Source organism: Sturnus vulgaris, chromosome 6 (genome assembly GCF_052056855.1).
Source record: "Sturnus vulgaris isolate bStuVul1 chromosome 6, bStuVul1.hap1, whole genome shotgun sequence".
In the NCBI taxonomy this organism is placed as follows: domain Eukaryota; kingdom Metazoa; phylum Chordata; class Aves; order Passeriformes; family Sturnidae; genus Sturnus; species Sturnus vulgaris.
The window spans coordinates 13650008-13763070 of record NC_142248.1 but is presented as its reverse complement, the minus strand read 5'-3'; the positions used below and the strand labels follow the sequence as shown (position 1 = coordinate 13763070).

Sequence of the window (113063 nt, the reverse complement as noted above, 5' to 3'; positions counted from 1 at the left end):
GGGGAGGACAGGACAGGCCCCGCCCCCGCGCCGCCATTGGCCGTCGCCGCCGCCCGTCAGCACCGCCCTCACCTGATTGAGGGCCCGCGCCCCCTTGGCCACGCCCCCTCCCCGCCCTGCCCCCGGCCCCGGAGTCGCGCACTCACCGGTGTGCCCCCGATTGGCCCCCGCCTGATCAGCTCTCGCTGCCCATTGGGCCGCGCGCTCCGAGCTCCGCCTTCCCCGCCGCTTCTCATTGGCTGGAAAAAGGGGCACGACACGGGCCAAGGGCGGGGTGGGGCGGCCCGAGGCGGCCCGAGGGCGGAGCGAGCGGCGCCACCCGGTGGCGGGCGGAGGCGGCGCACACCTGGGCCGGCCCCGCCGCCCCCGAGCTCGGTGCCAGTGCCGGTGCCGGTGCCAGTGCCGGTGCCAGTGCCAGTGCCAGAGCCAGTGTCCCCCGCCACCGCCCCTGGACCCGGAGCACGGGCTTGGGCCGGACACTGGGCAAAGGCTCTGTTCTCTGTTAGCCCATGGTCTTCCATGACCGGTCCGAGCTTTAAGCACGGGTGTTAGATGGTTTCTGCACGAGGTTTTCGTGGGTGTATCCCTGCTGAATGCCTTTGTTAAAAATTAACAGAATTTACTTCTCTCTCTTGCAATCAGCATGTAGGTGCTCGGTCCTGAAAATCCAAATTCCTTCTCCCTGCTACCAGGGTTTTCACAGCTTGTGGAGACACCGAATCGTATATTTCACTCCGCTCTTCTGTTATTGTTGTTGTTGTTGTAAATCCTCATTTGAATTTCAGTGGTAAAACTGGAAATGAAAATTCTCTGTTCATGCTTCAGCCCAAGTACCCTGACCACACCTGATGTCTTCCCACTCTCACAGAAAATGTAGGGCCTAGTTATTCTTTAGTGTTTAGTAAATAAAATTACGCAGTCTTCTCTGCAAGACGGATTTTTAAAAAATTCTCCATCCCCTAGTGAGGCCTTTGGTTTGTTTTATGTACAAAGTAACTGCTAGTGATTCTTTAATTTTGTGCATTGGGGTTTTGTCTATTAATCTATCCTTGCATTAGCATTATGCTGTAGCACCTCTGTAGGGAGCACCAGGGTTTAGGCTTTTAATAGAATAATGAAGATCTTAAGCATAACATGCTCTGAGTTCATTCAAAATCTTCAACATTTTTTGTAAAGTATTTCAATTTACTTGAATTTGCTCTGGGAATACACCTCCAGTCAACTGAACCTTAGTAACAAGTATTGCAGAGAACCCTATTTTGGGAACTACAATTATTCAATTTTCTCTCTTTTTTCCCCAAACTTCAGAGCCTTTATTTCTCACAGAAACCAAACAAACATGGTCTAGAAAGAGCTGGTATATTAGTATCCTTATTTTACAAAGAGAGAGCAAAACATGTCTAGTTGAGGTCAGAACTAACATTTCACTTTGAAGCATGATTTGAAGCAAGATTTAGGCATGCTCCAGTACAAGTTTTTAATTGAACTTGTCTAAGAACTGAGCTTTAGGTTTTCTCCTCTCTCTCCATTGCCACTTGTCAGCGAGGGCAGAACTGAGGATGCATCCTCTCCACTGTTCCTTTGTTACTTAAGGGTGTGTTTTCACAATTAGTGTAAGCTTATCCAATACTATTCTGTTTATGAAAAGGACTTTCCTGCCCCTTGTCGCATGCTTGACCTGCTTTCCTGATTGCAACAGTAGTGACAGTGTGGCTGTGGAGTCATTTCAGCTCATTTATCTAGCTGAAAGCTAAGCCTCTGTGTAAAAGCAGCTAGTTTTCAATCAGCTTTTTAGGTTGATCTGACTTGCATTAGGACTGTACACACAGATGCTAAAGCCAGCACAAGAAAGCAGGACAGGTGAAAGGGACAGCCTCCTGCTTTTTCAGCAACATCCCATCTTTAGATTACCTTGTCTTGATGAAGACAAGGGGTATCAAATAGCTGTATTCGTGCTTTTTGGAATTCAAATAATAGATGACTGAGATGGAATGTGAAGGACTGCTGTTAATGTTCCTAGTTAAAGTAACTGCATTGCATGCAATGATTTTCTGTCTAATTTTATGTATAAAAAAATTATTTCTTCAATTCTCACAGTGAGAAATTATTATGCTTTACATGAATATGGTGCTTTAAATATTGTAATATAAAAAAATGTGAGTGAGACATAAGAAAATAGAGGCCTCCTGTCTTTCAGCTGTTTGCCACTTATTTTGATCACTGCTATAGAGCACTGATAGGTTTAAAGTAGAGAGTTATATTACTGATGGTGAAAACTATGATAGGAAAAAAATTGCTACTGTAGAGGCTCAGGTTGCCTGCTGTAGTGGCCTGCCAAGACAGAATTCTGCCATCTTGTGGAATGCCTTGATATCATTGTGGAATGTCTTGATGCCAAAGTACATAGCCTTTTTTTTTTTTTTTTTTTTCGCCTGTTTGGTTTTTATCCTTTTTTTTTTATTTCCCGTGATTATATGTTTGTTTCTACAGAACTGGTGTGACTGGCTCAGGAAGCCACTTATCCCTGAAGCTGGGAGAGTGTCCAGGGAAATACTCTGAAGAGCCATCATAGGATTTTCCCACTCATAGACTTCTCTTGGCATCTTTTACCAGCCATGTCAGAGACTGGTTTCTGAATGAAAAGATCTGATCAGATTGGGTAGGCTGTTCTTAGCATCAAGGTAAATAGAACTGTCAGCAAATGATAAATTCATATTCCAGTAACTGGCAAATGGTAGATGAAAAGAACATTAAAGGCTGTCTGCATGCAGTCTTTGAAAGATGACATTTTAGCATTGGCAAGATACAGAAATATTTTTGAAATGGTTCACACCTTCCTGATGAACATATAGCCCAAATGCTACACTGAAAGTTTTTTCTTATGCACTTTCTAGTAAGACTTTATCTGTTCCCATTATTATTCAGCAGGTCTGAATAATGGCAATTAGATTCTAGATATAACAGATCCAGTTCTTTAAGTCTATATTTGAATACACACTCTGTACTTCTTAAAGTTTGGACATGGATTTTGTTATACTGTGTTTCAAAAGAAGGGTCTAACCTGCAAAATGCAGATGATACTCTGAATTTAGTTCAAACTTTCTTCAAACTGAGAACTTTGAACCAAAGCTTTTAATTCAGGCTCTAATTTAATTTAATTTTTGCATCTACATTTTAAAAGTATCAATAAATTATTAGAGGGTAAACAAAAAGGCCAGTCTATTCCCAGTCTTGGTTTTAAGAAGCAATGGAAAGTATTCTGCCTATTCAGTATCATTATTAATGCAAATTTAGGATTATGATCTCAGCTTTTGTCCTAGAGGCTTGTGCAGACTACTATTGGATTTAGCAGTTCTATAACTTACCAAAACTTGGCAGTCCATGGTTATAAATCTACACTGGATATCAAAATGTTGGCAGTCTAGGCTCCTAGTATTTATGTTCTGAAAGGGAAAATCCAGAATGGTATTAAAAAACAAAAGGAAGAGGAATGTCCAGAAAAAAAGGAAATACTGCAGGCACAGTCCAACTACACAGCAGTACCAGAAAGAGACTGTAATTCCACCTATAGCTACAATGACAGCACATCTCTACCAGAACAGTAAGAAAGTATAAAAGATTAAGGAGATGCCCCTTGGCACATCCTATTGCAGCTCACTCCTTTTACATCCCATGGTAATTTATACTGCATATTAAATTAACCCAGCACTCTCATTTGGCTTTTACACATTTCAGAGGATATTCCACAGATCTGTTCCATGCCTGTACCCCCAGATACAGCCATATATACCACCCTGGAGATGAATCTCACACTAGTAACCAGATTTGTTTGATCAATTGCTGATAATTTCTACTCAATGTAAGTTTTACTGACAAATGGATTCTTCTATCATTAAAAATTGCCTCTCTACATGACTGTAAAGCTGGACTGGGGTTTTTTTCCCCACTTTATGACTGTACTCCTTTGCCAACATCACTTTAGTGTAGGTTTGTTCTTGATGAGGAGGAGTGGGATAAGCCACTGGCAACAGAAGCTTTATGAACTGTGCTGTGCTAGCTAGGAGGCAGGCTGCAAATCTGGGTCTTTAGCATCTGAGTCAGTAAAAAGAGAGCTCTACTCTGCTTCATAAAATATATATGCTAATCTCCCAGATGGCTATATGTTCTTTCTCCATAAAACAGATGACCTGGAAAAATAAAAAGACTAAAAACACTGCAGAGTGGGACTTCTGGGCCAAAATCTGGAAGCTTGCAGTAGATTTTACAGACAGACTCGGATTTTAAATTTAGTTTGGATCTAGCTTCGTAACAAAATATAGCAAAGGCTATTATTACAGGTCACAGCATAATTTCACATGCAACATGAATCATTCATGCATCTGCATCCCTCTAAGAAAAATATAACAAAGGAACACTTTCAAGTGAGATTTCTGTCAGCACTTAAAGATATATACCTAACAGAAATAATGGTTAACTTTGGCTTAGTAATAGATTAACATTTGCACGCTGTGCATAACCTCAATGCAAGCCACACGTACAACTCTTGTTTGATTAGTCATAGGTTGAGTTGCTGCTCCTGTAAGGGAAGATCAGAACCATGCTGCAACATGGCAACATTTGTGCCACAGTTTCGCAAATGTGTGGAGCAAATATTTAACTTATTTGCAGAACTGTGATTAGCGCCATGCAAATGTTCTCACCAGAGTTCAGCAAAGACGCTCCAGAAAACTTTTCAGGTTTCTGGAATCTTTATAGGTGCTGATAGCCTTGATCTTTGTTGTCATGTTTCATGTGAAAAATAAAGCAGCAGCAGAGTACCCTGCAGTGTCATGGCCAGTGTATGGTGCAGAACTCACTCAGAGCACTCTGTACTGCCTCCAGCACCTCGTCTCCCATTCAAGGCCTTCTGCCCATGGAACAACCAAGTCTCCCTTGATTGTAAGGGCAAATGAGATTTTGTTTGGAAATAACGAAACGGAGAAGGAAAACGAGGTATTTTGTTTAGATTTTAAGTTTGTCAAACAAAGCCTGTGGGGCAGTTTTCAGATCACCAAAGCCACCCTTGAATAGCTTCCCAAAGACAACACAAAAAATGAAGAATCCTGCATCTGAGCTCAAACCATACAGATGCAAACTTCATTTCTAAACATACAGAGACACAACATCCAGTAGATAACAGCATTCATATGCAAATCATAGTCTCATACCCAAGTCATCAGTCTGCCAAATCTGTCATTAAAAGTTATGGACATAGAATAGATAACCTTTTCATTTGGAGTAGCATAATCCTTTTGTCAATTGAGGCTGACGTCTTTTTCCCCCTATTTTGTATTTACTGTGCTAACTTACTATTCAGAATAATAAACCTCAGTCTAAAATAAGACCAACTAGGTCAGTGCAGTAGTAATTATCATAGAATTAGATAATGGCTTGGGTAGGAAGAGACTTTAAAGGTCATCTGGTTCCAACCCCCCTGCTTTGTTCCAACCCCCTGTCTCCTGTCCCAAGGGTAGGGACATCTTTCACTAGACCAGATGATGCTGGGCCCCATCCAACTCGGCACTGAACACTGCCAGGAATGGGGCAGCCACAGCTTCCCTGAGCAACCTGTTTCAATATCTTACCACCGTCATCTTCATAGTGAATTCCTACTAAAGAATTTCTTTCAAATATCTAATCTAGACATGCCTTTTGTCAGTTTAAAGCCATTACCCTCTGTCCTATCACTACTTATTCTTGTCAATTGACCCTCTGTAGCCCTTCTGGTGCCCTCTTTATATACTAGAAGGCTGCAATAAAGTCCAACCCCCAGCCTTCTTTTCTTTTTCAGTCTTCATTGTAATTGTTTTTTTGACACATTGTCTTGAGATAACAGACGACGTTTACCTGTTGTTTCCTTTTATTTACAATCCCAGTTTAAATCCTTAGCATAATTAGTTAGAGGAGTCTCTTTTAAAAAACGGATGACTACTGGAAAAAATTCTGTCTTGATTTCCCCTTACAGTCTCTACTCTATGCCTGGTGACTAAGCTCAGATATGATACTGTATACATTCTATATTTCATAGACAACTAGAAGGAGATTTCCTCATACTAACATGAAAATAGACCTGTCTGTTTTGATCTTTTTGTTAAGTGTGGGCAGAGAGACACATCATGCTTTTATTGTGATGCTATCTCTCAGTACTGGGAGCGCCAGATCCACAGACAGCCAGAGACACGCATTGAGCAGGGATTTCATGTTACAGCATGGAAGCCGTGTCAAGAACTCTGCCTTTACGATGCAGAATTCATTTGTGTCATCTCTTTACATTATTTTCTTTCTCACATTTGTGGTGTTAATCAGTGGTCTTGGTCCTGCACACCATCAAGGCACTGTACAGTTTACTGTACAGCTGAAGCTTTTGTAGGACAAGGGAAATGTGATTCATGGCGTGAGTCTAGACAGTTCAGTCCCAGACTACAGCCTGGTCAGTGTCATTGAGTCTAATTGGTACCCGAGCAGTTTTCAAAAGATAATATTTAACGTAACTAACTTACGAAGGATACACGCCTTCTTCTTTCTCGTGGTGTCGTGTTTCCCCTTCAAATTACGCTGCTAAAAGAGCCGCTAAGAACGAGATTGGTTAGTGCATGAATGACAGAATTTCTGCACGTATTTTTGCTTGACCATAACTCCTCCTGTTAAACTGCTGGTAGGACCTAAAATTTTTCCCGGTGCGGTGGCGGGGAAGCCCCTGGAGCCCTGCGGGGGGCGCCGGGAGCCCGCGGTCCCCGCAGCGTCTCCGGCCGCTCCGCGCTTAGAAACGCGGGGATTCTCGCCCGGGCTATTTTTGGCCCTCTTGGAGCCTTGCGCTGTTTCCTCAGGGCTCCGAGCTCATTGTTTTTGGTTCACTTAGATGAACCAATTGTAGTCTGCATAGGAGGTATTTGTTTTCCAGTTCCTCAAACCATTATTACCTTTTTCCTGTTCCTCTTGAGAAAATGGACTTTTGACACCCTGCCAGGTTGCATTACTGAATTCCCTCGCCTTTTTCAGGATGAAATCATGATAAAGGCAGGCGCTTTTACCGAAAGGAAAAAAAAAAATCACAGAAAAAAAATGTGGAAGAAAACCTTACTGTGGGAAAAAAGCAAGTTGCGTAATAGTGAAGAAATGAGGTAGTGTGAGTCATCCCGCTCATGAGCACTTCATCTGGTGCAGTTAGCACCATCCAGGAGGGAATTTGCCAGGCCCTGCTTACATTCCACAGCCAGTAAGCCTAGCCAGAGGTATAGAACTGAAAATAGAAGCGTATCAAGTAATCCTCTAGTATATGTGAGAAACCATATCACAGTTGTCTTCAGTAGGAGCATCAACTCTCCTTCCCTTCATTTTGTTATGAATAACACCACCAGCCTTATCTAGGTCCACAAGGTACTCTGGAAGACTTAGGTCCACAAACTCCCCTGAACACCCATTTTGTCCTTGGAAGACCCCTTTTTATGGTCCATGCTTCATATTACTCTTAACGTACGTTTCTCCACCTTCACCCTCAAAACAAGGTCTTTTATGCTCAAAAGCTGGGACTGATTTTAGTTCTTTCCTGTTCTGCAGTTTACCCCTTTTAACCTTCTGAGGATCTTAGGGCTGCCATTACAAATTCTAAGGGTGATGTAGGAGTGAGAGGAAAGAAAGAAACAGATGCATTTTGGATGTAATCTTGCTTCTTTTTCTTAAAAATTCTGCAGGAGGTAAGGCAGGTTGACTTTCACTTGAGCTTTGAATAGTCTTTATTCAATTTTAACTCTACATGCACATCTAGGACTTCTGTCTCTTTCCTCATCTCTGCTACTGATGGATTCAGAAAATGTAAAAGGTGTTCAGGTTTGTACACTCAAAGACTGAGCAACTCTCAGCTCACTCCCATCCATTATATCGTATAGAGAGTGTTAGAAAGAAAGATGAGTCACAAACAGAATGGCCATTTCCATCTCATTGGTGGGGAAAAGATGATGTGTTACTATAAAGGACAAGATTTCAGTAATGAAATCTCTCCTTTTCCTGAAGACTACACAAGGCCACACATGCAGGCTGTGCAGCCACTTCCCACTGAATTTCCTTGAAGGTCACTCTAACTAATTGAACTTGATGGATTTTTCTGGAGTCATCAGTCCCCCTTCTTCTAAACATTTCTAGCCTGGAGCTGATATTCATCCATCACTCAGTTCTTCATAATTTCTCTGTTGTATTTATGAGCTAATCTGACAATTTAAGCACTTGTCTCAAAGTTTGTGATAAGATGAGGTACACAGAACCAGGAGATGAAATTAGCTAGTGAGAATAGCATCTGACAGAAGCTCCTACCAGGCCTGCCAGTCACACAGAAGTCTTTTTGAGAAAGTATGTGTTGTTTAGATCAGTTCTAAGAAGTAAGGCAGAAGGGAGGCCAATGAAAAGCTGGATAATTATAAGCTCTGAACTGTTTACTTGTAAGATTCAGATCCTAGACATTTTCTGCATTAAAAGAAAAGCAGAGATATGCACAGTTTTCCTGATGTCAGTAGAAGTAACAGTTGTGTATAAAGATGCTTTTCAATCTAGAGCTTTCAAAATTACACCTGAAGCTTTGACTTTAAAAAATTCTAAAATGTTTTGTTTGTTTTCCATCATATGTCATTTAAAGATTTACAAGAAAGCATTTAGCTGCATTGCTACAAGCTGTGAAAAAATTCAAAATGCAGTCCGAGAGTCAAATTACTTTAGCTACTTGTACTTAAATCTGTTGTTACCACAGTTAAACTGTTTTTCCTAGGATTTACGTTACAATAGTGAATTAAATCTTGGGAACACTTGTTCTACTGCAAAATATCTCTTAGTAGTTAAAATATTTTTTGCAACAAAACTTCCTCTTTTCAAGTCAGAGCACATGCTGAAACAATGGCAAAAACATAAATTACTCCAAAACTAATTTTAACTGCTGTAAATTTTGTAACAGGATCCCTAATTTCTATAACGTTTACAACACTGTACATAACAGCTATAGGTATATGGCTCACAGATTTCTGACACAACCTTCACTGGCATTTCTGGGTTTTGTAAGCAGTACAAAACAGAGTATAAGTCTCTCCAAAATGGTTGCTTACTCCACCCTTCCTTTGTTTCAAAGTGGTTTCTGATTTTTTTGCCTTTAGGGTTATTTTTAATGTTAGATCATTTCCATTGTTTATCTCCAGAAAAGTGTTTCCAGACCGTTTTTGCAGTCACCACTGTTCTGGAAAGGCCTATGAAAAACTGAAGGTTATATGTCTCCCTGTAAAATGTGGTCAGAAATATACAACTATCATCAGCATCCTACACCTACAACTAATTCCTTTGCTTTCTAATAGTTTTCTCTCTGATAATTTTTCATTGCTTAATCCATCAAACATTTCCCAAAGGATTGAATATATTTTTCCATGCTGCAGACCAATAAAGAATGCACTAAGACTAGTGTTATTAATATGGACAGTGTTCTGGAGTGAAGAACACAGCAGCTGCACAAGGCACCCATGCAAGCGGTGTTGGGAAATAGAGGCACCTCTGGATTCATCCACCTGCAATTCTCTGACCTGTGAACTTCACCACTTCTGTGCTGGTCATTATCTGCTCCTGATATGAGCTAGGGAACACTCTCTTGGAATTAATATGTATAGGGCAAAGAATAGCTTTAGTTTCGTCCCACTGCCTTGTCTCTGAACCAAGAAAAATCTCACTTGTCTACCCGGACTCTTCAGAAGCTGTGACAGTTTCTGCAGATGTTATGTTCGTGGAAAACCTAACTCTGTTTAATGGATTGAGACTTGGGAGATCTACATGCTGGATTTGCCAATGATTTACATCATGACCTAGAGCAGATCACTCTATTTGTAACATCTGTACAAAGCAATTAAGGATACCTTCTTTGCAGGTTGCTTACATCCATATTAAAAAAATATATCCAACATACATCAGTATCAGCCACTAAACAGATAACTTCGAGTTGCAAAGAGTTAATTTATTTCTAAGTCCACTTCGCTTGGCTGCACATAGTTCTCTAATCAATCTGGTGCTATCATGACACTGCTCATGATGAGTATCATCAGGCTTTACTTGTGTGGCAAAAATTACGATGTCAGACCTCATGGACACAAGGATAAATATAAAAAGTGAAACCCAGCCTGATGTGAGAAGAGGCTGAAGACTATCAGGTCATGCAGCTGGAAGAAGATTTGCATGAAAAATCATGCTGTCTCAGAACCTGTGGTGTATCTACACACGTGCATGAACACACGGGTCCCTATATACACACACGTGTGCTCTTTGTTCACAGGGATTGCCTTACTGGGTTACAGCAGAGAGCTGGCTGAAGGCAGAGACTGCTAGGAGAGACAAGTCAGAACGTGTGCAGGTCTTTCTCTATAGTTACATGTTTCTTTTTCACTAAGAGCTCCCTCCCACAGCAGTTTAACATGAAAGGCTATTTTTGAAGGTAGGCCAAAACCAGCTGCCTATTGAATGGCTGTAAGAAATCTATTCAGCCAGCACAAGAAGGAGAAAACCTTTATTGCTGCTGCATATTGATGAATACTTGTGCCATCTCCAGCTGGCTGCCAAAGACCCTTTCTTTGGAGGCCGTATGTCTTCTCTAAGAAAGCTCTCATCACACCTCCTTCAGGCTTCCATCATTCTGCTGTACTTAGGCTTGATTTCATTTAGCTCATGAAGCAATGCAACTGTAGGATGATGGCTTTCTTCAGCTTGTGCTTAGAGAAAACATGACCTAGGGAAGAAGAAACAATTGTCTAGGACAGCAAATGTTACTCACTGGGTAGCTCATATGGGTTTTCTTTCTAAATAGCTCTTTAAAGGGTTGCTGCAACACAAATTATTTTAGATCTGCCATAAAGTGGCAGTGTTTCAGGGCACCCCCCCCCCCGCCCCCCCAGTTAATAATTTTCACATTCTGAAATCTGTCAACCATACCTCCAGGCACTGCCAATTCAAAAAGCAAATACAAAAAAGAGTATTCACAACACCTCAGGGCATGATTTCATCTGTTCTTCAACACTAAGCAGGTCTGACCTGGGAGACCTCCAGAGAACAGAAAGAAGAATACATGAATGGGCAGATCTTGTGAGGCAGCTGAGATTTCTTGCCAATATAAATCATGCAACATCTCTGGGAATTTAAACCTTGGTTGTTTAAAAAATGGCACTGCTTCTTCTGCGACTGACCTATATTGGCACTGAAGCACTGTATGACTAGAGATGCTACCTTCCAAAAGGGATTTAAAACTGAGATTCTGCAGTTCTTTTCTCGATTTCAGGTTGTTAACTATGGCCACATTCCATCTCAAGGCAATGAATTACATACTGTTTCCAATAGTCTTGAATGTCAAAATTATTCTTCACACCTCCTACTAAAGCACACAGTCACTGCCATGTTCCACTTCAGACAAGGCTGTATTCAGTGAGGAGTCTTACATACACAGTTAGCAAAGGAGTTGAAATCAGACAGAAATATGAAGTTACTTTTCTAATTATTCAGAATGAACTTAAAATCTAGGAAAGTTCTAGGGAAACTTCTAAGACTTGCAGGACCTCTCAACTAATTTTCCCAAGCAAATCCTTGTAAAAAATACAATTGCATAAAATTGTGACTTATATTCACTTCAACACTCTCACCTTGCAGTGCCACTAGTTATTCCACAGATTTCCACAGTTCCCTGTGTCTTAACACTATTGTCCAAACTCTGCCCACATTTCCTCCTCAGAGTTCCTAATTTTTACCTTTGAAATAGATATGCATTTAATATATGCTGTAATTCTGCCTCTGGTAATGTACTTTAAACCAGAACCGTTTCCTAGGCAGGGACTGAGCAATTCAAAAGGCTGAAACTTTTTTGGAAAATGGCTAAGAAGAGCCATAAGAGAGAGGAAATCCTTCAAAATTGAGAAGATTCTCTTGGGGACTCATTATCATACTATGGGAGCTTTGTGCTTCAGACAGAGTTTAACCACAAACAAAGATCTTAAATTGCAATTTATCCCAGTGACATCACAAGTCATTGTTTGGTAGAAATATCTTACAGAGAGGCACCACTGTGCTGTACTTTAAAGAATGTGGTATAAATGCTGCTAAAATACTGTCAGCTGAGTGTTTGGATATTCTAATTTTAGTCTTGTTTATTATGTTTCATCTCCATGGCATTTTTAGGCAATTCATGCACCAGCAATGCAAGCAAATTCCTCTTTTTCAGAGAGGCCTCACGGTCACTGGGACATTGATGATGCTTCTCATTGTGATTTCTGTATGGACACATTCACATAACTTTAATGTGCTTTAACGTGAAAGTGCATGATGCCCTTACAGTTTTCTTGTAAGAAGCACTGATAGAGCTATTTTTAGGAGGAAAATCCATGTAAAACTCCACTCTTTCTGCAGCAATGGGACTATTAAGCCATTCTGATTGAATTTTCAACCATGCTGAAGCAGCTGCAAGAAGTTAGGATAGGGAGACTGTGGCCTATATAGCTGTTAAAAGTGTAGAGTGGAAAGATGCATAAATACAAATTCTAACATGAAATAAAAGGAATGGAATTGAAGACACTATTGTTTGAATGGCAACTTACAGAAAGCTGCTATCAACAAGTTGGTAAGAATTTGTTTTTATTAGCTATCACGAGGCTTCTTTGTCTGTGTGGATCTATTTTAAACAGCATTCCCCTTTCAGCACTCCCTGATTAAAAGAAACTTATGTAAGTGCTCTTATTCGGAAAGTTTCTTGCTTTGCTCTTTGTATTTTGTCTTGAGAAAACCACAGGGCTCAGACAGTGTACGAATAGAGCTTGCATACTCAAAAGATGCAGTAGGCAGCTGAGATAAACTGCAAGGGCAGGATTAGTGGGATTGTGGACTCCACAGTTCAGCTGTTTGCAGATGAGTAATTAGCATCCTCCACCCAGTGAATTATCTCCTCCTCAGTAGCACTGTGAGGTAATATGAAGAGCTTTATTAGTCACAGTCATAGCTGAATTTTTTTTTAAAAGCCCAAACCAAACCTAAACCTTTTTTACCCTTTTTTTCTATTGTGAGGGTAAGAACAATGTTCTCCTACGCTGAGAGGGAATAATTTGGCCTTTCCTACAAGGTGATGGGAAGGGTGTAACCTGAAAGCACAGGGTGGATCTTGGAATGTGATTGGTGGTGTGGCTCTCTGCAATTAAGGTGGGTGGAGAGTAGCCTCCTATATAGCTGGGGCTGCAGTATGTGATGTCAGTGCTGACCCTGCCAGCACAGCGTGGAGAGGATGTGTCCTGCTATGGCACCTTCCTGTTAGTAAATCCCTTTCTGGTCTGTGCTAAACCTCTAAAGAATAGGCATATTTTTTGTGTTGTTTCTAAAGGCTGTATTCTAGCTGGGAGTCAGGGTAATATACAGGGCTAGATTTTGTGAAGTAATTTCACAGCAATCCCTTAATGTGCAAGGCTGAATCTGGTGTGACTTCTAGAAATGAAGTGGGGTCTGTGAGAGAATCTTCTTCTTGCTTAGAAGTTTGTTTAAAACCTGTGTAAATAGCAGATAGGCTATTGTCAGCTGCTGAAGTCATGCCAACATGTTAAGTAGAGTCCTGTAGTTGCTAAAAACCATTTTGCTGTAATTAAAAGTTAACCTAGAACAACTTCCTGACAGACTTTATAAGAAAATTAACTATCTTGCAGTGAAACTAGGCTAGCAAATATTATTGTAGAATGACCTTCTGTTTTCTCTCACACTTGGAAATAAGTTTGCTTCTTAATTCTCACATAAGATGCAAGAATAAAACACGTCATTGATCTTTAAGACAATGTTTCAAATTGAGATAAAACAATATCTAACTTGGTTACAATTATAGAGAATGGTAGGGAAAAAAGTTAAGACATAAAATTGCACAGAGGTTTAATTCCTTGGTAGCAAGTATACATTTTACTACTGTTTCTTCAGAAAAGCAAAAAGTAGGTACACTTTTCTCCTAAGCTGATCAATTATATTCAAAATTGACTTTTGTCTTTTTGTTGTGTGAGGGGTTTTTTTGTTGGCTTTTTTTTTTTTTTTGAGATGAAGTTGTTGCTTTGGATGCTGTATGCAATTCACATAGAGTATAGTGGTGCAGTAGTCTGTGTCAGCAGGATGCAAAAATGGGGGTTGAAATGTTGTTACCTAACTACAGGTCCCAAGTCAAGGGATCTTGACATATATACAAGTTGGTACTGAGTCACCAATATCTAGTTTGTCTGTCTTCATCTGACAATAAATACTTTATCCAGCAAGAGAGAAGTGCTAGCCTTCATATCTGTAAAGTAAATAAATCAGTGCTTTTCTTGTTTTCTGCTGACTCTTTTATTAGCTGCTCACAGTTTGGTATCACACAGTGATGATTTACTGAAACAAAAATTTCCAAGTCATAAGCTCTTTTTCTGCACATAATAAGTTTTGTCAATTTTAGGGAAAATATTCTTTTTAATTTTCTGTTTCATGTCTTGTCCTACTTAGGAATTATGTTCTCATGAAGCTTAGTAATTCTCTTGATAATTAATTTAAAAATTATAATTTTGGGTATCCTGTGAAAGATGTCTGGAGGGAAAGTGTAGAACCTCATTTCCCCGAATGAAATGAGAGACTAATATACTTCTAATGGTGCAAAGCATGCTGCAATATTATTCTTAGAAAGAGCAACGTGTTGAAGCACTTTTGTGACAAGTTTCAGTCTTTTATTACTGTTTTGATTAACTTCCCCTTCTTGCAATAGCACACATTGGTTGGTCTCCAATCACTTGATTTAATTCCCACTCTCTTAAATATTTTATCCAATAAATTGTTATGCTCAGTCTTTTTCTAGAGCAAACTATTTTTCCTGTACCCATCCCGAAGAAAACCTGTAAGGCTAAAATACAGTGCAGATGTACTCGTTATTCCTTGGCATGCACAGATTGAATCTACTGCTGTTACTTTCTATCTAGGTGTCCATTCTTTGTTTCCCCATGAAAGCTAATAATTTCTTTTTTCTTGCTTTGTTAATGATGCCTACAACTGGACTTGTTATCAATTTTACCTTTGGACATGGATGGATTAAAAAATATTATTTTCCCCTCTTGAGTCCTAATGTTTTCAGTCTGTCTGTATTTAAATAGCTAAACAATAACATTTTAGTTGTCCTCTCAAGCATATGATAACCTCATTTTTATTTTACTGGATGCAACTAGATCCTCCTATGATGACATGCAGTTGAACAGGGCTATCTATGTGGAACTAGGTTATTCTGTTTTGGACCAGGGTTGAGTCTGTAATTTTACTTGTATTTGATGTAAACATATATATATATATATTATGCTTTGTTTCCTCTGCTTATTTTTTGCTTTTAATTTCCACACCCCTGCCCCCCCCATGCAGTACCCCCCAAGCCTTTATAACATCATGGCTGGCCCAATGGTCCAACAGCTTCTAGGCGTGGGGCTGAGGAAAGAGCTAGAATCTCTCACAGCATTCAGCCTCTTACACAGAGGCACTGTGTAATATGAATTATTACTAGGATGCTGAGGCTAATCTGTCCAGATTTAATCAAAGGCTTCTAAACAGGAGCATAAATGTTTCTAAAGCATTTACTGTAGCCTTCAGACATGTAATTAATGAATGTTATCCCTATTGCCTCCCTTTGTGAAGGTGAACAGCTTTTATGTAACATTGATACAACAGCTGCAGAAAGAACTAACGTTTCATAATCCTGCTCATCACAGCATCAAAGTACATGTATGGATAACACAATCTAACAAGTTCATATTTTAACATCTGTATTTATAATTTTAGCTTTTAGTGTTTTTTTGTCAAATATTGCAGTTGAAACAGTTGTTTTTTTTTTCTGAGCATACCATAACTGGTGAGGCTTGTCATGCTTGGTTTTAATGCAGAAGGATAAAGGGAATTCCCCCTTCTCATCCATGATAATCCTCTGTAGTTTTTCACTGTTGGTTTCCCTTCCCCCATCTTTATTTCCTTTAATATCTCAATCCTGTTTGGCAGAGTGAAAAAATGCTCTTTTGTAAAATACTGCTCCCAGTTTTGTGTTTGAAAATGCACTATCCAAAAAAGGTTTATTTTTTCATACTGGGGAGAAAGCTAGCTGTTGAGGTTTTGTGTCCATCCCTTCTCCCTAGTTTCTCACTGGGGAAACAAAAAATAGATGAAATACATTTGCTTTGAGTCAGTAACTTCTGTCTTCTGGTTTTCCAAGAATAACCAAATGCTGCCATTGGCTCACTAACTGTCAGGGAGACAGCGGAGACTGAGGAATTAATGCAGCCTCTTGAAAATACCAGCCTAAATGCATGCTCATCATGAGTCATGGCTGAGTGCTTGGGTTGTTTCATTCCTGCAGTTTTTCTGCAGTGGAGGCCCCGAGTCACAGAATGGGTCAGGTTGGAAGGGACCCCCACATTAGATCATCTGGTCCAACCTCCCTGCTCAATCAGGGACCTCCTAGAGCACATAGCATAGGATTGCTTCCAGACATATCTTGAATATTGCCTGTCAGAGAGACTCTGCAACCTCCCTGGACAATGTGTTCCAGTGTGTTGTGACCTGCACAGTAAAGTTCTTCCTCATGTTCCACTGGAACTTCCTGTGCATTTCTGCCCCTTGCCTCTTGTCCTATTGCTTGGCTCCTTTCTCTGACACTCTCCCTTCAGGTACTTGTGGACAACGATGAAGTCCCCTCTCAGTCATCTCTTCTCAAGGCTGAACAGGTCCAGTTTCCTCAGCCTTTCTTTGAGAGGTGCTCCAGTGCATCTGTACCAATGCCTGCAGTATTTAGGCTGAGGTTGGGTATCAGGAAGAATTTCTTCACGAAAAGGTCGATTAGACGTTGGAATGGGGCGCCGAGGGCGGTGGTGGAATCACCCTGCCTGGAGGCCTTCAAGGAAAGACTGGATATGATAGTGCCATGGTGTGGTTGATACGGTGGAGTCACAGCTTGGACTCGTGATCTCAGAGTGCTTTCTAACCTAATTGATTTTGTAATTCTCTGACTTGAAAACCCCCGTTCCGAGGGTCGCGTCTCTCTGTCCCACAGCACGCTCAGAAGGCGGGAGCCCCGCGGGCCGCTGGGGGGCGGGACCTACGCTGGGGCCGACCCGGGCCGCCAGGGGGCGCTGCGGGGGGCAGGCGGGGGCGGGGCTGCGGGCAGGCCGCGCGCAGGCGCAGCGCTGCCCCCCCGGCGGCGGCGGCGCGCGTCCCCTGCCGCAAGGGCCGCCGGTCCGTCGGCGGCGCGGGGGCGGGCGGGCGGCCCGGGCCCGGACATAAGATGGCGGCGGCGTTGCTGGGGCGGCGGCGGCGGCGGTTGCGGCTGTCGCGGAGCACGGGCGGTGCGCGGCTCTGCCCGGGCTCGCAGGGCGGATAGAGCGGGGCCGGCGCGGCGGAGCGGGGCCGCCATGGGCTCCCAGGTGCTGCAGATCCTGCGCCAGGGCGTGTGGGCGGCGCTGAGCGGCGGCTGGTACCAGGACCCGCACCAGGGCGCGGGGGTCAACGCGCTGCACCTCTACCTGTGGCTCTTCCTGCTCGGCTTCCCCTTCACCCTGTACATGGTGAGCGCGCAGCCGGGCTGTGCCGTGGGTCGGCCGGGCCTTGCGGGGCCCGGAGTGGGGGGGGGGGGAGGGCCGGGAGGGGCCGCCGCGCGTGCGCCCCCTGCCCGCGGCGCGGCCCCGGGAGCGGCCCCGGGCCCCTGCGGCCGCGCCCCCCTCCGCCGGGAGCGGGCCCGGACCCCGCCATCGGGGCTGCGGTGTTCCGGGGGCACCGACCCCTTACTGGGAATCGGTGGGTGGGCGCTGTCGGGGCGCGGCGGGGCTATAGGCGCTGGCACTTTGCCTTCGTTTTTCTGTTTACTTTCCTTCAAAATTGGAAATACCTCTGGCGGCTTCCGCTGCTGATCTCCTGGTAGGTGGTTAAAAAGCAGTTTCTACAGGAACTGTCAGATTTAGCCAGTGTTTCTGACTTTTGAGTCTGGTGGAGGGATGTGGTTCCATAACCTAGGAGTTTTATTTGGATGTAGCGTGGTGTGCTGGCTGGCAGTGTATCAGGATTGTGTGTTATTGAAGAGAAGTTAGTCTGGCTTTTTTATTTGTGTCCTGATTTCAGTGTACTTGGTTTGTGAGAATTCCTGTCCTATATATCTTTGTAACTGGTACTTCAATCAAAGCTGTTAAAATACTAACCTTTAAACCTAGAAACTTTCTTGACATTTGGACTTGGGAACGCATAGAGAGGTATGATCGGTTACAAGAAAAGGGGGCGGTTTCCTGTTGACCAGTAGTTTTCTTCCCTGTGTTTAACTTAGGAAATGCTAATAGTTTACTTTGGGTTTTTCAGAAGAAAAGTGTGATCATAATGGTGTGTTTTGACCGGTTTTGTGCATGAGGTAGAACATAATTTGCAAGATTGCCAGATGCTGTGACAACCTAAAGTAGAAGCTGCTTTGTGAAAATTTAGTTAGTGAATGAAATGTTGGAGATAAAATCACATGCAAAGTCAGGCATTTGCTTTGTTTAAAAGCAATTTGTAGTTGCAGTGTGAGACACTTCATGCTAAGGAATAGCTAATGTGGAAAAGGAGGTTACAACTCTATGGTTTTTAATTCATATCACCGTGTCTTGAAAAAGGCAGCTCTAAGGCTTTTTGTTTGAAAACTTCTGGGCTGCTGGCAGGGCAACTAAAGGCTGAGACAAATTGCTTTTAAAACTGAAGTTACATGAGAACAGCTAGATAGAACTTCTAACGAAGCAGATACTTTGTATGAGAACTACGAATCTGTATCTATTGAAAATTCTGCTGAATATGGGAAGAGGAGACGCCTTTTAGTTTCAAATATAGCTTGGTAATTTTTTTTAAATAAAAGTACTGCTTTTCTGTTTTGACAGAATAGTCTATTTAATTAGTACTGCCTTGCTGAGAAAGCTGACCCCACCTGTAAGATCAGCTATATCCTGCATGCACGGGAGACCTTTGAAAGGGGATGATCTATATTGCACATAGGTCTTTTGCCAAATGGTAAATCTGGGCCAGCGTTTGAGTCTCCTGCTGCCCTTAAAGCAGTAGGTAAGCTTCAGTTACTCATACAATGGGGTAAACTTCAGTGTTGCTTAAACACGTTTTCCTGTGTAAAGGGAAAAGACAGTAGCAAGCTGCTTTGGGTTTTGTTGAGGTCAGAGAAATTCTCTTGCTTCATAGCTCTGGACTAGCTAAAGATGCAACAAGTGCCAACTTCCCTGAGAATAAGTAGGGAGATTAGTCACAAGTTAAAGAAGATTGAATCATATTTGGCTGTTTTCCCTCTTTCCACCCTCTACAGTTTAAGTGTTGTCTAGACATAAACTAAACAGGCAGAACTGTGTTGGTCATCGTAGCTCTTCAGCATCTCTTAAGCTCTTTTTCAGAATTAAAAGCAAGAAGTGTTGCATTGCTGTAGGACGTACATAAATAAGCAGAACTTGCTTAAAAACTCTTAGGTAATTGTAATCGGAATTCTGAGCATGGCTCACTGGTGTGTAGGAGGGAGTTTCTAAGCTAGCTTCAAGTGACTTGTTGCTGGCAGACAACCCTGTGTGTTTAAAAAATCAAGGTATATAGAAAGACTTAGACTGCTAACAGGCTTTATATTACTTATAAAGCTTCCCCATATAAAGAATTACAAGCTCATATCATTGCTTTTACGCATTGGATCAGCAATAATTGTAGTTATTTCTAAGTTGATTTGTAGCAACAAAGACAAAAGTATCCCCTAAGAACTTTGCTTGTAGCTGGCTCTCAAGGCTGAATGTGTTTAATGGTAGGCTAATTACTTTTGCCCCCCAAATATTATTTAACCTCCAACAGGAATAGAACACACTAGGATATGGGAATTCAGGTGCACTTACTGCTTTAAGACTTGGTTTACTGCACCCAACATTGCTACGCTTTTTTTCTGTGCATTTGTTTTGTTGATCTGATATTTTCAGAATGGAATCTGGCAATGGTTGTGGTGAGCAAGTAATGCCATAAATCTGTGTGTTCCTTTGTATGTGAATGCCCATGTTGTTAAGGTTGATGGATTTAATGTGTGGTACAAACCTACTGAAAAGATTAGCATTAGAATTCGATAACCAACCTTTCTTCCTTGGTACCTCATCTGCCTTCTGAGCTTAAGCACATGCAAGTGAGTGTTGTACCCTGTGTGAAGATGACAAATGTATACCTAAATGTACCTATTTTGCCAATCTGGATCCTTTTTCTTGTGTATTTATACACTTAAAATGCAGTTGTTGGAAGTGTGGCAAAAATAAACATGTGGATAATTAAGGAACTGGGGTCTAGAGTAAGATATGCCTGCTTTAGGGAAGCTGCTTGAATCTGTGTTCTTGGATTTGTGGCTTGGCAGTACACTTAAATTCTGCTTTCTAGACTAGTTAAGTCTATCCTGTTTGCATATATTTATCCAGTAGCAGACTCAACTCTGCTTGTTGATGTGCCTTTCTGTTGTGAGAGCTGATCCCTGCTTTTCCTCTAATGCAAAATTGAAACCGGGAGAAGAAAATGTGCTTTGTATATGGGGAAGCTGTCCAATCACTTTGTAAAATCTAGTGGTAGAGTTGAAAAAAAATACCCTGAATGCAGAGGCCAACGTTATGCATCAGTGTTGCGGGGGGGAGGGGAAGGAGGAGGCTGCCAAAGCACTTCCCCTAGTCGGAATGCTGTTTCAGCCCCACCACGTGCGCATGAGGGGGTGAAGTCTTGGCTCTGGCACTTGTGGAATTTTGCCAGTGACTGAAGAGGAGCCAAGACTGTACCTTGCTTGGGGTGATGGGCTCATATGTACCTACAGAACTTGTCTGTCAAAGTCGAGCTCGTTTAGACAACAGTTTACTTAATTTCCTGACTTGTGTACATAGTTATAGAAGTAGGTCATGTAAGTGTAGCTTCACGTGGAAGTTTTTTCCACTGAAGTTTCTGAAATATGTCCTGTTTCTTAAACTAAGATTTTAAATAATTGAAATTCAATCTGTGATAGCAATCCCTGGTATGCCATGTTGTTCTAAGACATTTGTAGTTTCTTGGCTACTCAAGTTTCGGTTGTATGCTTTGAGGTTTCGGTGAAAAACTAGATAACTTGTAACTGAACTTTCTTCCAGATAATGACAGTTCTTAAGGGCTCTGATAGTTTTGGTCTTACAGATGTCTGTTTCCTGATCTTTCCTCTTTTCCAGTAAAACTTTCTGTAAAATACTGGGTTCAAAATACTTGTAGTTTTAAGTCTTTTTACAAGATGACTTGCTTCTTGGTGTTTAATGTTTGATAACACCTTTATGTAGAGATTTGCAGTCTGGTTTGATTTTGAAAACTTAAAGGTTAGCTGTTGAAAACGCTCACAGCAGTGCATTTATTTTTTGAAAATAATCTTGAATTTTCATTACATCTGTGGGGCCTAGCTAAAGCTAGGTAATTAGGTAATCAGATTAGGTAGGATCCATATAGTGTTAGTTTCTTCATATGGATGTTGTACAGCCTGTGATCCATGAAGTTTCCTGTGGTTCCTGTTACATACGTGCTGGAAACATTCATTCGAGATAGAGTAACCTTCTGTAGTTACAATGGAAGTATTTTAATGTTGTAACTAATGGTGGGAGCTTTCTTTTCTATTTTGACCATCGGAATCTAGGAGTGCTTGTACCTTTTTCTACCTGCTCTTTCAGAAAAAGTGTGTTGTGATACAAGTGAGCTAATTTGACAGCCAAGAGGTTTCAGAAGAGATAGTCCTCCATAACTATGCATTCCTGTATTTTACCTTTGTCCATATGTATATCTTGCATTTGATAAGTTGACTTGAAATGTTTAAAGTCAAGTTACTTTGACTTGAAAGATTTAAAATCAAGTTACTTTGGAAAGTAACTTGTGGGAAAGATGGTAGAAAAATCAGTGTCCTTCCCTCTGCCCCCCATATTTGAGAGTAGTACTTAGCTTCCATTTAAGACTCAGGGAGATAATTTTGGGTAGGAGTTTTTCTAATAGTTGGGTTTTTCAGTCATTAGATAACTAAAGTTTTCAACAGAACGTAATTAAAAGCACACAGTTTTTACATGGTTGTTTGTAGCTTTTTATATTGTACAAGAGCTATGATGACTGCTGTGGAGTACGTTTTCTTTTGGTGCTAATGCAAGTGCCAGAAATGTGCACTAAAAAGGGATGCTCTCTGAAATGCTGTTGCAGCCCACTGGTGTCTACTAACAAGCTCTAACTTGCGTTTTAGTGTGCTGGGATCAATTGAAATGCTTTAGTATATGAACTTATTTTGATATTATTAAAATGCGATCTAGTGGGAAATTTGTATGACTTAAATTTGTATTCCAGTCTTGAAGGTGGTGAGATGCTGGTGAGAAACATGTCCCTCCTCAAATGTGGTAGAATGCTGAGCATGGTTGGAAATGGTAATCTCACTTTAGCTTGCTTTGTTTTGTGGGGAGAAGACCCCAAATTTATGTTGAGTGCTTCTAAGTTTGGCTAAGAAAAACAGATGTTGCAAGTGGTTTAGCTTAGGCTGCAGTAAGTTTCCTCTTGAAGCTGTACTGCAGACAAATTGCTGGTACCATGCGTGGCAGTGCTGCACCACAGCATGATGCTTGATGTCAAGTGTGTTCATATGGCAGACTAAGCTGGCTAAAATGCCTTCTATTCCCAGAATATATGCCCTAGTCAGAGATGAGCAGCTACTACAAATATGAAGAAGGAAAGGTAGTTAGTTAGCTTTTTTTTGTTGTTCTTCTGCAGTCCTCTGAAAACAGGATGTGAGGAAAAGGTTTGAATTCCTTGTTAGGTTTGCTGCAAGTTGCATGAGGTGTTTTGCCTTTTTTTCTCATGCTTGTTCTTAAAGCTTTCATTTGAAAAACCAGATGTGTAAATTTTGCAAGATAAACTGGATATACTGTGACCTCACTGCTGACAGTAGATGGGAGAAATTGATGAGCTCTCTAGACAGAAAAGTTTGGGCATGTCTTTTATGGAGTAACTCTAGCTTTTTTTAATCTAGCATTAATCTGACTTTTCTGGTAATGGCTTCTGAACACGTGGTAGTATAAAGGAGAGGAAAGTTGAAGCCATGTATGATGGGGTAGCAGACTGCCTAGCAGGTACAGGAAGCTCATGTGTTTCTCCAAAGTTAACAGGCTAGCCCTTGCCTGCAGGGAACTGACTGAAGGTTTTGGAAGTAGAAGTACCTCATTTCCTGAGAAAACCATTCTGGCATGGCTTCAGGGGTTTTAGGGATGCTATATCATTGTGGATCCTGTTTGCTTATTGATGCTGGTTTTAAGTAGCTTGGTTTCCTCTTTCTCCTCCTTAGCTGGTGCTTGGTGAATGAATCTCTGTTCATCATTATGTTGTCCAACTCAGCATGCAAAATGAAACCAAGTAAACTTCAGCTTAGTTTGCCTGGCCTACTTGAAATGTTATATTCAGGGATGACTTAACTTGTTTTGGAGGAAAAGGTAGGTGTTGATGATGGTTGTCAGACTTGACTTGCTGTGGAGGAAAACCTTGCTGGTTACAAAGAGTCATCATGGTGATCAAAGTTCTAGGGACATCTTGAAGAGTCAGAAAGGGAAAATGAATAGAGAAAAAGAAAAGGAGGCCTCTAGTCAGCAAGTATGACCAGGTTGAGTCCTTTAAAATTGTTTAGCTGACTACTGTGGTTAGGTTATGCTACTTTAAATCCTTCTAAGATTCAGGGGTATAATTTTAGGTAGGAAATTGTTACATTGCTTGATGTTTCTCTATGTTGTCAGCCAATCAATTTTAAATTACTCGAAATGTTTCCATGCACTGGATAGAGAGACATTACTGCCTTCTACTCTGATCATTGTTTTGACTCTGCAAGATGTTCTGAGACTCTATCACTGATGATTCTTCTTTTCCCATGGTCTCTGTAGGGAGGTATGAAAATAAGCTGGAATTGTCCCTCAGCCATGAGGTTTAAGAAGACAGTTCATTTGCTCTACTCATTTACTCCATTAATGTTCAAGCTGGATATCAGATGTTTAATTCTGATTGTCATATGTCTGTGTGAATTTTTATATTTTGGAAGTATAGCTCAAACTACACCATGAGCAGGGTAAGGTATAGTGATACAGTGAAATAATTCAGAACCTAAACTTTCATTTCTTTTGTAAAGGAAATTGTCTATTTTTGGATGAATAGTGAGACTTAATATCTCATTTAATTACTGCCTATGGAAATGGCAAAATTTAAAAACACAAATAAAGCATGTTTTAGCTGGATGAAAGCATTGAAGTAAAATCTGTTTAACCAGTACTTCGAACACTTCTAAATAGTTCTCAGGCTGGACTTTATCAATACCTATTGCTGAAGTGATTGATCTGTAAAAGCCTTATTTACCTCTGCAAGACTTTGATGGCAACTCTTAACGTTGAATGGAATTTCAAATGTTGAGTTCAGGACTGAGGGGTTTTTTTTATGTGGCTTCCAGCCACCTTTCATACAGATGAAATATTTTCATCAGAACATGTGTTGGCTGCCTTTCCATGGGCATACAGTGGTCTAGCACAAATCTTTGCTGCCTATGGTCTTGCAGGTTGTGTTCTGCTGTACAGTGTGTGAGTCACACATGTAAGCAACCTCTTAATGTATGCAAGTAGGAAAGAGTTTTGCTTTTGTGACTGATCAGTGTCTTGTCATGTGGCAGTAGCTGTTGGAAGCTGACAAGCGAAGTCAAAACACCAGTGTTTGGTATCTAATCAGGTTTTCTCCCATCCGGCCATGCTGTCAAACTTGCATCAAGTTTTTCTGAAATGGACTTGGTGCTGTGTATACTAGCCCTGAAATAAGATCTCAGCCCATGCTTGGTTGCTTTTTCATGTGCTTCAAGTCTTCCCATCTTTTTTTACTCATAACTGTTAATGAAAAATACTAGGTGTTATGCATACTTACTCTAAGTTTCCTAGTCTAGGTCTTGCATTCCAAAAGCATGGAAGAAGAGAATGAGAGTTGAACTTGGTTCTCAAGCTTCAGTCAAACAAGTTTATTTAGCACAATGCTATGGTGATTTAGTATCTTTGGTAATCCAACTGTTTCTTTTTTTCTGTGTTGCTTAACGTTTTTCACACAAAGACTGGCTGTAGGTGGTGTAACTTTCATTTTTTCTCCATGAAACAAACTGTTAAAATCTAGATAGTCTTCTTAGGGATATTCAACCTTGTGTTCATTAACTTTTTCTTAATCTTTTTTTGAAAGGCTCTTCCTTCTTCCATGATGATAGTAGCTGTCTACTGCCCAGTGATAGCAGCTCTCTTTATCGTTTTGAAGATGGTGAATTACCGTTTGCACAGGGCACTGGATGAGGGAGAAATTGTGGAGAGGAATGCCAGTGAGCATATGGACAGAGGTGCAAAAACAGAACAAAGCAATGTTTCAGCCAAGAGGAAAGACAGCAATGGGCCCAGGTAAGTTATCTGCTGATGTTTGCATACTGCTTCAAGTGACTAACAGTCCTGTCTTCATCAGCTGTATAACTGGAATGATGATTGAGATTAAACACCAAGGAATATAGATACAGACCTCTGTAGTTCTGAAAGACAGTTTTAAGTCTGGTCTTGAAAAGCAGACTTATTTATATATTAGGTTTGAAATGATGGATTCACAATAATTTCCTAATTCCTCCCCCGAAGGAGTTCAAGAACAATATTGAACATGCTGGAAACAATAGCATGGAAAATGTGAGCCGATTAGGTCACTAAATACTTAATGAACATAATTAGTACAAGTAATCTTATTTCAGTAGTAGATGTAGTATTAAAAATCTAGCTGTCAGAGACCACATACTACATGCTAATTCTTTTATCACCAGGAGATGTGTCGGACTGGGTTTCAATTTTAATGTTGTGAAAACAGGAGTCAGATACAATGCTTGACTCCAGTCATAGTCTTTTTAAGCAGAATGCTGTCTTGTCAATTTGGAAATTCTGAAATTGCTCTGCTTAGTAATGAAGATAATGATTCTGAAGTACTGTCAATAGGAGGTGATTCCTTTCCAGAGATCTCCTTTGTAGCCTGCATTAAAAAAAAAAAATTCGCCAGAGGTTTTCCTCCTGACCAGACTGTTTGGAGAAAGATGTGCAAAAGATGACTCATCAGCAAGGCCAGCTTAACCAGTTTGATGAGACTGTGGATGTGTTACGAGCTCTAGTATCAAAGCCTCTGCCTGCCTTAGATAATTGAGGCCATCTTAAAAGTTAAACTGTATGAAATAAATCAACCTTGAATTGTTAGCTTTTAGAGATAACCTTTCTCTTGTCTCTGAGTTTCCGGTACTAGTAGCCATGAGTAATTTTCAAAGTGAGGTGATTTGTATGCTGTCCTGACTCTTAAATGACTGTGTGTCTTACTAAGGAAATGTAGTTGAAAGAAGTCTCTTGAGTCTGTTTATTGTGATGCTTTTTAAAAAAGGAAGTGTTAAACTGCTGCTCTTTAAAATGCTAAGCCTAGAAGTAAAAGGACTTTCCTGTGTATATATGGAGTAGCTTCTCATGGTCCTAGGTTCTTGTGTGTCTTCTCTCAGCTCAGGTATTGTTGGCAAAACCGATGTCTTAGGTTCCTCTAAAGCTGATATACCGTAACTTCTTGTATCAATGTTTTATAAACCTGACCCTTTTTCCATGATGTGTTTGGCAACTGAAGCTGCTGATTTTAATTGTGACTTTGTTTAGATCACCCTATACCTTACTAAAACTGTACTGGGGTATTTTGGCAGACTGCTTCCCTAATTGTATCTTAATGCTTACTCTGCTTAATAAAATTCATGGAAGTAAACTAGTGGTCTGTTCTTTCTCACACAACCTTGGTAATGCATGTTTTAGGTGTGACCTTTAGGCGTTTTGTCTGAGTGGTTTTTGGTGGGGTTTTTCTTTTTGTTTGATGTTTTTGCCCTGTAGCTTTTGCTTCCAAAATAGGGGCACAAAGTTGGTAAGGGAATTTCAACTAGTGTTGTGAATTACTTGTGGATGTTTCAGTTCTGTTTTGTCTAGGGAGCAGTTGACATGGCACAAGATACTACATTATAAGCATTGTGAGCTCAGAAGTAGAGGTTAGTCTGATGCTGTGTGTCCTGCTTGCCAACTAAAGTTTCATTAACTTTTATATGATCCTTGTTCCCACTTTCAGGTCTCTTAACTAGAACTGGGAACAAGGTCAATGCAGAAATTACGGAGTTACTTTTTGGTAAGTGGGATGTACAGTATATACTAATCTTTGCCTGGAAGCTTACAAGAACTCTGGGGTAGCATCCAAACCAGTAGATGGGATGTAGAATGAGTGTTTAATATCGAGCTGTAACTTTCTTAGTGGCTTAAATTGGAACACTAATAACAACTCAGACGTGTCTGGGAAGAGAATGTGTGTGTGTAGAGTTTTCTGATTTTTAAACTCTGCTTCCCTAATACAAGGTGGATCTAGGAGAGATCTGAGTAGAGTTACTATCTTAAATATTTGCAGAATCAGAGCATTAGTTTTGATAGCTTAGGCTACAGCATGTGGTACTGAATAAATACTCATATAGATGCAAAGCCAGCCTAGAGTTTTTACCCTGCCATATATACACTCATGGAGACCACTTCAGATAGAAATCTTAGTATATTTGCAGGACTAAGCAATGGTTGTGTTCAGGATTCTGTTTAGCTTCTAAGAGTTGCTGTTCTTTCTTTCCGAAGATGTTTATCCTCAAAATGGTGCTTTCAGGTATCTGACACATTATGTGCTGTCATTTGTAGGCTTGCTCGAACTGCTCGTTTATCTTCAGTTAACCTTGGTTTGTGGATGGGAGTTTCTTTCCATGAAACTTTGGCATGTTTAAGCAAAGAACAACTTGTCATTCCTTTAGAAATGCCGTGTTTATTTTTTTCTCTCCTCTTTCTAAAGCTGAAATTCTCTAGTTAATGTTTTTGAAAGGAAGTCTTAATTTACAGAAAGTAATATGAGTTGCTGTTTTCGTGCTTCAGGTGTTAGTATGGTAATTTTTATGTGAGGTTTCATGAAAGCAAGTAGAAGGGATATAGGCTCCTGGTCTTGTAGAACTATTGAAGAAGCAGTGCAAGCATGATCTTTGTTGGGTGTTGGTGGACCCACATAAATAATTTAAAATGCTTAAGTCAGTCCTTCTTTCGGATATGTCAATATGGCTATTTGTCAGTGGCTGTTATGGTTCAAAGTATCATAAAGTGTTCATCTGGTGACACTGATGTCCCTGATCTCCATCAGCATGGAGGAACTGTAATAGCAATGCTACATAAATTTCACGTGAACTTTTACCAAGTAAAGCTAGTAGCTGGTTAAAATTTAGAAAAGGTGATCTCTAAAACTGCTGCCTTGCCTTTGCTATTTATTCTCCTTGCAGTTTTCTGTGGCTGGCAGACCTGTTCTTGAGTTTGGAGTTAGTTTTTATTTTTGATTATCATTAGTGACTTAAGCTTGGAAGAAAATTTCTCTTAATACTTGAATAAATACTTATTGTGATCTAGCATTTGCAGTACATTTTGAGAGCAGTCTCCTGACTAGTTATCCTACTCTTTTACTGAACATTAAAGAACAGATTATGATTTTCGAAGGAAAGTAATAAAACTCTTCTTCTGTGTTGTCCAGAAATCAAAATAACTTATTCCAGGTGACCTCTAGAAGTTCTGGTCTGAATTTTGATTTTTGTAATCGTCAGCCTAAGTCAGATTTTCAACTTGAATTCATGAAGACTTATGGGCTCCTCATGCTTTTGTTTAGTCTCTGACATGCTGATGAGATATTCCTGCCGATGGTAATTTTAGTTCAGAGTTAATTGGAAATAGTAGTTTTAATTTGCTTTATGTCATCTTTGAGTGCCTCTTTCGTAGCAATCTCCATTGCTGGATATAATTTTTTCAGTCCTCTTGATTTGTATAGTAACTTCATTGCAGTTATTTTGTTTGCAAACTGAAAAGTGTAATGCTTTAAGGAATGAAGACAGCAAACTGTAAGAAAGAGATTGTAGAATTTCATATCAGGAAGGCCTGGCCACAGCACTAGCATCAAGTAGCTCATAAAGAACTCTGGATGTTGCTAAAGTCCAGGTACTTAGGCATACAGTGGTCAGTCCTAGAAATCTGTATTTCCTGCTTCTTCCTGCAGACTTTATTTGTTGATGTTTGTTGCTAGCTTTGGTTCATCTGTAAGTTTGTGTGTGCAATCACAATATAGAAGCTGTGAGCAGAGTGGCAGTGATGGATTTTGTTGTTGCTTATGCTGATACCTGATGGTTAAGTTTTAGACAAAATTGCCAACTTCTTTGGCTAATTACCTGGTTCTATGCATGAAAGCTCATTTGCAATGACATATTTTTCTACTTCATAGGATGTACTTTAATCACATGCGGTATTTCTCAATGAATTATTCAAACAGGAAAGGAATTCCGTCTTTTTGTAAAAGGCATTCTTTGTTATATCTTCAGTTGTCATTATAATGTATGCTTAACTTAAACATTGTGAGAATTTTTCAGTTTAGTCTTGAAATTCTTGTTATGTTCTTCTGTATTCTTAAAATGCTTGCAGAATGAATACTTTGGCTGAATCTGGTGCTGTATCTTCTAAAATTAATTTTCCTTACCTGCCTTAGTGTAATTGATAATAGTAGGTCAGAGAGGGCTCTGTAAACAGCCGTCTCCAATAGTATGCCTGTCTAATGGCTGGGCTGTAACAAAACGGTGGCTTCTCACTTCTTTTTTTAATTCGCTGGACTTGGACCATAGTTGTTCTGCTAACCAATGGCTGGTTATCTTTTAAGTTAACTTATTTTTACTGAAGGAATATATTGCTAACTTCAGACTGTCTTTTTGTTGGTCACTTCTGATGTAGGAAGAGTCATGTGCTTCTTATATTATGTCAAGTGATTTCTGAGGTTGTACCTTTGCACCTTTCCAAGATGACAACAGCTTGACATGCCATGCTGCAGGATGAATCATGTGTCAGGTCTTTAGTGTACAGACAGTTTGTTTACAGTAGCCTTGATTGATGTCCATATATTTCAAAAGTTATTAGAATCATAGAATATGCTGAGACGGAAGAGACCCATCAGGATCATTGATTCCAGTTTCTGGCCCTGCTGCAGGCCACCCTATTAAGTGTTGTTTGTATTGTGTAACTTCCCTATAAGACTAGTTGTCTGTTAAATAAGCCCTGCAGTGCTTCTGTCCATTTCTGACTCCTTCTTCAGAAGGCCTTAGTCTTTAGTGTATTTGGTCCGGCTGGACGAGTGCTGTGCATGTAAACTTTGCTCAGCGAAACACTGGAATTTGATCGTTGGGAAGCTGGTGTTTGTATATGGGAAGAAGTGGAGAGGATCAGTGTCAAATTACTCTGCAGTCTCTTCTGGATCAAGGTGCTTGAAGAGAACGATAATGGGATAGGAAAATGAGTGCCTCAACTGCTTCCTCTTTGTAGTTAACAATCAGTGCTAGGTTGGTTACTTGTGTTCTAGTCCTCAACTTACTTCAGACCCTTTTGTCCTAAAGTGCAAATCCAACTTGCTTTTGTTTCATAAAATATTTGCTTTTGACGTGCTGAATCCTGTTCAATTACGATTTGTGTTGCTCTAGGAAATGCTTTCAGACCAATAGCTATTAAATCTGAAAAGGTGAAATCACTAGGATGCAGTGATATATATATGTTGTACCTCCAAAATACTTCTTGGTAGGGACTGTAAAGTATCTGAAGGGAAGTTTATTTTTGAGTAGAAAGATGTGGTTTGCATCCCTGGGAGAGATACCATGGCCATGTATGTCTCTGCCTGTTCAAAAGCTTTCACGTGTGGCTTTCTTCATTAGCCATCCTTGCTTTTGCTCCCAGATTGAGTCTAAGGAAAAGACCAGGAGTCCTTTGTGTGCTCCGAGTTCTATGTAGTATACTTTTCTGTTGGTCAGTTTCTGGCTGTTACGGTTGAACAGCTGATCCAGAAGTTACATGTGTGCACATATAGACAGGGAGAATGTAATATGTCAGCATTCTGGAATGCCTTCCAGCTCCTGAGTCTTCACAGTTGGTGCTGGCGGGCGATAGTGGACTTGTGGCAGCAGTTCCTATGGCAGTGCACAGAGTGCTCTGGCTCAGACTGAGCTTTCTGTGTCAAACAGCCGGTGTTCATCCAACATATTGGGATATATTTGAGCCCCTGATTTTTGAGAAGGGAAAATTTGTTTTGGATATGCACTCAACATAGACAAACTTTTGTTTAACTGGTGGGATAATATGTGGTTTGTTTTTTTTTTTTTTAATATTTCTCTCAGTGACCCTGGTGGAGGGATTGAGATGTCAGAGTTCATACGAGAAGCAACTCCCCCTGTTGGCTGTAGTTCACGCAATTCTTATGCTGGGATAGATCCAAACAACCAGGTAAGAATTAAAGCTATTGCAGTTGTTGCTTTAGTATTGCTGGCTTTGCAGTCTGTAAATAACGTCTTATTATTTTATAGATTTTTTTTGATAATTTGTATTAGATTAAACAATTTTCCTTTCTGTATGTAATTCCTTTATTAGGAAGGCATTGCATTGTCCCAGCAGCATAGCTCTTATCCCATCTCATACTTAAATTAGAAATGGCTGGATTTTGAAAGGGAACCTACTGTCCCATCAGAAAGTACTCCCTTTTGCTCAGTTAGCTTTCTTCTGATTTAAGAAATCAAAATGGCTCAGAGTATGGTGAGCTGAGTACTAAGAACCCACAGTGGTGGGATTCCCATGTTCTTTGGCTATCTGTGAGCCATTAGATAGCTCAAGCTGTATTTTCAACTTTGTCTTCCTCCTTTATTTTTGTTTGTTCTGCCATTTAAAGCTTAATTGGTAAATTTAAATGTGGTATTTGAGGAGACTTCTGTTAAGTTGTCTTAGAATGTGTCCACTGCTGATTATCTCTTGCAATTGTAAATGGCTTTCTTCACGTTGTTATTCCTCATAGTTCAGATATTGTGGTCAAAACTTAATTTACTAAAGTATAAAGGAAGATAAACTGCTAGAAATGGGAAGACTAAAACTCTGCAAAATCTTCACTTTCTTGCTTCTTCATCAGGGCTGAGAAGAAAGCAATAAATAGGGATTCCTGCCAGATGGAAATGCTGAAGAAGATGACTTTATTATATTTTAATGGAACTTCGTTATGCTCTAGTTGCCTTGAATTTCACTGGGGAAGTTGCTCTGTTTCCGTATTATGTCTACTAGGTTTATGTGTTCAAATTCCCTAGCGTTGGATGTGCTGTTCCTTCTGGTCAGATTGTGACATTTAGCTAGTTGTGGCTAGTTTTTATCAATCCTTCATGAGGACAAGTAGAGGAACTGGCCAGGCTGTACAGTTATGTTGGTAATGAGCAATGCAGCATCAAGGTAAAGGCACAGAACCTGTCTTCAAATGGCATGGAAGTCCTTGGCACGGTATTACAATATCATATTATTCTAATTAGCTGCCTGAGCAAGCAGTAGATAATGAAGTGCAGTGGTATGCTAATGTTGGTGTTTTATCTGAATCATTCTCAGTTATGCAGCATAGATATTCTTAAGAGATTTTTCCTCCTTTAAGAGAGAAGGCATTTGCTGGTATTCAAAGGAATAGGAAGCAATGGTATATATGGGAAGATAAACATGATGCTCAGATTAGTTCTTTGACTGGTCTTTGGAAAAAATATGTTCCAAACGTAACAATTTAAATATTAAAGCATGTGAAGAGGTTCATGCTACTATGCAAGAAAGTGTAGGGTTTAGAATGTATTTGTCCTAATAAAATTAGTGTTCTCTGGTCCCCTGTGATTGAATGTGCAGCATCAAAGGGGAACATGAACAGTAAGCATTTGAGTTCTGCTTAGTTTTTGTGAGATGGCCTTCTTGTAAGGATGCATTTGTATTCAGGGACGGCATTCAGCAAAGCATATTATTGAATAGAAAAATGTTGAAACATGACAAAATGAATAACTAGATGTGTGTGACAATGTTTGAAGAAAATGTATCAAACAAGCTTAGCTTTTTTTCACTTTGCACATGAAACCATTGTTCTTCTGTGCTATGGCTGAATAGATCTGCACGCTTCTTAAGGTTACCTGGAATTGCTGTGCTTACAGAAAAGAATTAGTAGAATTATCCTCTTTTCCCCAGAGTAATTTTAACTAGGAATTTTCAGAAAACAGCCTCCCAGTAAGTATGTATCTATCAGTCAAATGGCCATCATTTTTATGTATTATAGGTTCAGATTTTGCCTTTGAGTGCTCTTCCTCTTATTTCTGAGTGAGTTAATTATCTGACACATGCATTGTTGTATGCTAATTATAGTTGAGAGGCTGTATTGAAAATGTTATTGAAGGAAAGACCAAATTCTCTTTAGCATCTCTGCAAAGTAGTCTCCAATGGATTATGGGATATCTTCAGATAGGTAGATTGCAAACCTAAACGGTGAAATTTTTTGTGTAAGCAGGTACCATGCCTGCTGGTTTGCCATTGAATGTGAAAACAACTGGCAAAATAAGTATCTTTTCACATGGGAGCAGTTTTTGGATTTAGCTTGGTGTTTACTGTGTTGAACAGATTAGTTTTATACTAAGATTGTGTTTTCTTTAAGCATCTTAGACAACAGGATCGGTGCATTTAATGTTCAGTTTTATAACAGCAGTTATTAATGTAGCACTACACTTGTACTCTGTTGCCACATTAAGTAAGGAGAATTCCTAAATTAAAAACTTTCTGAAATCAGCATTAGTAAAGTCTCCGTGAATACTGGCTTTTGAATGGAGTAGTGCTGTGATGTAGTTGTATGCTTAATTGCATGACTTTTCATCTCTTTGCAGTGGAAACATAGTCAGAATTTTAGAGCACTGTGCTGCTGGATGCTTTTGTGCCTTTAAAAACCTCTCCTAGGTGTATAGGCAAATGTTGCAGTAATAGGAAATAACAGTTGTTTATTTCCTGAAAGTGTACAGCTTTTTACATAACTCCCTGTTTCTAGGTTGGATCTGGGTTATCTCGTCTGGGAACAGCAGCAACTATCAAAGGTGAGATTTTTAGCTACTTGAACTACCGTACAGAAGCACTTCACATTGCTATTGTTTACTGTGTTGTTTCCAAGTACTGTCTACCTTAGTAATCTTAATGGTTTTTTTCTTTTTTAAGTCAAATACAGCATTTACTAGTTGGGAGGAGTCTTCTTTGTGCATGCAAATTATCTGACCAAAACATGAGGAGAGAATATTCCAGGGCTGGTGTTCTACTTCCCATGTAATGACAGGTTTTCCCTTGGCCTATAGAATGCAGAGGCAAAGGGTTGGTAAGGGTAGACTTTACTATTTTGAGTTCAGTGCAACCAATTACCCTTCTGGTACTGTATATCAGTGATTTGGTTACGTCTCATTGCTTGACATCCAACTAAAGTATTTTCCAGCCCTTGTGAACACCTCTAAGATGAAAAGATAACAATTTTGCATGTTATAAGTATTTTCTTGTAAATTTATCCAGCCAATAATAAGGCAAAAAAAAAGTGATTTTTTTTGGTCACCTTGATTTTTTTTTTTTTTTTTCTCCTTGCTTTTCTGACCTTTACAAGTATTTTCTTAGTCTACCACTCTTTTTTTTTATAAGTGGACAACTGTGTAAAAAGAAATATTCCAATAGATACACCTTTAAGAGAAAAAAAAAATCTTTATTTCCATTGAGTTCTGTGGAAGATAAAAGAAGTAGACAATACTTGTATCTAAAATTAATATTGTGTTATTGTAATTGTGTGATTATTGTTACTTACCTATAAATGAAGAAATACAAGCAGCAGAATTTCATGACAATTGAGAATGTAGATGCATATGTTAATACTATGAGCACTAGTACTCTTATTTCTTAAAATTTTCAGGTGATACTGACACTGCCAAGACCTCTGATGATATCAGTTTGAGTCTTGGCCAGAGTTCTAGCCTATGTAAAGAAGGGAGTGAAGAACAAGGTAAAATTTCTTCTTCTCCATATTTAAACACCGTATTTTGTTACCAAAGACCCTTTGCTTAATATGCTAAATAAACTCTTGCAGTTTGTAGATAGACTCTAAGAAAGGTTATCTTGAAGTTCCCTGTTTCCTTTCCTAATTACTCAATCTTCTGAGAAGTGTAATTTGAATGGTTATAACTTTATTCTGACTTTGTGTTCCTTGTTCGGACATCTTCCAGCAGGTAATAAATATTTACTGTCACCTTACTGCTGCAGGACAGCTAAGTTACATTTCTTTGGACAGTATCTCTTAGACTGCAGGTGGCCTGGGGTTAATGGACTTCATTGTAGACTAATTTGCTTTCCTTACAAGTACAGACAAATGTAAATGTGGTGGGCTTTTCTATAAAGTAAATAACCCCATACAGAGCTCTGTTCCCAGATGCAAGTTATTAGAGCTTGGTGAATTTTTTAAAATTTTTTTTTTCTAATATGCAAGGAAACTGTTATCTTGTGTTCTGAAACAAAACAGGACAATTTTTTATTTAGCTTCATTGCCAGGAAAAGACCTGCTCAGACTAAAACAGAGCATAAAACCAAAGAAATGTTTGTTTGCTGATTTTCAAGTACATGAGTGAGTAGGAGGAAGTTAACTCTGAGAATACCACCTCTCATTTTTGCCAGTCCAATCATTAATGTGTGATTAGAACCATTGGATGGATGATTCAATCATTACTGTGTAATTCAATGCAGAAAGTGTTTGAAATGAAGCATCACAGGTGGCCATGCTGTTGTAATAGGCAGCAGGGTTCTGCTACTTTCAGCTGAGTAACGTAACTGTGAAGTCTCCTGAGATGCATGTGTTCAAATATACTCTACAGAAATTTAGCAACCTTAGAAACTTAACTTGGCCTCCAGATTTATTTTTAGTGACAGTAGCAAAAGGGAAAGTAGCCTGACTTTTAGTACTGCCTGCAGATGGGCACTTTTATGGGATACTGCTTGTAGTGGGTAACAGGAATGATTGTTTTAACTAAGAGCTAGCAGTAAATCCTCATGATTTGTTTTAACAGCAAAAACCACCTCTTTTTTTTTTTTTTTTTTTTTTTTTTTTTTAGAGGTAGTAAAACTCAGTGACTTCATAGGGAGTTTCATTATAGTACAAAAAGACTTGTGACAATGACTGCATCCTTGCTGTGACCTTACTTGGTATCTGGTAGGAAAGATGATTTTTGTTGGGTTTTTTAACTTCAGAGTTAATGGGGTTTACTGTGTTTTCATTAGTAACTTTGAAGTGTGTTTACTGCATGTAGGAACCAAAACAAAAGGCAGGGTACTCTTTATAATTAAGAAGCTTAGAGATATGTAAATTATTAAGTCTGAGACACGTAAGCAATAGAGGAGGTTGAGGACTTGTCAGAATTTCCTTGTCTTATTAGTTGCTAGGGATAAGCTGATTCTTAAATTAAAAATAAAGCCTGTCAGGTTTGCCCAGATGTTATAAAATATTTTTAAATTGTAATGTGATGAATTCATACTTGCAGTTGTATTTTTCAGTTCATTTCCTTTGTGTGATATAAACAAACAGTTTTAAAGCAATTTGTATAACTTACATGAACATTCTACATGAATATTTTTACATCTGTACTTAAACAGATTTGACAGCTGATCGGAAGCTTTTTCGTCTGGTCTCCAACGACTCGTTTGTCTCCATCCAACCTTCATTGTCTTCTGGACACGATTTGCCAAGGGACAGCGGTGACAAAGTGTGCCTCTCGAACAACCAGCTTGTGGACCAGTCTAAAAACAGTACATGTGACACAGAAGTAGCTTCGCTGGTAACTCTGCATTCTCACTCCTATAGGAAGGATCATAGACCACGAGGTGTACCAAGGACTTCTAGCTCTGCTGTTGCTTTTCCAGATGCTTCACTAAATGACTTCCCCCTCTATCAGCAAAAACGAGGACTAGATCCTGTCAGTGAGTTAGAAGCTTCCAAGCCCCCTTCTGGATCCCGAGAGTCTTTGGGTGAGAACTCTTGCATTTCAGGAGTTTTTCAATTAGATGACATTCTGAAAAGTAGCAGCCCTCAACCATTGACTAAGAGTGGGAAGTGCAAGTCCTTGAAAGCAGACAAAAGTATGGACAGTCTGAGAAGCCTGAGTACTAGGAGCAGTGGTTCAACAGAAAGCTACTGCAGCGGGACTGATCGTGACACCAACAGTACCATCAGTAGCTACAAAAGTGAACATACTAGCTCAACACATATAGAAAGTGTATTGTCAGAGCACGAGGAGGAGTCTCCTAGAGAAGAAAAAAAGGATGGTAAGAAAAAAGACTGTGGTGTCGACTCAGAGGATGACAGTAGTTCTACTACTGACAAAAGGACTAGTAGTGAAAGGACTGCTGTGGAAGTGAGTCCTCTGGCTGGTGTTCAAGAGGGAAAGGGTTCTAATGCATCCGATGAGATGCACAGCCAGAAAGGTCTGGGTGCCTCTGCTTCAGAAGAGGCCAATAAGAACCCACATGCCAATGAATTGACTACACAAGCTGACAGGCCGCATGGGAAGGCTGCTGAACAAAGAGATGAGCAGAGTGAGAAACTAGCTGTGTTAGTAGATTCAAGAGCTTCTAAAGAAACTAGTGGAAAACAAAAGGAAGGAGATGTTCGACCAAAATCTTCTAGTTTAATCCATCGAACAGCCTCTACCCACAAGTCGAGCCGGAGAAGGACAGGAAAAAAGCGGGCTAGTAGTTTTGATTCAAGTCGGCACAGGGAATATGTTTCTTTCCGAGGTGTATCTGGTACTAAACCTCACAGTGCTGTGTTTTGTCACGATGAGGACTCCAGTGATCAAAGTGACTTGAGCAGGACATCAAGCATGCAGTCAGCTCACCAATTCAGCAGTGATAGCTCTTCCAGCACCACCTCCCATTCATGCCAGTCTCCTGAGGGAAAATACAGTGCTTTAAAGACCAAATACGTTTCTAAAGACCGTGGGGGCACAGACTCAGAAAATGCTCACAAAACCCACGTAAGCTCTGAAGGAATTAGCAAAAAAAGATCTACACGACGGACTTCTAGCACAAACAGTGCCAAGAATCGTGCCAGAGTGTTAAGCCTGGACAGTGGTACTGTAGCTTGTTTAAATGACCCAAATAGTTTAATGGCACCAGGTAACATAAAACAGTTAACCACTTCAAAATCTGATTTGGAAGCCAAAGAAGGAGAGGTGCTAGATGAGCTATCTCTGTTGGGAAGGGCTTCACACTTAGAGTCAGTCACTCGTTCTAGGAATAGCTTACCAAGCCAGGCTACCTTTCCTGAAGGGGAAGAGCAAGAATCAGCAAGTGGAGGTAAGTAAATGAACTACCAAAAGGACCTTGTTGTATTTTGTTCATGAGTCCGGTATCTATGACTTAAATTAAAATTGTACTTAAGCATCCTCCCTGTTTCTTCACTCTTGCCCAGTAAAACTGAACAAGTATTTTCTTCATAATCTCTTGGAAGATCTACAGAAATGGGTTTTGAATCCAAACAGCTTTTACAAAACCTTTAAGTAGAGGTGTTAGGGGTTTATTACCATCAGTCTTCGTTAAATAGAACTCTCTCTTAAAACTACTATTTGTGATCAAATTAAACATGCCCTATTGTACTGAGTAATCAAACTACTGCAGCCTTTCTGGCGTGGCTTGAGGTGGTATCAAGAAATAAAACCAATCCCAAACTTTTACCATGCTGCTTTTAATTGTGGATTTTTACAATGGTTTAGTTACTAAGCTGAATTCTCCTAGGGATTTGATTTTTGCTTGTCCTTGTCATTGCTGACTAGACAGTCTTGTTTATTTTGGGTTTTTGGTTTGGTTTTTTTTTTTGTCTTCATTATGTGAACACAATGACCTTCCAGTGCTGGAGAGGAATGTAGTTTCCTCTTATTTTCCCTCACTATTGTTTTGCTTGGTGCAATGTGAACAATAAGCTGCCTGGAGTAGCTGTTATTAATACAGATGAGTAGTGGCATTTAAAACAAAATTTGGAGCATTTAAAATTTCTCTTGTTTGCATGTCATAATGTTTGTTTCTTTTTTTCTTGGTTAACTATATTGACTGCCTTAACTGGAAGGCTTTTTGCATCAAGGTAGATAAGTGTCTTTAAAATGCATTTTCAGAACAGTATGAGATTGCTAATTAACTCAGTCTGACTTCTGGAATATTCAGAGGCCAATATCTACCAGATAATCTGGATCTTTAAATCTAGGTGGACAAACCCTTCATAAAATTGTATTTTAGATCAAGACAGGTATTATTAACAAACTATAACAAATTTGGCTGTTCCTATTATATAGACTGCCTAAACAAAATACAGTGATTAATCTTAAAAAGAGGTTTCCAGCCCACAGTGAGATAAGATGTATGACTAATAGTGGGGGTTTCTTTTGGTTTTGTTTGGGGTTTTTTGTGGAGGTTTTTTATGTGTGGTTTTTTTGTTAATATTGTGTCCCTCAATATTAGTAAAAGAACTATAAAAATCAGTACAATTAATTTCTGAGGAGGAAAAGTGTGCCACACTGAAGTTTTGCTGTGTTTTAATTATTGATCAAATTTGACTGGTTTACAATTAGTTCATACCTGTTTATATGCCCTCACTTTACCAATGTAGGCAGATGTGTGTTCTGCTTTTTTTTTTTAACTTTCTCTGTCACTCCTAGTAACAGATTTTTGTGGTAGCTTTAATAAAAGAGTCAAGGTCACTCTTGTAGAACTAACTCTACAAGCTAAACAGTTAACACACATTGTTCATAAGGCCTTGTTAAAGTGACAGCTCTTCATGTCTACTAAGAGTAATTTGACTAATAAAGGGTCTCCTTTAGTATTTACCATTTTGACTTTATGCTTTCCTTTGCACAAAATTTGATTTAATTTTGTTTTGTGTTATTACTGCTTAAAGCTGTTAAGATTCTCCCTTTATATGCAAAGAAGGATTAACATACCTTTCAGAGCATGTCAGACTTTATATGTACTTACCACTTGACAGTAGTCTGAAAGAACTGATGGAAGACAGATGCTGAATATTGTGAAATATTTAGATTGCTCTTTTGAAAAGGTTTGTCTTCCCCACCATTTCGCTCAACACATTTCAAAGCAAAGGTACAAATCTGTAGCAGCTAAAATAGGAAAGGCTTGCTGGCCTGAGCCATTTCCAGTTTAAAATTTTACACAGTGGTCACTTTAAAGTTGAAAGTATTTTTAATAAGTGGCAGGTACCCAAGCAGTACTTCTCTATGGGTTGCAGGCTGTCTTTAAGAAGCAATCTGGAATCGAATTCTCTAGATCTGGTGCCATGATATGGTTAATAATACTAGCTGTATATTGTTTCTTCCTACCAAGGAAAATGGAAGTATTTCCTTTATGATTGTAAGAAATTAATGTCATTCTGCCTTTTTTTTTTTTTTTTGAAAGGAGAACAAAATTATGACTTGCTTTTCTTTAGTACTAATTAAATATTTATTTATTCTTGTCTATTTATTTAGTCTTGTCTGCCACCAAGGCAGTAATTACATTGCATTAATCTGTTCATGATCAGTCTGACTAGTTCTTTCATAGAGTCCTTCTTTACTGATTTTTCTCTTGTGTGGGTTTGTTGGGTTTTTTCCCCCAAATTTATAGCTTATATTACAAGTTTTGTAACATCTCTATCTTTAATTGTGGCTTTCTTCTTTAGGCTTATCCATGACTAATAGTAATGAGAGAAAATGTTTTAACTCTTGAGGATCTAAGTGCCTTATAGCCAGTATTTCTTACTACTGAAATGTCTTCACCTCTTGGGAGGTTTTTTAAGGACATACATGTGTAAGATAAGTACATGTTATGTGTATATATGTATAGCATTTTTTTGGAGGAAATTAAGAAATTATTTACTTACTGCAGGTGAATTACAGAATAAACATGGTTTGGATTTTCATAAGATCAGGAGATATTGGTTGGATGTGATTTTTAGAGTAGTTTGGTCCAACCTCCTGCTGAAAGAATTATTTTATAATTTTATAAATGTGATCATTTAAAAATGTGTTTACTTATGATAACTTTCTGAAACAAATAATTAACAGATGCACACAGGATAACTAAAAGACTGATATTATACCACCTCCTCTTTTCCAGTCAGCAACTTTCAGTTCCTGTTTTTCAAATATGACTTAAATCAGTAATTATAACTTTCATTTTATCCTTCAGTCTTTAGAGACTACAAGTACATTCTTGTTTGTGTAACTGCTAAAATGTTTTGTAATGGATATGGCCTTTACTAATCATCCACTAAGCAGGATGTTGTACAAACTTGTATATATTTCACTTCTGCAGATACAACTTAGTAGTTTCATTTCTATGTTATTATGCCAGGAAGTGGTGAATGACTCACTTGCTGTGAGATAGTATGTGCATTTGAATATAAATTGTAATTTGTTAAAATGCAGAGAAACAGCATCTGAAAATTTTGAAATTAAGTGTATGTGGTGGATGTATAACAAAAACTAGAAGAATGTCTTACAGTACTTATTATCCTTTTCAACCATTCTGACTCCAGAAGTAGCTAGTGAATTGGTGAGTCATGGGTTAGTTGAAGTTGCTCCACAGTCTAGTGCTACTCTGGAAACACACCCTTTGCACTGTCCTGTGCCTGGTTTCTGTCAGATGTGTGCTGTTTCTGGATTGCTGTTTGTAACAATTGAAAGAACCACCATAATGCTGTATATAACACAGTGATGTTTTGTAAAACTTGAGCTGGCCTGAAAAGTCAAGTGTTCTCTCCAGTTTTATATTAACTGTAAAAGATGTGCTCTTTAAGTTGCTGCTCTGTTTCACAGCTTGCTGCAGTTTAAGGTTTATTTACTTTAAGTTCTTGAAGTACATAGCCTTTTGTAAATAAAACTGCATGTAGCGTGATGCATTTTTCCTTCTGTACATTGCATAGCAATATTGAAGTAACAGCTCATACTGTTTTCCGTGTTTTGAGGTGTGCATTACATCTCTACAGATGGTCAAAATAGGCCTTTGTGAGATTGGATTAGTCTTGTGTTTCATATGACACATGGAAACCTGCTCACCTCTTCAGTCTGTGTGTATTTATACATACATGCTTAGCTTGTCTGTCTGCAATTATTACAGTTCAGTTCTCTGTTACTCAGCCAATGCTCACGGCAGCTGCTGGCAATATATTACTTTTTTCCTACTATGCTGGTGTTGCACATGGTCTATGTCATGACTCGATTTGCCTGTTTTGCAGAGCTATTCCATGCTTCTGATGGCTTTAGTTTTTGCTACATTTTCCTGCAGATAGAATGGATATAATTACAGAAGATGCAGCTTTTGATCTTGTTTTCTGTGCGTCTGCCAGTTCATGCTCAAACTACTAAACCAAACAGTTTTGCATGAGAAGTTGGAGTTTAGAAATGGTAGAAACTGAAAAATGTGTGGAGTTGCTGTGACCAGGTTGTGTGTATGTTGGCCGTCTCTATTTGTGTATTCAGCAGAACCCTGCAGTAACTGGATCCAGGTAAGCAGACCAGCAGTAGGAAGGGCTGTCTTCTATAAGCATTTTACTGGACTGTCACGGCTTTTGTGTGTGAAGGTCGAGTTCTACAGAATTCCCTCTCATGTTGGATATCTTGTCATCTCAGCAGAGGCCTGATTGCTACCTTTAAACACTTAAAGATGTAGACAATGTTAGGAATGATACATGAGGCTGATGTGGAGTTTCTGCAGTTTTGGAACTTACCAATGAAATAGCACTTGGAATGAGTCTTGCATCTATTAATTGTTAACCACTTCCTAGTAAAGCGAAGTTTTAGAACTTTTTGTGGGGACTCAATCCTGTGTTTTGTCTTCTTTCTGGTATTTATGGATAATACAGAGGCTTTCATTAGATGACTTTTGCTTGATTTAGGAAGAGTGGTTCCATTTTGTTGACATGTGTTGTTCATGTATTAGCTAAGTATTCATCTCAAACAGGAGCTGAATAGGAATTTTTGGTATTAGATAAAAATGAAGCTGCATCTTTGTGCTGGGTTCTAGAGGTACCTGGGTTTATTGGTATGCATATAAGCAAGAAAGTTCTAAAAGCTCTATCAGCTGTGATGGAGTTGCTCACATTGCTGCAAAATGTAGCTGTGAGATAAAACTCATTCATGTATTGAAGTTGGCCACTAATGAACGTTTGGTGTTTTAGTTAAGGCTGTGTAATACAAACATGACTTCCTGTATATGATAGACTAACATAGTATGCCACATATTCTGGAAAGGCTGTGTTCTGAAAATTTACAGCATCTTTTCCTTCAAGTGAATAAATCTAAACACAAAGTCAGAACTGACTTTATTCAAAACTAATGTCTATTATGTACATTTGTCTGCTACTTGAACGTAATACTAGGTATTGATACCTGAACCCTGGGTTATAGGGTGTGTATTGGGCAGGGGATCAGATGGGGTTTAGCTTTAGTTCTTTGACTTGAAGTACAGCAGCATTATATTCTACAGATCTATGTGAGTAACTTAATGTTTTTAAAAGTGGAATAATTCAAGTAGGAAGTACAATGAAGTAGAATAACTAGGAGTCCTAGTTTTATCTTTGGCCTTAGTATAAAAATTTTACTGTCAAGCTGGTCTGTAAAAATGTTTGGTTCAGAATCCAGACCAGATGGTTTTCTTGTCCTGCTTTATTCCCTCCTCGATAGTGTTTTGCTTTTCAGGTTGTTGTCGTGACTGTTTTGACATAACTGTAAATACTTCTTCAGGCTAGTTTTAGGCTTACTTTTTTTCCCTTTTTATAAATGCAACCACAACATTAAAGTCTTGGGCTTTAATTTTTTCTGAATTGTGTGCTGTTTTCTTCTGCACTATTTTCTAGCAAAAGTTGGTAACTTGGAGATATCACGCTGTTCTTCATTGTTTCTCCTTTGCTGCCCACATCTCTGTTTTTTAGAAATAATCACTAGTGATATTTTTCATTAAATATTCACAGTAACTTATACTCTGAGCCAGTATTTTGATTTTTTTATCAGAGAAGTATAAGTAATCCCTGGAACTGTAGGTTTTATTAAGATGAATAATGATATGGTGATTAGCAACTGCATACTGAAGATATGGACTGAACAGACTGCTTCTCTCTGCTTGGGTGTCTTTCAAGTGTAATTTTTAATATAGTGTTAGGGCATGTGAAAATAAACTGTAAATGCCTCAACCATAAAGAGAACAGTAGTGCTAACCCATAAATGCATGTGAAATACATTTCTCAGGTTTTGAACACAAATGAGATATAGATGCTCAGTACAGAAGAACAACATTTCAGCTGTTTGGCAGGGCAAAGTACATTTGGTCTTCCAGAAATTTCATTGCTAATTTGCATTTGCAAATTTCGTTGCTTATGTGAGTGCATGAACCATAAAGTATTCATTCCAGCTCTTGCTGAGAATGTGTAGGCTTAGTAATTAGTGATTGAAAATAGAAGAGTTTGCCATTTGACTGGGTGGGAAGGGCCATGCCCAAGCATTGCTCAGGTTCAGTGCGTACCTTTAGCCACGTTTAACTTGACTCATGTTCAAAACCACCTAGGTTTCAAGTGATTATTTTAAGTGATGGGGGTAGGGGTGTTGGGTTTTTTGGCTTTTTTTTTTCCTTTTTTTCCTGAGAAGAGTGAGGGACACTTTCTGCTGTGGTAGGTTTTTCTCTTGCTTGCTTTCTAGTTAAATGATTGCAGTTTTTATCCTAAGAACTTGATGATTTTCCACATGGATACTTCACCGTTGTATTAGTTTTATACCACATCTCTCCAGGAATCTTCTTATGAAGAATTTTTCTGTATTTCAAAATTTATTTAAGGCACTGGGTTTAGCATTTGTTTGTAGCAAAATGAAATTGTCTTATTGATACAATAAAATTTTGGCAGTTCTAATTTTTCATGTTGTTCTTAAGCTTCCAAGTTTTGGTAAAAAGCAGCGTTGAATAGGTGCAGGGAGATGTTGCAAATGTTCTGGCTTGTTTTTATATAAATGTTCCTGTTTCTTAAAGCTAGGTGTCTTACATAACAATTGTGTAGTTGTAGTGTAAAACTGAGTCTTCAGTTCTCCTTAAAATTTAGTAAAACTACAGAGGTGAGTGTAAAAAGGTTCATTGTAAAGTATCATTCCAAGTGTCTGATGACAAAATTATATCCTCATGATGTTTTCAGTGTGTAACTGCTAATTTGTCTCTTTTCCAATCAGAAGTATTAAAACAAGATAATTTTAATGCAACTGTGCATGCAAACATGTTCATTAACTGCTACAAGTGTCATTTCTTCTTTGCAAATAGTTGTATTATATTTGGGAATAGGTGTGTGAGGGGTTAAATTTGCTTCAAGGTTGTCATTAGGTCTTCACTTCTTATTTCATTGATCTCTGGGATGTAGGTTTGTATTTGTAATTTGTGCACCTTGAACTTCAAACTTGATTTTTGAGTTCTTGAGAATCGATAATCCTGGGGATTTGCATTCATATGACAACGTGCAGAGGAAATGCTTCAATTTCTTGATATCAGGTCTAGTGATTCAGCATAGAAGTGTAGAATAAAAAAAACCATAGAGCACCTTTTAACAAATATTTTGTAAGCTGAAAAGCTTGCCTCTACTAATTAAGCTGAAGTAGGCAGGAACTTTAGAAGTATTAGCTGTGTTATCTTTTCCTCTTACATCTGGATTTTGTACATGACTGGGTGCTGGATCTTACATTTCTGGAGACTAGGATAGGTTGTTGAAAGTAGCAGTATCGGAGAAGTGTATGTGACATCATAAATGTTAAAGTAGGCTTATTTATATTGAAACATGATGAAACTGCTCTTGGATCGTGGTAGAAGCTAAGTTAGGAACTTTGTCTTACTTCCTACTGGTGAACTCACAAACACTTGCACTGTTCCTTCTCATTAAAGGCAAGTAGAAACACAAATAATAAAAATTAATATAAAGCGCTTTCCATACTGGTATGTGTATATTTTATATTTTATGTATTCTGTGAAATGATATTAAAACCAAAAGCTCGCCAAAAAGTCCTCCCAAGAATGAACAAACCCAAGGGGCCAATACAGTAAACAAAACAAAACCACAACCCCTCTGTTTTCCTTTACGACCAAAAGGAAATTTTGCTCAGTTTGGATTTCCACACTTTATGCTAATCCTCTCTGCTCAGCTAGCTTTTTTTTTCTTTTTTTCTTCTTTAGTCCTGTTTTCTACATGTAGCTTCTCGAAATGTTGTGTAATGTTATAATGTTAGCAGACTTGGAGCTTGTTGGTCTGAAAAGCCCTGCAGTCTTTTGAAAAGAATTTGGTAGTCTTGTGTAGTGACCCTGAATGTCACCATCTGCATTCAGGAAGAATATGTATAAAATATGTGCACGAAAGTTTCGAGATGATAAATCAAGAATCTTGTGGTAAAACAGGTAGAAAGCTACACCCAAATCTACTTTGACTTCTAAAAGTTAAAAGTAATGATAAAAGACTAGAAAATGCCGAAGTTGTGTGCCTGTACAGCTTTGAATTTAATCCCCAAGTACATATTAGGTTTTTTATTTTCTTTTTTTCTTATCTTCAAGCATGTTTGTATATCTAGCTTCCTCACAGGACACTGCCTCTGTTAGTTATTGAGGCTTGCTTTAGTGATAAATTGGAGCTATATAGGGAGGACTATTGTGTTTTCATAGTCTCTGCTTCAGTTATTGCAGAAGATGCTACCTAAGTATGCTCCCTTTAAGAATTGCACTTGAATGCTGCTCAAGTTTACCATCTTAATGGAAATTCAGATATTTACATTTCAGTTAAGACTAGTCACTGTTCCTTATTTTGTGGTGCTTAACTGTGGTCTGATTACCAGAATTGATTTTGCATCTGAACTCAGTGGAAGCTGTGTTGTAAATGTGAATTTTTATATGCTGATGTGTATCTTAGAAAAAAATGAGATTTAGAAATTGTCATCCGAAATCAATGGGTTGTTTTGACCTCAGGATTCAGTCTGTCTTGTTTATTGTGGTTTACTTGTTTTGTACTTCAAATATGAGAGCTGCAAAGAAATGCTTAAAGAAATTAGGCAGTGTATTAAAATAAAGCTGTGTATTAAACCACAGGAGAAATGTAGTGAATTCTTGCTGAAATACCCTGAAAAGGTCGTATAATCTTTTGATGCTTAAAACTGTGGAAACACTTGTGTAAGAATGAGGACAGAATGTGCAAACCCCTGGTTTTCCTGAAAGTCCAGGAAAGGACTGAATTAGGGTTACCCTTAACTTCTGTAGTTTTGGTAATGAAATGCTTGTATCTTCAATGTTGGTGTTAATCTCTTTATGTAGCTTCTTTTGTTTCAAAGCAAGCTGTAAGTTGAAGCCTCAGATAGAGAATTCGTTTAGTAACTTGTGGTTCATGGGTTAAACTCTTTAAAGTTAAAACTCTTGTTTCAGCCTTGATTTCTTGGGCTGCAGCAGTGGGTTGCTGTTCACTTTAGACCAGCATTAGAATCTTTGCTAGTGAGTGTTGAAAGGTTCATGGCAGCAGTGTTGTAACCTGAAGTGTGCTGAAGTGCATATGGGCTGCTCTGCCTGTAGGATTCCTGCCATTGCTCTCTGTGGGCTTTTTGTGGGGGCGGGAGAGAGGGTGTTTGTTTTTTGTTTGTTTGATACAATTTTTGGTTTTCTCACTCTAGTAATAGGCTTCTTGGCCCCCAGGTTGTGACTTTCTGGTCAAGATTGGGATACTCCTCTTGCACTGACTTTATGTTAATTTTTTTTTCTCCTCTGCTTGCCTGCCAAATCCTATTTTTTCTGTGGCTCATTCATTTGAGCTCTTTAGTGCTCTGCATTCAAATTGGCTAGGAGCTTCCTTGGCTCAAGAGGAAGACTTCTCACATTGTAGACACACCATGAAGCAGTCCAAACCTGAAACTGTTCAGACTGTAGAGCTTAAGGAGCACAGGTGGATTTTGGAGGATAATGCGTGGATAAATATTTTAATCCCTTAAGTACATACAAACTGTTTTTTATGATGTTGCTTTATAAGTTTGAACCAAACTTTTTGTTTGTGAAGTTGAAATAACAAAACCAAGAGTCCTTATAAAGAGGTTATTCTCTGTTATTCTCAACCTCCTACCTCAGTAAATTATATTGTAACTGGTCTAGAAGGAGCAGTGTGCATCCCTTGATGCTTATGAGAAAAAAAAGCTGCTTTTGATTTGTCTCCTGAAAGAGTTGTGATGAGGTTAACCTCAACCCTACCTATTTGACAGAAGTTATAAAATTGAGAAGATTATGGTGAGAAGTGGTAGACAACTTTGCTAGGTTGTCCTTCAGGCTTCTTAATTATCTGTTCAACGAGATAAAGGGTGAGATCAGGTGTCTCTTCCTGCCATGTGTAAACAGAAGAGATCTGGGATGTCCAAGTTCTTTTGCAAGCTGGCTGTTTGGATTTGGGGTAAAAAAAAGTAAGATGTGTATTCAAGAACACTTCCCCAACCACCGAGATTTTTGCCAATAACTGTGTTGTGATCCTGTCTGGAGGCAGCTTGTTTGAACAGTTAGGGCATAAGCTATTTTTGTTGTTGCGAGTCAAGTTCATGAACTTGGGGAGGGTCAGAGGGAAGAAAGGAGTCTTAAGTTACTGTGTACATAACTAGGATGGGTTCTTATTTGACCTAAAGTCTGTCTTGATGCAGCAGCACAAGCCAGCGAGGAGACTGTCACATTTCGCCGTGAACGCAGCACATTTAGGCGTCAGGCAGTACGACGCCGGCACAATGCAGGGAGTAACCCTACCCCTCCTACATTGCTCATCGGATCACCCCTCAGGTAGGGTATCTAAATGTTCCACCATATTTAGCATGCATGCAGCAGACCACTTCCCCACACCCACCAGTGTTGCCAGAAAAGCACTTTTTACTTCCTTCCCCACCATAACCTCCTTGAGCTGTCACTGCATGTCACTGTGGGCTTGTTGAATTGTGCATGTATATGTGGCACTATTTAAAAAAATGGTCAGGATAGTCAGTCTCTAACATGTTATAGCTGTTTTCAGATTGATATAAAAATTAACTAATGCTAACAAACTTAGCTTCAGTGGTTTTTAGAAAAAATTTTTGGAACTTTCAGTCAACAAGAGAAACCCAAGAGAATAGTATCAGCACTCAACATTTTGTTTTTTTTCCTCAAAGAATGTAAGCATTAGGGACTAGTACTGTGATCACTTTCACATTTGTAGATTGTGAGAGATAAGCAAAATGACAGAATATTGCAAAGAGCTAAATACATACAGAGACTCCAAATTTAAAATAAAAGGTAAAAGGTAAAGCGTTATGAAGATCTTGCAACTTTTTACAGCAAAAGAGAAATAATGACGTGAATAGAGTGCCCAGTATTGCTTAGTATTAAATCCAGTTGTGTGGCACTTTACGTGCCTTGGCAGTGTTTAAAATGTAGCGTGTACATTTATCTCAGGGGTCCCCCAACCTTTACTGGCCCCTTTGTTTACAATGCTGAGCCTCGTGATTTTTTACATACAGCAACTCTGTTTGATCAGTCAGCCTGAACAGTAGAAACTGCAGCCACCATAAGTTTTTCAACTTGTGTTTTAAGTCTTTCAATTTCTTGGTTGCTTATGGTATTGGAGAATCTGGTGAGGAGGCCTGTAGAAGAAGGAACAGTCCCTTATAAGTATTGAAGTAATTCTTCCTTCAGTTACACGATAAATATGTAGGAATAATTGCATTTGTTATATATTCTTAATGATCTTCCTTTGTATGCTGAACTCTTTTTGTGTTTTGGGAATATTTATGTAGTTTTTTGAACTAGGAAGAGCTGTAGAAACTGAACAAATAAAAAGAAAATACCTTAGAATAGAGGATGGCACAGGAAGTGTGCCATCTTTGTCACACCACTAAAATATTTGAGGACTATGTTTGCAAATTTTCCTCAGGTGGGGGAGTGCAAGAATGGTACCCAGAAATGTAACAGATGGATTGACTTCTGTCATATCAAGCACTGAAACTAGTTAAGTGTGGTTTTAGTGGCTAGTACAGTATGAAGTAGTAATCATTTAATTTCAGATTTTTCTTTAAGCTTTTGCTCTTGCTGAATGTAGGGTGTTCAACTTCAAGCTGGTGATTTTCTTCATAGTGAAGGACGATGGAATTTTGTATTCTTTCAGATCACTTTTGCTTTACCTGTTTGCCGTTGCTTGCCTTTGAGCTTTTGTTCTCCTTTTTTTTCTTAAAGGAGAGTAGTGCAGCTTTTTGTATTGCAGCATAAGAGGCTGTGCAGACTAAAGAAAGCACCTTAACTGTGTATTAGTTAGAAAACAGTGTTTTCTTTCTTGTAGGTATAAAGTAAGGAAAATAAAGGACTGTTTTAAACAGTGGTTGACAGCTACCTCATTTCCACATGCTACTGCAGTCATTAAGGTTCCCATGGCTTAAGCTTGACTGTGAGAGACTATGAAGTAACTTTGTGAACTTTATGAATCATGAATTTCACTTTGTGAAGTGGGAGTAACTCTTTAATCAGACAAGACATTCAAAGATAAAAAAGGAGATTAAATATTCTAGCCTTGTATTACCTCTAAGCATCTTTATCTAAATTTGTTCTATTCTAAATTAAAAAAAACAAAAAACCCAAAATCGCTCACTGAACATTCTCTAACATCATGACATACATTGTCAAAAATACTTTATAATATAAACACATTTAGAATTGAATACTTAGTGAGGTTAATTTACTCTAATTACTTTTTGTGGTGCTAAATGACTGTCCCTTGCAGTAGAATTAAATTGCCATAGTCCAACTAAATACCCAAGTGCTTTCATATTTGTTTGACACACATTCAATTTGAGCTATCAACTGTGGAATGTATCTGAAAAAAACGTGTTTCAGTGTTCCAATTTCTGGGTGAACAGTCTATAAAACCCCCTTTCCTTTACATGACTAGCTTAATTTTAGTGTAAATTCTGTGTTACTTGGAGTAGGAAACCCTTAAGAAAGATTTAAAAGAAATCATGCTTAAGGAGCAAATGTGAAGTAACATAGAGACATTTTTAGCCAGTTACCACTAAGGAGTTATCAAAACTTCGCTGCAGTTGTACTGACATCACTCCTGTATGCTGTTGGTGAGCTGCCCCCATCTAATTTGTGATATTGCTAATCCATGACTTCAGATATTCAACTTCTAAGAGTATTAGCTTTACTAATCATTAGTTGCCCCGATGTTTTGTGTTTCTTATTCTTGCCAGCCAAACTTTAATCTCTAAACTTCTAACTCTGTCATAAAATTGGATGTTGGGGGGAATATTCCCGAGGACCTGTTGAGTTAAACCTGATTTCTTTTTAAAATTTCCTATCCCATGACTGCAATTACTTTTCACTTCCTCTGTGAAATATTTAGTAAAACAGACAATGGTGTTGTATACGTGTGTCTTTGGCAATGGTAGACAGGTCAAACCTGGTCTAGTAAATTCTGCTGGTTTGACACTAAATTAGGCACAAGATTACTGTGTAATAATACAATGGCCTGGTTATGTAAAAAAACAAACCCCAAATGCATCGTAAAACACCATCCACCCCTGCTTTTGTCCTGTCTAAATGTCAGTAATGTTTTGGGCAGTTTAAAAATAAGTCTTCATTGGCATCCCATGCAGTCAATGGTGTATGCATGTGTGTAAGTGACTGTATGAAGCAGAATTTTATTCTTATAATACTCAGACAGAGAATAAACATGAGTTTTGCATATCTGTGCAATTGGTTAACATGGATATTTTGGTGGGATTTTTTTAGTTGTGACAGATGTGGATAACTATTCAAAGGGCAGCTGTGTATATACCTCTTGAGGATGTACCTGCTATTGATGGGAAAGCAGTGTTGTTTAGCATTGGTTTGGTGTTGCTTAGGTAAGGCAGTGAAGGTTGGCACATCTGTGAACTTCCCTAGGGCTTCCTAGGGTTGCTGCATAGCTCACAGAAAGCCTTGTGTACTACAGCTAAACATTGAGTTTAAATTTCAGATTAAAATGTTAGAACATGGTAAATAATGAGTTGCAGTTCTTTTCTTCTGAGCTGTGTGCATGTCTGCATTATTTTGCATGAGCTTTTCTTAACACCTGTTCTTATATCCATATTTTGTTTTCCAGTGATGCTCTAACAAAAGAACTGAAAAGTAGATGGTGTAGAAAATACTGTTAAAAGCAAGTACATCAGATATAACCCTTCAGCTCTTAGTAAGATCTTGTTTTTTTAGTTGCTTCATTTGCCAACTCTAGCATCATGCTATAAACAGTGAAGTGTTAAAAGCAACACGTGATACATATTGTTTTTCAAAAGAGAGTGTTCAAGCTATTTTCCAGTCTTTAAAATACAAAATTTTTTATCAAAGATAATGCCTCAGATAATGACAGTAAAATGTGACTTCTTTAAATTCATAAAATGAAGGATAATACCATCTTTGCAAGAGCAGTGGTTTTATGATACCAACTGTAAACATCATGTGCTCTGACACTTTGTCATACCTAATATTAAACAAGCTATTTTAAAAAATCAATCTTTGGTAAATAGTCTTATAAAGTAATTTTGCAATGGAAGTCTGTGAAGAGGAGAATTAACATTTTCAAACGTTGTCTACTCATGGCTACAAATGTCTCTGAAAGCCAGATTGACTTTTAAAACCTATGTTTTGGTGAGTAATAAAGCTTTTGCTATAACTTTAAAATACCTTCAGAAACAACTTAACTTTTGCCAATTAATAACTTTTTATGGAGAGTCTTAATAAGTTCAAAATAATTCTGAATCCAAACATAGGACTTAAGTTATCTACAAGGTCTGTGATATCATATGTCTATTAACAAAGCTTAAAGATGTTTTCTAGTTAATGTGGATTAATGATAAGAAAGGTGATGTCCCTGTGACTAACAAAAAAGCCCTAAACAGCTGATCAGGTCATAGTTGAATAAGTAAAAAGGACCCCAACTACTGTGAGAAGGCTGGAATAGTCAGTAGTAAATATAAATACCTCAGGTTAGTCTGTAGTTAAACTAACCGGCAGTAATTTGCTTTTGCACTCACAAATTAAGAATCGGAAGAATATACCTGTTGGGTGACTTGGGGAGATCTTAGAAAGCAATAGTACTTCTAAGAAGTTGATGGGAACAGTATCTCTAGATTCCTGATGTAACTAGGGCCTAAATACTCTGTTACACAGAACTTAGGGGTTACTTTAACCCTGTTGGCTGCTTAATGATACTATACTCGTTTTTTAAAAAAAAAAGTTTTTCTCTTTAAACTGAAAAATCTTGTTTTGCTTCACTTCTGGCTCTTTTTCACTTCTCCCTGGTAATGTGTCCCCAATGCGTGTTTTCTCGTAGCCTTCAAGATGGTCAGCAAGGCCAGCAGTGCTCCTCCCAGGTCAGAGTGCAGTCCCGCCCCCCTTCCCAGGCAGCTGTGCCCGGCGCTAGCGCCTCCTTGCTGGTGAGAAATGGGAGTGTCCACTTAGAAGCATCACATGCCACTGCATCTGCTGTAGGCGGTAGCAGTTTGCACGATGAACTTGGTATGCAGGCCTTATGTAACCTTGGTGACATGGAAGTTTTAATACGGCAGATTTATTGGTAATAATGCAGTGAAAATCACCTAACCTGAGCTTTGTTTCTCAATCTTGTAGGTGTGTTTCTAGGAAGGCCATATTGCTCATCAGTTCATTGCCTTTGTCAATCACCTTTGCAGGCGCTTTCTCTAACAAATGCATGATGGGAAATAAGGAGGCATAGATTATGAGTAGTGCTGGTGTGAGAGCTTTCTTGATTTGAACGATGTAACACAAGTAAAAAATCTTTCCTGTGGTCTTGCAGGCCGTTGAGCAGAGATGGAGACTTTGGGGATCTTCTGGTTACTGAAAAAACCAACTTGTTATGGCTCCTAGGAATTCTTCTTCTTACTTTTTTTAGATGAGTTGTTTAGCTGCTGTTCAAGAAAGAAATACTTATGTAAATTAATGCTTTGCTTTTAATGTACACCTTAATTTAGGAGCTTGATATTGGAAGTAAATCTGGACTCTCTGGTATATCAAATGTCATCATTTTATGGTGCTTTATAGTGCCCTCTTAGTTCTTCATGGTCCATTTTATGTGGTATTTTTGATTATTAACTTCTTAATTAACTTCTATGCAACTAATAAAGTTGCCAGGAAGAAGTTAATAAGGTCTTAATAAATGACTGATCTGCCGCATAGTACAGGGGCAGGTTTGGAAAAATTCCTGGCAGGGATCTTTGCAGCTATCTATACATGGCCTGAATTACTTATGACTTCATCATTAATATGTAACTCTTCCTTGAATTATTAAAATGGGCGTCTTGAGCACTGACAATTATTAGTGATGGAATTTTGAGCAGCTGTCAGCTGTAATAACCTAAAAGTACAGGTTTGATCAGAACACTGACAAAACATTTGTTTCAGACTTTTCTGTAGTCCAGTATTAGAGGATTAGTGAGTTGTCATCTTACCTCACTAGAGGGGAAGACTCCATGAGTTGCTAGTCTGTGGTAACCCTTTAAATGTGAGTTTGACTGAGTCTTCATTCTTCTGCATCATCTAGCTGCAGTATAAGGAAAAATGGAATATAAACAAAACTGAAAACCACTTTGACCTACTCTGAGATGTTTTATAAAACTTAGCTACAGATGTAATAAATACACATGATCTAGTTATCTAAAAACTTTTGTTGTAGATTCTGTTGTAGATTCTGCTTTACTGTTTTCTAGATTGAAACAATAACACTTCTATCTCAGTGCTTGTATGTGTCTCTTGACCATGAAAACTTGTCACACGAAACCCATTTTCTGTATTTAATTTGGACTCTTATTTCTTATTTGGAAAAAAAATTTGAAATATAACTCTGAAATTGTTATACTGGTTATATCTGTCCAAGTTTAATGTTGAAATATATTCTTGAGGCCGTCATTATTTATTTGAAGGATTTGATTCATCTTACCCAAAATAATGCAGTAGAGTTCTGTAGAATTTTTCATTTAGTGTGCAGTCTAGATCTGTGTTATTTAAGAGCTTATATTATTTGCTCTAGCAGAAATCAAAGTAGATCATATATAAAATTCAACATGGCATTCAGGCTCTCTAAAAAGGCATGTTCATTGTATTTTTTTGTGCATTGGAGTCTTCAGAAATTCTTTTGACTTAATTCTTCTGAAACTTTACCCATACTGTGCTTACAATTATATGGGACATCCCGTTGTCTTTGGGAGGATCTGCTAGATAGGAATCTGATGTGTAATAGAGATTTATTTCCTATTTTGAGACTGAGCATCTAGTTTAGAATCCTTTGAGAAAAAGGAGCTATTATAGGCTGGAATTTTCTTGTGTTATTTTAGGAAAATAAAATTTTCCAGTTTGTTTAGCAGGTTTTGTGAAATAAGTGCTATCTTTTGTTAAGAGTAAAATAGTTGGGAAAATGGTGCAAGGTTTCATGTGTGTGATTCCTTTATCAGGCTTGACAAGAAAATATCTTTCCTTATAAGTGGTACATGGTTAGTTTGTTTGAAGGTTTTTTTTGTTGGGTTTTTTTAAAAACCCTCAGTCAGGGATAAAGTAACACTATTTTTCTTTTTCCATTGCGTCTAACCTCTTGATTTTGCTATATTATCCCAGGATATCTTAGACTGAAGGATGACCCTGTTACTTTAGATTGTCTGTGCTTTGGGTTGGGAGAAAGTTGTAGTTTGTTTTTTTTCCTTGATCAGCATCAGAATAAAAATTAAAGCAATGAAGCAGATATGACCAGTTCTTTGTCACTGTGGAAATCATTGCAACTGCCCAGGGCAAAAAAAACATCCTGAAAATAGTGGGAAATATATGGAAACAAAACCTGGTTTACACCAATTGGAAATATCAGTGACAAGCATAGATGGGGTTATATATCTTTTATGTACAGTGCACATGAGAGTTTCTTTTCTTAATTCAAATTCTCTTGGAAAGGCAAACAGGGCATGTATTCATTTACTTTAAAAGCCCTCACATATAGGACTCATGTTTTCCTTTACTAGTGCCCTATCTGCTTCTACATTTCTTCTATTTGTGTTGATGTCAATCTGCAGCACTTAACAGGGCGTACAATTTTGGTTTTGTTTGCTTTAAAGTTTCTTGTCTGTTAATTTGATTCCAGTGGCTTATTTTACCTAGGATGAGCCTCACTGTATTACACCTGTCCCACACCTGCTCTGGTGATGATACAGTTTTCTTTAACTGGGGTTTGAGGCATTGGACCTGAAAGACTGAAGATAAAGGAGGAAGATTTTTATAAGTTATACTGTTGGAAGGTTGAGGGGGGAGGAACTTAAGCAGTAAATATGAAGGAAATCATAGAAGGAATGTAGAATGGAAATGAAAGATGGCAAAGTAAACACCATGATTATAGGCAGGATTTGTACAATACAAATCTCAAAAGCAGCAAAACATGTGCCGTGACTTAAGTGAATGACAGTTTTCAGAGCAGTGTGGCAGTACTGATGCTTTTTGTTCTCACTAATATCTGATTCTTTAGACAGGTAGGTGGGATTTTTCAGCCCCTGCAGTGAAGATTGGTTAAATTCAAATTAGAATTTGTCAAGTAGTTAGGAATCCAAGTACTGAGTTAGTAGAACAGATGCCCAGTGTCTGAAGCTGGGGTGAAATAACAGACTCTTTTCCTTAGCTAGATCTTTTTTTTTAATTGCTTTTGTGCTTAAAGAGAACTGCTCATGTATAGCTTTACATGAAAATTATGGTGCTGTGTTGGACTTCTGGTTGTATTGTTTATATAACAAGCAACAATCTTTCAGATTTAAGTAACTTATGAAGGCAGTTGAATGGTTTTGAATATCAAAACTTATACAAAGATAGAGGTATACACTGGTTACTTATTTGATTGAAACCAGTTTAGAAGCAGTTACTCAGTACCGTTTGATAATTAAATAGTTGTAATTCATTTCAACTGGATGTCTGAGCATGTTCAAAAGTCCATTTGTAGAAAACAAATACTCACTTCTCATTATTCCTATGGAAAATATCCATGTTGTAATCTGAAATTTGTTATAATAGGCAAGTTACTTTTTTGACAAACTTCATATAGGAACAAAAAATGAACCACTTTGAAGTGTTCTAACTGCAAACATATGCGTCTTCATAGCATAGCTAATGGTAAAATTTTGATCTTTGGAAATAGAGCTCCTAGCATCTACCAAGTAGGCAAATTCTGATGACTGTGGTTTTGCTAACTAGGATTTAAAAAATACTGACTGAAGCAATAGACAAATATGTCTTGATCTAATGATGATGTAATTTTAACATGTCAGTAAACCTTTGCATGTGAACTAGTCTGAGAGGTTTGAAAAAAAAGTGGTATTTATTAGGTGTAAAACTGGGAAGCAAATGGAAGATAACTTAGCTGAGGAAACCATCAGAGCACCATTTTAGTTAGATCCTGAGCCACTTAAGTCTTCTGGGTTTTGTTTGTGTAAGCTCATCAGCTTATTGCTGTTGCCTGTTGATGCTCTTAACTGTGGGAATATGTGTTTGTACTGTGAACTGTTACATGCTTGTCTCTGGATGTGGTGATGAGATATTTTGGTCTTTTGGAGCAAGGAAGCTGGCTTCAAAGAACACACGGTTGTCTTCTCTCTGTGTCAGAATGAATGTGTATTTTGGATTTGTGTGCTTGAGTATTACAGTGTCTTGGTTTGTTATTGTAACCTAGTCCAAATAGAATATTTTTTGGGTGACTTTAATTTGCTAAGGACTTAGAGGTCTCCTTTTTTTGTGTGTGTGTCTGTATGCAAAGAAGTTGCAGACATTTCTGTTGAGTGGGCAAACGTGCCATTGATCATATTTCTTGATTTGCAACATAATCCTCGGAGTCTCCCATTTGTTCACAACTCGATAAAACTACAGGTTTTAGAGAGAGAAAATACATTGTTAAATTTATTCAATTTGATGCTGTTCCAGGTATCCCACAGAGAATGCTGTGGGAGACAGGAATGGGAGAGAGTCACTATAGGAGATAAAATGCTAGGTATATCCATATATATTGACTCTTTGAGTATTGAAATTCTTTGTTAGAATTTGTGTACTGTGAGGAAGCTGTTCCTGTCTCACAGTTTTAAAATTATTAAGGATTTTGGAGCTCAGTCATATTATTTCCACTCACACTTCGGAGTTTGTGTCACCAACAGCAATGAACAGTCCTGTCAAGTTTTCTACTAAGATAAGTTGAAGGTTTTTTTGAAAAATCTTTTTATTTAAGCCAACCAACCAAAAAACCCCAACAGAACAACAACAACAAAACCAAACCAAATCAGAAACAGCAAAAGAAAAACAAAACAAGGGGGCAGAATTGTTTTAATGAGAAGCTGTGCTTTGCTTGCCAGGGAACTAAGTTTCAATAGGAAGCCTATTTACATAGGTGGGTGAATTGCAAGCATGACATATCCTGAGTCCGTTTTGTAGTTTGTGTATAAACAATGGGAATTAAGTGTTCTGTTTGTTTGCTTCCTCTATTAATCAGGTTTGTTATATCCCACTGCAGCAGTGTAGTACTTACAGCAGCAATATAAATGCAGTAAATTTTGATAGATTCAAAGATAAGTTGAGTGACAGGGAGCTGTAGATATGAGACAGTGTAATAGTTCAGTAAACTTCTGAAATAAATACCTGATGTACCTGATGTGTTTTCTCAGCCCAAGGGAAGGGCAAGTTATATGTCCAAGTAGTATACTCTAACTTCTGTGACTAGAATTTAATGAAATTAAAAATTTAAAAGTTTAATTTCCAGGATCTCTATTCAGTAATGCAAAGCCATAAAGAATTTTAAAGAATTTAACCCAAACTTTGTTGGTTTTTGTTTTTGTTTTTTTTTGGTTGCCCAAGAGTTTTTTCCATAATAATTTAAGGACATTTTTGTCCTAAATAGAACCTGAAGTGTATTTATATTCTCCACGTTTGCTCTTGAAACTTTTTTATTGATTCACTTAAGAAATAAACCTTTGCAACCAAAGGTTTTTATTAGTTGTGGGAAGATTGCCCATGTTATCTAGTAGTTTAAATTTTAAGCTTCAGTATCAAGTGTGTACTACACACTGCATTGAAAAAACAAAAGATAATCCATGAAAGCACTTCATTAAAATCTTACCCATTGAGGAAAAAGCCCTGACAAGTGAGCTTTGTTCTTAGGCCTGTGGCAGATGTAATTGAATATCGAGAGGGATCTGCTGCATTTCCGAGCTCTGGCGAGCGCTGTTTGTGCCTCCTGAGCTATGTAGGGGACTGTCTTGTCACCATGGTGGCTCTGAGCACAGCTGTGATATTGGCCTGGTTTGCCTGAAGTGCTCCCTCTGAGGGTAGAAAGCTTTATGAAGATATTTTCAATATGCCGGTATTTTTTTCTTCAATTAAGCATCTAGTTTGAGGGATTTAACCTAAGATTGAAATGCTTCTGAATCAAACTTAGTTGTCTGAGTCTGAAGAGAAGCTGGAGAAGGATTATATTGTGTTAAAAGAAATACTCAAAATTCATGGCATTAGAAGCAGGTTATTCTCACAAGAATGGAAAAGATTGGAAGCTCTGATCTTGTTAAATATTTCTGTGGGGACTGCTTGTTATCTTCTATCAGCAGAAGGAAAAGCTGCAACACGTGCAGGAGAGATGTATACAGTTTTTCTTCTTATGCTCTAAAGCGGGATTTTTTTTCCTTTTTATATAAGCTGATCTTGGAATATTGCATGTTTTGCATAATGACTTAAGGGTTTTAAGCTAGAAGAGATGGAAAAGTTGGCAGATCAGTTCAAAATCAGGTTCCCTACATTCAGAGCTGAAATATATTGAACCAATATACTGAATATCTTGGACTTCAGGGAAAATTACAATGCTTATCTTTCTGATCAGGCCAATATTGGGAGAAGGGTACTGTGAAAACATATTTGAGTAAGGTAATTTATCATTTAAGTTATAATCGTGGTATACTTTTTTTAAGTTATCTATTTTGGAAGTAAGTCCAAATGGTTTATGGAAGAAGTTAGTTTGCAGTCCTGCATTCTTACACTGAAGCATTTGTTTTCAGCTTGTAAAATAAATCTCTGCCTCACATTCCTTTTTTGAGTTTCCTGAGTTAACTTATGAAGCACCTCTGACCACTTCCTTCAGTTTTTGTGTTTCTTTTCAAATAGACATGGGCTTCTCAAAAGAGTTTTATTCAGGATACTTGGGTTATCTTTTTTGTAGCTAAATGTTCTTAAATGCTGATAGTGAATGATTGACTAATGGTTCTGTTGTGGGTGGGCAAGAACTGAAGAAGCTGGTCACTGCTAATTTTTCATGTGGTTATTCTCTAAGGGGAAAAACCAGGTGTACATTGTCCTTCTGTTGTGTTAATGGTGGTATCTTGTAAATACAAACCCTTTAATTCATTACTGCAGTTACAGTATATATGTTACACAAAATGGTACAAAAGACAACTATGTAGCTAATGTCAGCACTGGTGACATATTCATGTGTAATCACATTTTCTGTTTTGACACTGATGTAAATTCAGATGTCTGAATTGATCTCTGTAGTAAGTTAATGAATAGAAGCTGCTGCCAGTGGGATGAAACATGAGGAAATTTTGACCTGCTTTTGACCTTTTCTTTAATAGGTAAGTTCAGTTCTACGCTCTACGAGACAGGGGGCTGCGACATGTCACTTGTGAACTTTGAGCCAGCTGCAAGAAGAGCATCCAACATCTGGTGTGTGTGAAGGCCAGTCAAGAGTGATGGTTCTTGTCTTACTGCAACCCAATATTTTATTTTAATTTTAAAAGGTTATTTAGTATGGACTATGAAAAGAATCAATACAATATATTAACCATATACTTTTGTGACTGTGTGGGTTACACCTGGGGGAGGCAGAGTGTGACCTAAGTGATTTTTTTACTAAAAGATGACATTAATTTAAATATTATCTCAGAAAATGAAGACTATTATTAGCTTAAGCAATACACTTCCAAACTGAGAACTTGACAAATACATTTTTTGTTGGCTTATATAAGGTCTTTGTTAAGGAATTGGACCAATTTTTGAGAAAGTAGGTGGCTGTTGACCATAAATGGCTATTGAACTTTCAGTTGTGAAGCCACTGTAAACTGATAAATTTATTCTCAAGTTCATAGATGGCATCAAAGAGTATATGGAAGTGTTAATATGCCTGAGATTAAAATTTGACTTGCAGCTGAAATAGCCAGCTACATACTGGACAGTTCATCTGCTGTTGGAAAGATGCCCTTTCTTTCACTGAAGGGATAGGAGGCAGAAGAAGGAAAAGCAGCCCAAAACCTCCTGTGGCTTCCCACCTGGCCCCAATCTACTTCACTGTAGAATTGCTCTGAAGCTATTGTGCTATGCTCAATGCTGTAATTCTACCACATGTAGGTGGAATAGCTCTTGGAATTATGGAGTAATGAATATAAAACATCCCATCTTCAGATCTTTCTTGTGAGAGTATGCAAGTGCCTTTTGTAGAATTGAACTTTGACAGAAAGTTCTGCATTCCTTCCACAAAGCTGCCAATCCCTGCCTCTACTGCTTGCATGTTCCAGATGCAATGGCTTTGCTGATGGCTGCTGTTATGAAGTTGTATGTGCTAATGGAAGGAGCAAACTGGCCACTTCAGATAATCAGATCTCGGCTGTAGAGAATACTTGAGTTTCAGTGAAGTAAAATTGATAACAAAGAATGTTTTTATCTTAAGGCAAGGAACTGAAGGAAAGTTGCATAAATTTGATACAAGTCTTACAACCATGTGATTTACATGGAAAACAAACATCCAAAAGCTATCCAAAATTGGGGGAAAAAAAGCAATGGTTGGATATGGACTCTCATACAGTAAGAGAAATTTCTCTTCATCTCTAATGAATGGAAATTGCAAAGTAATCTTGCTCTTCTTACCAGAGGTTTAACTTGATTTAAAGTTAAGTTTTTTGAAATCAGTTTAAGTAGCTCACCTTACTTATACTGAGTATATACTATTTTTGGCAGGTTTGGGATCTTGATAAATGCAGTATAGAATTAAGAGGAACTGCATGTGGGCACCTAATGGCTTGTGCACTTCTTTAGAGATGTGATTTATGTTTGCAAATCAGTAGCGAACAGCTTATAAAATATTTTCGTTTTTTTTTCAAGTGGAATAATGACTGTCATTGTAGGTCTTTTTAGACAATTGAGGGACTGGGTGTTGAGAAACTGTGTTATTAAGGGTAAGATTAAAGCATCTCCTGGCATACTATAGCTGTGGAATGTACCGTAATACAGGAGACTAAATGGCTGCTTGCATTTATAATAAGTGAATGAAGGAAAAATTTAAAGATATTTAGATAAAATTCACAAGGTATCAAAATTAATTTGGGACACGTGAAAATTAGAGTGATCTGTTGAAATAAAATGTAGTTTATAATCTGAAGTATTTTCCCTGTTCTTATAGTGACACGGACTCTCATGTATCGAGTTCTACCTCAGTTCGCTTTTATCCACATGATCTAGTAAGTTTTTCTTACTTATTCTTAAAGCATGCAAAGAATCAGAAGACTATCTCACTTTATAGCACTGATTAATCATTCTGTGTGGTAGTTCTCTGTTCTTATGAAAGAATTTTGTCTGGATGAATGAAGAGAGTATTTAGTATGGTAGTGTCTTCATATATACATACAAATTAATCTTTTTGCATAACACCTTAAAACTTAGTTGGTTTCCTCTGATCTAAAACTTAGTGACTTAAAAACACTCATAGAAATTGGATGTTCTAAGATACCTTGTAAAAGTTTCCAGAGAAAATGTGTACAATTGGGACAGTTTTCCTTCTGTGCATTATTGAGGTTAGCAGGCAGCAGAAAGATGAAATCCTGTGTTCTGACCAAAAGAAACTTCACTTGAGTAATTTCCCTGAAAGGAATTTAGAAATCTGTCATTGGAGTCTGCTGTACAAAATTTAAATTTACATGGAAGGAGTGACTAGGAAAACAAGGCACTGTTTTATACTGCAAGTAGCTTCATAGTTGCTTAGTTTTATGATCTCAAAGCTTTTGTATTATTGTCAAGTTCAGACATACCTGTACTCTTAATTCTGAAGTTATATATAATGTTAGGAAAACAGTGCAAATGGTCAAGATTCTTAGGCTGGCAAACCAAAGAAAAGTATGTTGAAGTACCTGATGACCTAATCAAGAGGGAAAATGAAATGTAGCTTTAGGATTTGGCAGAGGAGCAAGAGACATCCATTTGCCTCACCATGCTTTTTGACCATGCCTGATGAAGAATGTGCTTTTTAAATTTAGTGTCTGCTAGAGGAATTTGCTTTGCTTTCCACAGTCCCCTTTGAACATAGAGCCTTTATAAAAGAGGCTGCATCACCTCCTCTCTGCTTTTGGTTTGCCATTGTAGTCCTGTTGGAGGGAATGATTCTGTTTTAAGGCAAATTTGTGACTGTAAAAGCTCAGCCCACGTGCCTAAATGGAAGTTTGCACTGAAATTTATTGTTAGTGCTGATATGCTGATTCTACCTTTTAAGAAACTAGGATTTTTTAAAACTGTCAAAAAAGGACCTGTTTTCTGACACAGTTTACCTTAAATAGCATGGTTTTTGTTTTTGAAATGCTTTTAGAAATGGAGTATTCCTGCTTTTTTTATAAGTATTTTTCTAGGAAGGCAAAGCTGGCTAAGCCAAGTTAAGTACACTGATGATTTAAGAATGATGAAAAAAATTTTATAAATCAAGAAATGGAATGTTAAACTTAGATGATTGTAGGAAAAAAGCCCCCCAAACACTAAACCTCTAGTTTTGACGCTTGAGTGGCATGAGTATTGAAACTTTGACTCTTTGCCTTACACATTTGTGAAGCTTTTTCATTAAGGGACATTTTAACAATTATATTGCCTAAGAATAAAGGGCAGTTCATCAAGATGCTTCTTGGCCTGTTGATGAAATTTAGAAGCTGGATTAGATGATACATATGTACTATAGTATCTTATTAACATCGAGTACTCTTCTTAAGTATCTTTCATGGTTGTTAGTATTACTGTGATTTTCATGAGAACTCTAAACAAACTATAAAATAAGTAATAGTTGTAAATAGTATTTGACTGTTTAGGGCAGAGCTTTTTCTTTGGTTCCTTTCTGAGTGTATTTTGGATTCAGTGGGTTTGCGTTTGACCGCTGGTGTATTACTCTGTTGCTTTGTCATGCAAAAAGACCTATTCAGCATGGGTTTGCATGCAGATTAGCTGACTATAAGAAATGTGTCATAATTTATTTAAATTAATAATTGGATTATTCTTGTAGTGTATATTGTCCCTGTATCAGTTTACATGTCTTCAAATTTGAAGTTTTCAGAGTAAATGGGATAATGTGCTTGGAAGACATATTCATTTGAAATAAGGCATATGCTGCAATGCCACAGAGTTGTGTTGTGTGCAGACTGTTATTGCTGCTAGTCCTATTCATGTGCCATGATAAGGACAGGAAAAGTAAGTAAAGCCTGTGACAGTGCTTAGCATGTAATTCCACAGAAGTGAAACTAAAGAGTTCCAGTGATATTCTTCGAAGCAATTTTCAGTATAATACAGCGATTCGATATAAATGAGCTTTTGTTAATACTAACTTTCTTTTAGCTTTCTCTTCCTCAGATCAGGTTGAACAGGCTGCTAACAATGGATACAGATCTGCTGGAGCAGCAAGATATTGACCTGAGCCCTGACCTTCAGGACCACATGCAACCTCAAGAGGAAGCAGCTCAAAAAGTCAAGCAGTACTATCGCTTTTGGATCCTACCTAAACTTTGGATTAGCATCAATTTTGATAGATTAACTCTTCTGGCTTTATTTGATAGGTGAGATCCTTTTGTGTTAACAGACCTCAGAAACAAAATGACAACAGTTATTAAACTGTAATATAGATAAAATTATCCTGAGAGCATTGTACTTATTTACCTATTTGCTCTGAAAAATGAAAGAATAATACTGAATGTAGTTTTTCTGAAATAGTGGAGGCTACTCTCCTTTTTTCTCTAGCAATCAAATAAAGAAAAAGGAAACCAACCCTTAATTTGCCTGAGTGGGGACAGTAACATATTTGAATGATTAAATAGAAGGATTTGTTGCCAATCTTTAAAGCTAGAGTGTAGCCTTCTCCAAAATTCATTGAAAGGGTCTACAACCTGGCATGTACCTCGTGTTTTGGTAAATAGAGAGAACTTGCCTGCTGTTTCAAAGCATGTTTTCGAAGATGTGTTTAATACTGTGACTTCTCGTCCCTGCTACATTTACCTAGAGGAAGAAAATTAAGGTGATCCTCGAGTTACCAGCTTTTGGAATATGTAAAGTATTTATATTTTGGTAATGAACCTCCACGAGATAAACAAGATAGTAGTGATTCTGTCCAGGGAGGAATACTCATAATTCTTTTCTGAAGCACTGACAATATCATAGGGAATTATCTGTATTCCACTTGGCATATCTTACTTAAGCTAGAGTATTTTTAGTTTCTTCATTAGAAAATCATGAATGAGAGATTATATACACAGGTAAGTTACCATGTATGTGTTTTTAATAGGTTTACAATCGTCATGGATGGACTTTGAATATAGATTTGTTACAGACTGTGCTTCTGGTGGAATATTTGAATTATTTCTAAAATTATCTGCTGAAGTTTTCTTCTACTGTTTAAAGTAAAATTCTATAAGATACTAACTGCTTTCAGCTGTCATTGAAATCCTGATAACTCCTAGCTTTGCTAAAGGACAGTGTGTTAATAGACTGTGGAAGTCCAAGTCTATTCTTAACTGCTTTGCTACCAGTAGCATAACCCTTGTTAATTTTTGACCCTAACTGTTCTTTTGCAGTTTTTTCTTGACATAGTTAACTTTAAATTCCCTTTTTTTCCTTTTATTCTCTCCTTTTAAAACAGGAATCGTGAGATCCTTGAGAACGTATTAGCTGTCATCCTAGCTATTCTAGTTGCATTTCTGGGCTCTGTACTTCTCATAGAGGGCTTTTTCAAGGATATTTGGGTCTTCCAGTTCTGCCTGGTAATAGCCAGTTGCCAGTACTCACTGTTGAAGGTATTTTAATTTCTCTTTACTTTCTACAAACAGTGGATATAAATCCACTTGGGTGTTGCAGGGTAGTTGGAGCTTTAAGGAAAAATGTGCATGCTTATCACTTACAAAGGAATAAGTAAACTTGGCCTCATGGAAAGTTTGCTAGATGGCAATGCAAGGTCATTTCTCTAGAATGGTTTTGCATATGCTTGTTAAACAATCTTTTATTTACTGTTCTAATGCATTTTTTCTTTTCATAAAGAGGAGCACATTCTTTTATGAGGCAATTATATCTGAACATATTTTTAATCGGATAATTAATTTTTGTTAGACTGTTAATGATTTAATGTAATCTAAGAATGGGGGATTATTTTTTATGGTTTGGCTATTAGGATGGAAGTTAAAGTTCCAAATGCTGTCAAAAAACAGTAGAAGTCCTGAAAATAAGGGGGTTGGGGATTTTTTAGAATTTTGATTATAGACATACTCTAAAAATAGATTTCATGGTTTATTACATTGTGCTATTTAAAGGCTATAATGTGGCTTGACAACTGTTACTTTGATTGTAGGTATTGTTAAAGAAACTTCAACTAAGAAGGTTTGTGTAGGGAGATGAACACACTTAGCTGTAGGTTCAATAACTTTCCTCTTTTTATTTTGGTTTCAGAGCGTTCAGCCAGATTCTTCTTCCCCTCGACATGTAAGTCATGGGCATGTGCCACTGTACTAACCCTGCAGATTCAGAACTCACACAGAGAATTGGTCTTTTTAGTTTGAGTTTTCTGGTATTTCTCTTATGTTCCTTCTTATAAGGCATAAAGGGCTTATAATTGTTTTAGTGTGTCAGAAGGGAACTGATACTGTTTTTCCCCACTGTACTTTTTGTGTTTAGCAAATCTTATCCTCCTGTTCTGAGCCTAGCTTTTGCTAGGGAGCCATGTCATGATAAGCTTTTTGATGAATCTTTATTATTCTAGCATTTATACTGGGAATTATTCTTCATGTTGTAATTTGCTCTGCTGGTATGAACTGACACAGCTTTGATGTTCTGTTTCAGTGTTGTAGATTATTCAGTTGTCCTAGTATGCACACTGCTTTATTTTTTCACTCTAAAAAGCTGAGTTTGCAGTGTTCTAGTGAGCATTAATGTTTGAGCATGGAAATGTTCATGTTCTAGTATGTTTATGTTCTGTTGTGCATCTACTAGATTGCCAAGACGAAATATTACTTTTATGTCCTAGATAAGATATATGAAAGCATTATTGCTCTGTAGCAAGTCATTAATTTTGTGTAAGAAGCTGTGATTTGATAAACACAGAGATTCTGTTGCCCCATCCAGCAGAAGCAGTATCTGAGCTTTAATCTCTTTTTCCTTAAAATTGGTTTATTCTCAGTTGCTTACAAAGCCTAGTCAGAACTTCCCTAGCATTTAGTATTGCAAGCAACATAGCATAAAATATAGCTGAGACCAAGGGTATATTTAGCTTAGTCTAACTTAATCTAACTATTGTGTCTTTCTAATATCAAAGCCACAAAAAGCACAGGCTGGTATCACTGCAAGACAATGCAATTCAGGATTTTATGAAGAAAACTTTAGGATATGATGAGGTGACAGTGTATTGGTTGATGTCCAGTGATCAGTTTTGGTTCTGAAGCTATCTGTAGGAGAAGAGTAAAAGTTACTTTTTTCATTAATAATGAGCAATGGTGTTTTTGTGGTTTCTTTTTAAACAGGGTCACAATCGTATCATAGCCTATAGTAGGCCTGTATATTTCTGTTTGTGTTGTGGTCTGATTTGGCTGTTGGATTATGGCAGCAGACACATATCTACAACAAGATTCAGGTTGTATGGAATGGCTTTCACCAACCCATTGCTGCTGCTGTCAGCCAGGGACTTAGTTATAGGTGAGTGGCTTTTTCATGGATTTCAATTGTTTGCTTTACAACAGTAGAACTTTATGGGAGCATTTTCCCCTTCTATAGCTGTGCTGTAACAAATGGCAGAGGTGCCCTCTACTAAAACTTTTTGTTATCCAGGATCTTAGCCCTTACCCTTGAACTTTGTTATTTAACTTGGACCTGCATACGCTACCCTTTGCTTGGACCTAGCTGCTCATAGTTAAAAAACATTTTCATTTGGACCCTTTCACACTCTCTGGAGAGGCTTGTAGCAAATGAGTAGGAGTTCTGTTAAGTCAGGTTATTTGAATTTAGCAATTTGGCAGAACAGTACAGACACAATTTTAAGAAACATTATACACAGGTTAAATCTTATTTAATGTGCCTCTTCTCAGAACAGGCCTATCAGCAATACCAAAAGTACAATTTTTCAGCTATACTTCCATTTTGAGGTAGTCCCATTGTTTTCTGAGCAGCACAGTGCATTCAGAATACTGATGACATTTAATTCCATTACCCCCCTAAACCTAATGGGAAAAACAAACAACCTAAACCCCCAAAACAACAATCCTTTGCCCTGTTATGCAAATAATAACAGCCCTGTAAACAGAGCCCATCGAAAGGAGAGAGAGGCATAAACATTTGAAGAACATCTTATCATGGGAACTTTGTGCATTGCTTTAATGGACCAAGTTATTTGGGTGATCTTCTGTGGATCATTGCTTTGGGTGGGGTAAGAAAATCTGTAATAATTCATGTAAACTGAATGCAGTTGCTCTTCAGTTGTGTTAAAATACCTGTGTGTGAAAAGCTACAGCAGTTAAATGTTATGTCTGTGTGCCCCCAGACCATTTTCTGTCCAAGAAAAATGAAAGCTTGGGTTCTTAAAATTCAGTGGGGGTTTGTAAAAATTTTAATTGATTAAGAATTACTGACTCGAGCATTTGGGTATTAGTTCTTATTACTTGATTTTAGGAACATCCTGTATTTTATGCCTCATACTGCTTCCCCCTTCAACTTTCTGCCAGTAATTCTATATTTAAATTTAAATGCCCAGAGGGAAAATGTCTAAGCTGCATATTTATGAACAGAAATTGTCCAGACATTTTCAAAGGTGCTTTTTGAACCAATCCTTTGGTTCTCTTCATGTACTGGCATACTTGATTCTGTATCAATAATAAAGAAGATAGAAGATACTTTTGACTCATTCACAATACGAAACTGGTTTAATTTCTCTTGATATTGCTCTGTCAGTTTTGGGAGTATTTTCTTCCCTTTTCTACCATTGCCATAATGTATACCCATATCCTCATAAGATAATACATAAATGTACATATAGGTGGTGTGTCCTCCCGTGAAGTGAGCTACTTTTTTAGAAGTACTGAAGAGTGAGTCTTTAGTGGTGGCATTTTCACCAGGCCATGTCCATCTTGGGATTAGCTTTTAAAACTACTTAGTTCAAGAGTTCTAAGTGGGTTTTGATCCTTATGTTTTACTGTTTTTCTAGGGTATCTTGCAGCAGCATATGTAGTTTATATTTCTTAGCAGTCCTTCCAATAAAAAAATCAGATGACCAGAACTGCTTACTCTACTTAAAAAAAACCTAGAACACCCCCCCCCCCCAACAATAAAAAGCCCAAAGCAAAACCCCAAAAACCAAAATGATAAAATGCCAAACAAGACCCCAAAAAATGTCCCACCGACCTGCACTGTACATCCCACCCCCTCCGTGGTAGCCTTGCCCTTGGAGCAACTCTTCTGTTGCTGAAGCACAGTTTCAAAAAGCTTTGTGTGTACTGCAGAGCAGGCTGGCTGCTAACAAATGTATTTTGTTAGGTAAAAATCTCAGCTGCCTTTTTTCCTGTTCCCAGGCAAAGCTATGGGAAGAGCACAGGTGCAGGGCCAGGCAGACTTTGTGTTTGGATAATGTAAATATTGTCTCCTTGCTAACACACAAGTGAGGACTAATAGAAATGCTTTATTTTGTGTACCACCTATTGCACTTGATCATTTGCTCTGAATCTACTCCACATTTATAGTAATTATTTTATCTTGTCACCATTAGGAAACAATGATGTTACAGACTGTAAAAGCATCATGAATATTGGCTTTTTGCTGGACTACTCTTCAAAAAAAATTGTGTATTCCCAGATCTAGTAATAGTGTAGTATTCCCAGTGTAGTAATTTTGTTTTCACTGGGCCCAAGATAATTTCACTTACAGACTTCTGGGAAACAACTTTTTAACCTGTCAGTGACAGAACACCGTATTTGCCTTCTATGTTGGCTTCCTTGAGTAATGATTTGAAATAGAGATTTGACTTAAGAATTTTGAAGAAGTGTTTTCTTTAGGTATTGAAGAGCTGGTCTGTAGTCCTGTATTTCCCAATTAGTGTCAGTAAAAAATACAGAATTCAATGTTTTTCCCAGGCTTGCAACCTGTATGTTTTTAAATTATATTGTTGTTTAACATTAATATGGAATAGAGAAAAAAAATCAGATTCTCATTATCTGTCTCACTGTAGATATTTCTAATGTGATGTCCTTCAGTGTCCAACCATTCTGTGCATATAAAATTAGAAAATTAAATTTGGCACTTGTGGTGCTTTATAAGATATTTTAAAGTCTGTTTCTTCTTTTGGTCACTGAAGCTACAAGTGAATAAGATGATAGAAAATCCTCCCTAAAGTTCCAGAGTTTGTCTGCTAGGGTAACTTTTTTAATTTGGTCTTTCTATCCTTCAGAACTCAGAATGTATAATATGCTGTTGCATGTGAATTAGATCTGAACTACTGTATCTGAACTTGCATAGATTATTTTTTCTTCATCTGTTATTCTATAAGATGGAAAGCAGGTTATATGTACAGATTGAGACATACCCTTTTCTATGTTGAAGTTAGGTGGCATTCATTTATCTTTGCATTCTGAAATCCTGTAATTTTCAGGTGTTTTCATGATTCATACAGTTGTTTATTCTTGTTAAAAAAAAAACAAACATCCAAACAGAAAACCCGGTCACTTAAGATTAGAATTTTCAGAAGTGGTGTGGGAAAAGGAGTGAAATTATCAGATGTTGCTAGTAGAAAACCTGGAGGTGGAGTGCCTGGCCTCCCTTAGGTCAGTGTGGCTGGTGTTAGGTTGCTCCTGGAACTCCAGACAGGCACTTAGGCTGGGATAAGCCTCACTTCTAATGAGTGAAAACTTACAAGTCTAATCTGTAAACACTCCTGGTGGCTGATCTTTGCTAAATAAAAATGGAAAGCCTGAATTGGCCTGTGTCCATGTCTACAGCAATTAAAAGGAAAGTACTATTGATTTGTATGACCTCTGTATTCAGTCAGTTCCCAGTCATTGAAGCAGAACTTCACATAATGTGTATTTTCCTTAGAAATTTATAATAGAAATACTTCAGAAATGTTGAGTTAAAATGGGGTATATGATACCCTAGAACTTAAACTGAAAAATACTTTACCATGCTGTGTTTTTCATATTCACCACTTTTTCAACTCTCTTTTTTCTGTAGTGTTTACACTATGTTTCCCTATAGTATTCTTCATTGGTCTCCTGCCTCAGGTGAATACATTTGTGATGTATCTCTGTGAACAGCTGGACATTCATGTCTTTGGTGGCAATGGTAAGTGCTGTGTTTTTTGTCACTGGCAAAAGTAGGAGATGTGGAGCAGCTAAGATCAGTATATCAGTATGCTAGTTTAAAAATTTAGTGGTTACACTTTTTTTATTACTATCCTCTAAATATAGAATACTTAATTTCTTAAAAAGCCTAAAAGTTTTTGATTAATTATTGAGAAATAGAATTACTGTCCTAGTACTGTCGCGTTCTTCCTTAACTGGTTTCTATTGTAGTTAACTATTCCCATGGTAAAGCTGTTCAAAAACTAAGGAAATTTAAAAAGCCACATAAGATGCTCTTGATAAAAATCACTTGTAGGGGAAAATACGAGTAGCTGCTCTGGTTTGAATTGCCTTTTTTTCCCATCAGAGGAAACTAGGGGGCTGATACCTTAAACAAACTGAAGTATTTTGTATTCTAACTTAAGAAGATAACAATGTTTTTTTTTCTTTTCATTTCTATGTTATTCAGCTACCACAAGCCTGCTTGCAGCACTTTACAGTTTTATCTGTAGTATTGTGGCAGTAGCATTGTTGTATGGACTGTGCTATGGTGCCCTGAAGGTGAGAAAAATTTTATGCACAGTAAACATTAGTGTTTTAGGGTTTGTTCTCTGCTTCCTTCTGTATTAAGTAACTAAACTATGCAACTACTGAATTAGAAATACTAATTTGATTTACTAGGGTTCCATACTTGTTCACCTGTTATATCAAGAGAGGAGATGCAATGCAGGAACAAAGCAGATACTTTGCTTTTAAAAGGTGTGTGATTTGTTCCTGCTCTAACAGGCTCTTTTTTTTTGGTTGAAAACACATGACATTTACCATCAGTTCCATTCTACATCACTTCTTGAAAATATCATGCAAGTGACCTGTTTTTAGCAGAGTCTGCATGTTCTTGTATATTTACCTCTCAAAATGGCTCATGTAAGTATTTTTTTCACGTGCTGCAAAAATGAAATAGTATTTTCTAATTAATATTTACTTGAGAAGAAATCTACAAATAGTTTTTCTTGTCAAAGTGAAGATGTGGGCCTATCTGAAGGGGAGAATTAGAGAGATAGCTGGCAAAGGGACACACACACCCTCCCCACACTCTGTTTTCCTTGCTTGAAATGTTGTTTGAAAACAACAGTGAAAACAGCAACAGTGATGCTGGTTCTGTTTATTCATTTCAGATGTGTGTCAATAATCAGACATGCACAGTTTACAATGAATTGTAGCATGTGTGGGTCCAACTCAGAGCTGACTGGCTTTTCCATATTATTGCAGAGAGCAGGAAGTTCCTAGGGGAGTTACTCTCATGGTGCTGTCACCTGCAGGCCATCATTAGCTTTCTGTGAATTTGTACACTTGTCTCATTAGCCTTTTGTAAACACATCCATTTAAGAGACAAACAAGCCTTAGCAAAGAATAACTGTTTCATCTTTGCAGATCCAGTACAGATTTGGAAAAAACTAATAAAGCCACTGTTTAATCTCCATTCAGCACATTAGAAAAAGTAAATCTTGAGTCAAAATACATGTAACATTCAAAATTAAGAAGTGACTAAATACAGCTTGTAAGAGCCTGTGGTCTCAAGGAATGCAGAAACTGCTTCAAAAACCTTATGACAAATAATGACTGTTTAATAATTGATATAGGTGAGGGATGTACACTGTTAGAGTTTCTGATGTATAGTTAGACATAGGTAAAGATGGAACAATGTTTTTGTACAAAAAGCCCTGGCTTATGTTTGTGGAATTGTAGTTAATTTCTCCCTTCTCTGTGATATACATAGTTCTTGTATGTCAGGTAAGTGGTATGTACTTTTTCTCCTTTTGTTAACATTTCCTTTCTGTCTCCAGGATTCCTGGGATGGGCAGCATATTCCAGTTCTCTTCTCCATATTTTGTGGTTTGTTAGTGGCAATATCGTATCATCTCAGCAGACAAAGCAGTGACCCTTCTGTACTTTTGTAAGTGACTCAGTTTGTATCTCTTCCCCAATGAAGAAGCAAGTTGCAAGGAAAAACTAGAAATAATGTTACTACCTATTACTGTTTGAACTTGTACTCACCAGCATTAATCAAAAATAGTATATTTTTAGTTCAATAGTTAGATGCAAAATGTGAGAATTTCTAGTTCCTTCTCTAATAATGACCTTTTTTGAGGCTTCTGGTACATCACTTACATGCCAAAATCTGATTTAACTGCCTGCTGATGTTCTCCAGAATGTCAGTCAGGTGCCATCTTTCTGTTGGTGGGTTTGTTGGGAATAACATGTACCCTTTCTGGGTTTAAAGAGGTGCTCAAGGCACTGGTTTAAGCTCAAGTTCACAGGGGGACTTCTTGAACACTTCCAGTTCATTTGTTGATGTATTATTGTATTGAATGTGTGCTCCAAGCACTTCAACTAATTATACTAAATTACAAGGATCTGTTTTAGTGATGAGTATTCCCATCTAGCATGGGGAAACAGGTATTCATGTTATTCTAAGTTGGAGTAGAGATTTAATGCTGAAGGTGTTTGATTCAGTTAATAATGATACATGTACAACAAAGTAGTTCCAGTAGAAGAAACTCCTCCCTTGGAACAGCTAATAAAAGCTCAGCCACAAACCTAGGTTAGACAGAGCTTGAACTTGGATTTTAATGTAGCCATTAAAATGGATTTTCATGTTGGATGAAATTGATAAATAGTGGCCTGGGGTAGATAGTGAAGGACCTCCTCTGTGAACAACAGAATTAATGATTGATTAGTGTTTACACCAGAGGAAATTTCTTATCTTTGGGTTGACCACTAAACCTTTTCCAATTACTCTTAGTTCAGTTGATAAGAGGCCCTTTTCCCTAGATGTTTGTTCTTTTGTTCTATCCAAAAACTAAAGCCTGGATGTTCATATTTGACCTGCAATTTCACCTGTTTAGCCAGACGTGACATAGTTAAGCATTGTAATACATAGCAGTATGTAATTTCCTTTGAAGATCTAGGGCTTGTTCTGTAGTGATTTTCCTGTCCAGAAAATGAAATATTTCTGCACTATGTAGGGTGTTGTAAGAAAAATCACACTGAGAGGTTGCAAGACAACTGCTTATGGCTAGTAACATTGCACAAGGGCTTGTAAAAGCTTAAGTGTAAGGTTTTGGAGTTTCAGTATCAGCAATGCCTGCTAAGAATTTAGGAGTTTAGTCACTGTGGCTAATTTATTAATTAATCAGGCTAGAATAGGTTTCTTTCATTGTTGCTGTTGAATTAAACCAAAGAATCTATGGTTTTTTAAATGGCATTGACAAATAGACCACTTCTAAATTTTGCACATTTCTGTTATTTCTGAGTTCAAGTTTTGTTTCATGATTGCTAAATTTAGCTTAAAATTCAGTTTTTAATTACTCCTGTGTTGCTACTAGAGAAACTGCAGTTGGAACATCTGTCTGCTGCTCTTTAATAGTTGCTGTTCTGTACATCAGATAACCGATTCTTTTGTAAAATTGGCATCTTTGTAAATTTGCTCAGCAATGTGAAAGCACTGATAGGCCAAAACTAATTTTTTGTGATCAATATGAAATAGAACTTCTGACTTTGTTATTATAAAACTACATAGAACAATACATGCTTTTCAGTGGGATTTTTTTTCTTGCTTTTAAGCTCGTTAGTGCAATCAAAATTTTTTCCTAATTCTGAAGACAAAAACCCTGAGGATCCTCTGTCTGAAGTAAAAGATCCTTTACCTGAGAAGCTTAGAAATTCTGTGGTAAGTAGGCTTTTTAATTATTACATTTTTTTAAAATTCCTCTTAAACCAACACAAAGCAAATGATTATATAGCATCCATCTGGATCTTGCTTAGCTCACACTTGTCACTTAGCATGGTTGTAATTAGAATGGATATCACAGCATTTCCTTTCAGTCTGCAGCTGAATTCATGCTATGCCTAGGAGTATAATGCTGATATTGCAACTATAAGTTAGTTAAAAGCAGAGAGAGTTGGAATTCCCTCGTGTGAATTCAGTGAAGGATCACTGAGGATCTTCTTTTAGCTCATGGATTATAATAGATGATGCTTGCTTTTGTGCAGAAGTTAGTGGGAAAGAGTTAATGGTGGCAAAACCATATTAACTCAGTAATTGTAGTAAATTTTGAGGAAGACCTTTGTGCTTGCTTTTCCAGAAGTGGAAAATAAAAATGCTGGGTTTTGGGGCTTTCTGTGGTTTGTGTGGGTGGTCTAATTTATTTTGTTGTTCGCTTTCTTTGGAAGCAGATGTAACCTGTTCCATTTACTTAAGGACTACTTTGAATTTTTAGTACAAATGCACTCTAAATATTTATGGAAGTAGTAATATTTAAACATTATTCTTTTTCACACAATGTAGCAATAAGTAAGAGACTTACAAAGTGTAGTACCTTTAACTTATACAAAGGAAGGTTGAATATTCATTTAGCTTTGTGTAGGGCTCAGCTGTAGGCTGAACTGTATAGCTGGATTTTTCATAATACAGCAGTTACAAGCGTGGTGAGGTGCAGTGTGTGGAAACTGCAAATAAATATTTAGAGCTGAGAAACTGCAATTCTTTTAACATTTAGCAGGAGGGAGTGACCATAGGAGCTGCAAGTTCCTCTTTAGCTCTCAAACTGTGGTGTTAGGCTCCAAGGGGGCAGAGGAGCTGAGGATTTTGATAGTCTTTCTTACAGTGGTTTTTAAAATCAGGACTAATTTTTTTAATCAGCTGATTTTAAAAAAAGTAAGTTATAGCCCAAGAAGTTAAGGCTTTGCAGCTCTAATTGCTGTGTGTAATTATTTGGCCAGTATTGGAGAAGATAATCTTTTAATGATTTTGTGGGCTGTAAATATTGATGCTGTTTTTACAGAGTGGGAACAAGTCTAGCCTTGTGACTTCGAGTTGCAGTGGCCCTAAGTTCGCATTGCCCCCTTGTGGCTGAGTCTGGCATTACTAGTTTTGGGGGGATTGTCCCTTATCAACGGCTTTTTTCATTTTTTAGGAGCAATGGAAAATTCAGACTCGTTCCTCGGGGTCTTTCCAATGCCATCCTTTACCCTTCTGCAAAGAAGGCAGAAAAGGGTTAAAGAGTATGGTTGTTTCGCCTGGTTGGTAGCTCTGCCTAGGCAGTGCTCTTCCAGGGCTCTTAATTGCCTTGTAGTTTCAATAGTTCTTAGATCATCAAGGGGAAATGTCATTGTCCCTTCCAGTGCTTTCAGCAGTGTTTTAAGGGGATCCTTACACCACCTCACAGTCCAGGATTAGAGAATATATTTGGTGTATTGATTTGTTGTGCCCCACTGTAAATATGCATCTTTCACTAAGTTGAACTGATACTCTTAGCTGTAAGATTTGTCTTGTGACTTTTCTAATAACTTCAGTGGAAGTAGTTACCACTGGCATAATTAAATTTTTTTTTAATCCATTTCAGTGTTACTGCATTTGTGTATTCAGGAGATATTGAAAGGTTGGACTCTGTCTTGGGGATGTTTTCCAACTTTAATGATTCTAAGAGGTCAACCAATGCTGGTATTTTCTAAAATTATTTTATTTTGACTCTGCAGAGTGAACGATTGCAGTCTGACCTGATTGTGTGTATAGTCATTGGTGTCCTCTATTTTGCAATTCATGTCAGTACAGTATTTACAGTTTTACAGGTAAGATGTTACTTCATGTCTTCAGTTTGCCTTCTGTATGCATGTACTCTGGTGTGATATAAAGTGTATTCTGGTAGCTCACTGAGTCTTCTGGCTAATTTTAGATGGTCTTTGAACGTATAGCATGACAAGTACATGACCAAAGGTCTTCACTTTTATGTGCTCAAAAGATCATTTTCCCTAGCTCTTTCTTAGTTTCTTCTTATGTTCTAGACTTTTATTTTAGCTTCTGACACAAAACAGCTTCTTTTGAGTCATCTATCTCAAATAGTGTCAGGATTATTTTAAAATAAGGAAAAATGAAACTTTAAAAAACGTTTAAAATGTGCAGTGCTTCAAGTTTGAGGGGCTGGACCTTGACTCAGCAGTTCCATGCTGGCATGGCTCTTTGTAGACCATAGTATAGGGCAGTACCTCTATACTGCAATGTATGGGACAATACCCCTATCGTACACTGGAATGATTATTTACAGGACTTCCAAGATCATTTGAGTTTCAAGTTTTTGACTTGTCAGTCTAGCTAGTGTTACTGCTTTGGATACTTCTCGTGTCTCTGTGTGACTCTTGATGATAATGGCATGGGACTAGATCCTGTGCTTGAATTTAAGTAAAGCATTTCCCTCAAGAGCTGCGGTTACTGAGTTCTTATTTTGGTATTCCTGCTATTAAACCATTGATTAGCTTATGAAGAGCCTTATGAAAGGCAAATGAAAGTTTCTGGCATGTATTTTAGAAGAATTTTACCTTCCTGCTGCTGCCTAAAGTTAAAGCAAGAAACTAATTAAAAAAGCATATGTTTAGGTAATTTCATGTCTTCATGTGAAGTGCATTACTTAAGCAGGTGTACTTGTGTTTTCTGAGGAAAATATCCCTTCTATTATTGTATCCCTGAATTTCAGCACTCCACCTGAATTTTGCTTTCCCCCACATTTGAGAGACTTGGCTGTGTGCTCTTTACTAGTTGTATATTTCAAAAGGTTTGGCTTCACAGAATTCACAAAGAGCTTATGACGAGATAATGCAATCCCAGTTATGCAATTATCTAGACTTATGTAGAAATTCGGCGAAAATTTTAATCTGTAGAAAGCATTATTGTGAAATCCAACCATCATCCCACGTTAATTTTGCAGTAGTTTCTGACTTCTGTGGAAGGGATTGGTCCTGTGGGAGATATCTTACCTTCTCAAGTGAATGAGAAATTAATGATTTGTTTTTTGCTTATGCTTATACCTCCTTTTATCTAGCAGATGGAAATGTAAATTGGATTCAGCCTTTAGAGAATAATACCTTTATAAAATGAAATGCATATGGGTCAGAAGCACTGGACTGTGAGAGAAGACTGTACTATTTTTACTTGAAAGTACATTTCAAGTTAGTGAAAATTTGTTAGATATGAAGGAGTTTTTTTCTCACAGAGTTTCTTGTTTTAGCTTAAAATTGGTAGTAAGTTTCTCATGAAGAAATACATTAGTATTGCAGGAGCACTTTCTCGTATGGTGGAAAATACACCAGCAAACGAATATTTTATTTTGTTTTTAAAATACAAATCTTAATTTCTTCAATTCTTCTTTTTAGCCTATTTTAAGTTATGTTCTCTATGCATTGGTGGGTACGGTAGGCTTTGTGACCCATTATGTTCTGCCTCAACTCCGAAAGCAGCTTCCTTGGCACTGCTTTTCTCACCCACTGCTGAAAACCAAGGAATACCATCAGTTTGAAGTCCGGAGTAAGTACTGTTTGTAACACTTCCTTCAACTTGCTGTAGGTGCTGACCAGCTTGTGCTACCTGTTGAGATACTTAATCTCTTTACTATTCTCATCGCTGGAGAATTTAATTATATCTGGTCTATAAATGTATGAGTTTCTCAGTTCCTCATGCTTTGATTCCATGACATTTTATGTATCTCTTAACTGATGATGGTAATACAAGTGTTAACATTATTTCAGAGCAGTTCCATTAAAACAGTCTTCAAAATCTTAAGTGGCAAAGTTTGTGCTTATGATTACCTCAAAAATTTTTCAGAGAGATAGAGTGTGTTTCACTAGCTATTTCCTCAACATAGCAAGTTTGCAGATGTTTTAGAGGATTAGGTCTTGTGAATGCTGGTGGAGACTTCATCCTGGTACTGATCTGGTTTTTAGTAGTATTGTTGACATGTTGAACAACAGAAAATAGTGCAAGTGGTCAACTGATGGATGAAGACACCAAGGGACCAGTCTTACAATTTGATCTGCATAGATATGTGCTTGCAGCTTGTGCTAAAGCCTATGTTTCCATGGAATCTTTCCCCAGAGATGCAGAAAAGAGGAAGTTATACTGCTGATCAGTTTTCCAGAATGGATAAGTGTAGTAATAGACTGTGGGGACTTCACTGTTGGAATGTTTTTATTTTTAACAGCCGACTTAAGAAATTCCTGTCTAAACTGCCTTGGAAAGAACTGAAGCTATTTTGGTTTTTCTTTTCAAATACTTGTCAAAACAAGAAAGTGTTGTGCTGCTTTCAGGAGCAGAGAATTATCAGAACTGATTCTCAAACTTTCTACCTTTGTAGCAGCCATTCAGTGTGGGCTTTTCAGTAATGCCTAACTTGTGGGATTTTTTTTCCCAAGTGATTGCATGTAAGATGGATAAATATGAATAGCCTTTGTAGTATGATGTCACTTTATCTGGAAGAAATGAAAAGTTCAACTGTATGCCTTAACTCTTTAATCTCTAAAACTAGAGAAGCTACAGTTGGTGCCCTTTGTGTATGCATCAATGTTTACCATAACTTTTGAAATTGAATCTTCTAGCCTATATTGTAGAAAAAACTTTTCAATCTTAATTTGCAATAATTTCAAACATACCTTACAATTTCTGTAGACGTTTAAAAGAAGTCACTGAAGTGTCAGACATTTGTGTTGGCAGGTAGCATAGGCTCTTCTGTATTGCAGAGTTGTAAACCAGGAGTCCTTCAGATTGAATAGGGTTGAAAAACATCCGTTTGCATAAGATAAAATGCATCATTTCAAACAGCTTCATCAATAGCAATGTTGAAATTATTGAAGAGGTGGAATCCAGTTTTTCCTTCTGCCTACATAAGCAAGTAGCTTGCAAACTGTTCTGTTGCTGTGTGAACAGTGCAAAAACTCTACTGGGGCTACTGACAGGAGCTTCTCTCTGTTTTGGTTAAATAAAACTACAAAAGTTCATTGTGAGAAAATGGTTAATCCAAGTTAATTGGATGAAGAACCTTTAGTTTGTAACCAGAGATTTTTGATTTGACAATACCGTCTGATTTCTGGTTTTTAATATATCTTGACAGATGCTGCACATGTCATGTGGTTTGAGAAACTTCACATTTGGCTCCTTTTTGTAGAGAAGAATGTTATCTATCCACTGATAGTCCTCAATGAGCTCAGTAGCAGCGCTAAGAATATTGCTAGTCCAAAGAAACTGGATACTGAGTAAGTATAAAAGGCAATTAAGTAATCTTGAGTATGTCTGCTGTGGTGGAAAATGAAGTAGTGACTTTTAGCATCAATGGGAAGACAGGACACGTTAATGGTATTGTATTAAGAGTAAGGCAAGGAATAAATAAAGCTTTTCTTTATTTGAAAGCCTGTATAAAGCTGACTTAAACTGGTAGGAGTATTATTACACTGTTAAACTAGATACTCTGGCAAAGATAAAGCATTCAACTCCTAGCATGTACTGTGATGATGGCATGTTGCAGAATTACCTAGTAGCGTGATAAGTTTGCTTGTTGACCTTCAGAGTCTATAATATCATTATCCAGATGGCAAGTTGAAGATGGTGTTGATATGTTCTGGTATTTTACTAGGTGTGAATTTCAGACTTGTTCCCTGAGTTGGTGTGCCAGCGTGCTGCCCCTCTGTAGCTTTCTTCTCTCATCAAGGAATTCCCCAGGCTTCCTAGCCCCTAAGTATAATCCATATCCAGATGGAATTGCACACTGCTTCTTAAATTGAGATTTAATTATAATGCCTTGAGCAGTGTATCTAACTGTCTCAGCCAATGATAGCTCAGTAATAGGCCCTGCATTTTTTGCCTCCAAGAAACAGTAACCAGTGTCTTCTTTTGATTAGAAGTTCTATTAATTTAGAACAAAAGAATATAAATATTGAAATGAAACGCAAAATATTTTGGAAGGCAAGTTGTTAGATTAATGTTGTGGGGTGGTGTGTGGCTTTTTTGGCTTTCTTAATTTTAATCTCTGCATCTAATAAGTTCTTGCTTTGGCTTCATTATCACAGTCACTATGAGACCTTTGGGAGGAATATTGCCATTATGTTACTTTAACTTTTTTTAATAACCCTTTGATATGTCAGTTGCTATGTCTGAAAAAAATGCAGTTCCCTCAATGGAAATTAGAGCAGTACAGTCATGCAGGAAATAATCCAGTGTTCATTAACGTCCTCTTGATGATTAATCTAGCGTTTTTGCATTATAGTATTCATAACCTAAATTAAAGACCAGGTTTCTCTTCAGACTACAAGCTTATTTAATCTCCTATTTTTAAAAAATTTCTCTAGTGGCACACTTAGAAACAATGCTAATTCTTGAACATTGAGTGGCTTGAGAGTACTGATGAAAATACTTAGATAGTAACCTTTTTTAAAAAAAACTGAATTTGTCTTTAAAAAAAACCCAATAAATCATCAACACCACTCCCTGAAATTCCAAAAACAAACACAAATCAAAGTTTGAAGAGATTGATATTGCATGACAACACAATTTAAGTGGTCTTTAAACCCCTTTCAGATAACAGATAATAATTGTTCTGTGTGACTTCCTTACACAGGTTGGGTGCTTTAATGATCACAATAGCTGGCTTGAAGTTACTGCGTTCATCATTCAGTAGCCCAACGTGCCAGTATGTCACTGTTATTTTCACAGTGCTCTTCTTTACTTTTGATTACAAAAGTTTTACTGAGACCATGCTGCTAGATCTCTTCTTCATGTCCATACTCTTCAGCAAGGTAACTTTTAACTCCGTTTTTAGGTGTTTCAGTTGATCCAAAGGGGAAGAGAGGATAGTCCTATCTGATAGGCAGTCTTGTAGATTCTCAGTCTTTTGTACTGTAATAGATATGCTGTAAAGTAACTAAGACTTCTCCTTCCCAAAGCATTTATGTTGGCTTGAGAAACCATATGTAACTTTCTAAACATCTCCTGAGTTTGTACATAGAGCCATGAAGTGCATCTTATGTTACTTGCTTTTATAATTACATCCTTTTTTTAAGTTTTAACACTTGTGGTAGATCAGTAAGAACTCTAGGATGACCAGTAACTTCCTCAGGTTGCAAAAATGTTGATTGTTAGGGAAAATACTGAATTGTTTTTCTCTCTTTTTTTTTTCCCCTGTAGCTTTGGGAACTCTTTTATAAATTGAGATTTGTATATACCTACATTGCTCCCTGGCAGATCACATGGGGGTCTGCCTTCCATGCTTTTGCCCAGCCCTTTGCTGTGCCACGTATCCTTTGAAAATGCCAACTTCCTTCTGAAGTCATGTATTTATAACTTCTGAGTACTGCATTATAATGGATTCTGTGTTATGGGGTAAAACTGCTGAAAGAACAGGTTTGTCTAGTGAGTATTTACAAAGAAGCTGTGCACACTTTCTGCCTTGTGACAGTGCTATGTGTTATATGGTAACAGTAGGAATGGAATCCTGACATAAAGGAAACATGGACCAGAAGTGATTCTGAAAATCATGCAGCTTTTTTTTGGTCATTTCCTTTTACAGGAGCCCCTAATTATGGTTTTAGTCCTTGAATTTTGCATTTTAAACCTCTGTAGGCTGGTTTGAATGGAGTGTTGAGCTAATATTTTCAACAGTTTTTGGGAATGACTGTTATGTCTAGTGCCGGATTTCCATCTATTTCTGTTTGTAAAAAAAAAAATAATCCCTTTATTACTGGAAATACTACAAACATCTTTGCTGCATAGAAATTCATAGAGATCTTGTTTTGCTCTTTGTTGATGTTGCTGTCTGTATTGAACACTATCACAGAAGCTAAAAAAAAAAAAAAAGTAGTTGTTGCTTTGCTTTCCTTAACTCTCTTATCCTGCAGATTCTGCCATGTTGTTTGTCCAAGCAGCTGTGTCAGCTTTCTTCTCTACTCCACTGAATCCTTTTCTGGGAAGTGCAATATTCATCACTTCATATGCCAGGCCTGTCAAGTTCTGGGAAAGAGACTACAAGTAGGTGAAATAATAAAGCTTTTAAAAAATTGGGTTTTAGATATGTCTGAAGTGTTGGTTTGGGTTTTTTTTGTTTGTTTTAATTTGTGAATTTCTGCTATTTTTTCCCTCTGAAAACTGAAAGTTTTCACTGAACTTGTTTCTGAAATACAGTAGCAGCTGTTTTTTACACTAGGGTCATTTGCTTCAGCTGCTTAAGTAATTTCTACTTAGAGGTATACCATCCTGATGGTTTTAAACATGGAATTTATGGTAGTGTGAAGTGTATTTTTAATCAAAAAGTAAGTTTATGTATAAAAAGGTTTTGGGGAACAGTTCATAGGTCTAATTTACCTGCATTCATTATTGTTTTGCTCACAACAAAACTTGCTAACCTTAACACAAAAATCTTTCCAAGTAAGTGGTTTTTTTGTTCGAGGTGGGATCAGTAGTAATGGAATCTTCAGGTCAGATTATGTTTCTTTTTGGTTTATTTTTCTTAAGCTCCCTATTGCTGATAGTGTATCAGACCAATAAAATACTGTATAAACAGTGTATGGCAAGTAAGTTGAATGGATATTTCTGGTATTTCTTATTTCCCTTCTAATATTAGAACAGTTTAAATGCAGTGTTCCAAATCTTAGATTAAAGTGTTATGGTTGTAATTTCAGAGAATGAAAGAACTGTCTAAAAATTAATCTTTCACTAAAGTCTAATGAAATGTCAGCTGTGCTAATTTAATTAGTCCTAATTTTTTCTCACATCTAAACCTTCATGATACCTAAGAAAATATATGCACTTTAGGTAAAAGTGCAAGATTATTCTATGGCTATTTACTGTGGACAAACCTTATTAGGTGTTATAATGCTATCATGCACAAAAAGTACTTCTACAAATGAGAAGAGTGGCAAATATGCATCTAAAATTATTTTAAAATAATTTTTTGCAACTATTTTACTGGGAATATTTAACATGATATTAGTAGTTTCTTTCCTTAGACATTCTTACAGTTATATATTTTGTATTAAGTATGCTTTATTTTATTATTTTCAGCACAAAACGTGTGGATCATTCAAATACTAGACTGGCTTCGCAGCTAGATCGGAATCCAGGTAACTCTCCTAGCTGGATTTTGGTAGTTGGTTTAGAGTTTTTTGAGAAGTTGGTTTTGGTTTTTTTTGAGGGGTTGGGTCATTTAGGAAGTGAGTTGGTGTTTAAGGGTTTTTTTTTTGTTTTGTTTTGTTTTTTGAGGGGGTGAGTTTTCTTTTGTATTCAAATATAAATGGCTTTTACTGGATTTTTATAAAATTATCATTTTGCCCTCTGATCTTGTCCAGCCATGCCCAACATCTGCCACTCTGTCTACTGTTAGTTTCTCTTCCATCATCTCTCTTGCTTTATTCTTTAGGCTCTCCCATAAGTTTTTTGATTTTACTCTTAGGTTTGTGTTCCTGCTTTACCTTTTTATTTATAATTATAGTAGGCATTAAACTGTTTTGCTTTTTATTCTTGATTAATTTAACAAGTGCCAAGTATTATTTGAGGGTGTCTCCATGTCCTCCTAATGAGACTAGTACGATAGACATCACTGAGATGTGTCTGTGCTCATTTGGTTTTGCACTTTATTATCTATAATAGGTTGGGAGGTGCATGAGTGGAACTGAAGGAATAATTTAGAAAATGGAGGAGTGACTAAGAAAAAATTTGATTCAAAAGACAAATGTCAGTTGGCATTCATTTGGGGTAATTGTCCCATAAAAAAGGGGACGTAGTGGCTAGAGTATGAAACAGCATTATGGTTAAGAAAAAGATAGGATTCAATGTGAAGTAATAATTGGCATTCAGGCTTGATCTTCTTCTGCAGTTTCAGATAACCTAAATCCAATCTTCCTGCAGGTTCAGATGATAACAACCTGAATTCTATCTTCTATGAGCATTTAACTCGTTCCCTTCAGCACAGTTTATGTGGAGACTTGTTGTTGGGTCGCTGGGGAAACTACAGTACTGGGGACTGCTTCATCCTAGCCTCTGACTACCTCAATGCACTAGTACACCTTATAGAGATAGGAAATGGCTTGGTCACCTTCCAGCTGAGGGGGCTTGAATTCAGAGGTGAGTGTCTTAGATGTCCTTAGCTGTCTGAACTAAAAAGCAGGCTTCTGCTTTGGAAACTTTAAGTTATTTTCGGTTCTATCTTGTTAATAAATTGTGTTGAAAATGGGCTGCAGGGCCTCTTGATGCTCCTGTCACTTGATGCTAAGTCCCTCTTTCCATTTGAGTGCAGTATGGCTACTTGTTAGTGCAGCCTAACTAAAATGGGATCTTAGAGTGGTAAATTAAGCTATATGCTTTGTGTTTGTTGGTGGATAGTTCACTTAATGTTAAAATAATTTAATTGGAAATAGGTTGAATTTTAAAGTCTTCTAAACACAAGTTCACATTAAAGCAATCATATAAAGCATTCAATTCTTTCTTCTTTCCTTGATTTTCTCCTAAGGAACTTACTGTCAGCAACGAGAAGTAGAGGCCATCACTGAAGGTGTAGAGGAAGATGAAGGTTTTTGTTGCTGTGAACCAGGCCACCTTCCTCACATGCTTTCCTTTAATGCTGCCTTTGGGCAGCGTTGGCTGGCTTGGGAAGTGCTTGTAACAAAGTATGTTCTGGAGGGTTACAGCATCACTGATAACAGTGCAGCTTCCATGCTTCAAGTCTTTGATCTCCGGAAAATTCTCACCACTTACTACGTGAAGGTGTGGAGGGGCTCAGTGCAGCCTGTGGGGGGAGGTGGCTGGGCTGCCCCTGGGAACTGCTCCATGTTTGAACTCCTAATGTCTGTCACACGAAGCTCATACAGGGTGAGGGGATAATGACAGGACAGATGCATGAACACCTTCTGCAAAGGAGGACAGTTTGTTGTGCTGACTGTGGCTCAGTTCTCTGGTGCATGAGCAGGACAATGACCCTGTACTCCAGATCAGAGAGAGGACAGCTTCTAGCTGAAATTGGAATAGAAACATTAATACTGTTACCAAGTACTGTAGTTCTGTTCTGTTCTGTTGTAAATGAAAGTTGATTAGTCTGTTTCTTTAGAGAATTCCAAGCTGCTTTGGTCTTCATAAGCTGTCCAAACACATCTTTAGTTCCCAAAAAACAAACAAGCCCTCTTCTCCAGTTTTAAGACAACTGTAGGCCTCAGATCGTTTCAGATCATCAGTGTACTAATTGAGATCTTCCATAAGCTACTCTGTTTCTGAGAGCTGAAAATTTTCAGGTTAAAATATTTCCAAGATACTTATTTGCACATGCATACAAGTTGTGTTCCCTAGCATAGGGGTCTTAAACTGTTTTGTGTTTTAGCTTTCTTAAATTAAGAATTCTTTAGAAATTTGGTATCTAAGCCTCCATGTTAACTAAATAAATTTTTCTATGTATTTGTTTTCTGCAAAAATTACAGTGAGGATCCTATTCCATCCTTTTTTCCCTTTCCTTATTTCTTCAGTGTAGGCTTCAGAAATCCTGACAGCCTTTGAAAAATACACCACCTGTATTGTGTTTTCTGTGCAAATTTGTTGTACCTGTCAGTAATATAAATGCTGCTGTGTATCAGTTTTGTTAATTTTCACAAAAATAATGTAAATAAGTTGAAACAATTGAGATTGCTCACTGGGTTTTTAAAATTACAATATTGACTCATATTTTTAACTGCTGTTGTTTCAGGGAATCATCTATTATGTCACAACATCCCCCAAGCTGGAGGAGTGGTTAGCTAACGAGACAATGCAGGAAGGGCTGCGGCTGTGCACAGACCGCAATTATGTGGATGTAGACCCAACATTTAACCCCAATATCGATGAGGATTATGACCATCGTCTGGCAGGCATCTCCCGAGAGAGCTTCTGTATGATATATTTGAACTGGATAGAATATTGCTGCTCTCGAAGAGAAAAGGTAAGTATGTGGGGAAAGCCATTTAGTATTGTAGGATGGTGTCACTTTTTTCCTGTTGGTTTGACTTACAGATGGGTTTAATGCTGATTTTTAAAATAAGTATGTATAATCCAAGTGTTTTGATTGAAATAGTTTTGATCTTCCAGTTTTGACATGTGAATTTAATAGATTCTGTAAATAGTGTATGGTTTAACCAGTTCACTAATGAATTTTATTTGCCAGCTCAAATCAACCAGTTGAATCTTAGACATTCATCTACATGCAAAAGAGTATGTCTGCAGAATTTATGTTTCAAACTTAGATATCAGAGTTCACAAATCAATCCTAATTTAAACAAAAAAAGACCAAAATAAAAGTCCCTAAAACCCAAGACACCTGTTTCCAGCTTACTAGACTCACTTCTTCTTTCTCACTGATCACATTATACTATTCCTTTGGTCCACTGGAATTGTTGGCTTGTGAAAACAATCATACTACGTTCAACCTTTTCTTCTTTCCACAATCCTTTTAAATAGGAGTGTTAGTATGTTTGTAGAGGAATGCCTTGACTTTTTACTGTTTACGGTAAATAACGGTGTCAAATTAGTGTTGCCTTTGAGAATAAGCAGAAATTGATTGAGATGAAAGGGACAGGAGTATAACTGGAATTTACATATTTAATGAGGGATCCAAGACTTAAGGGTTCAGTTTTGCTTTGGAGGTAAAAGTTGAAGCCTGTTTTAACAGGGGTAAGACTTAGTGTCCTGTGGTCAAAGGACAAGCAACAGCTAAAGAAAATTATTTCCCTCCAGAAAATGAATATGAAATATTTTGTATATGTATTGAAAAATCAGATTTAATCACTTAATTGAATGATGCCATTTGCTAGGACATTATATGCCCTGGCTATACTACTGGCTTTGAACTGAGGGCAAGTCTCCCCTAACTGTCCCCTTGACTAAAGCTGCAGTTCAGGGAAGTTGGTAATGAACCTAATGAAGGTAAATCAGGCTTAAATACTCCTAACAAGTGATAATCCATGCATCTGTTTCACTTGCAATTTATCTTATTTCAAATAATAATATAGGTGTATTTACCTTTACAAGTATTCTTAGGTACTTAGAAAACTCTTGCTCAGACTTTGAATCGGAATTGTTTTTCTAAGAGTGACTGCTGTGGTAGTTACATACACACACTTGAGAATTGCCATGTTTGGGTCTTTTTACTCCTTCTGGCAGAATCTTCTTTTTTCACTGGCCATTTCATTATTCCATTCACCTAACTTACTTTTTTTTTTTTTTTGTTATTGCAAGCCACTGGACTCAAGTAAAGACTCACCCCTAGTGACACTGTGTTATGGACTGTGTGTTCTGGGGCGGAGAGCATTGGGAACAGCTTCACATCATATGTCTAGGTAATAAAATGCTGTTGCTGTAAGTTTCCTATGCTCAAAATCCCTAAGTTCTTAGACTACTGGGTTTTAGATGAGTATCTTTTCATAGAAGAAATAGATAATTAATGTCATCTTTCCTTAAACTGGGCAGAACTTGCAGCTGAGCATATATTTTATTGAACTAATTCAAGATGGGAGTTTTGGTATGGGTAAGGACTGGTTATAACCAATTTAGAACTTGATTGAGTTCTAAAAGTAAGCTCCATTTCCTGTACCAACTAGATGTCCTATATGGAAATGAGGGGAAAAAGAAAAAAGTTTGTTAAAATGAAAAACTGATATGTCTTGGTGCATGTTACATGAGACCATTGTGGTAAGTTGCACTGTTTAGCTGGCTCTGAGGCAAGCAGTTGTTTTGTACAAATCTTCAGCTCAATTCTGTTGTCATGTGGCAACTTTCTTGCAGATTGACAGCCTCAATTTTAGAAAGCAAATGTAAAATACAGCCATAAGGATCAGTAAATCACGATGTGATGGCTTAAAAAGCAGCATAATTGGATGGGGAAGCTATTGGTCAGCTGGATGCTGACTGTAAAATCTGTTCTACTTAAATTTCAGGGCAACTGTAGATTAATTCTTCTAAGTACCAGCCAATTGCCTGTTGAAGGTTATGTATATATGGAGTTGCAAGATTCATCAGAGCATACTTGATTTTTTTCACTCTTAAGTTAGCTTAGTAATTGAAAACAATGCCTTTTAAGCATGAAAATTTGACAAGATATTTATTTTTCTAAAGCATGGGCAACTGAAGTTGCATACCCTCTTTAACTGCTCTTTGTTACATGGCCTGAAAAGTTTTGCCTTTAAAAATCTTTAGAATTAGATCAGGCCCTCTTAATGATATTTGTTTACTTTAGTCCCTGTAAATAGTCTGTTGCATGTATAGCTTGTTCATTACCTGTTCAGTGCAGGTAGACATCTGATGTACCAAATTTTTTTCCACCACTCGTCTTTTCCCTGTCTTATCCTGTAGCTTACCTTGGTAGAGAAGAATTGTGTGCCTTTCTGTGCAGCTCACTAGTTTCTTTTCAATGATGATCACTGTGGGAATGTTTGTACTTCTGTTAATATTTGGGTTGTTTTCCTTTCTTCCCCCCTCAACAGTAACCTGGAATCTTTCTTGTATGGCCTGCATGCCCTGTTTAAGGGTGATTTCCGTATATCTTCAATTAGAGATGAATGGATCTTTGCTGACATGGAATTACTGAGGAAAGTAGTGGTTCCTGGAATACGGATGTCACTGAAGCTACATCAAGTGAGAGATTACACAAAAAGATGTGTCCAGTTTTTGATTTCTGTGCATTTGTTCTTTTAAAAATTAGTGGGTGGGAGAAAGGAAAAAGGATCAGAATAAAAGGACTGTGATAGAAATTGATAACTGAAAACGAGGGAGTATCATGTCTTGTCCTTTGATTTATTACAGCTTTTGTGGAAGGTGATACAGAGGAAAAGGGAATGCTGTTTATCCTCAAAGCTTGAAAATTACATTAACTGTAGATCAGAGAACATGTCAAGCCCTGTTTCATACCATTCTAGAGATTTCCCTTATGAACAGCTTCTCTGATATTTTTCTTCACTCTTCCCTCCCTACACATATGTAATTGGTTTAAAGGCTGTGCATTCAAAGCTTCATAGTCCTCTCCTCCAGTGGGAGTTGTCTTTCTTGTTCTTTTTGCTTTGAAGTGTTGTAATCACAGGTTTCAGGTGAGAAGGAGAAGGTTGCTCTTCCATAAGCTGAAATTAATTTGTCTTTGTAGTGAAGTGCATGTGAAGATGAACAATCTCAAATTCTGTCCAGTGCATGTATTAACTCAGCAAATACAATAGAATCTACTTAATGATAAGCACTCTGTAAGGAGGGGGAAGTGTTGGTACTCAGGAAGAATAGATTGCTTGAAAATCATAATAAGTAAAAAAATCTCAGTTGCAGTTTAAAAATTTTTATTAAAGTTTTTTATGCCGTCATTGCAGTCTTGCGTCCCCCAAAACTAGCAGTGATTGAATTAATTCATTCATGCAACACAAACCCTGAATTTAGGAGAATGTGTCTTAGGAGTACATATAGCAAAGTAGAATAATTACCAAATCATTGTTGAAACCAGCAGAAGTACCACTTCAACTTCAGAGGATTACTGTGCAGAATGGGTTTGATTGAAGTCAGAGAATGACAAGTAAGAAAAAACAGGTCACACTAACAATAAAAAATAAAAGTTCTGAACATTATTATGTTAATCTATGAAAGATTGATTTATTTATGTATTATTTTATTGCAGTGCATTAACATACCCAAACTTCAGTCAGTGTGGAAATGTAGCTATTAACCACAATCCTTTCTTTCACCAGAAAGTAATGTTACCCAATACTGAATTGAATTGGCAGGTTTTGCTTTTATTTGACTGGCAGTAATGTAAGTTGTCTTGATGGTACCTGATGCTAAAAAAGTTTGTCATCAAGTATTAATGTGAACTTTTTATTAGTAAATATTGTTTTCCTCCTTACTGCTATTTTCATATAGTACAGTCTCAGTGAATAATCACTGCTTTATTTAAGTGTGTTTTACAGTTGGAGGCTTATGAATAAGAAGAGAAGCTAAAACTAAAAAGCTTCTGCCAACAGTATAAATAGATGTAAACCTAGTGTAAAATTCACCTAGAAATTTGCTTGAATGAGTGATAGGCAGGTCCTTCCAATCATTTTGGTTTTAAGTTGAAAAAGAAGCAAACAGAATCAATCTGTTGTAAAAGAAATAATCTTTAACAGTGTTCTAAAGTATGTATATGATACTTGTGATGGCTAACTTTGTGTAATGCACTGATCATTTCCAAAGTTTGAGATGTGAAATGTCCTATTTTTATATGTAGTTACATCTGATATGTTAATCATACCTTATTGAACATGTATTATTGCAAACAGGATCACTTCACTTCTCCAGATGAATATGATGATCCTTCTGTCCTTTATGAAGCTATAACAACTCATGAAGAAAATCTAGTTATAGCACACGAGGGGGATCCTGCTTGGCGGAGTGCAGTTCTTTCCAATTCTCCGTCCCTCCTTGCCCTGCGTCACGTGATGGACGATGGCACCAATGAATATAAAATCATTATGCTCAATAAGCGCTATCTCAGCTTCAGGGTCATTAAGGTAAGCTTTATGTACGTTTTATAGTGTGACAGCAAGTTGGTGTGTGTTTTAATAACTACATCAAACTGCTGCCTCAACTGCAATCTTTACTCATTTGTTATTAATAGGGCTGATTCTTCTCATACAGTGCAGAAAATCAGTTCCTTCTCACTTAAAATGTTATTTCTCGTCCCATTCTTATATTTGTTTATCGTCACTGTTGCAGCCTGTGGCCATAAGTGCAGCCTGTAAAAGAACAGTGTATGAATGCTGGCAGTTCTGCAGTGGAATACTGCATGTGCTCACGAAAGCTTTGGTATAACACAACAGTCACTACGTGCTCTCACAGCTTCACTTTCTGACATAGCCTCTCTTCTTGGCTTTTGCAGGTCAATAAGGAGTGTGTACGTGGCCTGTGGGCAGGACAACAGCAGGAGCTTGTCTTCCTGCGTAATCGTAATCCAGAAAGAGGAAGTATCCAAAATGCTAAACAAGCTCTGAGGAACATGATCAACTCATCTTGTGACCAGCCAATTGGATACCCCATCTATGTCTCACCTTTAACTACTTCCTATTCAGATAGTCATGAACAGCTAAAGGACATTCTTGGGGGAGCCATCAGCTTAGGAAACATCAGAAACTTCATAGTGTCTACATGGCACAGGTGAGCTGAGGAAAGGGCTTCTCATTAGTATGTGTTCATGCTCTCATATTCCATTAACTAGTCTTGCACAGGCCCAACACAGCACAATTTATAATATTCAGTCACATTAAAATAAATGTATCTTGACTTTTATTTTAGGCACATCAGTAACATATGGCAACTGCTTTGGTACAAGATTAATCTCCGAGGCTGAGTAATACACCACAAACTATGTAAATGAGAGCTCAGAGGAAAGAGGACAAAGTCTAGATGCAGGAACTGCTACTTCATATCTAATGTTAGGTCTGATAATGAGACACAATGCAACTTCTGTACTGTGTTTTTCAGTATGATGGCTTTTGCATTCTATAATACCATCTTTACAGAATCAGAACTGTTTGGTAGGGTTCCTGTCTGGCAGATATTTACCATGAAAGTGCCTATGTTAATGTTTTAGGGCATGCTTATAGTTATGCATGTAGTTATGCAAGCTTTAGCTGTTCAAAATCTCACAAGTGCTTATATGTTATATAATGCTGTATTTTAGTGCCAGAACAAGTAACTGGAATGATATAATTATTTCTCTATGTGGCCCCTGGGTAATCCAGTACAAACTCTTGCTGTGCTGTGTTTTATAGGCCATGAGAACTTTTACTGCACTTCTGGCCCTCTGTGACTGCGGCTCCAAAAGCAGCAGTGGCAAGCATGTGGCATTCAGAAATGTGCATCCAGTTCTTAGTAGTTCCAGGAGCTGCTGCCATGGTCTGAACAGTCCTGTGGCTGTTTGGTTTTGAGGGTTGTGTTTATCTTAGACATGTACAGCATATCAGAACAGAAAGTGCTGCTTCACCCAGAATGCCAAAAATACCACATTTACTGGAGTCTGTGGTGGTTGTCTCCTATTGCCATCAGCTTGTCCAACTTGATGGAATAACGGGTGTAAGCATGACACACAACAGTATTTGAATCCAAGGTGTTTATGCTTCAGGATTCTGTGTCCTAGGACCAAAAAAAAAAAAAAATTGGAAAGGAGTGCTCAGTGTACTCGAGTGTGACAGAAAAAAAAAATAAAAAGAAGGAATTGAAGGGAGGAGGAGATGTGCTGTGGTTTTTGTGTCCATTTGAAATTTGTTAGTATAAACGATGTGATGAAAAAGCTTTCTGGTGATGTATACTGGAAAATGATGGCTAACCTACTGTCTGAATGTTCAGTATGTGTTCCAAACAATTGTGAGTGCATTACTGAAGATAACAGAAACTAAATACATTAAAAATCCAGCAACCATTCTTTCCTTGCTAGTCTGTGCAGACAAAGATTTTTGCAATGTAACAGTTATAGTTGACTAGTGTGTTAAACAGCATAAGTTTTACTGGCTGTTCTAAAATAACCAGGATGTTCTATGAGCATTTGAGTTCAAATTTTATCACTTTATTGTACTTCAGAGGTGGCATAATTTTTAAAAAGCTAATTTATATGAGCTTTTGACTTGTCATAAATAACTATTGTTGAACAGCTGTCATGAAGAAAACTGCCATCTCTTAGAAAGCAGTGTTTATATTTGCAAAGCATATTCTGAGAAAATAAGATTAAGTTTTAGCTGATTTTAGGAAGTGCTATGAATTGTGCTGAACCTTTTGCTTGTCATGAAGCATTTCTTAGAATCCTAATGGTTAGGAGGTGTGCCTTAATGTATGACTTGCATTATGTTTCCAGACTAAGGAAAGGCTGTGGAGCTGGCTGCAATAGTGGTGGAAATATCGAAGATTCAGATGCTGGAGGTGGAGCTTCTTGCACAAGTAACAATGCAACTATCAATGAGTCACAGAGCAGCATGTCACAAGGAGGAGGGACTGCAACTACAGGGCAGGGACCTGGAGCAGTACAGCACCCTCCTGTTGCAACTCATCCCACTTTTCCTGCAGCTCATCCACCAGCTCATCCCTCCACTCTGGGTAAAGTTGAAACTTAGAAACAGTTTCATGCAAGTTCAGGCCTAGAGGTGGAACAGGCCTTTCAGTTTTTTGGCCTAGGTTAAAAGAAAAAGCAAACAAAAGTGACGTGATTTTATGTCGTGTTAGGAGCTTCTGGATTCATCTCAAACTGCAGTACTGTTTTATACAATACAAGGTTCCCAAACAGATCTGATAAATAGGGGTATAGTTGTACTGACAAAATAGATTAAATAACTTTTTATAACAGGTTTCTACAGACTGGAACTTTTCACTTATGTTGTTTGCAAATGCTGAACTTACCACTTTTTGGGAATGATTACATTTCTTATTTATGCAGTGAAACAAGTTCCCTTATTTGCACAGTATTCTAGCTGAATCTATCCAGGGGTCCATAGTGATCTGTATTTAAGGAGGTGACAAACACTAAAGCTGAGAAAAAGCCTTTCAAACATTGCCTTTACTCACAAAGAAAATATAGATGTATGTAGTTGAATGAACATTATTAGACCTATCAGCTGAGGAGAGCTATCTGCAAATATTTAGTACAGGAAAAGCTTACACCAATGCTCATGAACTGCAGTTGTGGTTTTTTACTTTAAGTGTATTAAATTTGAACTTGTTTTAAAATAGCTTTTGTTCTAACAAATTTTCTGACCCAAACTTTGAATGTGTAATCAAGTATATTAAGAAAGAATAGTCAGTATTTTGACACATGGGCATCTGTACCTCTCTTACTACCTTAAGTGTGGTAAACTGAAGTGATAATATTAAGTAAGAAATTGTTAAAGTGGAAAGCGGAAGACTGAAGCACTGAGGTACTTGTCTGCTAGGGATTGTGAATTGAACAGAATATGAAATTCTGAGATAAGATGAATGGAATGTATTGAAATGTTCTGCTATGTGAGATGCAGCAGAGATCTCCTGCAATATATTTATTTCAGATGATGTTGGTGAGACAAATCAGTTTGTATATCTGTGCACTGGAACATTTGTGTGTTGGCAATCTATTGCGTGCGGGAGGCTTTATCAAACTTTGCTGATTGTGTATCTTTTACTTTTAGGCACCAGTCACAGCTCTCACTCTGTGCAGTCCAGCCTTGTCAGACATTCCCCTGCCCGTGCCTCAGTAGCTAGCCATTCATCCTACTGCTACGGCAGCCGCCATTCATCTCTTCGCACATCCACAGCGGGCTTTGTGCCTTGCCGGCGCTCTTCCACCAGTCAGATTTCCCTTCGAAACCTCCCCTCATCCATCCAGTCCCGCCTGTCTATGGTGAACCAAATGGAACCTTCTGGCCAGACTGGGGTCAGCATGCAGCATGGACTGCCCTCTTCTAGCAGCTCCAGCCAAAGCATCCCAGCCTGTAAACAGCATGCCCTTGTGGGCTTTCTAGGGACAGAAGGAGGGAGTAATGCAGCTGAAACTCAGTCAGGTGGCAGTGCAAGCCCTGCAAATCAAATGCAAGCCAAAAAGGATGACGTTATTTACAGAATCCAGGTGAATAGTCTAGAAGAACAAATTAAATTATGTTTCCATGTGCTTTTATTAGTTGTTCCTTTGTATGCTGTTGAAATTGCTTACGAATACGCATTCTGGAATATCTGGTATACAGTTTCTGTGCAGTTACGTTTGGAGAATTAATGTAAAGAAAAGGTTTCCTGGACAAGCAGCCTTCCTGCATGTTCCTTGTTTACATTGTTTTTATGTTTTGCTGTAGTGCAGCTCTGAGAATGTCAGTGGGAACTCAGTTCCACTTCATATTTAATTTACCTTTTATACATCACAGCAGCTAAAGTTAAACAGGTTTATTTGCAGAGTAGAAAGCTTCTTTCTTTGAAGCCAAGTAGATTGTCCACAAAAGTGTAAAAATACTTGCTTTCACTTTCATATGTATTTATTCTTTGGTTATATCCACGGTTTACTAAGCAGCAAACATTTCACTATTGACCAAGTTAATCATGGCAGCCTTACTTGTTTTGTGAAAATCCAGGAAAGTGTATTCCTGCTACCTTAGCTTTTATTAGCCCCACATATAATGCCAAAGACATGTTTTTGTGGGAAACCTCAAGAAGTGTATTTAAGAGGTTAGGTGATAATAAACATGATTTCATTGCTGATACCACCTCAGTTTAGAGTAATCCTTGGTAAATTGCATCATAGTGGGCAAAGTTAATTTTTCAGGTCTGTGCTTAGTAGCTTTTGTTTGCAGGTAAGGGCCTTATTATGAAGCTGCTTACTAGATCCTCTGTGTGAGGAGGATAAAGTGATTATGTGCCTTTGGATAATGGACATTATGGAGTTCTCTCTGTCCTTAATTAGGAAGAATTTTTCAGGAGTTTTCTCCTGCTTGCCCTGTGGAAAGGCCCAGTTTACTTCAAAACACGGGGTGGGTCTCAACTAACCAGCTAGTAGATAAATACTTCTTCTGCCTAACAATGAATTCCTCAAGTTTCTTAAGATATTCTGTAAGAAGTAATGAGCCGATTATAACAGCTCATCATCACTTAACTTTTCCCTGCTACTAGACTGTGTGCTGCCAATGCTTTTGTTGTGCCAGCTCCCCAACCCTGCCATGAGCTAGTATAACTGAAAGAAGTGGGGAAGGGAACTACAGCTGTTGCTTCAGTGAGCTGGCATATTGTCAGCTGTATCTGAAACCACAGAGTCATTTCCAAATTAAGTGCTGTTTGGGCTTGGAGAGCCCCGAGCTCAAGTTTCCAATCTTGAAATTGATCAGAAATCAATTTCAGTGGGTTAAAGTCAGTTATCTGGAATTATGCAGAAGGTTACAATTTATCTGTTTCTTTTACATTTTGGCTGAACTAACAGTCAAAACTCAATTCCTACTTATAGTTAATGGATCCCAGTCAAGTACTGGAAGGGATCAACGTGTCAAAAAGGAAAGAGCTGCAGTGGCCAGATGAGGTGATACGGCTAAAAGCTGGAAGAAACAGCTGGAAAGACTGGAGTCCTCAGGAAGGCATGGAAGGCCATGTAAGTTTTGTTTGGAAGTTGACAAGCTAACCTTAAAAAAGGCAGTCTTCATTCTGTGGCAGTCTTGCCTTATGTCAATGCAAAGATCGATGTAGTAGGTAAGTTAGATCAGTGGCTGTCCTCCAAGTCACTGTTGTTTGAAAGAGCAGGTCTAGAATCCTAATTTGAGGCAGAGAGCTATTTCTGCAAAAGATGCAGGATGACGTTTCAAATGTTGTCAGCCGCCACTCCTTCCTTGCCTTCTTTCAGTTTCTCATGATCTCTCAGGCATTGCTCTCATTCATTCAACATTCATTTTCCTTTCTTTAAATTGTCAATCCCTGAACAAATAAAGATGAGTTTACTAACAAGTCCTTAATTGAATGATTAACAATATTTGGTTTTAAATTATTCTGATCAAAATAGAGCCAAATAAGATTGTCTTTAGGTGTCTTTGTTATATAATAGATTCATGATAGGTGTTTACTTTCCTTTAGGAAGGAAGTCTGTTCTAACCAAAACATGTGAAAGCCCATGACTTGAAATTCCATCTGTCTTTTCCCTATGGATGTTACATCTGCAGTTTACAAAAGTTCACTCTATTGGCTAGAAAACTTATCTCCCAATTTAGGCTCCTTTTTAGGCTCCTCCTAATTTAGGAGCCTAAATTTTTAGGAGCAAAAAGCCCTTTGTGGTCTTTGAAGCTTTTTGGGTTTTTTTACTGAGATGTACTTTTTTTTAAGATCTTGGTGTCTGTAAAGATGCTCCAGTATTCTTTCAGTGATAGATGGAAGAGTCAGAGACACTCTCTGCATTTGTTCATCAATACAACTGTATTTTCATTTGAAATAGATCAGTTTTGATGAAATTCTTTGCTTACCTCAGTTGGAGGCATTATTTAGAAATTGCTTGTAGGGATAGATTTTGCCATTTGAAAACCTACGTTGCTGTGGATATATGTGCAAACTTCAGGTAAGAAATGGAGATATGCCAGTAACACAGTGTACACTGTATCTGCCTTGCTGTTGCATCTACATGGAGAAAATGGCCTGGAAACACCATTATTCATGGAAGGAATCTATTTGAGTTGGCAGTCCACTCTTAGGACAGCGGGGTTATATTGTAGGTAACACCTGTGAGTAGAATGCTGTTGTAAACATTCTCAGTTATGTTGGGTTTAGACATACTGTTGCAGATGAAGAACGTTGTAAAGATGCTGAATGTAAAGTGTTACATTGGAAAATGGCCTCTTGCCTGGTATCACTAGACAGTTTATTTCAGGAGTTTGAGTGTGTTTTGTGAATTGCAGCTTGCTGACATGTACAGTGATTGATGCTATAGAAAGATTAAAACAAGAAGATTTAAAGGTCAGAGTAAGCTGTTGTTCTGAATGCTTCTTATCTATTTTTGGTACAGCATATAGGCAGGTTTTTTTAGAAGAGCATCTTTTAACCTAAGAAGAAAGGGGGGAAAGCACCAGATTATCCTGTGTGTGATTAGGAGGAAAGGATTTAACTTGATGACATAGTTTCCACTGGCTGCTTCAGCTGCTGGTGGTTAAACATGCTAGTATCAGTAAAGCTCTTAGGACAGTCTTCCCTTTCTGATCCTGTGGCTGTGGTCATTTCTGCAAATAGGCAAAAATTATTCTTACCTGCTGAGTTTGCTGCTCATTAAGCAGTTTACCTTATGTCTGCTCTCAGTATGAAGTTCGGCACTCAGTAGTTTAAAACTTTGCTGCTACATATAAAAAAGCATTTTTCCTAACTTAGCTTTTTATCTTGCTAAGTATGCAGTACAAGTTGTATATAAGGCAGATATTTTAAGGCTTCTTCAAGAAAATTAGATTTAGCAGTGCTCTTTGGAATGTAGCTACTTTTTCCAGTTTTGAGAGGGTATGTCCAGCATTACTTTCTATGCTACATGATACTGGGGTGTAGAAGAACCCTTTTCCTCCAAGAGATTCTTAGCACCTCTTGACTACCTAGTGACAACATTTTGCATGTATCAGATAAATGCCAGTCATGATAGAAGAGATGGTAAAACTGAGTATGACAATATGGCAGTGATGAGTTTTAATCTGTGCAACTTTTTGCATACACGCAGTTTTAAAGGAGCCATGATATTGATGTCTGTAGCTATCTATCTCAAAGGCCCCCATGTTAAATTGGACAAGGATGTAGTATTTGGGACCTCATTGGAAAACTTATTGTGTCTGGGGACAGGATTCTTGGCTCATTCCATACAGCACTATAAAAATTCTGTGGACACTTTGAAGTCAGACTTCAACAGATACATAAACATCACACTGTTGCATCCAAGAGGAGCTAAAGATTCCATGCTTCCCTGGCTGATCCAGGCTCTCCCTGTATCTGTGCAGCATAGATCTCATGCAATGGACAAAGCTAAATGTCCTTCACCCTTTGTTAAGAGAGGTTGCCAGCTGTTTATCATGAAGACTGAGTCTCTTGGATTGGATCTTGGAAGATTGTGATTTTCTGTCTTTTTTTTTTCCCCTTTATATCTTTAGGACTCTTGAAAACTTTACTGCTGTGGAATTTGTAAAAATTAGTTTTACTTGGTTTTTTACTTGCTTTGTCTTGAATTAAAGGTTCTTTTCCCACAACTGGAAAATTTGAGATAATTCTATTTCTGTGAAGCTGATGGTACTTAACACTCATGTTAATGGAGCATCTTTATTGTTCCTTTGGGGCACCCAGAAGTTAAGAGTGTTTTTTTAAGGAGGCAGATGAACAGAGGCATACTAGGTATTAAAAAGGACCTTCTGGCAGTCAATATCAGGTAGGATCCTTGGAAGTAGCAGATCAAAATACTTAAATTCTGTTGATCCAAGAGACTATGGTACAATAATTTGTAGCACTGATTCTGGTCCCTTTCTTCTTTGTAATATTTTTAATTCAAAATTCTGTTTGATTGACTTGATTTAGAAGATCAACCTTGAATTCACAGTGCATAGATGCCCTGATTTTGCTAAGTACTTTTACTTGCAAGAGACAGTAATTTACACCTGACTCCTGGTAAACTGCAGCTCTGTGCTGCACAACACTGAGGTATTTTAAGATTATTACAAATTGAGCATCAAAATATCCCAAATCTCTATGTGCAGTTTTTTCGGTTGCTATTCACTTTGGATGAACTGTTTGGTTCTGATTTGGTCAAGTTGTTTGTTCCTACTCAAATCTAAATCAGACTGGCTGCTCTCATGGTTGTAGAAAACCAAAATATTATTTTAAGCTGCAGATCTTCAGCAAGACTTCAACATGCAGCTTATCTGTGGGTATGCTGTCATTGAAAAATGAGCAACTAAGTCAGTATACCACCTGTATTTTTGCTCCTTTGGTCCTGTAAGGGTCTTGAGTTATCAGCCACATCTTTGATATGACACCTCTCCCTGTGGAGCTTACATTTTATTTTACTTTTTTTTTCCCTCCAGGTGATTCACCGCTGGGTGCCTTGCAGCAGAGATCCAAGTAGTCGGTCACACATAGATAAAACCATCCTGCTGGTTCAAATTGAAGATAAATATGTTGCTGTTGTTGAAACTGGAGTCCTTGAACTTGGGGCTGAAGTGTAAATCTCTTTGAGACTGAAACTTCCCCTTCTCCGATGGTTCAGAAGAGAGAAGGGTCCAGAAGAAGCAGCTCCCAGGACACGGAACTTTGGTCCGGTTGTAGGGAAGGACTTGAAACACAGATTTGTCTAAGTCCCTTTCCCCAAATAAACAAGTGTAAGAAATTTTTTTAAGTTGTTAGCTGCTGAAGAAACACTTGCATGAAGGATAGATTTGTTGAGACATATCTTTTGTTTATAAATTTTGTTATGCATTGCGTAATGCTTTAAATCAACAAACTTTTCAGTTCTAAGATCAGAGCACCTCATATTTTTCTAATTGTTTTGCCAAAAATTGCCATGTCTTGTCACAGAGTGTGTGGAATTCATCCACCTTATTTTAATGAAATTGACTACAAACCTTCAGTTTGGTGAAACAGTGTAAGGGTTTCAGGTGTGGCAAGAAGAGACTGAACAGATGTATAGATTCTTATTCCTTATGAGCTAAACATTAATGAGAACTGCACTAATTTTTTTACAGCAATGCACTAAAAACAACCCTGAGATTGCTGAGAACATTTATTTATATATATAAATATAAGTATATAAAATACCATTATTTAAATTGCCTTTGGGATTAATCCCCTCCCTCTCCATATACATGTTGATGGTAAGGGCTGTGCCATGGGTTTGGTTCTGTGTTCTGTATTTCGTACAAGTGCATTTGCTGCATCCTCTTCACAATAAATGGTAAAGTAACAAATGTGTAGAAAAGCACCTGAGTATCCCTGTACTACATCAGACTTTATTGTGGTGGCAGTGGTACCTCAAGCCTGTACAACACATCTAGCTTTAAAGTGGGCCCCAATATGACTTTCCATCTGTCTTCCCTTCACTAGCCATGGCTACTTTGCTTCTTTACGCCCAGAGCTGGCTGTGTTGTTTCATTGGCTCTTCTCTGGCAAACACGGTGGTTTCAGTTTTGTAGTGGGAGGTGCAGGTCCATGATTATTTCACGGATGCTTGAAGGTTTTTTTATTCTATCCAATTGAAAAAGAAGAAACAGCAACAACTCCCCAAACAAAATGAAAAAAGAACCCAACAAAACTTGACTTCTGCTTTTAATGATCTTTTATAGAAGGCACAGCCCTAAACTTATATCACTTTTACCACCTTGCCTTTTCTTTCCCTTTAGTCTTCATTCTTTTCTATGACTTGAATTTTATTTTCTGTGATTATATATTCTATGTAAGTGTAATTTGAGTATTTATAACTGTGAAGTTGAATTATTCATGTGTTACATATCCTAGGTTTTATTGTATTTTTTTAAAAGTGTGTATTCAGGGAAACAAGTAACTCAGAACTATCATGGGAGTGTGAGAGGGAAACTGATTTGTTCTTGACTTGCAGTTCCTATGACTCACTTTTCTTAATCAGTAAGAAAGAAACGTACCTGTTGTGATTGTTTCCTGTTTCTGACCTGTAATTATATAGGACTCTGTGGGGAATTTGCATACAGTTCTAGCTTTTGGGAGCAGCCATCTTTTTCCCAGTCACCTCCACTTCTTTATATGTGTCGTAACTAGGAGAGACTTCTGATATACCACAGAGGTTATTATAATTAATTCTCTGACATCAGAGAAACATTGTCTATTATGTACCTAATGTAAGAGTGAAATTACATGGGATAAGAAAAAAGGAAGAAACAGCTACCTAAGAAACACTGGTATTCCAGCTCAAGTCACTGTATGCCATCTAGCCATGAAAGGGTAAGTCTGTGTACCTGATAGCTACTCAATTCCAGTTACTGGGACCTTGCATCATAGACTATGCAAACTCGTCCTTGAAATGCTGTGCATCTTAAAGCTGCATATTGCTATTCACTTTGTTCATATATGGTCCCATTTAATCATGGTTTAAATGCACAGATCTGCTACCCTTGAAACTATGTGCAACAGCAAATTTATTTATCATAGGTATTACATTATAGAGTAGTTGAATTAATCTCCTGCATATGTGAAGATGTAGTACAGTAGATGAAACTTCTGTAGCAGTCTGGTAACCCTACTATCAGGAATGAAAAAAATGTGTTAAGATTTGAATTGAAGGCCTTTTACTGAAGGTTTTATTCTGTCCTTCACTTCAGGTAAATATTTCTAATTAATTAATACTTTTAATTAATTAACCTTCCAGGTTTTCTGTATCATTAGACATTGCTTCATTTAAAAGGGAGACGTTTGTTTGAAAATAAGCCCCTATTTGACATTAGTTGCACAGTTGTTTCTTTTTCCTTTGGACTGAAGCCTTGAGGGAAACAAATGACTGAAGACCAAAATATATAGGTTAGGTATTTTTGCTTGTTTTTTTCCTAAAGCTGTCTGAAACAACTTTCAGTATGTTAACCCTGACTGAACAATCCCTCACTCCCTTCGGGGCAAGGTAAGGACAATGTCCATTGCTGGGAAAATAGGATAGGAAAAATGTGATAGGAATTGATTTGTTTATGTGGAAATTTTAGTGCATATGTATATCTGCTTGGAATTAGACTGGCAAACAGCAGATAGGGAAAGAGATACTTTTAAGGGCAAAAAGAATTGATGAATATTTCTATTTTTTATAAAACATTAAGCTTTTGGTGTGCTGCCTTCAGAAGATGGATTTTAATGTGGACAGCTTAACACTTCCTTTCAGGTACTCAGCTAACATCTGTGGTGAAGTTGTTCACATAGTGCTCATACCTATTCCAGATCTGCTCAACAGAAACCACCTAGTTAAAATTTCACTCTTCCATAAGGCTTTGGAAAATTAACTCTCTAAAACTTCTCCTGAACTTGTTAAGATTCATATGATTGTGTGTTGGTTTGTACAGAGTTTGTCTTTGGTTTCCAGTGTGCAAGTGACAAAAATGTTTGTTTTCTTCTAACTCAGAATCGCACAGAATTAACTAGGTTGAAAAAGACCCTTTGAGATTACAGAGTTCAGCCTATGACTGAACACCACTTTGTCAACTACTAGACCATGGTACGAAGTGCTGCATCCAGTCTTTTCTTAAATGCTTCCAGGGATGGTGACTCCACCACCTCCCTGGGCAGCCCATTCCTATGCCCAGTCACTTTCTGTGAAGAATTTCTTCCTAATGTCCAGCCTAATGTGCAGCTTAAGACTGGGTCCTCTTGTCCTGGCGCTGGTTACCTGGGAGAAGAGACCAATCCCCACCTGGCTACATCCTCCTTTCAGGGAGGTGTGGAGAGTGATAAGGTTTCCCCTGAACCTTCTCTTTTCCTGACTGAACAACCCCAGCTCCCTCAGCCTCCTCATAGGATTTGTGTTCCAGACCCTTCACCAGAGAGTTTTTGCCCTTGTCTGGATGCATTTGAGCATCTCAGTGTCCTTCCTAAATTGGGGGTTCCAAAACAGGACATAGCGCTCAAGGTGTGGCCTCACCAGTGCTGTGAGTACTGGGGGACAATCACTGCCCTGGTCCTGCTGGCCACACAGGCCAGGATGCCATTGGCCTTCTTGGCCATGTGGGCACACTTCCCTACAGGACAGACCTGTCCATGGAAACCTCTGCTCTAGATGGAAATTATTTCATCTTTTATTCTCTTGGCCTTTGTCTTGATATGTAGTATTTTTCTGCTGTTGTAAGGATGGAAAAGATGGGTACTTTCAAATTAGTTCTGTCAGTCCAAATTGAACCTTACCATAGAGCAGAATTTTTTTGATCTTTCTAGACTTCCATGAAAACCTTTACAGATGTTTGCTTTTACTCTGTCCCCTTGCACTGTGATATTCTCTTGCCGTAAGAACATTCCAGTTACGTCCTACTGTTGTAGCTTCCAGGTAAATCCCAATATATTTTCTTTCTCTGATTTCTTTGGAGATGGTATCTATGTGTACTTATGTAAGGACTTCTCCCTAAAACTCTCAGTTGCAGAAAAGGGCTTGAAAACCTCGTTAATCAGATAACGTTCCTTAGTAAAAATGGCTACTACATGACGTTTTAAAACCTTTTCCCATTTCACTTCTCTGTGAAATCTTTTTAAATGTTCTGATTAAAAAAAAACAAAACAAAAAACCTTAGAACTGTGTACGTGACACCACTGACACCTGGACTTCTGTGCTACTTGCAGTGGATGATACTAGTGCTGGATTCTGGGGCTCTCTCTCATGGTCCAGCATATGTGAAATGATTTCGGAGTTTGGGGAAGATGATGGTGATGATTATTTCTTGAGGTAATTCCATGTAGGCTGAATGGTCATACACCCACTTTGCCTGGGACATCTGGCATGTTTGAGTGGTGATGTCAGTTTTCCACTCAAGAGTGCTGTTATCACCAGTCATTCCTTGTCCCATGGTCACAATACCTTTGGGAACTGAAGAACTCTTTGAGAAGCCTGGATGACTGGTGAGGTGACAGATGAAGACTTGTGGCACAGGTTCATGCCTTTGGCCCTTTGGCAAGCGGCCATAAAGCTTTGGATTTGAGCAAGTGGGGGAAGAGATACCTTATGATTGATTCAGCTTTCTCTGATAATGCACACACCACCATGCAACCTAGGAGTGTAGATAACAAAGACACTACTTGAAAGATCTTTCTCAATTACAGAACTCTCCAGTCACAAAATGGAGCTGGATAAATTACATTTCTTACCATTAACAATAATTCAACTTATATTGGATTTGGGGTTGTACCACCACAGGTTTTATGTACTTAATTTTATTAAGGAATTTTATACCTATTATATAGGCATCTATTCTTTTCTTGTCTGGCTTGCTATTTGATATTCTAATGCAGTACATTCAATGGCACTGGACTCTTTCTGAAATTATACTGGTAATTCCTGGTGCCTTAGTAAAACAGTGGGTACATAACACCTTGGTGGAAGGTAAAGCATGTGACTTGTTTCACCCCAGCATGATATGCATATTTCTAAAAAGGTGATTAAGATGGCTGCCCCAAAAGATTTTGGGAGTATACCTACATCGCTTGGTCATGAACATTTGAATATGAGCAATTTTTATGACTTCTGGTATGTACAGTTTGAATAGATAAGCCCAGTACACATAGGCCACAACTTTGAAAGATGGCAATCAAATAGCTGGATATGTAACTTCTTACACAGATGCCCCTGAAAGCTTGACAATAGCTGCTGGTTAGGAAATGGAGAGGGGAGTAGAGCATAAATGAGAGGATGGCTTTGGTCTGTAATGGACAATGAAAATATATATTGCCTCTACCAGCAAACGGTTACATTGCCAGGGATAGAGATCTATGTACCTGCGTGTCTGTGAGTGTGTATGTGTCTGCGTGTGTTATTGGAAACAGCCTGTAAATATTGTAGCTGTTTAAAATGGAAAAGGCAGAGAGTTTTTTTGCAACATGTTGCAGCAAAAGGACAGTATTGACAGTGGAGATACACTGAGAAATAAAAAACCTTTTTTCACTTGTTGTCATTTATTGCACGATTACATTCTCTTAAGATGTCATTCTCACAAATGCCCTAAAAGGACTGTTTTAAGTTTACTCAAATCATCCTTTAATGGAGGATGCTCTTGTTTAAAAATCCTTTTGTAGCTATGCAAAGAATAACCTCAGCTATTCCTATTGTCCTGCCAGCATCATCCCTATTTTCGTGCTTTTGCATAAATAAGTGCACGTGTCCTCTCTTCTACAGTTAAAATGTTTTGTCTTTGTTGAAGTATTTTCTCTATCAGTGATCTCCCTTCTCTTGAATTGTTTCAAAGCCCAGAACACTTTTATACTCTTTGTGCTCAGTAATTTTTCATTTGTCATATGTTACTGGGAAGAACCTTACCTAGTGTGGTTTAATCAGTCATTTCTAGTTTTCTGCCATCCTTGATCTGATAGCCATGTGCAGCATTGGGTGGAGTCCTCATGATGACTGTGCTTACATGAAAGACTTTTTGATACAGTGATACTAGTTTTAAAATACTCAGCTGCTCTCTGTCTGTTCTCACAAATATTTCACACTCATACAAAGGCTACATTATCTTTCCCTCTAGAGCTTGAAAAAGTCACTTAGAACATAAACAATGATCAGTGGACAGCTCTGTGTCTTCAAACATTGGGTGTTCCCTTTGTATAAAACCCAAACAAAGCATCTGCCACATTTCTTCTGCTTGCCTGTGACACTTGACCCATAGCTGCTTCCAGCCTCAATTTAAGAATGAGGGAGGAGAACACAAATAGAGGACATGTCCCTAAGGAAAAACAACAACTTTTATTTTTTAATGTTAGCAAGTGCATCTCAGTGAAAAGATTAAAAGTTCTGTAACTGTTGTGTTTTTAAGAAGCAGCTGCGCTTTCAGCTGCCAATATAAAAAAAGAAACAGCACTTCCAGACTGATTTAAGGATGGCAAAATCTGCTGTAGTCCACCGTTTCTTGCTGTTGGTGTCAGCCTAAGGCCTGCAACTGGTAAAAATTGGGGAACCGGAGCTCTGCTTAGTGATTGGAGACTAGTTTTTAGAGCGTTTGGCCTGAGAGAAGTCCAGTTCACTTACTCCAAGACGACGTATCCTTGCGAGCCTGTCTGGGACCTGGGAGCAGTGTCTTTACTCCTGCAACACACACCTGGTCTGAGTGAGTGGAATGCCATTGGATGGCTTCCTTGTATTGCCGAATCCTCTATCCTATTTTTAACCGGACTTGCTATGCCCCATAATTCTTGCCTAGAAAGATGATACTTGTATACTGGCACTTTGGAGATCTCTTTGGTTCAACTTTATGTGGATTTTCCTCTCCGCGTCAGACAGTGGTTTGGGTTTCTGTCCGTGGCTGGCCGAGCTCTGCGCGTCCCCGAGCCCTGCGGCGGGAACCGCCAGGGGGCGCCGCAGCCCGGCGGGGCTCGGTGTGAGGGAGCGGGGCGGCGGGCGGCGGGCGCGGGGCCGGTGCGGACAGCAGGGCCCCGGGAGCCGCTCCTGCCTTTCCGCCGCCCTGCTCCGGCCTTGCCTTGCGGCCGTGCTGCCGGTGATGCCGCCCTAATCCCCGCCCTCACCGCAGCATCCAGCTGGTCCCGCTGAACCGAGCGCTGAGGCCGCTCTGCTGGGCCCCCCGGGAACCTGCGCGGCCCCGTGTCCTTCCTCCTGCGCAGGAGGGAACGATGCATGAATGAATCTGTTTAGTTGTTTTGGTTTTTTTCTCCTATTTCATAATGTCTCTTAAGATATTACAAGGAAAGGAGGACACGCACCCACCTAATTATTTTCTTTCACGTCAGTGATCCCATGGCCAGGGGAGTAAGAAGAAGAGGGGAGTAAATAGCAAGAAAAAGGAAGACAAAGATATTGGGGGGAAGATACAGGAGGAAAGAGAAAGACCACTTTTGTCTTTCCAGAGGCTGAAGGAGATGGAGTAGGCAGCCTCAATGTAATTTTTAAACCTCTTTCTAGTAATCCCCCTATGTCAAAGTGAAGCAGAGGTGAATTCCTGAAAAGTGCAAATTAATTTTGAATATAACTCTGATTTAGCAGACATCAGTCTTAGAAACTACTAAAAAAGTCATAACGGTCACCTTTCTTTTACTCAGTGTATTGTATATATTATGGTGCATTGTCACACTCAGGTAAAATTGCAAATTAAACTTTGGTTAAAGGGCACAGTGTTCTTGCACCTTTGTGATGCTGGGAATGAAATGTCTGCTGTTTCCACATATGGTTCTTAGAAATGCATGTCTAACTCGTGCAACCCAAATAATAATCTATATTGCAACTGCAGTAGAAATGTCAGCTGATGAGGATCTGAGTAGCCTCTCCTTGTGTGGACCCCACATCCATTCTGCTGTGGCAAGCATTTCAGGATGGCTCAGAGCAATGTACCCTGACCTTGCACAGAGTTCAGTATTTTTTTTTTACTTCAGCTGTGGAAAGAAATGCTTGGGACCCGGGCACTTGTGAAGCTGTACTGTGAGCTTACCTGCACCGTCTGATGCAGGTGCCAGAAAAGGCAGGCAGATGTTGCCAGGAAGTCAATGCTCTCTTTGTAGAAAACAATTTTTAGTTTGCTAGTGGAGCACATTTTACATATCCCAGCAGTGGCTGACAGGGACAGAGAGACCTTAGCAATGTTCCCCAGCAACAGGAACTGTTCCAGCCCTCCTCCTTTTTTCACCGTGAGACTATCAGAGGTTTGGAACAAACCAGCTCCCCCTCTTCTGCACTGTCATTGCTGTGGTACATTAACTTTTTCTTTTTTGTATCATTTGTGTTTACCAGCACCCAGAGCACTCAGCCCTCTGTTCTCCCTGGCTTCCTCTGAGGGAGAAAGCCAATGCCCTTTGCATCATCTGTCCTTGCTGGCACATTTGCAAGTTCTGCCCCTCACTCAGAGGTGTGGGAAGCAAAACCGGTAGCAGCTCGTCCCTCTGCAGACAACAAGACAGAGCTGTCTCTGGAGGAAGCTGTGCTCAGATATATTCAGGGCAATTATATACCACAGCTTCACACTTCTTGTCATTCTTGTTGTTTGCTGCTAATGGAGAGTTTTGGTCCATCAGTACTGTGTACATCTACAGCGAGATTGGGCTTGTTTCTTCCCCTAGAGCTGCAAAGGCCTCCCTCCCAGGCTCTCTTTCCCAGCCATGGTAGAGCCTGCAGCTTCTATTTCTTACCTTTTCAGGATCTTTTCTATGAATAACAAGATAACCTCTTTGCTGCACCCTGGTTTTAGTGCTCTTCACTTACCTTAGCCTAGGGCTTGTAAACCTCTGAGTGGTAGCTTCTTGCAGCACTCTTGTCTTTTGTCACTGGATCTATGAAAATGATCCCTCAAAATTATTCTTGACTGTAGCCTGGGTGATTTGCTTTCCTGATACCTTACATGAGTTTAAAAAAAAAAAAAAAAAAAAAAAAAAGCTGTATTTGGAAAATGCCTCATACTTCAAGGTAGGTTAGTTGCTCTCAGGGAAGTACCTGGGTAAGGTGCAGCTCACTGCCATCCAGAGAGCCTGCTGCTGTCCCACCCCACGGCTGCACATGCTGTATCCACCTTCCCTCAGACCCCTCTGTTTGTCCTGCCCACCACACACTTGACCACAGTGCCTGCCAGCCCATTTGCCTGCTGCCAGCTCACAGGGAGCCACATCTGAGATCTGAGACATCTTTTTTTTTTCCAGTTTGGCATGATGCAGAGTGCATTAGGACCGAGGAAGCCAGCACCTGTGAGAATACACAGCCCATATGAAAGTGCCTCTACTGGTGATAGAGTCAAGTGGGCACCCTGTGCATGGGCAGGTCTATCTGTTGTGTGGATCCTCCATCCCAGGTAAGGATGAGATGCCACCTGAGAGCTTGTGCCTGGATAAACTCTACTGGTTGGGTACCTGCATGGAGTAGCATCATAGGATGGCTTGGGTTGGAAAGGACCTTCAAAGATTATCTAATCCAATACCCCTTCCACACAACCAGGTTGCTCAGAGCTCCATCCAACCTGGTACTGAACAGTGCCAGAGATGGGGCGTCTGCAGTTTCTCTAGGCAACCTGTTCCAGTGCCTCACCACCCTCCTAGTAAAGAATTTCCTTCTAATATCTAATCGAAACCTATCATCCTTTAGCTTAAAATTGCTGCTCTTTCTCCTTTCATTAAGGACCTTGATAAAATGTCTGTCTTTCTCATAAGCCCCCTTAATGCAATGAAGGATGAGGCACCTGGTGGGTGTGAGAAATCGGGGGCTCTAGACATCAGAAACAGCAAAGCTGATCATCAACGAAGACTGATTTCAAACAACCAAGCGGGACCTGCCTGAGGGGTGATCCGGTGACAGCCCTGTACATCTCTGCCTGAGCCTTGCCACCACTTCGGCCTTGCTGTTGTGGCCCCTTGGAGCCTTCAGCGTGTGCCGGGTGATCCCTGTGAGCACCCAGCCACTCCATGGGCTTGCCTCGCAATGTGCAGCCCCTCGTGCATAATGAGAGCTGCAAGTGACCCGTGTGATGAGTAATTGGCTCGGAGCAGAGTGCTGACCGCGATTACAAGTTCATCTGTACATGATGTTACACTGCACAGCTCCCTAACTATTTTCAACACAATTGATTTCCATTCTGGAAAATGCGTTCCCCGAAGGAGACGGCAGCAGTGATGTGCAGTGGCACAGCAGAGCTGGACTTCATCTTGGGCACGAAACACACCACGTAAATACATATCAGTGTCAAGTGTGGGGGAAGTAGGGCTTTTTGTACTGCTGTTCCAAGCCCAAAAACCCATGCTTACCCTTCTCTGTGGCCAAGGAACTGTCAACACCAGGGGAAAAAGGAGGGAGGGGAACAGCCCCTTGCTTCTCTCATCCCTGGTTACTACAGCTCCTCAGCGCTGGGAGCAGATGGGCACTCCTGAGCTCATTGTCACCCTCTTCCATGCCTGGTACCTCCACTGCAGGAATAGGGGTGAACACTGTGGTGCTGCCCCTGTGAGTCCTTGTCTGGAAAACTGTGTGGGGATCATTCTCCAGCTGCCAGCTCAGTTTTTGGAGGCACACCATGACTTACTGCAAAGGTATTCTCTTTTTTTATGAAGTATTTAGCAGTGGCTGTTCTAAAGATTAGTGGAGAATGACAGTGAAAGAAAACCCAAACCCCACAGATGACTTTTACAGTCAGGTTTGGTGTACCAGTACTCCTACGCCCGCATTTCTCTCCCAACAGGAGCCAAATTGCACAGCCTTATGTAACCAGCTATATAAAGAGTGCCTTGAAGGAAGCCAAAAATGCTGCCCAGCCCCCACCTCTGGAGCCCTCACCCCCAGCACCTCCTGCCCTCTTCCAGGTGTGTGGGCTGACCATGGCCCACAAAGGGACCTGCAGCCTGAGTGCTGCTGCTTAAAGATGCCCAAGTGCCATTTCCATGCGTGATGTGCCCAAGGTGTATCTGTCCCCATCTGTGCCTTGGGAAACTGCCTCTAGCTCTAGTGTGTCACTGGCTGAGGTATTTCCGTGGTCAGGGGTGGGGGGGGATGGAGGACAAGGAGAGGGAGTTTATACACACCATGCAAAGCATAAACTGGGCAATGTGTTCAAACTGAGAGCCTTTGCTTGCCCAGATGCAGAAGGCATTTGGGGCAGGATGAACGATCATTCAGCCTTGTGGTTTGTTTTTTGGACCTTTCAGAGTAGTGCAGGGCAGTCCTGGGTTTGCTAAAACGTTCCCAGGACCTAACATTCTGCATAAGTGTGTGCATATTTATCTAAACAGACACTCTTGAAATAAAGGCTGCCTTACAGAGCTGTGACCTGGGATGTCTGCGGCAAACCAGGCATCACACAGAGATTTGGGCACAAAGCATGTGGGTTGCATGAGCAGGAAGCTGGAAGAAAATTGTAGCTGTAACTCAGTGTTCCCACCTGAGCCCAGCTTGAGGATTTGCTACAGGGCGCTCACACCTGCGCTGCAACTGCCTTTTCATTTTCATCCTGAAAATGTTGTACAAACAATGCTTGGGGACAAGCATGGCTTTACCGGGTCTCTCATAAACATGCAGATGGCTCACCTTTCCTAAACTGTTCTCTAAATATTTTCCTCGTAGCTCTAAATGACACTTGGGAGGATGTGAAAGGCAGAAATGAAGGGAGCTGTGCCTTCATTGTGCAGATAATTCCAAAATAGTCAAGTAAAACACATAATTGCTTGAGCGAGAACTGCTTAAAATATGAATTCTAACTCAGCTGGCAGCCGCTGTAGCAGGGGCCAAGGATTCTGTGGGAGAAGGTGTCTGTGCAGATGTTGAAGCTGAGCAGCAAGGCACAGGGTGCAGGATTGCTGTCAAAACTCTGCTATTATGGTCACTTCTGGTTAATTTTAATTGTTTCCACCTCTCTTTTCATGCCTTCCCATGGATGAAAACAGTTTTATCCACCTCATGAGAGAGAAGTGCTGTGAGAG

The 113063-nt window shown here is 38.4% G+C and overlaps 1 protein-coding gene across 8 annotated transcripts; it reads left to right on the top strand.

Moving 5' to 3' along the window:
- Positions 1 to 17376: 17376 nt before the first annotated feature.
- Positions 17377 to 106614, top strand: PCNX1 (pecanex 1). Of its 8 annotated transcripts, none has more exons than XM_014869368.2 (36): positions 17377 to 17615; positions 25303 to 25511; positions 31367 to 31472; positions 34063 to 34108; positions 34957 to 35046; positions 36684 to 38384; positions 48746 to 48878; positions 53431 to 53615; positions 60740 to 60830; positions 62560 to 62617; positions 64743 to 64960; positions 66037 to 66190; positions 66837 to 66869; positions 67904 to 68075; positions 71592 to 71702; positions 72171 to 72262; positions 73546 to 73655; positions 75326 to 75431; positions 77240 to 77332; positions 78908 to 79058; positions 80638 to 80779; positions 82138 to 82315; positions 82704 to 82812; positions 83414 to 83543; positions 84576 to 84634; positions 85419 to 85634; positions 86020 to 86273; positions 87241 to 87471; positions 88764 to 88864; positions 90008 to 90158; positions 91817 to 92047; positions 92416 to 92690; positions 94384 to 94622; positions 95684 to 96120; positions 97477 to 97617; positions 101051 to 106614. In XM_014869368.2, the coding sequence occupies exons 1-36, from the start codon at positions 17463 to 17465 to the stop codon at positions 101189 to 101191; spliced, it is 7047 nt and encodes a 2348-aa protein (XP_014724854.2). In that variant the 5' UTR covers positions 17377 to 17462; the 3' UTR covers positions 101192 to 106614. The 8 variants fall into 8 exon arrangements, with proteins under 8 accessions (XP_014724854.2, XP_088023179.1, XP_088023180.1 ...); XM_088167053.1 differs by having other exon boundaries at positions 17398 to 17615; positions 48749 to 48878; XM_088167054.1 differs by having other exon boundaries at positions 17398 to 17615; positions 64758 to 64960.
- Positions 106615 to 113063: the final 6449 nt, after the last annotated feature.

Coding starts and splice junctions, on each gene's coding strand:
- PCNX1 (XM_014869368.2), top strand. CDS start 17,463: ATGGGCTCCCAGGTGCTGCAGATCCTGCGCCAGGGCGTGTGGGCGGCG. Junction 35,047..36,683: donor AGAAGGGAGTGAAGAACAAG/GTAAAATTTCTT, acceptor GTACTTAAACAG/ATTTGACAGCTGATCGGAAG. Junction 83,544..84,575: donor TTCTGGGAAAGAGACTACAA/GTAGGTGAAATA, acceptor TATTATTTTCAG/CACAAAACGTGTGGATCATT.